General features: G+C 40.5%; 6 protein-coding genes across 16 annotated transcripts in view; 5 read left to right on the forward strand and 1 right to left on the reverse strand.

Moving 5' to 3' along the window:
• The window catches only part of LOC117750224 (disintegrin and metalloproteinase domain-containing protein 23), a 22,094-nt gene extending 5,409 nt beyond the window's left edge, over positions 1 to 16,685 (forward strand). Inside the window, exons 4-27 of one of the 5 annotated variants that reach the window (XR_004611782.1) lie at positions 1 to 51; positions 1,043 to 1,125; positions 1,262 to 1,325; positions 1,689 to 1,761; positions 2,253 to 2,326; positions 2,520 to 2,585; positions 2,778 to 2,846; positions 3,804 to 3,970; positions 4,788 to 4,872; positions 4,962 to 5,049; positions 6,158 to 6,209; positions 7,568 to 7,667; positions 7,753 to 7,824; positions 7,916 to 8,002; positions 8,128 to 8,208; positions 8,323 to 8,373; positions 8,482 to 8,545; positions 8,679 to 8,784; positions 10,230 to 10,349; positions 10,512 to 10,680; positions 11,388 to 11,499; positions 11,932 to 12,022; positions 12,842 to 12,932; positions 14,834 to 14,850. The exon at positions 1 to 51 is cut by the window's left edge and continues 13 nt beyond it. Coding sequence is in view for 4 of the 5 variants with exons in the window: in XM_034561321.1 (XP_034417212.1) it covers positions 1 to 51; positions 1,043 to 1,125; positions 1,262 to 1,325; positions 1,689 to 1,761; positions 2,253 to 2,326; positions 2,520 to 2,585; positions 2,778 to 2,846; positions 3,804 to 3,970; positions 4,788 to 4,872; positions 4,962 to 5,049; positions 6,158 to 6,209; positions 7,568 to 7,667; positions 7,753 to 7,824; positions 7,916 to 8,002; positions 8,128 to 8,208; positions 8,323 to 8,373; positions 8,482 to 8,545; positions 8,679 to 8,784; positions 10,230 to 10,349; positions 10,512 to 10,680; positions 11,388 to 11,499; positions 12,842 to 12,932; positions 14,834 to 14,879 (1,971 nt within the window). In the remaining variant the exon portion in view is untranslated. The other 4 variants (XM_034561321.1, XM_034561320.1, XM_034561322.1 and 1 more) reach the window with 4 other exon arrangements.
• Positions 16,686 to 23,306: 6,621 nt separating this feature from the next.
• On the forward strand, positions 23,307 to 28,678 carry casp10 (caspase 10, apoptosis-related cysteine peptidase). 4 transcript variants are annotated; one of them, XM_034561286.1, is made up of 13 exons: positions 23,307 to 23,579; positions 24,085 to 24,373; positions 24,982 to 25,087; positions 25,325 to 25,460; positions 25,760 to 25,833; positions 25,977 to 26,025; positions 26,311 to 26,333; positions 26,428 to 26,458; positions 26,546 to 26,653; positions 26,750 to 26,814; positions 27,007 to 27,121; positions 27,211 to 27,682; positions 27,988 to 28,678. In XM_034561286.1, exons 2-13 carry the CDS (start codon positions 24,093 to 24,095, stop codon positions 28,148 to 28,150), a joined length of 1,623 nt encoding a protein of 540 aa, XP_034417177.1. In that variant the 5' UTR covers positions 23,307 to 23,579; positions 24,085 to 24,092; the 3' UTR covers positions 28,151 to 28,678. The 4 variants fall into 4 exon arrangements, with proteins under 4 accessions (XP_034417177.1, XP_034417178.1, XP_034417175.1 ...); XM_034561287.1 differs by having other exon boundaries at positions 23,308 to 23,579; positions 26,314 to 26,333; positions 26,747 to 26,814; XM_034561284.1 differs by having other exon boundaries at positions 23,308 to 23,457; positions 26,747 to 26,814.
• Positions 28,679 to 28,947: 269 nt separating this feature from the next.
• prkra (protein kinase, interferon-inducible double stranded RNA dependent activator) lies at positions 28,948 to 34,530 on the forward strand. Its single transcript, XM_034561288.1, has 8 exons — positions 28,948 to 29,195; positions 30,700 to 30,875; positions 31,394 to 31,475; positions 32,024 to 32,102; positions 32,229 to 32,346; positions 32,449 to 32,543; positions 32,674 to 32,836; positions 33,386 to 34,530. Exons 1-8 carry the CDS (start codon positions 29,155 to 29,157, stop codon positions 33,541 to 33,543), a joined length of 912 nt encoding a protein of 303 aa, XP_034417179.1. The 5' UTR covers positions 28,948 to 29,154; the 3' UTR covers positions 33,544 to 34,530.
• A 660-nt stretch (positions 34,531 to 35,190) lies between these two features.
• On the reverse strand, positions 35,191 to 67,739 carry osbpl6 (oxysterol binding protein-like 6). Of its 4 annotated transcripts, XM_034561186.1 has the most exons (23): positions 67,364 to 67,739; positions 59,520 to 59,765; positions 50,572 to 50,694; positions 50,101 to 50,154; positions 48,856 to 48,969; positions 48,600 to 48,770; positions 47,846 to 47,990; positions 47,601 to 47,704; positions 47,227 to 47,319; positions 46,067 to 46,235; positions 45,092 to 45,222; positions 43,511 to 43,618; positions 42,978 to 43,109; positions 42,053 to 42,140; positions 40,777 to 41,030; positions 40,222 to 40,359; positions 39,429 to 39,492; positions 39,138 to 39,216; positions 38,910 to 39,054; positions 38,690 to 38,834; positions 38,411 to 38,537; positions 38,087 to 38,209; positions 35,191 to 37,959 (listed from the first exon to the last, which is right to left on the reverse strand). In XM_034561186.1, the coding sequence occupies exons 2-23, from the start codon at positions 59,664 to 59,666 to the stop codon at positions 37,848 to 37,850; spliced, it is 2,766 nt and encodes a 921-aa protein (XP_034417077.1). In that variant the 5' UTR covers positions 59,667 to 59,765; positions 67,364 to 67,739; the 3' UTR covers positions 35,191 to 37,847. The 4 variants fall into 4 exon arrangements, with proteins under 4 accessions (XP_034417077.1, XP_034417078.1, XP_034417079.1 ...); XM_034561187.1 differs by lacking the exon at positions 47,227 to 47,319; XM_034561188.1 differs by lacking the exon at positions 43,511 to 43,618.
• Positions 67,740 to 69,267: 1,528 nt separating this feature from the next.
• LOC117750947 (cytochrome c-like) lies at positions 69,268 to 70,947 on the forward strand. Its single transcript, XM_034562411.1, has 3 exons — positions 69,268 to 69,401; positions 69,879 to 70,055; positions 70,130 to 70,947. Exons 2-3 carry the CDS (start codon positions 69,884 to 69,886, stop codon positions 70,273 to 70,275), a joined length of 318 nt encoding a protein of 105 aa, XP_034418302.1. The 5' UTR covers positions 69,268 to 69,401; positions 69,879 to 69,883; the 3' UTR covers positions 70,276 to 70,947.
• A 1,418-nt stretch (positions 70,948 to 72,365) lies between these two features.
• Positions 72,366 to 98,761, forward strand: pde11a (phosphodiesterase 11a). Its single transcript, XM_034562410.1, has 20 exons — positions 72,366 to 73,154; positions 73,792 to 73,950; positions 79,391 to 79,480; positions 79,951 to 80,091; positions 80,223 to 80,287; positions 81,795 to 81,927; positions 83,392 to 83,467; positions 86,211 to 86,278; positions 86,371 to 86,463; positions 87,391 to 87,441; positions 89,562 to 89,708; positions 89,852 to 89,959; positions 90,474 to 90,583; positions 91,339 to 91,429; positions 93,083 to 93,183; positions 93,309 to 93,386; positions 93,466 to 93,529; positions 93,841 to 93,915; positions 94,754 to 94,837; positions 98,459 to 98,761. Exons 1-20 carry the CDS (start codon positions 72,366 to 72,368, stop codon positions 98,681 to 98,683), a joined length of 2,748 nt encoding a protein of 915 aa, XP_034418301.1. The 3' UTR covers positions 98,684 to 98,761.
• The last annotated feature ends 6,090 nt before the right edge of the window (positions 98,762 to 104,851 follow it).

Genomic DNA, 104,851 nt, shown 5'->3' on the forward strand with positions numbered 1-104,851 from the left:
TCAGATTACGTTGAGATCCACTATGAGGCGGGCAAACCTATTTTGTCAAAGGTAACGTCTTCGTGAGCTGTGACTAAAATGTTACAGCACACACCTGCTCAGTGTTCTGTGTTTTCTACTGCTGCTGTTTTTATTTTGTCACGCATATTGTCGGTAAAGCAAAAAAGCATAAATATGCTTTGTCTCAACTTTAGGAAATAGACTTTGAACCAAAAGGCAGGAACAGATGTGAGTGTTGATTTCATGTAAATCAGTTTGTTTCCCAGCTTTTATCATCAAGCCTTCTGCAAATTCTTAGTCTGCAATCTTCTTTTGCAGACTAGTAAAAAGAACAAAATGTACAGGAAGAAGAGATGGGTTGATCGATATAAAGAAAGACAGACAGATAGACAGACGGACAGACAGATAGGTAGGTAGGTGGATTAAAATGTGAAAGTACATGATTTTCATGGATGAAAAGAAAAGAGGAGATAAAGAGAGGAGGGAGAAAACATGTTGGGAATGAGAGCTGGTTCCGGCTGCTGCTGCTGCTGCTGCTGCTGCTGCTGCTGCTGCTGCTGCTGCTGCTGATTCAGGCACAGGGCTGGGCATACTGTAGCTGAATCAGCAGGGTTTTGCTCTCCTGCAGCCTCCTGCTGGAGCTCTGGTCACATGACGAGGGAGAGAAAGCCCTCTGCAGTATCAGTGCAGCGTGGGATGGGTGAAGAGAGAGAGAGAGAGAGAAGCAGAGAGGGGAGTGAATGTCCTCTGCTCACCCTGGATCTGACAGCTGAGTCACAAACAGTGCCAGGACCCATCTTGCAATGTTTTAACTTCACATCTCAACAGGCAAAGACCCCCTGCTGAAATGCTTTGCGAATGCACCAAATCGGCATCTGTGAGACCAGCTGTTACCTCCTCGGAGACGTTAGAAAATTCACGATAATTAAGTGAAAAATACGACACGTTCACCATGTAGTGGTGAATCCGAGTCCTCTTTTGTCAGTGTATGCACATTCCTGTGTGTTGTGATGCGAGTAATGCTGTGTCTTCTCCCCCTCAGGGCGGTGAGCACTGTTACTACCACGGTCAGGTGAGAGGGAACGATAACTCCCATGTGGCCTTATCTACCTGCAACGGGCTGCAGTAAGTGAACAGCAGAATTGTGTGTAATCATTGCCGTGTTCAGAATAATTCTGGATACACTCATCTCTGCTCCTCAGCTCCTATTGACTCAGTATCGACTGCCTTCTCTCTCTTTTCTACTCTCTTTGCTCGGCAGTGGGATGTTTGACGATGGACTCTATGTGTATCTAATTGAGCCCTTACAACAGACTCATTCAATCGTAAGTTATTCCTGTCGCAGGCAACCAAAATATGTATCACACAAAGGTTTTGACCCGCTCACCTCCACCTCACATGCACAAACACCCTCTGCTCTTTTTTAGACTTTCAGCTGAGCATAACCTAATCACTCATTACTCATTAGTACATTAGCTTTAGGTCTGGTATACTCAATTTGTAGATTGTTTAAAGGTATTTGTATATGTTAATTTCAGTATCAGGCTGTATTACAAGTGGTGAGTTGTATCTCATTTGTATCTGCTGGCTGTAGCTTCATATTCATATTCAACAGACAAACTCAAGGGTGGTATCAATCTTCTCGTCTCACTCTTGGCTGTGAACGCTTGTTTGCCTCACCCATGCAGGATACAGCTGCAAGGCCTCACAAACTAAGAAGAACAGCCTCCCTTCGGTGGAACAATGATTCCGAGGAACAGGGTGAGTGCTTTCCTCACTGTGCCCTCCAACATTTCACCTCTGATCATCGCCACACCTCTTTTGACTCTGGCGTTATCTTCCCCGTATGTGTGTTCACCACAAAGCACACCCGTATGGCCACAAGAAATTATTCCTTTTTACTTATAGAGCTTTAATATAAGACAATTTCAGAAAGGGGAAACGCTTGAGCAAATAACAGGAATGGATTTAATAACGTTAGTGATGGATGTCAAACTTTACTTTCATATTTTCACAAAGCATGACATGTTGTGTTGCGACCACTTCTACCATTTTGCCAAGTTGTGCGGGTTTACTCTAATTTAACTGAGTACTTAATGGGGAATTCAGGGAAACCATTTGGGATTTTTCTGGGAGGAAAAACCAACTCAGAAAGCCATAACCCTGTGGGCTAAACTCACAAAGGAGGTATACACAACCCAGTTGTAAATATGTGAGTTGAAGTGTCACTATTTCCTTATGTGTGTTCATAGTTGAGGAGGAGGAGGAGCAGCTCTTCTCAGAGCTGGATGACTTGTCCTGGCTGAAGCGCAGGAAAAAGCGAGCAGTACGTTTCTGATCTCACCGCTCTAAAAAGCAATGCAACAAAACATTAGTTCTCCCACCCTTGAATTGTTATCCAATGAATTTCATAACTTTGCATCAGATAGTGTGGTCAATGTCAAATGCGTGGTCTTAATGGGACTATACAGAAAACAATCACCTTCCTGATAATTGCTGGTGTTTTTTTTATTTTGCAGATGCCTCGCAGTGTATTTGAGGAGATGAAGTATTTGGAGATCATGATTGTTAGTGATCACAGTATGGTATGTAACTGGTAGTTTCTCATACATATTAAAAAAATAACTCATTAATGTTTCAGACCTACTCTGCCCCCCCCCCCCCCCCCCCCCCTACACACACAAGAGGGAGCAGTGAATTTAGCATAATATACTGAGTGAGCACCATCAAATCACTGCAGCTTATTTATATGTGTACTTGTTCCCTTCTGCCTGCAGTATAAACGACACAAGACCAAGCAGCACACAAGGAATTTTGCCAAGTCGGTGGTGAATTTTGTGGATGCTGTGAGTAACCTGTTTAGTTACTGTTGTTTAGTTAAGTGCGACACGACACATACGACACGAATATGGTGAACATAGTAACTGTAGTAGCTGTGCTGGAAGAAGGACTCATACATTTAACATAAATAACAATAGCAATACCACTCTGTTACAAGTCAAAGTCTGACATATCAGATTTCCCTTTGGAAAATTACAAAAGTATTAACTGCTAAATGTACTGAAAGTATTTTTTTTAATTATTTGCACAATTCCAACAATAAAATAAAAATCACAACAGAGATAAATGAACATCACAGTGCAGGAAGAGACAAAAAGGCAACTGGGCTTATTTGAAGCCTCCACCTATATAATATTTAAAACAAACATACAAACATATATATATTAAAGTACTAGTTGGGCAGAATGGTCCCATTGGGAGAATTATTGGAATATTATTGCTGATGATGCGTTAACCCTTGGGCCTAAGTAGTATTTCAATGTCGCAGCTGGTGGAGGTGGAGCACATTTGTTGTTTGAGTACAGCAGAATATAAAATTTCACCCATGATGAGGTAGCCTCGATGTCGCATAAGTACAACACTCCGGCATTGAAACAATGGTAACTGCCAAATATGTCAGTGTGAACATATTGATGTATTACCCAGTACAGCTAAAGTCCTCCTCATGTGTCATAATGGAGTACATCGCTGTATACCCCAGTCGGCCCCATCGTTGTCTTATTGTTAGTCCTTGTGGTATTGTGCGGGTGTTTGCACTCGTCATGTGTAATAACACTCCCCTGTTCCTCCTTTTCCCCAGTGTGCTGCATCCCCTCATCTGTCCTCCTCAGACAGTACAGATTCAAATTCACACCCAGTGTTGTTCTCCTCTCCCTGTGCTGTTGCTGCTTTCTTTCTCTGCCTCTCGCTCTCTCTCTATGCCTTTCTTTATTCCTCCCATTCACTGCGCGCTTCAATGGCAGATCTTCAAAGAGCAACTCCATACACGAGTGGTGCTCGTTGCTGTGGAGATCTGGACTGACAAGGATCAGATCCCCATCAGTGTGAGGCCGCTGGAGATGCTGCGGGATTTCTCCAAGTACCGGCAGCAAAGCATCAAGCACCATGCCGACGCTGTGCACCTCTTCTCGTAAGTTCTTCATTTAAATATAATATGTTTGCATCACCCTTTGGTGCGCCTTCTTTATTGGGCGACTGTGGGTCAGTGGTTAGCAGGTCCGTCTTTCAATCAGGGGGGTTGGCGATTCAATCTCCGCCCTAGTCGATGTGTCCTTGAGCAAGACACTTAACCCTGAATTGCTCCCTGTAGCTGTGTCTACGGTGTATGAATGTAACATGAGTGTAGGTCGCTTTGGATATAAGCGTCAGCTAAATTAAATGTAATGTATTAATTTCAATTTTAAGACAAGATTTAAGCTTTATTTGCAATAATCTTCTTTAAATTTCCAGCTTTTTCTTCAATTTTCCACGTGCTATTTAATTAAAGGTATTTAATTAAAGGTACATGTAAACTTACAATTGGATACTTTACATTTATCTGTAATCAGAATCAGAACTGTTTATTGCCAAGCATGTTTCACATAGAAGGAATTTGTCATGGCGGGTGGTGCATAACATTAGACAATAACATTTAACAATCAACAACAATCAAAGAAATAGAGACACATTTGTAATAATGGACATGTATTTAGTTTGAATATAAAGATTCGAACATTGAGATGATTTCAATGCAGCCTGGCCAAAGCTTTGGCTTCTTGTCTACATTATATTCTCTCTGTATGTCTTTGTAAATTCATGGTATTAAAATAGCATTGTGTCTTCAGGAGTGAATATTTACATAAAGTATTGGGTGAAAGTAAAGTAAAATAAAGTATTGGAATGTGATGTTTTTTTCTTCTACTTGTATCTGTTGTTCATGTCTGCCTCTTTCTTTCATCATCTTGTAGAAATGTGACCTTCCACTATCGCAGAAGCAGCGCGGCATACTTTGGAGGCATGTGTTCTGGGAGCCGAGGAGTAGGGGTCAATGAGGTCAGATTTGCTGTCTCACAGTGAGCATCACTCTGCATCACAGAGAGTGACTGCAGGTGAATAATCCCTGCTCTGTGTTGTGTCCACAGTACGGCACCAGCTGGTCCATGGCAGGGTCTCTATCCCAGAGCCTGGCTCAGAACCTGGGTATCCAGTGGGACCCAGCCTCCAGGAGAAGTATACATGATACACATGTTGTTATCTCTCAGTTAATGTAAATGAAGGGCATGCTATTCAGAGACAAAATCTCAATGTTCAGATCACTGAAATTACAGGAAACATATTTAGCTATTACCCCTAGTTGTATTTAACCATGCAGATAGTTGTAGGTTTATTGTAAGTTTATTTTGGACAAAACTGTCCAACATAATGTACTGTAGTTTGCTGATGTTTTGAGATAGAAATGGACTAAGATTACGACTGTTCTTTTCTCAAAGTTCTCAATAAAACTGTCTACCGAGTAGTCTGTGGTTCACCCTGATTAATCCGAGACATAGGAATGTGCTTTGAGGATCAGAAATTAAATTATCCTTCCATTGCATTGGCATGGCAGCTTAAATCTGAAAACGTTAGCTAATAAACCATAACTGTTGGCAAGGGTAGAAACCTATGGGAAAAAGTAGCATAATATATTGTTTCGTGTTAATTGATGTGTCCAATAAGTACGCAAATGGCCTGCATGTAAGGCAGTACTTAAAACAAATGTCTACATGACAAAAGTGGGTTTTTCTCAGATTTAATCTTTAGAAACCTAAATTTGTTTAGATGCATTTAAAACAGGAGTTAGTAACTACAGGACAAACACATGCCTTTTGACTGGACCAAACTGTCTCTCGTCAACTCTTACATGAGCCAGATGAGGCAGATGGAGAGACGCACTGATTTTCTTTGCAAAAGTGGTGCAAAAGTAGACTTTCAGTCAGGCTCGAAGTAGATGATTTATGCCATTAGTTTTAAGATCACAGTGCCTAATGAGGCAGAGTCAGAATAGAACAGCTGCCATGTTTGAAGCTCAACCATCAGAGAGATTATTTTTATGGTCCCGAAACTGGCCAAACTTGAGAGGAGATTGTGAGCATGACGGGGAAAAATAGAATTATTCAGCTGGATATCAGGTTCTAAATCCACTGATTATTTCTCACTGAGATGATAAAGTATAAATCATGTTCGCATATTGTGTTTAAATGCTTGTCTTGAAAACCTTGCAAGTGTGTCTATTTCTGCCAGAGCATCCATCTCACTCTCTGCTTCTGTGGTTTTTCTGTCCTCTCTTTCCTGTTTGCAGAGGAATGTGGTTGTGTTGACTCATGGACTGGCTGCATAATGGAGGACACTGGGTAATGTCCGACATACCCCTGAGACACACACACACACACACACCCACACACACCCCCACACACACACACACACACACTAGAGAGGGACAATTACAGATGCTTATTTATGTTCACCGAAAGGTGTAATTACCGCTCTGGGAGTGTGAGAATTAATGCAGAACTGGTAGATAAATGTTCTGTTTTGACCTTACTGATTATTCAGAATCTCTGTTCACTGTCAAACCTTTTGTTTTACACAATTCCTAACCAACCATTTAGTCAGTTAAAGAATAAACTGATCAGTGCATGTTAATACCAGGTATACATGTGGTCAGCATGCTTCTATCAACTACTGTTATGTGATGAAAGTGACAAGGGGCACATTCTACAAGTAACCTGTTCCCGGTCCTTGTACATGAAGGCATTTCATTGCTGCTTTTTTTAAATCATAGGAATTCATTGTGTTGTGTTTTCATCTGCTCCCATTGCCATATTTATTTTATTTCCTGTGCTTTGCTGAATCAGGGACACGGTGCATCAACATTTCAAGATAGCAGTTGTGTAAATTAATGGACACATTTTATATCATTTTAATGTAAAGTGATCCATGCGCTGAACTTGTTCTCAAGATATTCTGACAGTACTGTCACAGGATATCTGCAGGTTTAAAAAAGTCCTAAATAAGTCTTGAATAATTTAATTTAATTAAAAGAAGTTTAAATTATATTTTCTTTAAGATATGTTCTCTCCTGTTTTAGGCAGTAATGTTAGTTCACAAATGTATCTGATTGCTGGCTGTCAGGAGATGTTATGCACCTATTAAGTACAAATGTGATTGTTTCAACGGTAGACTGTGCAATAATCTTTTTTTGTGGAGTTCACAAAAAGGCTTTATCACAGACTGTCCCTACCGTTAGCTACAGCGGGAAGCTCGTCGTTTCATAATGGGAAAGTTTTAAGTAAAAACTTCCTGGTCCAAGTTACATTAATTCAATAATTATGTTAGTTGGAATGGGAAATATAATGTTCTGTAATAATTACAGGACATTTCGTTCCCACTGGTTTTAAAGACGGCAGGATTGGGACAGGTAATGAATTCTATGTGGAACTGAAAAGGTCTCAAAAAGTCTCACACTAAACCCTCATCAGTGTGAATACTTTGTGAACATGTACAGTGAACATTAATCTATAGCAGTGTCAGAAGTCATTAATAAATAGCTTTAAACAGGTAACCTGTGTGTGTGTGCAAAAGATACTTTAACTTGGAAAGCTGCTCATCACACACACGGCACCCGACAGCATGTTGAACCGTGCTTCCATCATGATTGGTCGGCACTTACAGTTCTGGTTAATTATCACCGGGTATTCTCTCTCTTCAGGGTCCAACACCCACGGAGATTCTCCAAATGCAGCATCTCAGACTACAAGGAGTTCCTTTTGAAAGGTGGAGGCTCGTGTCTGTTTAACAGGCCAACCAAGGTCAGACTCTCACAACTCTGCCCCCCGACTGCCATGAATCACACGTCTGCCCCGCCCTTTACACTCGCCTGTCTTCTTCTGTTAGCTATTCGAGGCCACAGAATGCGGTAATGGATTTGTGGAGGTGGGAGAGGAGTGCGACTGCGGAGCGAGAGCGGTACGTGTCTTTTTTACTCCAGGACGTCGGGTCTGTTTGTTGTCGTCTGTTTGTTCAGATGGATGAAGCTCTTTCCCCCGTTTATTTTCAGGAGTGCTACAAGGAATGTTGCAAGAAGTGCTCCCTCGCCAACGGGGCCCACTGCAGTGATGGCCCGTGCTGCAATAACACATGTCTGGTAGGAGTTTGGTCTTTTCCATTTTTTTCTTCTTCTTCTTTTTTTTTCTTCTTTTTTTTACAGTTTTACAGCACAACATATTTATTTGTACCTCTGACTTGTATCTCCTCTCCTTTTCTTGTCAGTTTTATCCACGAGGTTTCAGTTGCCGCTATGCTGTGAACGACTGTGATATCTCAGAGACCTGCTCTGGAGACTCTGGACAGGTGTCCTTGTGTTCAACTGTTACAGTTGTTTTTGGTTTCTAAATGCTCATTCTTTCAACATTTAATATCATGTGCATGGTTAAAAAGAAGTGTTGTTTTGTGACTTGTTTGCAGTGCCCTCCCAATCTTCATAAACAAGATGGTTACCTCTGCCAGGTAAACCAGGTAGGCACCGGGTGACATCAGAAATGAAGCACTCCTGCATCAGAATAGCAGTTTGGGGAGCAGCTGACTGAGAATGTATTTACGATCCTGTTATTTCTCCTTCTGAAGGGACGCTGCTACAGCGGAGAGTGCAAGACCAGAGAAAACCAGTGTAAATACATCTGGGGGTCAAGTAAGATGAACATTCCTTACGCATTAGCTCGTAATAGTGAAGTGTCAGAATATCATCATACAGAAATACTGCATGGAAAGGAGACTCACTGTAGTCAGTGCTGTGCAGGTCATGCCTCTTCTCTTTACCTCAGAGGCTGGAGGTTCTGAGAAGTTCTGCTATGAGAAGCTGAACACAGAAGGCACAGAGAAGGGCAACTGTGGAAAAGATGGAGACAAATGGATCCAGTGTAGCAAACAGTGAGTTTCAAGACAAATTAGAGTAATCAGTAACAGCATGACGGTACTTTATATTTATATTTGTTTTTTCCTTATTTTCTTTTATTACTGACATCAAAGGAGGTTAATGATGTTTTTGAAGGCAACCAATAGAAGGCAACAGAGAGCACACTGTGCTGTTTTGCAGCCTTCTCAATATCACTGCATCTTTCCTTTAGCTTGCAAGCTCAGCACATTTGACTTTTTGCAACCGTTTTTTATTCATTTGCAGTATTGTGTTTTGGCAGAGAGGCTCTCTAAATACATCCATTTGGAAATGCAGGGCCACTTTTCAACATAAGATGATTTTCACAACTGACAACAAATATAAAAGAATACTTCCATCCATCCATCCATTTTCAATACCGCTTATCCTCATTAGGGTCGCGGGGGCACTGGAGCCTATCCCAGCTGACATAGGGCGAAGGCAGGGGACACCCTGGACAGGCCGCCAGTCCATCGAGGGCACATGTAGGGACATACAACCATTCACTCTCACACCTATGGGCAATTTAGAGATCAATTAACCTGCAGCATGTCTTTGGACTGTGGGAGGAAGCCGGAGAGCCCGGAGAGAACCCACGCTGCCACTGGGAGAACATGCAAACTCCACACAGAAGGACCGCTCCGACCGGGAATTGAACCCGCGGCCCTCTTGCTGTGAGGGGACAGTGCTAGCCACTACACCACCGTGCAGCCCTAAAAGAATACTTCACCATTGAAATAACTATTTGCATATCAATTACTCCACATGTTACTTCACATTCTTAAAGTACACTTTGTTTTGCTCTCATGCCACCGCAATGAACGGAGAACCCGAAAATGGAGTAAATCCTTGATGAATTGAAGTACCGGTAAATGGAGGACAGGTTAACAACAGCAAAACTCTATCGACACATCAACTCATCCGTTTACAAACCTTGCTACAACTCCTGCAGTATAATCCAGATTTCATTTATCCAGTGTCATGCTGGTGTTTCAGGTTCACTGTGAGTCCGTGCATGATAGTGCATGGTAGTGGCGGAAGAGTTCAATTTTGAATTCATCAAGGATTTAATTAGTTTTGGGATATTTAGTTCACCGTGGAGTCGAGGTAACACGGTGTGAGTAATTGATTTACAAATGGTAATTTTAAGGGTCAAGCATTCTTTTAATAGCTTACCGTGAGGAGACTGTTGTTGTCAAGACTCGTCTTGTAACCAAAATGTCGGCTCATGCTTTCCGTATGTCGTGACCTTGAGCGAGACTGAACCTCAAGCTGCTCCCTGTGCGCTTTACAGCAACCCACTTATCCTAAACTGCTTAGGATGGGTTAACTATGTGGAATAAAGTTAACGTTTTTAGAACAAGGAAGACCTGACAAGGCAAAATGTATATTAAGTGGACGATTGGCATCTGCAAAGACTTCTCTCTGTTGTATTTTTCAGTGATGTGTTCTGTGGTTACCTTTTGTGTACCAACATCGGCCGCAACCCACGCATCGGCATGATGAAAGGAGACATCACCTTAGCCTCCTTCAACCCTCAAGGCAGACTGGTAGACTGCAGGTAAATCCATGTATACTACCAGATATTACGAGCTGATATAACATTTCACTGTCGTCCGCAGTCCCATTCTTCTGGTTTAATCTTCCATGTATGAGCTTTCGCTCCCTCCCCCTCTTTCCGTATCTTTCTCCCCCTTTCCGTCCCTCACACCTCTCTTCACAGTGGCGGCCATGTCCTTTTGGATGATGAGACTGATTTAGGCTACGTGGAGGATGGGACTCCGTGTGGCCCGTCAATGATGTGCCTTGACCACAAGTGTCTGCCAATCCAGTCACTCAATATGAGCACCTGCCCTAGTGGACCTAATGGACAGGTGTGCTCTGCCCATGGGGTGAGTCCTGCTGTACACTGACACACCATTTACGCTTTGCTCTCTGAGGTATTGCAAGGCTTCACTTCATCATATAAATCTTAGACTGGTCCTTCAAGCAAACTGGACAAATGCAGCCCACTCGCTGTAAGGTAACTGTTTTTTATTGTTGTGTCCAGGGAACCAACATGGACTGTAATACCAGCACCCTGCCACTGGCACACTTACATGAAATGTAGTCATCGATAATATATGATGATAATATTAATAATAAACAGTTTGAGCCATTGTTATTGTAATTAGTAACACGTGTGCTATTCCTTTTATAAAGTCAAGGTGTCCGCTGTGAGTAAGGCCTATTGGGTTCCAGTACATTGTGGTTCATCCAGCCATTGTTGTGTAATTCAATCAATTAGATTAAGTTCTGCCTGTAGACTGTCTCTGCTGTTGTTTGCATAATTATATCAGTCTAAATGAAGCAGCAGACATGGCTTAAAATGCCATTGTAGAGCTATAATATAATTAATCTCATCTGGATCAGTTTCCAGAAATGTGTCTTTATCTTTATCAACTTTTTACAGTGTAGTAAGTGTTTATGTGGGAGCTTTTGTTAACTGTGGATGAAAAATCCAGATGGTTCCCAAATAGCATCCCAGTGTGTCAGCAACTTTATTTACAGCTCGTACGTTTCCCTCGTCACCTCATCTATTTTTGTCTGATCTGTACAGGTGTGCAACAATGAAGCCACATGCACCTGTGACACCACCTGGGCGGGGACAGACTGTAGCATGCCTGACCCGCCTAAAGAGCCTGAGGCCACTCAGGACGAAGGACCCAAGGGTCGGTTTCCACCTCTTTCAACCTCTGCTGTCCGATAGAATGAATAACACACACGTTTATGTACACTGATTTGATTTAGCCACGTTTTACGCTGACTTATAAACTGTATATACGTTGTTGTCATTGTCAGTCACACTGTTAGATCGGAGTCAGCATACAGTTTCACAGGTGTACTCGGGTCTAAAAGATTTTCAATGTAAGATGGCGACTGCAGGAGAATAAAACAACAGTGTTACATTTGTTATGTTTTTAGAAGATGAAATGAACACACAGTTCAAGTTGTACACCTGACACAGGGGGGACGGGCGAGGTGGTTAAGGGGGTGGAAAGCGTCACAGAGGGAACCGTGTCACTTCATCCATGACTCTGAAGCAGACGCCTGCTGTTTGTTTTTGACTAGGTGGTAATAATGCTCCTTTTCCCTCTGCACAGTGAGCGTGGCCACTAACAGGCTGATAGGGGCAGTAGCAGGGACCATTCTGGCCCTGGGGGTGATTTTTGGAGGCACAGGGTGGGGAATAGAGTAAGCATCTTTAACCCTTTCACAGCTCTTCCTCTCATAGTGGTGCCTCAGTGTGCGGGCGGTCTCGTGAGCCGGCCTGAGCCCGTATGTGCGTCCCGGTGGCTTTGTGTTTTCTTGTGTGTTGGTGATGACCATATACTTGTCATGTGATTGGATGTATTCAGTGTTGTGTGATTGATTGATGGACTCCTCCTCCTCCTCCTCCTCCCCTTCCTACTCCTCTTCTGCCACCTCCTGTTGTTCCCCATTACTACAAGCCTCTTTCTTCAGCCTCCCTCTTCTTCCCTTTTGTCCCTTTTCTTTCTCTAATTCTTAGTCGTAATGTGGTTGCTCCTGTGATCCTCTCCTTTCTGGGGCATGTGGGGCATTTAGGTGGAAAACAGTCCTGAGAAATATCCAGTTAGTGACCTGGCTTGTCAGTCAGTGGTAGGCTGTGTGGTGACTGGGACACTTAAAACATTTCTACTGCTCATACTGCAGACCACATATACACATCACCTGTCAATCTGTGTTTGATTATACCTTCATAGTGATGGATACCCAGGGTCTAGTCTTCTGCACAACCTAAATGGACAAACCACTGATAATCACTACCTCAGCTGACACCAGATACATGTAAAGATTCTCAGGGCCTCTACTTCATTATCCACATGTTACACACTAAAGGGGGCATGCAAACTCAGATTCAGTCATTTTACTGTACAAGTACTTATGGTTATGTTTTCTGTTCCATGTGAAATCGTCATTGTATAGTTACATGTTATTTATACAGTAAGTGAGTATAGAAACTCATGTCTTTTTCCCCATAACCCTTTACAGGTCCTAGTGCCACCAATCTAATAATAGGCTCCATCGCCGGAGCCATCCTTGTGGCTGCCATAGTGCTGGGGGGGACTGGATGGGGCTTTAAGTAAGCAACACGCCGCATGCCTCTCCTGCTGTAACTCTAGCATCCCTGCTGCTTCTAGACATCAGGGTTTGAGGTCCTACTACAGAATATGGACCCCAGTGTGGACAATACACAAACACATGCTTAACACATATCTAAACTGCTCAACTCCATCCGGTGTGCAGTCCTTTTAGAGAGGAGTTTTTAGAGAGGAGGATGCGTGGATGGATGTGTAAAGGGTGATTTGGAGAGACACTGGGCTCCATGTGGAGCTCGTCTGTTGATCTGTAGCAGAACCTCAAACTGATCGGACGGGCAGAGCTTACGCTTGACATGCATGTTAAGTCCTGATAACAGAGGGGAAACAATACGTTTAAAAGCTTAATAATACTTTTTTTAAACGTGTGTATGCTTGTATTGATAAGTTGAAATCTTTCTCCCCTCTGAAATCCAAAGATAGGTCTCTAATATCTCTGTGTAACCAGTAAATGTACTTTATTCTACAATAGATAAATAAGTTAAGTCTACTGCTAAATAGCCTGCTGTCTCGAGCGACAGGGGTGTTACACATTTTAAGTTAAATAGGCCTAAAAAATAACTGAGAAATACAACACTGCTGCCACCGAAGCATGCCAGTTAGCAAAGCATCATGGTCTTCACCCAAACAAACACAAAAAGAAGGAAAGAAAAACAGCATAAGAAACATTTTTGCATGTTAACTTGTTGATTTGGAGGAGGTCAGTTCATTGCACAAAGGCTGAGCCAAACCCAGATTGATTTGGTCCAGGGTTGTCATGCTCTCACCACCTCCGTGATCTTTTTCTCAGTCCGTTACTGTTTGAGGGTGAGACTTTAAATGGAATGGTGAGAGCGACAGAGAGACAGAGACAGAAGCCAGGACCCTTTTTGTTGGCCGCAGCCTTTGTGCCATGGCTGGCCACACCCACCTAAGATGGCCAGGCTCCGCCCTAGAGCAGAGCAGGACTCTCGGACCCCGCCCACACCAGCTGCCATTGCTGCCTGCTTCACAGACCTGGTACAGACACGGCGCATTGCACTGCATGAACCACGCACATCAATAGTGCCACTTTCAACTGGCCTACTATTGGAACAGGTGCATGACAGAGTGATAGAAGCCCCACAACAAGCCACAGTACGGGGAGGTTATGCATCACTCCTGTTGTCGTATTGTTGTTGTCCCACTGTTGTGGTAGTAGGTATTGTTGCTGCTGCTGCTGTGGTTGTTGTTTATGTGGTTGTCTCCTCTTTCCCTCTTCTATAGAATGTATTTTATGTTAGCTCTTTCCTCCCAGATTGTTATGTTTTGAGTGGAACTAATGTCTTTCCCATCAAAACTGGTAATAATGTCTCCTACACTTCTTCACCTTGTAAACTGATGTTGCACGCACAAGCCGGCCGGAAGTTGCCTGCAAGAGGGCAAAAGAGGACATTTATATTCATAGACCTTCAAAATGTATTCATTAGCTCATTTGAAACCGGGTGAAAGTTTTCATTTAAATCACTCTCCGATGCTCAGAAAATATGAAGACTTGAGTGGAATGGATCCTAAATAGAAATGGTCTTCATCATGTTTACCATACTGTCAATCATCATGAATTGGGATGTAAAGATTTATGAATATAAATACCTCCGACTGCCTCTTTACAGTCAAGGCCACACTGGCTCAACATGGACCAGCCTTTCATCCCTTCTTGGAAGTCCTCGAATAATTATACAACCATGGAGATCATTTTTTCTCTTGAATATAACAATAGCTAATGAATTGTTAGTGGCATTTTACTTACGAGTCTTTACTATTCTAAAGTGAGGATATGAGTGTGGTTGCTTGTCCAGGTTGCACTAGCTGTGTTACAGATGGAATTATAGCATACACTGACTCCTGTTTCTTGTCTCCATGTAAGAAATGTGAAGAAACGGCGATACGACCCCAACGCTTCCGCCATTTAACCCGAAGGAGAGACGGCAATCACAGATGGACTCCTTCAAGGCTCCCTTAGTTGGCTACCTGACAGCTGGACTGCACTTATTACTGCTGATCTTTGGCATTAGATTTACTTGAAAAAGACATAGTGGACATTTTAACAAATTCCATCGTAGGGACGTTAGAAATGCAGCCTTTTCAACTCCACCTCACCCATGTAACAAACCCCCAACCCCACCCTGATCTCTAGAGTGACAGAGCTCCTCTTCCATCCTTTAGTGCCAGTGCACAGGCGTTCAGGCGGAATCCACACCACTCTCTCACCTGGCATGATTATTCGCGCAAAAGCGTGCTGCTTGCTGGCCCCCTGGCATGAAGAGCCTTCTCTGCAGGGCTCTGCATGGCTACGAAAGCTATACCGCAAACACATACAAAGAAAAAAAAAAACTGAATTTTCTAATACAGGGGTAGCCTCGTTAAAAACCAAACCCAGTGGAAAGATGGTTGAAGCTCCTATAGTTCACGTTTTAGGGGCTGTAGATGATTAAGGAGGCTGCATGTGAGGACCCAGATGGGTAGTGCAGACCATCTAGTGAATGCACACACACACACACACACACACACACACACACACACACAATTGTACATACATGAAGAGTTCAGGTTTGGAATAACAGCATATTTTAAAATAACATCAATTCCTTATGTTTTTATTTTTTTTAATCTTAGCATGTTGTATAGCGGGTGTTTTTGGTAAATGTTCTTGACAAAAAATGGGATTTGGGCCAAAATTGTAATCGCACGCTGCACAGCTTCCTGCCATTGTCTGGCCTTTCGGTCAAAGGTAAAATTCAGCGGACAGAGTAGCTATGGTGGTCGAGGAGAAAGATGCATGTCAGTTCTAGAGGGATTCAGACTGATATCGCCTCAGATTAATGTCACAAGACACCCCTTCCCTCCCCCTCCCGGAGTATCTTCAACAGTGACTCAGAAGCCAAAGAACCAATCACCTGAACATATGGATGTTGTTGCACACAGAGCACTTTCCCCTCTGTCTGCATCCAGTGGTGCCTCTCCTACTGCTGAGGGCATAACGTCCGTCCATGCAGGCGTCCAGCCAGGTCTCACGTAACAGCCCTCATCAACACCCACTATACTGGCTTAACCTTTTGCTCTCATAAACTCTTAGCAGAAATCAACCGGTAACGCTGCATGCATTCACTATAGTGGGCTTATAATTCTATATGGGAGTCCCCAAAATCTGCAAGAAAAATATGCTACAAAAGATAGGTGCATGTGAACAACAAAAACATTTAACTTTTATTTACTATGCAAAGAGAGATATTGCACAAACGTATGGGTAAATTAATATCAACGTAGTCATGGAATTACAAAAACGTTCTGCTAATCAGCTAATCGTTTGTATTTGGCCACTCCTACGTCTGGTTTCACTTTGCTTCGTACTCAAACTATGAATGGACAAATAGAAAAAAAGAGTGAATTAATATTTCCAATGAAAAGCGAGAGAGCACCCTTTTACATTTGTGGACCTGAAAATAATTTTTGGTGTGTTTTTCATCCGGTCTGATATTTTTAATCTCACACATGCACACGCACGTACACAAACACACTGTATGGTGCCTGTACATATCGAGGCCTGAACAGTTTTCTTGTGCAGGGCTATTATTTCCAGTCCAGCTGATAGTTGGTGTGTTCCAGGTGCTGCCATAGCACTGGCATCGTTGTAATCCTCCATGTTACTCATCATCCGGTGTCCCTCTCTCACTGCATCATGTACATTTGGACGGATGAATAAACTACTGACAAATTTTATCTGAGCGTTTCTGTGTTTTCTCTGCTGAATCATCACTACTTGTTTTCATTTGATCTCTTTTAGTATCAAAGATACATGACTGAAAATTTAAGACGCCAACTCTATTTTTTGTTACATGTACACATTATGGATTATTGTAGGAAACAATGAAATATATACTAGACCGCTGCATATATTAAGGTGCTTCACATTGGTCTGAGTCAGTGTTATTACTTGAAGGCCTTTTAACAATCACATATTCACAAAACAAGTTATTAAAGTAATTTGACATTTTGGGAAATATAATTAGTCGGTTTCTTGCAGTGTTTGATGATGACATTGATATCGCTGTCCAACCAATCTCTTACAAAGATGACCCTGGGACCATAAGGGTGTACGGCCCCTTTATTAAGCTACAGCCAAGTGATCGTTAGCTGAGTTTAGTGAAAAATATTATTTGGCAAATAACTCTCTGTATACCAGTGTGGACATGGTGATATTAAGTGGTATTGATCCCAACATCAAACTTTCTGCAAAAAAATGGAATAGGGGATTTCTTAAAATGTCCAAATTAATCCATCCATTCGTCCATTATCCTCTGCTTATCCAGGGCCAGGTCATGGGGGCTGCAGGCATAGGGGCAGTGCATTACAGAAGACCTGCAATATTATCCAGCTCTTTCTGGGGGACGCAAGACATTTAGCAATATGGAATTACGCGATATGGAATTACGCAATATGGAATTACGCGATATGGGATTACGCGATATGGGATTACGCGATATGGGATTACGCGATATGGGATAACGCGATATGGGATTATGCGATATGGGATTATGTGATATGGGATTATGTGATATGGGATTATGTGATATGTAATCCCTCCAATGTGTTCTGTGTCTACCCTGGGGCCTCTTACCGGTTGTACTTCCGGTTGGATCTCTAAATTGAGGCGTCCAGGATGCAGAAAGATGGCCCCTTTCGTCATGATGAAGCAGCCGCTCTGCTCCGAGCTCCTTTCCGGATGTCTGATCTTGTCACCCTATCTCCAAAGATGAGCCCAGCTATCCTACGAAGGAAGCTTATTCCAGCCACTTGTATCTAATCTCATTATGTTGGTAACTCAGATAACAACCAGAGGGGCTGCTGAACTGCCTGACCATCTCCTGCTCCATTTTACCCTCACTAGTGAACCCTCTTGTGAGGCCTCTCTCCCAACCCAGAGGGCACAATCAATGGTTTTCCAGAAGAGAACAATGGCTTCAGACTTAGAGGTACTGACTCTAATCTCGACCACTTCACACTCTGCTGCAAACTGCCCCGCAAAAAGACACCGGATTTGGTGAAAAGGGACAACCCTGGCGAAGGAAACGCATTTGACTTTGTGGCAAGTATACAGACGCAGCTATCACTATTTAAGGCCCGGATTGCTTGTTGCAATTACCCCAATACACCTTTATTCCCACAGTACCCTCCGCAGGACTCCCTGGTGGACAAAAAGCCTTCTCCAAGTGCACAACACACATGCAAACTCCCATGACATCTCCAACCGACCTGCAACAGTAAAGAGCAAGTCCACTGTTCCAAGACATGCTCCTCCTGGATCTGAGCTTCGACAATCAGTCTCAGCCTCCTTTTCAGCACCCTACAATACACTTTCCCAGGGAGGCTGAGAAGTGTGCTACCCAGATAATTGGAGCGCACCCTCTGGTCACCCTATTTAAAAATGGGAACAACCATTCCAATCTGCCACTATACAGCCACTGTCCCTGATGTCCACTTAAGGAGCTTCCTCTGTCAGGGATAGGGATGGGTCTTGATTCCCTGAATGATCAAACTCTGCCTCCTCCACGGAGGACGTATTGGTCGAGTTGAGAAGTACCTCAAAGTGCTCTTTCCACCACTCACCAATATCCCAAGTCCGGGTCCACAGTTCTCGTCATCAGCTGAACACAGCAGCCTGATCCAAGCATTGCTTTCCCTTCCTGAGTTTGCCAGGAATTCCTTGAGTTTGCCGCGAAAGTCCTTCTCCAGTCCTCACACACCCAAGTCACTTATTACAGATTTTCTACAAGGTGTTTATGCATTTACGAGACTAAAGCTAAAGGAATTGATTGCTATGTCTAAATGAATACGCTAGCTCTCACCAACGATAGCTAATGTACACACAATGAACATAATGAACATAATGAACACAATGAAATGATATAACATTCATGACAACTGTAAGAAACTTGAGATTTTACTTTGACTTGTGACCAAAGACTTGTCCTTGACCTTGTCCCCTCGTTATTTTAAGTTTCAGGTACTGTGGTGTGTGGTTGGACCAGTTTTCAGGGATGGTTCACAGAACAAGCTTCTCCTCACTAACAAATCCAAAAGATCAGGAAAAAGTTGACCTCCTTATCCTTAAGGAGGTCAACTTTTATTTTATTTTAGGCTTGAGGGTGTAAGAGTTCTAATATCATGTCAAAAGTTAGGACGCAAGGTCAACTTTACAAATGTTCAAGAAATTATTTTTACTGTATTACACAGCGATAGATATATTTAAATCTTTAGAATGTCATTCCCTCATAACATATGCTCACTAAACAATACCTTCTGAGTTAATAATAATAATTTGTACCTTCCACCCTCTCTTCCAGTCTAGAAGCATCCTAACAACACATTTTGTGTTTCAATATGAATCTGAAAATGGTTTTCATTTAAAAGTTATAATGTAGGATTTGCAGTGGAAATTGTCATAAAGTCTGCTCCCTTGCATCATCAGAAGAATGAATGAATGGGGAAAAAACCTTCCCAGTACATTTAGTGCTGACCTCTCACTGAGAAAGTAATTACATTTGAGATCAGGTATGCATGTGACATTTCAGTAAAAGCATAGAAATGTGACTCGTGCACCACTCACTGAAACACCGTTCATGACTCAGCTATTTTTTACAGAGAGCAGAACCGCCCAAGATTCTGATGTCAGATTGCTTATGTTTTCTGCCGGTTTCTTATCTGAAAACGTCTTGGGTTTACATTAAGCACAATATACCACTGACTAAAAGCTATGAATAAAGATATAGTCACAAACATTCTTTAGTTTTTAATGAAAAAGAATCAAGTTCAGATTGGCACATGGCAGAAGTTAAATCAGATGCTCTGAAGCTGCTGGACATACATGTTATATACAGAGCTTCTCGTGTTGGGCAAGATCCTCTGAACAAAGTCATATTAAGAAATACCTTGATGCAAATGTTCTCATTTTTTGACACATTTGGAAAGAAACCACATGAGATAAACTAAAAGTATTGATCATTATTGAGTTAGAAGAGCCACTAGATTTATTCACCAAGTTGATCAGTGTGAAAAACCTCAAGACACAGATTTATATTTTGTACCCTTTCAAGGGTAATTCAGAAGTTAGTTTTGCACTGTTTCCACAATATTAATCAATTAATGAATAATTTAGAAATAATGCAACAAAGATAATCAAATAATTACAGTAGCTGATAAACAAATAAAATATCACTGAAAATAAGATTACCTGAACATGATCAAAAGTCTCCGGCAACATTGATAATGCCAGAAAATTGTACTTTAAAGGTTGAACAAATAAGGCAGTACATATTTAAAAACATAAAGGTAGTACACCTCGCAAAGTACTGCTCGCAAAGGAGGGAGGCATTGACGTCTATTAAGACCCAAAAGATATCTACCAAGTTCCAATCAACACCAGTCTTGTTAGTCGGCCCAGCTTTGGTGGTAAGTACATTTAATTTCATTACTGCACTTTATTTAGACTACTTTTTTAATACTTTTATATATTTTCATCATTTATATTCGATCCTATATTCAGTTTTCTGGTTTATTACAAATCTGTTAATTGTTGGATGTACTTTACGTTTCCTGGTTAATTAAAGGAATAATATGTATAGAAGATTAAGGTCGACACTTTTTTATAGGGCAAATTATTAGCCTGTAATAAATGTTGGACCTTGTATAATACAAGATGTGGGGCATATGTTTGCCTCTATGTTTGCAGATATGTGCCTTCTGAAATGCATTAAGCTTTTTGCATCCACATTACATAATTTTAAAGGTAATTCCTAAAACAAGACACACTTGTTTTGAAAGACGTGTGTCAGTTTTTAGGTGTTAACTTGCTGAGCTTTAAATATAGCTAAATATTGAGCTATATTAAATATATACACACTCTTTAAATATAGCTAAATATTGAGCTATATTTAGTTAGCTCACCTTACTGATAACACATAAACACCTGCCGTGGTGCGTCTTCTGCAGATGGTCCCAGTGCTCCTGAACACACCTGTGGCGACAGTGTTTGTGCTGAGCTGCATGTGTGCGGTGCCGCTGCAGAGCCAGAAGCCGGCTCACGTCGACCCCCTGACGGCCCACCGGGCGAACCCGCAGTGCTGGGACTCTTCCTCCGCCCTGCTGCTGGAGATGCGCTCCCCGAGGATCGCTGACACTGTGCCCGCCTTCTGGGACACGATGGTGTTCCTCAGGTCGTCAGACAACAGCAAACACACGGCGCTGTTTTGGGACCTGGCCCGGGTCTTCTGGGACCTCTATCTGGACTGCGTGCTGTCCAAGAGTCACGGCCTGGGCCGGAGACACACCACCGCGTTACACTCCCTCATCACTGACAGTAAGTGTCCATGGTATTCCTCTTCATATAAGTTTATGTAGCGCCACTAATATCCCTGCTCTCTATTTGTATTAATGTATTTGTTTATGTATTATTATTATTGTTATTATTATTATTATTATTATTATTATACTGCGAAAGTATAGCCTTTAAACATACATTACAATACAAATATGCTCAACAAACAAATATACAACAAATATGTTCAATATAACTGTACCATGTATGCCTCAAATATAATGGCATGAGAGAGCTGTACAGTTTTGTGCAGGATGTGTAAAAACATTAATCAGAGGGTGTGCATAAATTCATAGTAAAGAGAATATGTGCAATGTTCAGGGATAATAGTCCTAGATGTGCGTAATGTAACGCACAAATACAAATGTCTAGAAGCAGTCATTATTCACAAGCAACCCCGAAGATGAAATACACAAAGTAGTTGAAATTCACCTTTACCATCAGCACTAAAGCGCATTAGTGTGTGTGTGTGTGTGTGTGTGTGTGTGCGTGTGTGTGTGTGTGTGTGTGTGTGTGTGTGTGTGTGTGTGTGTGTGTGAGTGTGTGTGTATGTTGGTCTTTTAGTCCTTCAGATGGAACAGCTCAGGATCTAACACCCGGGCGTGGCTCAGTGTCCGAGTGAGACCCAGAAGACACATCAAGACCCTGAAGATCAAACCCAAACACACTCTCCTACAAATAGTTAATATTATTTCAAGATTATAAGATTTAATTAGCCACTTAACAAATATAATACTTCACTATTATTTAGGTATATGACAGGGCTACTTTACCTAAAAGGTATATCTGTGGCTCACAATAACAAGTTTAATATACTCTATTAGTTCAAATGCACCATAAGATGTCCAAATAGCTCATAACTGACGCCTTTATTATATAATGTATATCAAGTCACCTTGAAATGCCCACCATAAAAGAAAAGTGTTACCCATTAAAAAAAATCGTAGTTTGTTTAAATCCTTTTGGTCATGTAAGTTAACAACACCGAATGAAGAACTGCATTGTTGTTCTGGTTACCTGCAGTTTAATACACCTTACACACTGATTCAAAATGGTGAACTACATTTGATGGTTTATTTTTGCTATCATATGTTCCTATGTAACGTGAATCAAAAGTAATAATTGTGTAATGATATTGTATTACCTGTTTGTTTGTTCATTTGAGGAATAAATTAATGTAGCCTGCCATGTCTGTACATTGTATACTTCACTTAGTTGACTATATCCACAGTCAGCATATTTTCCTAAAAATGACTAAATGATCATAAAAAGGGAAAGATGGCGTTTGTCTTTAGGAGTTTCTGCCAGAAATGGTTTATTTCAACCCGAACCGTAATTTATTTATAAACCTAAACATCTGTTGCTTCTAACGTGACGACATTTCTGTGTCTGTATGCAGCATGAGCCGACAGCTCCGTGTCCATTAGGCCGCTTCTCTTGTCACGCGGGGAACTCTTGAGGAGGACTCGGACGCAGAGTAGAGGTTCGGCTGACAATCCTTTATTTTCAACAAAAAAAATCCACAGGGAAATCCCTGGAAACAAAAAACTCATCCGAACGGGTAAATGCTAAAAAAAACGGGAAGCCAACAAAAAAAAACTCTCTTAGCGAGGAAAGGAGAAAATAATCAATCACTAAAAAACACTGAAATAATTGGAAGAGCTGTGAAGCAATAAATGGCGCAAGGCCAACCAAGGACTCTATGACTAGGTTCGGTACAGACAAACTAAGACTTGGACTTGACCATGACATAAGGCGGGTGTGCATGACGAAAGGACCTGACACACTGGCACAGGACAAGGGGAGACGCCGACTATAAGTGCACATGAGGGAAGTGGGGAAACAGGTGGACACAATCAGGAATCAGGGAAGACAATCAGACTGGTGACACAAGAGGAAGGGCAAGGAACCTGAAACGAGAGGAGAGTTAATTTCCAAAATAAAACAGGAAGTCACAAAACAAACATGGAGACAGGACAAAAACCCAAATTGACATACAGGTGTGACATCTCTTTCACTTTCGCTTTCTCATTTCCTGCTTCACTGGACTTGTTTTGAGAGGACTGCGGCCGGAGTGCAACGTCTCCGTTAATAAATTCGTGTGTGTTATAGCTCAGGTAAACATTTATCAGTGGTCTTCAATCACATTCAGTCGGCCTATACGTCGAGTATGTTGAAGAGGACAACACATATCCTCTTCGGTTGTCGGACCTGCTGAAAACTCCTTAACTCCAGACCGGTAACACACGTTCATCAAGTCTAAACGTCTTTAAATCGAGCTGAAATCTGATCTAAAGTGTTTGGATGTTTGATAGTTACAATGTAGCCGTAATATGATCATGTGACGGTATGTCAGGCTTTTGGGATTATGTTTCAGATAAGACACTTGGTGTCTTGTCATACGTTTTTTTGTTTTTCTAAATACTGTGATTTTTCCTAAATACTGTGATTTTTCCTGTCTAACTCTTAGCATGTTTTCGCTCTCTCTCTCTCAAACACACACACACACACACACATACACACATAGGTCAAACCACTTGTAACATGCACATATTGGCTATGGGCTAATACAAACAAATCCCCAAATAGATAGAATCCCATCCAATATAATCAACATTCGTATATCTGTGAGGATAAAAAAGAGCTCCCATGTTGTACCACATACTGTTAGGTGTCAGGCCACATGCATCACAACAGAGAAACCACACATCCGAGTGAAGATACATCTTGCGTCTCTTTTTTAGCACACAAAATGGATTTCCAGAAGCTCCTCTTAGATGTGGGGAAGGCCCTGAGTAAGGACGAGGTAAAAGCTTTATCATTCCTTTGCACTGACATCCTGAACCGAAACCCGACCTGCGTGGAGTCGGCCGGTGACCTCTTCTCTCGTCTGGGGGATAAAGACCACCTCTCCGCTGAGCGCCCATACCTGCTGACTGAGCTTCTCATCATCATCCAACGCACCCGACTGATACGTGACCTCGGCCTCTCTGACAGAGCATCTGAAACCAGGAGCCTCATCTCACCTTACAGGTGGACTTCCGTGTTGCTGTTTTTAAGAGAAGCATCAAGCATGATCTAGTTCATAGAAAAACGTACATTTACATAATTTTTAGCTGGTGAAATGTTGTGTGGACATAATTATCACTGTCATTGTATATAAATGACATTGGCATCTTAAATGATGAATTTGGGCCCTCACACTCAGTTTTCTGCATGTAATCTGTACTATAATGTACACAAAACTGCTATTTGTGTAACCTCACCGTATATTTAAGAAACGCATTTAGATATTCCAAAATATTTTCTACACATTCACAAACTTTAATTGTTAATAGTTTTCTTTTACAAATATTATATAAAGAGACTATTTCGGATTATCTCTGAATATAATTTGACACGTTCCAATTGTTACTGACCCTCATTTGAGCCCATGGGTATCAGCCATGACGCCTTCATCATTCAACTAATCAAAGAATCAAACTACTTCGCTCGACAGGCGTTGCATCCTCATTGCTAAATGTATCCAGTGACCTCAGAAGAGTGACTCGTGACCTCCTGTTGCTCCAGTCAAGCACCGGGCCTCCTTTGACAGCATTGAACAGTTTTACTTACATTTATTATTTCCCCTGTATTTCCAGGACGCTGCTTTACAACCTGTCTGAGGAGATTAATGATGCTGAGTTGAAAGATGTGAAGTTCTTGTTAAACAACTATCTTCCACGTAGAAAACTGGACGAAAATGTTGTGAGTGTCAATGTTTGAACTACATGAGTTAGATGATGTTTAAGCAAACATCCATAGTCATAAACTTACAAATAATATTTTATAAATAGTACTGTTTATTCTTGATGTCAAAGATCCGTTTAAAAAAAAAGGTTTGTGTTAATTATATCTGACGTACACCTCATTTTGCCATAGAGCATGCATCATATTACCTTTTGGTCAAATAAAGTAGACCTGTCAATTTGCTTAACTTTTCAGTCTACACTGGAACTCTTCCTGGAGATGGAGCACATGGAACTCATCAGTGACAATAATCTAAATTTACTGGAGACCATATTTCAGTCAGTCTGTCCCATGTTGAATGTCAAGATCAGCCAGTTTAAAGCACTGCAGGGTAAGAGACAGAAAAATAATCTCTTTGCAAATTTGACTTGTAAAAACAAAGATGGGGAACCAAGCAGACACCGGAGACAGTAGGTTTACTTTCAAACAGTTTAATTCATGAATTACCTGGATATTAACTCTCTGAAGCACAGCCACAAGCTGAAGAGAGGAGGATGATGATGCTGGAACAGTTCATCTCTCGACCTGCATATATTTCATCTTTCACTTCCATCTAATTTGGATGTTTGCTAGTCACCCTGTCTGTAAATTACAACACTATTGGTTTACCTGTTTAATTTCTAACTACAGTAACTCAGACCAGTCCTGTAGCTCAAGAATCATATCGACCGAGGTCGAAATCGTACCCTGTGTTACCAGACAAGGTACGTTCTTTGATATTGCTCTGAATCCCTCTGATTTTATGTGACATATTTCTACCATCATTTTATTGCCACTTTGACATGCAGTTACACACGCCATGTTACTAACACTTTGCCATTTGTCTGTGTTTTATGTTTGTTATTAGGCCCCTCAATCTTTAAATCCAGAGAGGACTGCCTCGTGTGAGCTGCCAGGTAAAAGGATGTTTTAAGATCATTTTGATGCTGTGGTATATCTGTGTTTAAAGTATTTTTCTTTTAATTATAGTGTTCCTCATAAATATTACATAGTGTGAGTAAAGAAAATAAATAACAAACATAGGCGATGGATTCTATTTTTTTCAAATGGCAGATTTACTTAAAATACCATAATGTGTTTTTCTTACTTTGAAACATGTCTAATTATAATGATCGAAAAATTGCACTTACATTCAACATTGTATTGTATTTCAAAGCATTTTGTTACTTTTTTCTTCTTAGAAGAATTTGCACCGTTGGCTGAGGTGAGAATTTATATGACAAATTCTTTAAAAAAGTTATATGACAAATACATTTTGACATATTTTGTGTGTTAATGAACATTTGTGTCACACTCAGTCAAACATGAATACTTCCAGCACCTCTGTGGGTGAGTGTTGTGTTTGTTGTGTCACAATTGCGACCTTTTAAATGCAGTGCAGTGGATGGATTTACTCTGTATCCTCTTGCTTTTTAGATTTAGACGCAAATGTGTTTCATGGTGGAGACGACTGTGTGGCCCTGTCGCATCAACTGAGTGGTTTGAACACTGAAACAAGCCCCTGTGCCTCCTTGGACGGTCATTGTAAGTGTCGAGCTGTGATGAAGTGACATACGTACATGTCAGACCTTTTAATTATTAAATTGTAATTTTTGCCTGTAATCGTCTGTTCCATAGTAGATGTTCAAGAAAACAAGGTCTCCTCTGAAACACAGATGCCTCAGACTACAAACACAAACAACGAGGTGTGTTTGAGGGGTTATTATTTATTCTACAAGTACATGTGCTCAAGTAATGAGTAATGTGGCACTGCGTGTGCTGTGAATAAGAACAGCTAATGTTTAAACGTGTTACTTGTGGCAAGAAAAGTACATTGTTGTATGAAAATACAAGTGTTCCACTGAATCCTGTCTCAGGTTACGGGTTTTTCTCTGTAGGCTTTGGGAATATATCCCATGACTGCAGCCAAGAGGGGTATTTGCTTGATAGTAAACAACTACAACTTCAATTCCGATTCTCACCAAAAGCGGGAAGGGACCATCCTCGATGAAGGTGAGCTGATGTGTAATTGGTGCAAACCGGTGCTCAGTCTGTGTTCAGGCCTATTGCCGCATGTTTACATGTAACTGTGTGTCTTCCAGAGTGTCTGGACAAAGTGTTTGCGTGGCTTGGCTTTGTGGTCGAGATAAAGAGGGATTGTAAGTCGGAGGAGATGCTGTCTGTGTTGCGGGAGCTCGGCAGCAGAAACCATAGTCTGATGGACTGTCTGGTATGCTGCATTCTCAGCCACGGCAAGGAGGGATGTGTGTTCGGCGTGGACGGCAACCACGTTCCGATTAAGGAGCTGACGAAACCTTTCAATGGGTTAAATTGCACCTCTTTGGCAGACAAACCTAAGCTGTTTTTTATCCAGGCCTGCCAGGGCACCATCGAGCAGAAGGCTGTCAACATTTGTACTGATGGTCCTGCACGCAGCGATGATTCCATCCCATCCGATGCAGATTTCCTGCTGGGAATGGCCACCGTTCCTTCTTTTGTCTCTTTCAGAGACATAAAAAAGGGCACGTGGTATATTCAGTCATTGTGCCAAAACCTTGTCCAGATGGTGCCAATGTGAGTCCAGCAAAATATCAGATATTGTTGGATGATGTGATTGTTATTTTAGTGGTACATGAGTACATTTTGTCGCTAATACTTCCCTACTATACTTAAATAACATTTTGAATGCAGGTCTAATAATTGAAATGGAGTGTTTTTATTGATTGTTATTGGTCATTGTTTTGTGATTTGAATATAAATTAATTGAATGATTTTAATTACCTCTTTGATATGTGATTTGAGATGAGAGAATATCTAATTATTGGTGTCTTTCTTAGTTCTTTAGTTCACTATTTCACAGTAGCTTTTGTTTTCTCCAGGGGTTCGGATCTGGTGTCTATCCTGACAAAAGTAAATGCAGATGTTAGCCAGATGACCAAATCCGTCGGAGTAAGAAAGCAGATGCCTCAACCAGCGTTCTCTCTGAGGAAGAAAGTGGTCTTTCCGATCCCTGAAGCCCCTCCTCCCAGCCTGCCGCACTGATGACAACAATCCGCTGCGTGTTTGATAGACCAGATGATCCCTGAGACACTAGTGTTTTTGTCTTACATTACCACGTTCAGTGATAATTCAGATGGATACATTGTTATATCGCAGTATTTTCATAACAATACCTGAGCCAGCTCCATATTGAATGCATTTTGAATGTAGACATTTGTCACAATTATTCTTAATTTTATACCTCGTCTGATTCACAACGGGCACACGCATGTTCAACTCCCTTCCCCTATTTACATTTTTAATGTTGAACTTCAATGAACTGTTTGAGCTAATCATTCACATTGATCCCGATGTAAGTGCAACAACCAACATCCTCTTCATTATTTCTATTTTATTTTTTATGTAATTTCAGACATGAATGTGATGGTATTATTGTTACCATTTAAAGAAAACATATCACTGTATACAAACGGCTGTCACACATCAGAAATTCCTGCAATCTTACAAAGTAAAATACATACATTTTCTATCAATGATGCAATAAATGATATATGCACTGCCATTGTGAAACTATTGTGTAGTTTCTATTAATTCTGATTGTAGATGTGCATGTAAATGATTAATCCAAAACGTAATTGGCAGATTCATTAAAAAGCAAAATATGTGATATGTGTTACCTGCAGCTCTATTATTATTATTATTATTATTATTATTATTATTATTATTATTATTATTATGTTTTACTGTATAAAACAAACAAAACGACATGAAGGTAAGGTAATCCACGTCCATCACCAGCTGGGGGCGGTAAACACTTCATATCCGTACAGATGATCCGCGTGTGACCCGGATGTTGATATGATGTTACATTCCGTATTTTCCCCGGCCAGGTTACAATGAAGAATTGGTAGCATTTTCAGGCCATTCCACATTCTTCCTAATAGCAAAACTAGATGCCCACAATATTACATTTAAGTGGTTTCTGAGATTTGCCCGCATCATAATCTTTAATCAGCTCGCAAACAAAACGACAGCAAAGTGTAAACATGTCTCAAGAAGGATATCAGTCAGCCCCCGCGGACACGAGGTTTGTTGATTTATTACTCATGCTACGTTCAAAGTGTGCTGTAAATATACAATAACACGATGACAGCGTTTAACTAATAGGCTGAGATAATTATAATAATGTACCATGTGTAGCTAACATGATAACAAAATAAACTAAAGTTGCTCAAGTAAACTCCCGTTACATATTACCAATGGAACAACAAAACAAACATGTTGTTTATTTATACGAGCGATAGGAGTTGTGCATGTTTTACACTCAACACGTTACCCTGATGTCATTTTTAGTTAGTTTTCTGTACCTAAATATACAGATTAATGAGCCCCACAATTAGTGAAATGAAGAGTGAAGCAGAATGGTATCAATGACGTCACAGCGTTAGCTGGGCTGCGGAGCTTTCAGGTAAAGCTGTTGCTCGTGTACCTGATGATGTTGTCGTCACTGTCTACTGGCTTTTGATTTTTGGAAACTACCTCATTGTTTCTTGCAAAGCATCAGCTCAGCCCAACACATTTATTTGTATTGCTATTTGTCATAAAAACGTAATATTCCTCTAAATTCGATTCATTATATCCTCTACAGGTGTATGTTTGTTGGTATTTTCCCCTTTTGAAAATGATTTATTAAAACGTTCAGCAATACTTTCTTCATTGTCCACCGCAGAAACTACAAGCAGAGCTCAGTTAAATTCAACATACACTTCATGGTGTTCAGTGGAAATGTGCAGGGAGGCTGAGGCGAAAGCATTTCTGTGGTTAGTAAAGAGCGAGGCTAACGTTTCATATGCACTTTAATGAAACTGAATGGTGGATAGGGCTGGGGAGTTTATAGAATATGAAGGTATGCTGTCACAGATCCATGCAAAGCTGTGGATTTAAAAATAATATAAGTAGTGTATTTTTATGCCATTGCACCGGTATTAAAAATAAAGTAAACGAGAAGAGATCATATGGAATTTAAATAGCCCTGTGACGATTCTGATGATAATAATAGCCTGCATCAGAAACATCTGATCAAAAACATTACATTTCAAGCAAACATGATTATGCTTTAGAGGCTAACGATGTACATGTAAACTTGTTCTTGCTCCTTCAATGTTTTGTTTTTTAATGCTTATAGATTTGCCATGTCTCCTCATCAATTGTGGGAAATTCTGATCAGTCTGCATTTTTACAAACGTACAACACACGCGCATAGAGGACTGAGACCTTGAGTATGTGTCAGTTTCACAGCTGGACAGCTTGAGGCTTGCACAACATTTGTGTCTGAGACAAAACTGGACATTGAGACTGGACTTACGTCACATCAGCAGTAGCCAGTTGTCAGTGAGCTTTGGAAGGATATATAAACTGTATAAAGAAAAAAAGGATTAATTGTCATCTAAATACTGTAAATTGGTTTTACCTTTGGCCTTCATTAGATGTCGTGTGTAAACTTTACTGATTGGCAGCTCAGACAGTTTACTGCAGCCGGCCAGTTCATCCGGTGTTCTTGGGTAACGGTTTGTGGCGCTTGTTCCATACAGCTTGAATACACATGAACCGCAGAGGACCAACCCCAGGAAGACGCCGATACAAATCCTGCATGAACATGGCACCAAAAGCGGCAACCTTCCTGTGTATGTGATGGAGAAGGCTGAAGGAGAGGCCCACCAACCCCACTTTGTCTTCAGCGTGAAAATCGGAGAAGTTGGCTGCACGGGTACGTTACTGGCCCACCTGATGCTGTCCGCCACTGGATGAAGCCTTTTTAATTTGACTTGAAAAGTCATACGTTGATCATTTAGAAACAGCGCTACAGCTTTCAACCAATTATTTGTCACTACTGCTTCATTGTTAGTTGTGTCTGTTGCTGCAGTCTACCTTTTTAAATATATCCTCTTGATGCCTCGTTTTTTAACTGAGGTATCTCACTTCAGGGATAGAATAGTCCAGAGAAGCGGATGAAAAGCATTTGCAAAGCTCTGCGCGTTACAATTTAAAAAAACAGTCTTTACATCTGCCATCTTCAAACAACAGTATGCTCTTCAAATGGGAAATATGTGTCTCTCTGTTATTCCATATGTCCTTTCCAGTAGCATCCAGGGTTCACCTTTGATTTTACAGAATACACCTTTTTTCTTTTGTGACTTGAGGTCATGGTACTATTTTCTAACTTTTGTAAAAAATGCTATTTTTAATGTATTACATCATCTGTGTGTGTGTTTATTGTTGTTCTAGGTCAAGGTCCTAGTAAAAAGGCTGCTAAACACCAGGCTGCAGAGGCTGCCCTCAGTATTCTGCAGATAGATGCCGGCACAGTGTGAGTGGAGATGAAATTATTATTGAAATTAAGTTGATTGGCAATAAATATTATAGTCAATTAATAGTTTAAGTCATTAAATTGAATATTTTGTGAATATTTGTCTTCTATGATAGTGAACTAAATGTATTCAGCTTTTAGACTTTGAGTTACACTTTACAATTTCACTGTATCTTTGGTAAATTATAACAAATATATAACTAATATATATATATATATATATATATATATATATATATATATATTATTATATATATAATTATAAAGGTTCTTGGTAAATTACAACTTTCTGAGATGATTAATGAGGAAAGAAATCTGCAGATTATTTGATAAAATAATCATTAGGTGCAGCAATACGTTGTGTCCCTCAAAACCTTATCTCTTATGAGCTTTTTAGCATTGCATTGTTGCAAAACAGACATAAAACTGCTCGACTGACAGCCCGAGTGACTTTTGATTGGTTGCAGCTGTGGTTGGTAACTGCTGTGATGTAGTAATAATAATAATAATAATAATAATAATAACTGCTGTGATGTAATCCTCAACAGCAACTGTCCTGTGAAGTCTGAGAGTAATGGTGTTGTAGCAGAAACAAACAACCATCCCAACTCAGTGGGGATACTGCAGGTGTGTTAATCATGTGTGTGTGTGTGTGTGTCTGAAATAAGTCCTTTTATTGTATGCACAATAAATATTCTCAAATTAACTGCTTTTTTCCTAATCGTCATTCCGTTCTCTTATTTTTCATTGCAGGAGTTAGCGTTGCAGAGGGGATGGCGTCTTCCTGAATACACCGTTTTAATGGAGGCTGGTCCGCCACACAAGAGAGAGTTCACTGTTACCTGTCGACTGGAGTCCCTCTCAGAGAAGGGTACGGCTGCTTCTGGGACATTTGTGTCAAATCTATCGACGCGTCTGCCATCGCGTGCTGTAGCTCATCCTGTTCTTAATCTCCGGTCTTGTGTTTCGACAGCTGTAGGAAATTCAAAAAAGGCAGCGAAAAAGGCAGCCGCAGAGAAAATGGTGTCAAAACTTCAAAGTCTGTCGGGCTGTTCTGAAATCACATGGGTCAGTCAAATATTTGTCACTTATCTGAAGAGACTCGAGGCAGTCGCAACATTTCTTAGCACATCCTCTTTACAGTTAAAAGTCTTTTAAATTGTGTGTGCATGTTTTGTGTGACATTTTTATTATTCAGACGCCGAAACCAAGCGTCCGATTTGAGAACTTAAGGAACTCATCAGCGGAGAGTATTTCTTTACTGAGAAGAAACCCACTGAGCATTCCCAACACAGACTACATTCAGATGATGTTGGAGCTGTCCATGGAGCAGAGCTTTGAGGTCACGTACTTCAACATTGGTAAGAAAACACACACTGCGTTCGTGTTGCTTGGGTGCTTCCCTTCTCTCACTTGTGTCAGCTCCAATACTGATGGTAGAGCTATCGATAACAACAGTAGACAGTTAAAATGTGTTTATCATTGACGGGGCAAAACGGCTGTGAGGACTTAATAAAACCAGCTGTGAATACTCAAATGATGCCTATAATTAGTTGCATTAGCAGTAACTTATTAGACCTCTGATATGGCTGTGGGGGAGTGAACAGTGAGGCTGATATCAATGAGATACAATCACAAACAGTAGCACTGAATTAAATGCCACTAAAAATTAAAACTACAGAGAGATAATTACTGACTATAAATACGTTTAATGGGTATTCTGACCACAACTCCTTGTCAAAAATGTGGTTTGGAACGTCCTCAATAACGGCAGATCTGGACCGATTCCTGGGCTGGATTGACGAGAGGAAACCCAATTAGCTGAATGGGAATCCCACAAAGAAATCTCTGCATTTCTGTATCTTTGCGGCTCGTGTGAAGGGTGTAACGTTCGCTGTTGTACTTTGCAGACGAGCTGACGGTGAACGGCCAGTACCAGTGCCTGGCGGAGCTGTCCACCTCCCCGGTCACCGTGTGCCACGGCACCGGCATTTCCTGTAGCAACGCTCACAACGACTCGGCACACAGCGCCCTTCAGTACATCAAGATCATGGCCTCCACCAAGTAAAACCTCCAGCGTCAACATCTGCTTCGCCCTGTCTTGTCACATGTACCAGAGGATGTCCTGTCAAAGATGATGCTGTAGATTGTACTTACCACCAGTCTTCCTGCCAGTGGATGCTATAAGGTCACGGTATATTTTTATATAAGTCTGTGTATCACAAGGCAGGTCACGATCCATTATAACTCTACGTACGGTGACTGAAATCAGTTAGAGCAGAATCTGTGAGGTGACAAAACGTTCTCATTATAAAGAATACAATATACATTGAAATGTCGTCTTCAGGTTGTTAGAATGCTACTTGAGTGTACAACATACTATATTTAAGCAAATGCACATGTGTAAATGAGATAGGAGCAGTGAAGAATATGAAGCACTTCCACATGACATTTTTACAGAATAGGTTTATGCTGTATTAATCCACATTTGTTGTCTTGCTTTATTGGGACGCCCTGCCCCCCCCCCCCCCCCCCCCCCCCCTTTTTTATTTGAGTCAGGATGCAGATGTTTTTAGGTTCCAGTCCTCTTCGTTTTTTTCCTTCTCCCCACAGTAGCATTTAGTTGCGCTGTATAGAGCCAATAGAAGAGCTTACGCTTTTAATTTGCTTCAGAGAAAGCTGCCTTCCTGATAAACTCTAAAATTAAAGTGAGTTGTAAAAGAGAAATAATTTTGACTTATATTTGAAAGTATAGTCTGCATTTTGATCTACGGGTAGGTCGAGTTAGTTTCCCCGAGTTCCGTCTGTCGATATGCAATCTACAGTACAACCCCTGCTGTCTGTATCTGGTTGATACTCAAAATGGATATAACATATTACTTTATATTCCCATCCTTTTGGTCTGTTGCCATTTGTTTTGCAGTGTGCCTCATAATACCGTGTGATATATTTAATAGGTTTAAGGACTGCTGTCATCCGCTCTATAAACACGTCCCTGGTGGAGAGCAGCAACATGTGTATGAAACCAGAAAATAAACCAAACACTAGATGTCAACAAGTGTCTGTTTCTGTTAATGGTCGTACAATTAAACATCAGTTTGCTGCTGCAGGAGCATTGAATGGAGCCGACCACCTGACGGCCATCACTTGATGAGGCTGCATGTCTTGCTGCATTACTTAACGGCCGGTGCACTCATGTAATCATTTTAATAACTAAGAGACAAGGCACATGTCAATCGTACCAACCAATGTTATTTTTGTTTACCAACTAGTGTTTTATAGAGCCAAACACTTGTTTTTATTTGTTTGAAAAAGGATTAGCTCGAAATAATTTATAGGAAAATTATTTCTCTGACTAATATTGTGATTTAAATGATGATACTTTTGCAGTCTACGTTGTAATAAACTATACATTTATACTCAACATAATTACATTTGACTTGTTTCTACACATATAGAATATCTTTTGTCAGAAAAGTCAACTTCTAAGTAAACTTCCTGCTTTTCAATACTCACACATTAATGTAATATATTACATTAATAGTATACTTGATATTACATTCATTGATAGCAGCTACATAATTATTTTATGTTAACTGCTGCAAAGTCTTGTTTGATAATTCTCTGTAACTGACCTCAGCAGCGCTAATTAAGACAACATTGGAGCTGCAACAGATTTTATGTTTTACAAATGAAACCACACACTCCTCATCTCTTGAGTTTTACAGTTTTATTAGAACAAGCACTATGTAGCAGCAGTGTACAGTGTTCATGGAAAGATATGTACTTTGTTAAAATTGCACTTTAGAAGGTTGATCAGGAAATAGATTTGAAAGAAACTGAGCCGACACTGCTTTGGGTCACATGTCAGTCCAAAGCAAAACAAAAAGTCCAATTGAACAAAAAAAACATTTTTTTTGTTGGTAAGGCATCTGCAATATTCATTGGCAGGCTAAGTTGTCTAGACATGCAGGTGCAACAGTGGATGAAGGAAGCATGAAGAGGTTTTCATGATTATTATTTTTCATCTTTCAGTCAGACTCTATGACACAAAACACTACGCAAAGCATTGCTGTTACCTCTTCACACAACGGCTGGGATTCAGTATTGTCAACAACAACAAAAATCACTGATGAAAGAGGAAGTGACCCATCTTCTAAATGTGCTGTATTTACAGTGATAACCAACAGGTATTGGTTACATGTTGGAGTAGCAGAGCAGTGCAGACTATCTGCAAGCATCTTACAGTCAAACCGTCTCCCTTTAGGACCTCAGACGAGACGTTTTGTCTCCAGCTAAACCCTCAACGCTCTCGGTACAACGTATCATCTGTAGGCAGGCGGAGACTGGATCACGTTTGTTAATGGCATACCTTCTCTGCATGGGGATTCTTATTCTTATCAGTAGTGTGTTTGTGAGGCATTAATAAATGCATTAAGGCACAGCAAGTGAAACCGACGCTGACAAGTTCTAGCATTGAGTGATCAGGGATAAAATTAAAAGCACATTAAGTACATAACAAACAAAAAGATGTGGATGCAAAGCAGTTCTACCTTTTTTGGTTTGTAATCTCCAGTACAATATGAACACACACGATGGATTTGCGCCACATAGTTTTCATTCTACATATTTATATTCCTTCTTTTTCTTCCTTCGGTGGACAATGTGTGACTACTTGTGTTCGGGGTTGATTTAAATTATATTTTCTAACTCTGTAACGCAAAAGGGGGACAATAGTTAAAACATTTAAGCTAATCTGCTTTGCAATAAATACACAAACGACAAATAGGTAACTGGTGCTGTGCAGAAGCCCAGAAAGTAGCAGTACAGTCTCTGGGGAATCACACACATTTGAATTATTGAACTGTAAAATGGTTACTGTATAAACTTGTTTGGCTTTAAACATCTAAAACATTTAAGGGAATATTTATATTTTTGACTTCCAGAATACTGATACGGCATTTTCATGGCACGACCTGTAGGTGGCTCTGATGTTTTTATATTGGAATAACGGTATACCTTTGGCTGAATGAGTTTTGGGAGTGCTGACATAATTAACTAATTAATTCATTTATCAAAAGAAAATGTATTCCCGTTTTGATGACTGATTAATAAAGTAGGTATTCGATCAAGGAAAATACCAAAAATAGCAAACAGTTGATGGTAATAGTTTCTTTGTTTTGTTTCATTTCATTTTAAATTTTTGGTTGTTATTCAGAACAAGAATGTACATTTATTACATTTGTTTTAATACAAAATATGTTTTCCTCATGTTTCACTGTCAAGTCAACATATAAAGTGTCTTTGAGGGCTTTACAACCTAATACATCATCTGACCTTTGATTCAGAGAAGTGTTTTATTTTCAAGGGTCCATTATATATGGTGTGCTATATATGGAGGGAGCTATGTGTGTATTTATGTAACCATGTGATTCAAAGGAGGTGGTTTCATGTAACAATGTTTAAACTTAGACAGTGGGGCTGGTGAGGTTGACCCTCTATTTACACTGAATCTCCACTGTGAGGCCAAACTGGAATCCATAACAGATCTGCGTGGACCGCTTAAAAAAAGAAAACATTTTGTGAAAGTTGTCGGCGTCTCCTGCATCTCATGTCCAAAGCACTGGGATGGGATTTACATTTGAATCCCTACTTCTCCTTCCACACTATGGTCATCTTTGAGAGCCGTACCGACTGCTGCAGTTGAGATTCATTTTAAATTAGTTGTTTCCCAAGAGAAAGTACTGCTATCACACAGATTCAACGGTATTCAAAAGGAAAAAATAAATAAAAATCTGCCAATTCACTTAATGCTATTTCACTAAATTCTGAGTCCAAGATATTTTATAAAAATACCTTTGTTCTACCATGATTGATGATATAGTAAATGTGGCTTTATGCCAGTGAAAGCTGCTCTCTAAACATGCAACTAGATATCGTAGGTAATCAAAAGGTCTGCTTCATAGACTAGTCTACCCCAAACTGCTCAACAGAAATCAAATGGCTTCAACAAAAAAAGTGTTAAATCATGTGACTTGTATGGGTGTCTTTTTAAGGCAAGGACATACTCAGAAGTCAGGAGGAGCGGAGGAAAGATCTACATAGGAGTGATACGATTGTTGCCCTGACAACCCAGCTTCCACAAGCACAATGAAGATGATCCTATAGGATGTTTCCATGGATGGATGACCGTGTGGCCACAGAACCTCGGCAGGGTTGCTGGGCATCAGGCCGTCCCTCAGCTCTGTCGTCGCTCGTATCCCTGCACACGGATGTTTCATCGTAACATGTTTCTTTTTCACACCTTATTGTGCATAGGCAACAGACGTCTTTGTCTGCGATGAAGGTAAGATGGACATGGCAATCCGTGTGCTACCACAGGTTCATTGTAGATTCAATATTGATGAAGCCGGGGTTTTTGCGAAGCTCCCAGTACGTGTTGTTGGAGACCCACCTCTCCCTGTGATGGGCATCAACCACTTTCCTGGAAGGAGAGATGGAGAAGTGACAGTTGGAATTGAAAGTGATGAGGTGAATATTTCATTCAGTAAGAATGCGTATACATTTCTCTGTCTGCGTTTTATGCATCTGGTTACTGGTACTGTACTTACTTGAAGAAGCGTGGTTCCAGTTTGATGTTGTTCTCATCGTTCCACTTTCTCCGGACTCTCTGCAGGTCCTCAATGCGCTGCTTGTCTGAGGATGCCATCTCTAAGTTCCCCTCTTCCAGATGCCTGCGTGAGCCAAACATCAGATGGTCATACGAAGAACAGCAACAACACGTGCATTTACAAAACTCAAGCATTCACTCATTTCGTTTAGCGAAACATCTCAGTCTGCAAATACGAGATGAACTCCTCCGAATAATCTTGTTTATGGAAAATCAACGACATTTTATTTTGCATTCGGTAGAAGCTGAGGACGTGATGCTGTACCTTTGATCAGGCCTGAATCGAGCGTCTGTTCGGGGCAGAACATCTTTCAACTCGGGGCAAAGTTCATTCAATTCAATGGCAAACCTGGTGAAGCCGTAGTACAGCTCATAATCTGTCGGCATGGAGCCTGACGAGGAGAGAAAAGAACAGAAGCAAATAAGAATAAATTCAAATGTTTGTTGATTTAACTACCCCATCCAATTAAATGTGACAAGGAACACAATTTTAAGTGACCAGTAACACCAGTCAGAGGGTGAAGTCCAGTGACCTAGTGCCTACCTGGCCTCCAGATGCATTTGGCAGAGGGCGGGACGCCACAGTAAAGACCCTCGTGCCATTTTCCAAAAAGCCTGTGGATCACTTTCCCTTCTTGATCCATCACAAATCCTTGAACCTCATTCACATTGGAACTCCAGTAGTTTCCCTGGAAGACAAACATCATGTTGACAGTGCATTTCAGAAGTCCCTTCCTAACACTGACTGCTGAAGGTGGTTCTACCTTGACGAAAGTAAGTTTGCAGAGGCAAGCGCTGCTCTTCGTGTTTCTGATGGTGATCTCCCCGTAGTGTTCGATCCACCGCTGTCCACTGAGGATGTTGTGCACACAGGTGGTGACTTTGTTCCATTCATATTGATCTCCAAACCTATAAATATACAATAACAAGCCTTGACTGTAGAGATGAATATGTGTTTTAAACATTACTCAAAGCTGCCGGATCAAAGATACCTGGGAATCATAAGATTCACAGTCCCGATTGGTAATATCTCCATCGATTTCCCCCAGAACTTGTTTTTCCACCTCACATCTGAAAGGCAAGATAATAAAATTAATTAAAAGAACAATGTATTGACCACTCAAATCTTTGCATTTCTTTTCAAAATGTAAGAAATAAAAAGCTATTTAAAATCAGTAAAGATTCAGCTGGATATGAAAAAGGCTGAATGAGACAGGAAGGCTGATCTCCTAAGCCATCGGCCCCGTGAAGCTCACCCCTCACTAATTAGGGATGTAACTCACCTTGCCAGAAGGTGAAGTTCTTCGACTCACAGTGGCAGGCAGAGATGGGAGGATGGTGGCTCACCTGTGACACAAGATCAAACTAGAATTACCGCCTCGCGGTTGCAAGTTGCAGTTTACAGCCACGTCTGTCCAAAACGTCTTCGCTTCGTCATTAGTGTGAAATTGTCAAAATTAGAACGTTAATTCTTGAGTTGTACCCAAAAAGGTGTTTATTGTTGCGTCCAAGCGGACACTCGGAAAGATTTGTACGTCATAAAACAGTCATAGTATGTAACAAGAAGTCAAAACAAGACATTGTATAGTATGTCATAAAACTTCGTAAAGTCTTTCAGAAAAAAGTACAAAAACATCGCAGCACAATATGTCATAAAACATGTAAAATACATCAGAAAATAATATGTAAAAAAACTAACAAAAAAAGGGTAGCATAGTAAGTCAACCAGAAGTCACTCTCTCGCCTCCAACTAGTTCAGAACTCAGCAGCTTGCTGGCTTCTCGCTGGTTTTATCAGATGACATCACATCACCCCGATTCCTTCTCTTCACTTGTTTTAGAATTGATTTTAATATTTTATTGATCACTTTTAAAGCACGTATGGTTCTGGCCCCAAAATACATAGAGGAAATGTTGAGCTTCGCCTTAAGATCCTCAGGTGGTCCAAAGTCCAGGCTGGAAACTAAAGGAGACCGTGCTTTTGCCATCACTGATATATCCAAGTTAATGCTTCTATTTAAAATGCACTTTGTATCTTAAAACATTTATCTCGCCAAAAAAAAACAAAAAAACATACCTGTTCCGAGAAAAAACAGAAGCCCTTGTCTTCCCGAATACATTCATAACTCTCTCCGAGTAGCGGGTTGAATGGCTTACTTCCTGCTCTGTAGTAAGTGGATGAGTAGCCGGAAACGGCGAAAGCAGCGACGACAACCTGTCAAGAGAGTGAGAGCGACACAGCCAATATAAACAAGAGGGGCTCAATCGCTTCGTATTAAAAAGGCTCTGTCACGAATAAGCCACACATTAGCATGCAATGGCCGCTATCAAAAGCACAGAATAAACATAGACAGATAAAAATAGGATCCAAGGTCGACAGCCGCATCGGAGCATATCGCCCCCTTGCAGACGTGCCTCTGAGTGAGACTATTTTTGTTGGTTGTGACTGACAATGTCACCTCATATGTCAACAAATACAGGTGTGATGGACACAGCAATACAGCAGGAGAGTTTAAAACCAAAGCAAACATTGAATTGCATTATGAACACCAATGATGGGTCACCATGTCGTTACACCTAACCGGATGAACATTTGATTCGACAGAGTGCTTGTGACCGGCGGCTTCTTTACCATGCGTTCAAAGGGATCCTCGGTCTCAGCAGCTTTGTCCAGCAGCTCGCTGTACTCCAGCTCTTCACACATACGCTGCAAGGTGTTGAGGGGCTCGTTGAGCTCCACAGGCATGGACACTTTGGACAAGTCCTTGCCAATGTTGTTTCTCAAGATGTTCCAGAGGTTAATGTTGCTGGTGTCGGGACACGGCGCCGGCAGGCAGCTTCGCCGGCCGTTACGGAAGGCGCTGCCAGCAAAGTCTCCGTTGGCCACTGGGATGAAGAAGAGTAGCACCTCACTCACAATTGGTCCAACATTAACTGTGACAGTCTCTGCTCTCCTCTGAAACGCGGTCTTAATGATATAATCATCATTATAATCTTCATTTATAAAAGGCACAAAGTGCTTCGCACATGGCAGCATGAACAAATCACAACACTTATATAAAATCTAATTAGAGAGCTGCATCAACGACTCCCTTAATTTATCTGTAGAAACGAGAAAACATGTCAAATTCCAATTTGTCTATGTGACAGTAAACTCTTGATTTGATAAAATGAGACATTTAAAGACGTCATCTGGGAAATCTGTGATTCTGACATTTTATAGACAAAATTATTAGTTATTAAGGAGGAAATAATCATCAGATTAAGACATTATGAATTGCAGATTTAAACAGTAGACATTAACTGGACCCGAATAACGTAGGTAAACCAATGGTAAGTAATATAAGAAAAATAAATATATCTATAATCCAAGTAAAATGAGGTTGAGTTCTGCCATAAATCTTTTTGCAGATGGGAGTTTCTTGATTGGATTTGCTGTCAACTAACTGGGACACATCACTTTTGCTGTGCTTGCTGTCGGGCTTACAAAATCAAATGTGTTAAAATGACAGTGGGTCTACGTAGAAATGTGGAGAACATTTAACATTTTTGTTCCATATATATCTAAATCCTTCTAATATTACCAATACCTGCTCTTTTCCCAACTTTCAGAGTGCTTTCATCATCATGAGATACTATATATCGCTGTGCGGTATGGGACAAAGATGATGAGATCCTATCCCTTGTTACAAAGTTAGCTTTCATGAAGTCTCAGAGAAGCCCTTTGGCACAGAGCAACGCTGCAAAGTCAACTGCCTCCGCAACATTGATAAATGATCCTGCCAGATGTGTCTGTGTGCGTGGATGTTGAAAAGGAAGCCGACCACCGACTGGGATCCCGCTCCATTCATTACTAACAAGGACATTGTGGATGCTTGGTGCTCATGAGGGTGCAGGATTGGACCTACTTTGTCTGGAGACGTTATCAGTCACACTGGCGTTGTCCTCTGAAATGTTATCACTCACATCGCTGACATATGACTCATCGTCTGAGCCCTGCGAGGGGAACAGGTACAGAGCGGAGTGAGTCAGTGCGGTAGAGTACAACACAAACTCTGATCAGGCCAGCAGACCGCCGTAGCAGTTTGCCAGCGGCTAACAAACTGCAGCAGTCGTGGGCTATCTGTCCCACTGCAGTAATCACAAGATGAGGCGCTGCAGCATTGTCATACTTTATATATAGCAAACACAATGCGGCCATTGACGCTGCCAAAGAGGAGCATATTGTAGCAACTTGTTGTAATAGCCGCTGTTACAGTCGCCTGCTGCTGCTGCTGCTGCTGCTGGTTTGACCAACAGTGTAACACTGGTCTCAATGGAGCTGGATGATGGGAGGGTTGATGGATTTTCCTTGGGGAGTAATACGGCAACACGGCTCAATGCATGTCTGAGGAGCTACAATGCTTAATGGCTCTTCAGAGGCCACATATATCTGGAGCAGGTTGTTCGCAGGAGTTTAAAAGGGACGCAGAAATGATAGCGTGAAGTGATGGTACAAACGGCCTTTTTGAACAAAGACACAAGATACACATCAAGAGGAGCAGACGGAAGAGGAGTGGTATGATTTTGGGACACAACTGAGGGATGAAGCCTTGGGGCAGATTGAACAGACGTCCTCCTGGGTGCCTGGCTTTTATTTGAGTTTTTGTTCACTGCTATCTCTGCTTTTCATGCTGCCCTCAGTAAATGCTGAATAACTCCAGCTCCACACATGACGTTTTATCTGGCTTCCCAGCAGCAGGGCTACTTCAACCCCTTCCTTCCTCTTCAACCCGCCCCTCATGGTCCAAACTGCCGTTCTTTCTTAAACACTCTGTCTAAACTCTCTTATACCTCATTCTCTGACGAGCTGGCTGACAGAAGCACTTCCTGGGCATCAAAGAACTCAGAGACAGACTCCGACATGGAAAGTCGGCTCTCATTAGAGGCCTGCTGAGTCAGAGGGATCCCCATCTGTTCTCCAGCCTGCAGGAAAAACACAAGCAAACACACATGATGTTCACTGTGCCTTGCTATGATGACACGTTTAAGAACCGAAACACAAACACCAGCAGAAGACGACACAGGGTTCCTTTCGCAGCATATGGATCCTTGCCAGAGGGCAAGCTCCCATCCGTTTTTAATTGGTCATTTTTTTTCATTAACCTTCATGGCAGGTTGTGCATTGAGTAATGATCCTAAAAGCTTACCTGCCAGGGTGTACAGGAAAAAACATCTGTCTATAAGCACAGGAATCAATAATGCAACTGAAGAATGCATGATGCACACACTCCAACTACCCGGTCAGCCTGGGAAGCCTCATTGTTTTAGCAATGTGAGAGTCAGAAATTTGCTCTGTTGGTGACAGATTGACCACAGAGACCTACCTCATCAGGCGTGGAGATGATGTTCACACTGACAACTTGTTCAGTCAGGACAGATTCAGAGTGAATGCGATTGAGTCGGGTTCGAAGTTCTGCATTTTGGGACAGGGCCTGAATAATAATAAAAGTAAATAATAAAAGTGTGGTTTATTTTCTACTTGCTTTGTAGTTTTTCTGATACTTTTGGTCAAGGGGTGGAGGGAAGATATAGTGTCTGATGCACTGGATGTAGATATGTTGAAAGTCTTATAATAAAAAAGAACATTGTAAAAAAAAAGAGGAGAAAGAGGGACTGGTTTGGATCTTCTTCAAGGATATTTAAATTCTCTCACATGAGAAGTTGTTGACATTCCTCCTCTCCATACTGGCGGTGAAGCGATCCCTTACTAAAGCAACTACTCTGTAAAAGATGGTGGTCAAATGCCCCCAGTCTTGACAGGTTACTTTCAGCTAATATGACGGCTCAGAAGACGAAGCGAACATCTTCCAAAGTTACGGTCATTTTGTAGGAAGTGTCCTCTTTGTGATTTGATGACTAGTATTTTCTTGGTGCCAAGACAAGGATACCACTTCTCTGACAAATTCAAGACTGCTCAAGCCACACTTTGAAATACATCATTGCTTAGAACGAGGACATGTTTCTTTTGTCTTTCATCTTTAGAGGATGTCTCTACATGGCCAGTTTTAACAGGAGGAATGTTTACAATGGAAAAATGACTCTCTAAACATGCACATGGACATGAGAATATTCAAGATAGACTCACGAAATATCTGAATTCTTATTACTATTAAAAACAGACACCAAAACAATGAGTAGAGTGGGGGGGAATGAGGTGATAATCATCTCGATCATAGCCACTTTAAGTAAAACAGCATGTGTACATGTGAAATAAAACATCAAAAATACTAAAATAACTGAAATGAGTGATACCCCTTAGAGATTAAAACAGCTGACATCAGCATTCAGCTGTCACTGTCATGACCCTGAATCCTTTCATCAGAGCTCTGCCACAAACACCTGGCCTCCAGCCTACAACAACATTGTCACGAAACTATCCAATTAGGAACAAAGTGGAGATAAAGGAAGAAACATTTCACTGAAATGATGTTGACTGTTAGCAGAGGAACAGTCCAATTAAATAACTGGGGTAAAGTGACAGCCCTGAGGAGCCGAGTTAATGAACTGCACAGCACATTATTCTCTCTCAATTAATATTGGAGAAGATGATTGAACTTTCACTATTCACTTGTGCTCTCATCTCCCCACGTCATCTTTTTTAATTGTGATTACAGGGACTGCTTGCAATAAATTGTAATTTGTGTGTTTCATCTGACATCCCATCATTGTGAGTATCTTATAATGTGTACAACTACAGAATGGGTTTGTCTTGAAGACACAGAAGACACACGGCTCAGATTTGTGCAGTTATTTCCCCAGTTACATGTTAACACAGCATCATACTATTCATGCTTTATGAATGGGAAGAGGCCAAATATGTGAGACAAAGGGTTTAGAATAACTATCCCTAACTAATGGTAGAACAAAAGAGGAATCTTGGGTAATGGGTGAAGACGGTCTATTACCTGTGACAGAGACTTCCTGAGAGAGTTGATCTGGGCTGATTGGTCTGACTGCTCCTGGTCAGACAGAATCTGTTTGATCTTTTCTTTCTCTATGGCTACTGTGTTGAAGGCCGACTTCAGCAGGGAGTGGACTGGAGAAAGGATCAAATTAAATCAGCATAATTTATAAGTTTTTCTCTGTTGCAGTCACAATCCTTGAATAGAAAAACATTATCCTCAACACACATGCTTTTAATGTTTGATGAACACATCCTGTTCTACTACTCCCCTGTATTGTGTTTGTTTTCTAGGCTTTTTTAAATTAAATTCGTAAAAGTGTCTTTGAGTATCTTGATCAGTGCTCAATAAATGAAACATATTTTTTTTATTATTATGATTATTATATGCTATAATAGGTTAAGTTATATTGAATAAGGTGACACATTGAGTTAGTTTTGGTTCACCAAAATAAACTTTTCAAGTGATTTCTATTACTTTCAGGTATAATTACCAACATTGTATAGTCAATTATAAAGTGTAAAACCCCCAAGAAATCCCAGTTTATTAAGACTTTAGCTTTGGTTCTATATGTTACGATAAAATGTACTAAGTTATCTGCTGGTATCTGGTAAAACGACGACATCGATTTCACAAGTCATGAGCAGACAGGTTGTGAACAAGCAGTTTATATTTGGAGGTAAAACTGATAATGAACGTATCCGCAATTTTGCTAATAATCACTTTCTGCACAGACAAAACGTTGTCTCCACACAACTATGGCAAGTACAGAAGGTCAAAGTTGAACCATGAAGTTTGCCTTAAAACTGAGATGGATGTTACCGAGGGTCAGTTGGTTAGATATATGTAGTATTTATTTGTCAGCGTCAGAGCACAGCTTCTTCGATGTGCCAGTTACCTTTAAGCTATTTGTGTGATTTTCTTTCCTGGCTGACTTGTTTTTATTGTTCCATGCCATGCATGCAGCCTGCAGCCTACCTTTCTGGGCAATTGTGCAGAATTCCTCCTGAAGTTTAATGTAGTCACTGGCACACTCGACACTGTCTGTCAGCCGGGAGACAGGGGGTTGAAAGTCCACCAGCTCGGCACACAGGTTGGGGTTGGATGAGTGGAGACGGACAGGGGACATGCTGGCTGACAGAGGGACCTGGAGAGGGATGAGGACCACAAAGGACCACTGTCAGTCAGCCGAGGGGCACAATAATGTGCTGTTTGTCTGACAGAACCAGCTGTCAAGAACAAGAACCGTGGTCCAATAAGGCACAGCTAACCCACAACTACACAGTATAATGGTACCAGTTATCACACCAACATGTTACACTGGGGAGCAGTGAGATGCTGTTTTCATTACTGTCCTAGAAATGATTTTGAAGGATAATACCAAAACGAAATAGCTGCATCCTCATTCTTCTGCACTGATGATGATATTCTCTCTGAGGTCAAATTTATAAAGATTCTCATTCATGAAGGTCGTTAGACATCAAGAACAAGTAAATCAAAGGCAGCTGAATGTGCCATTTAGTCCTGTAGATGAGACAGAAGCTCTGTTGTTTGGGATGAATATCAAATCCTGCTGTCTTTGACTCGATACATCTAGAAATCTCTAAGGACGAAGACTATTGACAAGTTTTAGATCCGGTGATAGCAAATCTATTCACAAGATAAATATGTCTTAATATTGGGTGGTTAAAAAGTAAAGCAACAGTATATGAAAGCACATTTAGTCTTTTCAAAAGTACAGATGAATATATTAGGCAAAATAAGGGAGAGTTAGGCCATGAAAGATCACATTGATGAGTGCCGGTTGCAGTGCAGACCAATTAAAGAACCAAAAAGATCAAGAAAAACAACAGAAAATGCTATGTTGTAAAAACAGCAGTGGGAGAATATTTCACTCTTGTTTAATAACACTTCAACTGGCTCATACAGGAATCAAACCTGTGACTGTGATCCGTTACATCAGTGTCTCTCTGGCCACTACCAAACTTTACAAACCACTTTTATATTGAAAGGTTACTTTGCTATACTTTATACTATACTGTATCTATTGTGTCATAAATAAATGATAAGGACTACAAGGAGACTTCATACTATCTAAGATGTACTAAGTGCTGTATGTGTGTGTGTGACTTTGGTACCTGAAGCTGGAATTTTGCGTCTTTGCCGACACTTTTTGTTCTCCATCTTCTGTTCAAGCGCTTTTCTTTCTTTGACAATTCTACACAATTGGTCTTTGTAACACACGTGGATCAAAATATGCAAAATGCGGTTAGTATAGAAAAACACATCACAAATAAAGCAAAAGCATTGCAGTGAAATGGAAAAACCAGACGACGTTCCCACCAATGAGTCGCAAACAAATTATTGAGGTAAATCAAATGTGTGGTGTTTAAATAATGCATTTCAGCCAAAAACTATAATACCAAAAACTTTGAATGTCTGTCTGACTTCCCTGGAAAAAAAGGTCACTTTAAAAACAAGTATGCATGTGTGTGTGTGTTTCTTTATTTACCTGCATCTCTGTGAAGTTGGGCGCTGACTGTGTCCTTTGTAGAATCTCCAAACTCTGCAATAGCCGACTCAGCTCAGTCAGATTGGACTGACAGCGTGCAAGCTCTGAAAATACAGTTCACGCACACATTCAGTGTTGTGCGTCATGAAATTGGGATCAATCCTTCTCTATGGGTTCAGAAGACTTATAGTAACTTCTTTATGTATCAGATTTGTTCCCAGCACGAGGAAGAAAATTGCACTCACCCTCTGCGCACTTGTCCATCTCCTCAGATTCCTGCAGCCAAGCAACCACCTTGCTCTGGCCGTTACTGTAGGAGGCCGGCAGGCTGCTGTTGCTGATGCTACTCGGGGCCTCCGGCTGCCAGGGCAAACTGCTCGGCTTGGCCTGCTGAGGGGTGAAAGGGGGAACAGTGTCTCAATTTCAACTTTCTTTTTTAGCAAAAGGATTGTCTCATGTGTGCAAATGCTGTTGTGCAACAGTAATTACTAAACTATGCGACCGTGTACAAAGTCAGCTATATTAGAAATATGCTGAAATAGTGTCGTCCAATATAATTTCATTTTCTATCGGTAACTACTGGAAGGAAAATAATAGTCCAACCGTCTTACACCAAACAACGTCCCGCGGACATTTTGTTGCACATGTTTACTATCAGGTAGGCGAACTCATTAAAATAAGCAATAATTAAGATCAATGTATTTGATGGAATAGTGGCATAAGAAGCCATGAATGTGCGTTATAGCTTGCAATCCTAAATAACTATCAACACTAGTCATTGGTAACCAACCAACATATGATGGTCCTCCCTCCAAAGCTCTTTGATGTAGCAGTTAATTTTGACTCAAGGATTAGAGACTTGTGCTTAAGCTGTTCTTCTGGGAGAGCTCATCAGGCTGCAGACAGCTGCTCTGAATCCAGATTTGGGAACCTGCGATAGACAGTTTTATTACGGTAATAGAGAAAATAATCGTACGATTAATTGGTGGGAGGGCTCACCTTGGCTTCACGCACCACACTCGAGGCAGGTTTGGGGGACTCCAGGGCAGCTGGGGGAGGAAACGTTCGCATGGTGGCCTCCCGGGGAGATCGCACAATCTCGTTCTGCCGGTAAAGCCGGTGATGACGCAGCTTGGACACCCAGGCATCAAAGATGTCTTGAGATTTGACCTAAAAGGGAAGACAGCTTTCAACCCGGTCCTTCTCCTGTCCAGTTTATCGCTGCTGAAATGACAATATTGACTCGTCCTGTTACCTTCAGGTGATAGATGTGCTCCTCAGTGTCCAGGTCGATGCGACGGGCTCTCTTCTTGATGGACATGACTGAGAGCCCAACGTCGATGCTACCATGAAGTTTGCCTTTTTGGATCTAAGGCAAGTGATCCACACATCAGTCGACTAAAAGCGCAGTTTAATCAAGGTTAACAGTCAAATCAGTTAGTCGAGTTATTTTTATCTGTAATTACATTTACAACAAACTAAAGTCTGAAGAAACTAAATAAACCTCCATACTGTTGATCACTTGTATTCACTTTAAAATTAGCTGTATTTAACTTTGTAAAACATTAATATAGCAGCAATCAACTATTAGCTATGTAAAGATATAGTTGATGGATGTCTACCTGAGCAGAGAATGAGCTCTCCCTCTGTGTATGTTATTATCCGAGCTTCTCCTTTCTTTATTGACATGATAAGTTAGCGCGTGTGAGCATGTCCCACTGATTAGCTCACTGCTCTGAACTGCTCTTGTATGACGGTTGCAGCTGATAACGGCGGCGCTTCCCTCTCAGGTTAACACTGTTAGGTCTGTCAGCACTGTTGCTGCTGTTAGCGCTGCTAGCACCGTTAGCTGTGATGGGCTGACTGGCCGTCGCTGTGTGATGAGAGGCAATCAAAATGGTAATAATCTCGTATCTTGCACCTTTAACAATGTTCCAGTCTTCAGGTCAAATTAGTTTAGCAAAACAGGCAGAGCTGAAACAGTTAACTGATTGATTGATCACTTAATGGTAATAAACACATGTCTAAATGTAGGATGAAAAGAAAAATTCATGCAAGATTGCATATTGGTGTGAAGCTGATCAAGCCAAAATTACCATAGTTTGCTATTGATATGAAATCATACTATTGACAGCCGAGTAGTGTGTTTGGGTTTTGGACTGTTGGTTGGACAAAACATGTGAAAGATAATTTTTTAGGGATTGGACACTATTTTCTGACGTTTAATAGCCCATTAAATAATCAGTAAATTCAATCAATGTATATTATGGTTAGTTGCAGCCGCCGTGAGAACAAGTGATCCACCGAGTGCATGATTCTTTGGTCTCTGTAACTTTTCCAATTTGTCCGTAAAATTTGAGCAAAGTGACATGTCGTGCTGAAACACATTGAACATTATGACTCGTGTTGCAGATGTTTCTGCTGAGTCATTGTCAAGCCAAGCTGATATCAGGCCGGGCTGCCCTGTTTCTGCCTGTGGGTTATAGTCAGGGTTACTTACATCAATGGGGGACTTGGAGTACTTCAGGATACCATTGTCCAGGACAAAAAAACGCTGCAGAGAATATAAGCACAAAAATAATGTGTTGCTTGAATAACAGGAAGGGCGGACATTGAATACATATATCACATTGGACCTGTTTATATTGTGGATTCAGGGCGTCTACCATTTTCTCATTTCTCTCAAAATGAGTTGTATGTTCTGTGGTGTTCAAATGTGATGGCAACAGGGAATTGGTTTCCACTTTCATTCCAGTGTTTTAAGAAAACAACAGCTAAGCTGATGCTGAAGGTGTTGACTTCAAAGGAAATATTGCTTGCGGAAGAGGCCCAGAGAGGGTTAAGCAAGGTGAATGAAAACGGAAACGTACCGTATTTCTTTACTAGACAGCAAACATTCAAGGAGCGACTAATTTTGAAAGTGTTTTTCCCCCGCAACAAAAGCTTTTGTGTCTTTGTCTGGAGATCTTACCTTATGCCAGCCTTTCAGTGGCCATTTCCGCTTCTTCAACATGAAACCCTCGTGTTTGTCAGGCCTCTGTACGTTGCTCTGGCCGATTTTCAGCCCCTCAATGATTTCCCAGCTGTCTGCCTCCTAGACAGGAATAAAAAGAAGTGGAGTCAGAACAATCCACTCACTCCTCCAGAATAGGAAGAAAACAGAGATACAATTCTTGTTGTGAAAAGAAGAGTCACTCAAGTCATGCCTAACATCTGGAAACTAAAAGAATACACTTAACGCTTTTCCCCTTGTACTACACATTTAAAGAAATACTGCCCCATTCAAATTCCTCCTGCTTTCTCAGCACTTCCACTCCATTAGCGTTCTCCTGACTGTGCTCTTCCAGCTGTAGTAGGTTTGTAAATCAAAGTGACATCTCTGGAGTAGAAGGACAGCAGAGTCAGGCAGGGACAGGTAAAACATCCCACACGATCCATTTAGCGTACTTCAGATGTTATTTTGTGCTTAAGTCTGAACATTTTTAACCGACATGCCTACTTTTCCTGTACGTGTCTATCTACCTCTTAACATTTAATAAATTATTTACAAAACACTGTAATGTAGTGGTAAGCAGACATCATTGTTTATTAATGGCCATAACTACATCTCCTCCTGCTGGCACCCATAAGTGGAGGCATAAAGATAATGAATGACAATATAGTAAAAGACAGTTGTAATAATATAAAATGTCATGGGAGAAGTTATCATGTTTGACGAATACCTTAATAAACATATCCTTTTTGCTCTGTGCGAATACATAATAGTTATACTACTACTGGCTGAAGTGGACAAGACTCAATTATAGAAAAGTGATGCAACTTGTGCGCACCAATCAGGATTTAGCAACATTTGAATGAAAATCTGATGACAGGTGAGAGGTTGTTTGCTAATGTTGCCAGAACAACATCGTGGGTGTTTTTATCTCCAAAACTTTGCTTATTTGTTCATTTAGAGAATATCGTTAGTGGCTTCAACAAGCACCAAGGAACAGGTCTGCAACTGTGTTTAGCTGCAAGTTAAGCTTTAGCTGGAGAAAGCAATCATAATGTTTCTTTCAAATAATGTCATTTATACAGAATAGGGACCTGCTTTGAACACTATTTCCCTCAAATGATGCAAAATAGAAGAGAGAAAGGAAAAAGGGGCACTACTTTGGAGTTCGTGTTCAATGTGTGTGTTGTTTAGGATACAAAATAAGAGTCAGTGGTCCGTCTTTCATTCAGAGGATCCGTGGTTTGATCCCCGCTCGTCGATTGAGCACAACTGAATTGCTCCCTGTAGCTGTGTCTACGGTGTATGATTGTAAGTTGCTTTGGATAAAAGCGTCAGCTAAATAAAATGTAATGGTCACCATGATTTTTTATTTTCCTGCTATTAGCGCACAGGAGACCGAGTGTTGTTGAGAAGCCGTTCATTGACTGAATCCCTCAGATATTCCTCAGAGTGCCTCAGCATAATCAGTTGTGAACCAGTAGTACAAATATGTAGGTTAAAGAGGTTTCTTGACATTTGTCACAAAGAGGGTGAACATTGAGGAACTGTGATATTAATGGAGCATCAAAAAGGTGAGAATAAAAGGGAGAGTAACCAACTTTGACTGACAGCTAATCGTCTGACTGCAATATAGTCTGCCACTGTAGTAAAACACATTAACTCTGTGTGTATTGTTGGGCTGTTTACCCATCAGAATAAGTACACTATTAATAAAAGGGAATGCATCTAAATGTAATGTTTGCGAAATAGGTCAGATTTTGAATTTCATAATGAATCCACCTTAACGGGCAAAACCCACAACTTGTTTTCTTCTTTGGAAAACCAAATAGTATCCCGTGGCTCTTCACTGCTTCGTGTGATGCTGCAACCTCCGAGACAGCTGGTTGCGTGTGCGTTACGACACCTGACCTTGGCTTGCAGGACATTTTAAAAAAGGAGACAACAGCGTGTTTAATCTAATGACCGGGCGAACAGATCTGTTTGTTGATGAGGTCATGTTTCTCCGCTGACGAGAGCCCCTCCCTTCTGTGGCAGTTGAGGAAGTGGAGCAGCTCAACTTCATTAGCAAAATGCACATCACCATTGAAAGCAATCATGTCATAAAAGATAACGATCTACTTATTATGCCCGAAGCAATTACGTCATTATCAGTTGAACAACTTAACTGTATAATGTGAAATGATTTATACGCCAACGCTTCTGTATTCAGACCATAACAGCCTTAAACGTGACAAGCACCCTCCCTGAGAGGCAATAACAAGCAGCAGTCTTTGAGAAACCCTTCAGACAAACTTCCTGTGCGTTATCTGGGGCATTACAAACAGACTTTCAACTGGATCTAAATTGATAAATCAATACTGCACTAAATAAAGAATGGCTTTGTCCTGCAAATATTGTAATTGAATGCACTGTCCTGGGAATCGTTTTAACAACCGAACCATTAACGATAGAAATCATCAAATTCCTCATGAGGAATAGTCCACTCAACCTCTGGCTCCACATTAATACCAAAGTGTATGCAACTATTGGTTTATATGGAAATTACTGCTACAGTCAGATAAATTTTTTTTTTGTTATGTGACCTTAAATACAGAACTGAATAGCCAAAGTGATTTCCTGCACTCACATTCATTCATCTTACTGCAGAATCATTAAAAGCTGAATGAGCCGGTCCTTCTTGGTGAGTTTAACCCGTTAATAAAAGACCTTGTGGCAGACTCAGTCATATATATGTTAAAATGTTGAAAGGTTTGCTCCACGAGCTTGTTCGTTTGATACCGGTTAACTTTGAATTGATTTAGTTTTTTGTCATATCAGTTAAACAACATGGTTACAGATGCCAGAATTGCCTCAAATTACTTCTATAATCCCAATCATCAACTAAATCAGTGTAAATCCTCTGGTATCCACTACCTGAAGAGAACCTGTACCACAGCAGACTTTTTAATGCTGCAATGCCTTAAACTACACTTTATTTCCTACTTTACAGTTAGCTTAGCCAAGTGCAATAACACATAATGATGTAATAACAAAGTGCTAAAAGTAACAAAATAGGCATATCTGTGTAATCTTTCATGACAGTTATAAATCTAAGGGCCTAACATAATCATTGATTACCCAAAATAAAGAAAATAAAGGCCCGGTTCTTTTACGTAACAAGCTACGGAAGGCAAGACAAGGCTTCATTTTCTTATGTTATTGTTTTTGTTGTATATGTTGTTATTCCACAATATTGAGAAAACAAATGAATGTTATTTTAAAGATCAGCATCCAAGTAGAGCTGCATTAAATAGACGATTAATCGATTTGTACATCCACATAAAATATAAATCAGCAAGTATTTTGATATTTGACTAAAGTTTGGATAAATCTGAAATCTGAGCAGCTCTAGTTTCAGCAACAACTAACCATGACATGTAAAGCATACAACCTTTAAAGAGCCCTTGATTACTTTTCATTGGCTCTTTAAACAGCATCCATGAGCAACCATTAGCGATTTTATCAAATCTTTCGATGTTATACAGACGACTCAACTATCCGCCAAATTTACAGGATAGTATATTTGTTTTCAGTTTGACTCGAGTTGCCCTTTTGGGTAAATACTGATCTTGGGAATTCAATACAGAAGTACTGAAGATCGAGTATGTTGTGTGTTGAATCAATCTAAAAATCCCACTGGCCGGATTTAAACCTTTAACTTTGAATCTATTGAGTGATGTCTGTAATTGCCTTTAGTGCTGTGTGTGCTTTTGTTATGTCTGGATACGTTCTTCATCCATACAGTATATGTGCTTCAGTTTTTCCATGTTCATGATTGTTGTATGTATGTGTCCTTTTGTTAATACTCTTTTTCTTTTAAAGAGAACTTTGTCTTAATGAGACTACCTGATTCAATAAATGTTGAGGGTGGATGATGAAGTTGACCTTCCTTCAGTATATTGTTCAGTCTAGTATATTCAGCTATATTACAACTAGCCTTATCACTATGTACCTGTGTGTTCTCTACAAAATACCAAATACCAAATGATTCAAACATTCATATCTAAGTATGTGGTCTCTTGTTGTACTTGTGTAAGAATAGACTGTACTCCTTGATCAAATAACACCTCAATCACCACTCGACAATGATATTTCAGCAACTAATAACCACAGAGGCATTGTTGTGAATATTGATCTTACTGCAGTGGCTGACTGGTCCGATGGGTGAGAAGCTGTCACCCTGAGAGACTCATCCTGTGTGAACACCACAGATTCAGTTACACATCCAAAGTCCACGTGTGTGACTTGTAGGAGAGATACTGAGGCTGATTCAATGTAAACATCTTTGGAAACTGAGGAAGTGGAGGGGAACTCTGGATGTATTATTTAATCAAACATGAAAGCTCATTCTTGACCTTGGAAACAGTAGCTTTTTGCCCTGTGGTTGAATTTGTTTATAAAATGAAACAAACATTCAAAACCGACAAGAAAGGGGTACAAAAACAGGCCATTTACAGCAATATTCATATCATGATAAATTATTAATATATAATATATTTATATTTATATACAAATATATTTGTTCTAACAATAAATGTAAAACATTGATTGAACCAGCCTTATGATGAGAAGGCGCCTGGCCTCGTCTTATTTTCAGTCAAGATTTGGACCAATAGTGATCCTTGTAAAAAATTATATTGTCACTTGGGTATCAATCTGACTTTTTTCATGGCATAATTTCTATATCAGACAATAAGACATACTCTGCTCATATTAAGCGATATAGAAAGAGGGTGTGCCATTCTATTTTCTGTTCCCTATCCTAAAAGTACAATATCAGACATGTCAAACCAGCACATTAGACAATATAATAACCTATAGAATAAATAAAGAAATACATCTGTACATGACAGGGAAGATACTGATGTGTGCTGCTTTCAGTGCAAGTGCTCCATCATTCTTTCATCTACACTAACATTGGCATATTGTGGTCATTAAAATAAAAACATCCATTATCTGACCGTAGAGCAACTCATAAGTAGCGTGTGACTCCATCTATACCTCCTATTATCTCTCAGCCAAAACATGTTATAATAATAATAATAATAATAATAATAATAATAATAATAATAATGCATGCTTTATTGATCCCACAGTGGGGAAATTCTTCTCTCCATTTGACCCATCCTTCGTTATTAAGGAGCAGTGGGCTGCAGTGAAGCGCCCGGGGAGCAACTGGGGGTTCAGTGTCTTGCTCTATCTAACCAGGAAATGATAAGCATCTAGGGAAAAATGGATAGTTGCAGTGACACTGTGTGTGTGTGTGTGTGTGTGTGTGTGTCTGTGTGAGAGAGAGTCTGTGCTTACTGCAGGTGGTGCCACTAATTGCTCTCATGAGGATCTCCAGAGTGAACAGTAGTCATCAGCAGAGGGGAAAGTGACATGTATTGATTGTAAAATGGGGTCCGGATCTCATTTAAGGCTTTTCCCCAACAAAATGCCACGCTCTCATTTTTCCTCAAAAACAGAGGCCCAGCCAAGCCAGCTCAGGTCTTTTCTCAGCGTCTACAGTGCTTCCCCAGGATGTCCCTGGGGAAGATGTATTTTACTGCATAGTCTCTTCAGCACCGGTCCACTATACACAGAACACACTAAGCAGACAGTAATGCAGGAAAAGTGTCAATTGTGTTCAGAGACAAATACATATGCTGGAGACATCCTCGCAAATCAGTGAGTTATATTCACTAATAATAATTTATAAAAGTCCATTCATTCCCTTGGGGATAGTTCAGTCTACCGACAAGGTCCATTTACTAGCTGTCAAACGATTCGCTCAGTTGTCATGAAAATCATGTTATATGATTGAAATTGACCCTTTTCCAGTTTCCAATGTCAAGAATGAATGTTTAAGCCATTGCAATTCTCTCTTGAACGATTATGACTCGATGCAGAAAACTCAATGATCGGAAATTGTCAACGTTATGTTTGCCTGTAACAATGCTGTGGCACCAGGCTGTCTGTTCCTTACTGCTGCCCCTAAACGCAACAGACGTAATACACGTGCGTGTTGTTTATAAAACCAAACCAAAGCTAAAGTCCTGAAGTCACTGAGCAAAGCGGGTCGGATGGAAGTAACACGCTATGTGTGGACATTCGTTACCGCAGAATAAAGTGGGATCGTAACAGAGCACTTTATCAATGTATAGTTTGAGCACATGTTCCAGAAAGACATATTTTTGTATGAGAGCTGAATGCTCAATGGCTGTATTATTCAGTATTATGTATTTGTAAATGAGGGCAGCTTGTTATGTCAAATGATTCAGAACATACTGAATTCTGCATGCTGCGACAGACGCTATTTTATTTCTATTATTGTTGGTTCTCTTTGCCGTGCTGGAAATGTAACCCTCTAGTTGACACATCTCTTGTATTTGTTACTCATATTTAATTAATAAAAGATAATGGGAGTAAATCATTTTTTTGATTTATCATAAATCATGACAAATATGCAGTGTTTTATAACAGCAGATAGTCACAGTGAGATTATAAAATGAGATCTTTTTTTGATCCATCAAGATGAATCGATAAGCGTTAGATAATCGCATCGTATAGACCTCGGAATCGAATTGTGAGGTGCCTCGAGATTCCCAACCCTATTGTGTACGTGAAAAATGGACATTTGAGCTATGAAAACATTGAAAACTCCATCTGCAGAGGAAGACAGTGTGAAACAACAGAATGCTCTACAGCTACTAAAAAGACCTCATGTTGAGGTTGGTATGTCAGCGATAAAAAAAAAATCTATTAGCTTTCCACTGTGGTTGCAAAGGCAGACGAAACCTTTTTTTGAATCTTTCACCGACATGGAGGGATAGGGATCAGAACTTCTTCTACTATCTAATGCAACAGCCCTCTGCAGCTCTGTATCACACCACATTCATTAAGCTAGGCCAACTTAGAGGCTAAAGACACTTTTCTCACATTATACTTTAGAGCAGTCTCTTAAAATGTACTCTGACATATTGCAGACATATGCCTTGTACATATTTATGATGGTTGTGAGCTCAAAACCCACAAGGCAGCTGAATGGAAAAGGATTTGTAACTATAACTGTTTTGTTGAACCACGTACCTGCCTCTGTAGTAGACAGATCAAGTGTCTGGATCGGCCTCAGGTACATTGCTGCAACACTTAGCCAGCATAACACAAAACCGCCGCAACAAGCACTCATTTTGAATTCATGATATGCTGCTGATTCTTTCAATACACCGCTGAGTATCTTGAGGTCTTGATCCAGATGGTGTTCAAGGGAATCTACTTGACAAAGACTTCTTTGGATAGTACCTGACTTCATTAAACACATTCAAAGAGATGAATAAGAGAAGAGGTGCTGGTAGATAACCTCACTCTCAGCTGGCGTTCACATAACTGGGCCGCTGGGAAATGAAATGCTGAGACCCTTTACCCATGGAGGCCTTGTTATCAAAACCAAGTAGTGATATGAAAGAAAGGAACAATGAACAGACGGGTTAACTGCCGGCCTTGTCAAGCAGCAGGTCGTCGACTGGGCGCTTCGAACCGGCCCCATTTCTCAGACCAACTGCCTTTTCTCTTCAGAAAGCCGTCTCCCGCGGCGTGGACAAAGCTTGGCTGCCACACAGCATACCAGAGCGTGCCACATGTTCAGCAGAGCACCAAGCCTTCCGCCTGTCGCTCATGAAATATTCATCACCTTGTCTGTGCCGACGGAAAAGCTGTGATGTCAGAGATTCCAGTTTCGGTGTCCGGTTTCTGCGCGGCCACAGTGAGATAGCAGCTCAGTGAGGTAAGGAGGGCTGGGGGCTTCAAATGGCTTACTGCCGGGGCTACGTTTAAGCACTTGTCCTGTGAACCGTGAAATAAGAGTGTATCTCATTGTTTGCCATGCCTCTGCAAGGTTTTCACTGACAAACCAGGACATTATGGCTGCTCTGACTTGGCCAATTAGTCATCTAATTAGTTGATAAGGACTTGAGGGGTTGATAGTCTATAAGTATTTTTCCTAATGGACTTCTCAGAGAGAATAAACTATTAATCTTTTGTCAGTATCAGAAAACATTGTTCTGTATGGCTGAATTCATCTGCAGAGGTAAATAGAAAACAATAGAGAAACAATTCAAACACTGATTTAGTAGAATTGATGTGAATTTCTTCCAGATCGGTTGTTGTTTGATGTTCAGTTTGAGGGGGCGTCACAACCCGATTAATTGCGGGTACGATCAATATCTGGCTGTTGGACAACTGGATACATCTCTTTCATATCCTATATGCAAGAGTACTATTGCTGTGGCTAGCCTTGACTGAGACTGTGTTGTGATGGAAATCAAACTGAACTTCACTATAGACCTGGCAAAAGATATTTTTTGCCTATTCTCTGCCATTTGTTATTATTCGTCCATTTTCTTTCCGCTTTGAGTCAACAGTATAATTGCATGACGTAATTTGTCAATAGACCAAACGGTGTTCATGTTGTGTGGTGAATCGATCTGTACAGTTTGAGGTCCTACGATACGTTTTGGTCATGCAGAAAGGCAGATTAAAACTTGTTAACACATTTTGCAAGATTAATACAAATGTGTCGAGGACAACACTACAAAAAAAACACGAACTGCACACATGAATTTTGGGGCAGCGTTTTTTTTTTTTAAATGACTAAGTCATCAAATAATGGTTTTGACTGTTTTTGCCTGGCACACTAAAACTGCTGAAGTCATATTCCACGCTTTACTATTTCCTGGCAGTTCCCTCCGTTTACATAAACTCTCACGAGTCTCACAAGAGGATGGCGCTGAAAGAAGACTGCAGCAACCAAAAATAATATTCACTCCTCCCTTTATTACCACTGCTCAAGTTACATCCATTCAAAGTGCTTCTATTTCTAGAAACTCAACTTAGATTCCAATTACCTGCCGACTGTCGCGCTGGGAAGAGGAAGAGGAGGAGGCGCTCTTGTGAACCGGCGTGGAGGTCTTGTTTACTGGCGGAGAGCTCCTATCGTCAGAGCTCATGGTGCGGCCATGAGGGCCTCGGTGGTAGTGTTGGTGGTGAGACATGGTGGGCACCAGTTGGCTCTGTGTACCTCCCTCAACACTGAGCCCCACAGATCAGGAGCATCCTCTGAAGGTTTCTCACACTCACTGCTCGCTGTTCATCTGAAAAACAAAAGGTCCGGAAGTTACATGACCACATCTACTTTGCCTTCCTCATTCTCTCCCCACACTATCATTCGTCAAGCCACTCCTAGTCTAGTTTACTCCTTGAATAAATGAGTTTCTCGGCCTTTCCTAAGCTTTCTGAACTATCCTCCATCAATTTAAAAATGTTAATCCAACTCACAGATGCTCAGTTGAGACGCTGTGAGCCATTCTTTGAAGCATGGGTTTTTAAGATACTCCTCATTATACTGGATAAGCCTTTCATTTTGTTTGCTATGAGGTTGGTGGAGGAAATCCTCCCATTTGAGAAGCAGAAACCTGAGATATTGTATAACTTTGTATAACACACTATTGTATAAAATTTGAGTAATGGGTCGATCTTTTCAACTCTAAACTACATTGACTAACTTCAGTTAAACACCCAACAGTCCATCTTCATGGAGCTGCAACGATTAGTAGTTTAGTTGATTGGCAGCTATTTCGATAATTGATTAGTCTATTAAAGCTGGGCAAGGCTGTTTATTTTTTGGCACCATTGTGCAAAAATACCATATTTTCAACATATTGTTAGCATGCTGCCTAGCTGTGGCGCATCCATGAGGTCAAGGTTAGTAGAAGGCTTAAGTATTGGCAACATTTTCTATCCATCTCTGAGCCTTGTATGCCAGTATGTCATCTCAAATGGTTTTATTTGCCAACCAGTTTGCAAAGAGAATTGGCGTTACATAACAGCCTCTGGATAATATTCACTTTCAGGATGATGTTCGAAATGAATGACAAGTACTCGTACAGGTTACTGGATGACGCACAAAGCACGAAGAAAGGTATTTTCAAGCGCTGTATTTTCATATTCTGCCTTTTCCAGAAAACTACCTAGCCCGGGGTATCGCTTGAATTACAATATGCTGAAAGTCTTTTGTCCAAAAATAACTGTCTACCTTAGCTATAAGTAATCATTTTGCAAATGAAAATACTAAATATTTGTCATTCCAGCTTCTGAAATGGGAGAATTGACGTCTCTTCTTTGTCTTAAATTATAGTAAATTGGATATTTTTTTTTTTTTTACTGAAAACAAGAAACCTGAAGATGTTGGCTTTGGGCCCTAGAATTTTTTTCAATGGCATTTTTCACAATGTTCTGATGTTTTACAGAGCAAAATAAAACTAAAAAAACATAATCTGCAGATTATACGTTGGTTGCAAAGCCTTCAATCTGTTTACAGTCAGTAATTGTGGCAGATCACTTTATCAAATTGACTTACGGCCTCCACTGCAGAAAATGTATACATTTCTGGTTAACCTTATGTTCAGCTAAGCAAGATGGAGAGGGGGAGTGCTCGTTTTCGTCATTAGTGATGGTACTGTGTTGCTCCGTGCTGAGACCCACAATACTGCCTGCAGTGGTGCTGTGTAATTGTCTAAGCTCTCAGGAGGTCTCAGCACTGACAACACATACATCGATTGCAAGAAAGTGGAAAACAGACAGATCAACAAACCTTGTTTAATTTAGTTTGCATTTAAAAATGGGACGCTTGGTGAGATAGTGAGGATTTTATTGGAACTTTGGAAGGACAAATAGCACAATGTGTTTCATCAAATACCTCGTTGTTGATAATGTGACATTTGGGGATAACATTCAGAGGATGTGGTATTTACACACAAAAAACTGTGAAAACAGATATGGATATAATGAACAAAAAGTAAGATTCATTGTGTTTACTTTCACAATGAACAGCAGCTCTAAAATAAACCATGTATGGAGGGAAGCATTGTTGCATTTCTGTGGTTACAGTACTCAATTGATGGCAGGGCAAGCAGCGTTGTCAGCCCGTGTTTAACTACTCAATAATACAATATTATGGTCAATTTGTTTATTTAGTCAAATAGTTGGATCAACAGAAATTGTATCAATATATTCTTGTAATAACTGATTAAACATGTTTAGGCAATTATGCAAAACATACGGGTTATAGCTTCTCAATTGTGACAATTTGCTGATTGTTATTGTCTTTTGTGATAGTAAACTGAATATATTTGTGTTTCGGACTGTTTGTCAGAAAATAGAATGAAATAGAATGACATTACTTTAGGTTTTAGGAAATTAGGATGGATATTTATTTGACATTTTATATTGATTACCATAAAGAAAATAATTGTTGATTGTAGCTGTAGCTAAGTCTCATATCATGACACAAATCTATATGACTAAATTGTCCACATCTACGTTAAATTCTACATAATGTTTTGACATATATTATATCATTATTTATAGCATTATAACATTATCATGTTTACGAGATGAAGCCAAAGACTTAAGGATTAATAAACACTACTGTGTGGCAGTGCAGGATTATCAACAGGCAGTGATACATATGTCTGTGTTCACTCTGGAGCGCCCTGTGGTTTTAACTGCACTGTGTGTCTATTAGGCCCTCCCATGTGTTTTAGGGAAACTCGCTGAAACCACTAAACAGCTCTGCACACTTCAGCAGTATGCACTATCACATGCAACCGTGCAGTATACTCACACTCTATAATGTATTATTCAGATCCTGTAGCAACGTCATCATCCCGGCCCTGTCTTAACTAGGATCTAAGCTACTGTAAGACAAGGCTCTAAGTCCATTCAGATAGAGTATTCCACTTAGCCTATTTAATAGATCCACTCTCCTTGACCTAATAAGGAAGCAGAAGGGAGAAGTACTTTAAGGATACACTTTACTGCTATTTTAATTCATTGTTCAAACTAGTTTCAAAGCTTGAATTTGGAGTCCTTTCAGGGACATTACATGTCAATTTAAAACATAAGCAGCAATGTGAAAGGATGGAAAGATGTCAAATGCCAGATATACATCTGCAATATGTAACAGTGAAAACCACTGTCAACACACATTGCATGTTGTTGCACTGTACATGCATTCATTATTTAGTAAAGAACTGCAATTAACAATGATTTTTGTAATGACACTTATTTTCTCAATGGATCAATTCAATAATTAAGATCTAAAAACTGTGGAAAACATCAAATATATTATCTTAGAGCCCAAAGGTGACTTCATCAAGTGTATAGTTATGCCGAACAATGATATGTAGGTGTTCTCAAACTATGAATGTTACCCCATACGAGACCAGGTTCGATGTTGGGGAACGTCCGATCGGGACTCGATGAGTCATGAGCTTAATCTTCTAAATCCAGTCACCATGATTATGGTCTTTTAAGCAGAAGGACTGCAGGCCCTGCCATGGAGACACTACAACAACACTTCTTAAGCACCCGATCAAGAGTCAAACCAAACACTACTGACACTTGCGCTAAATTGAATTATCCTGCAATCCTTGGTTTGACAAACAACTCAATGACCAATCATTCTTGTTACCCCAATATCTTTTACATATTGCTACCACTTTGTGTTTGTTCCTCTATTACATGACACCTATTCTAAATCATGTTGTTTTTTTGGTCTGGAAAGGGATGGATAATTCTGTTTTGATGCGTCGCGGAACAATAAAGACCGAAAATGAGTTAATGGGGAGCTGTTTTGGGTCAGTTCATATTTCAAAAACTGTGCTTTATGCTAAAGCCATACAGAATATACTGGAGATCTGAGTACTCAAATTCCTTTAAGGAGAATATACTTTTGAAAACAATGAATATACAATGATTCAATTCCGTCAATTGATTTGAGTTCAAATCAAACATTATTTTCCGATATCATGGGGAGTCATGAACGTAACACATATTTTCACATAAAGCAACAATGGCACTAACATGCAACAGTTTGGGGAAAGGGCGGTTCTGTTGACATTCTTTCAATGCCTCACATGGGAGTATAATGTCCCCGAACTCTCACCAACCACTCCAGCCATTAATGCACAGCAGACTTTAAATTACATTTTAGATATTTATTATTTGAGATATTGTTTTTAGAAAGCAATTATCTACTCCATGAAAACACCTTCAACGTATTATAATAGGGATAGGTACATAGAGGGGGGCCTATCCTCGTAGTTGTGTGGCTCCATGTGCATGAAATGTCTTCATAAGCCGGAAAACACTTCCCTTTCCCATTTCTCTTATTTTATGTGTGTTCAGTGCTAAGAGCGCACTGAACACACATAAAATAAGAGAAATGGGAAAGGGAAGTGTTCTCATGTCAAGCACCATAAGAGCAATATTATTTGGGGAAAGGGCTTTCCAAAATCAAAAGTAATGATGAAAGCTGTCAGAGAGAAAATAATCTTACCTCTGACCAGCGTGATTAACTGATTAGCATGTATAAATAAAAAAATTTAGGTAATCATCTAATGTAATCATTAGAGAACATTTTGCTTAAACAACTCTGATAATTGGGTGTGAACGCAATTTAAGGCTCAGTGTGTAAATCTTTCGTTAAAGCATTCAATCCTATATCTTCGCTATATCGATGTTAAGGTGTTTGGCCAAAAGTATCACAATATTTTATATTCTCCACATCTGCCAGCTCTACAAGTGTTCCTGTTTCAGAGCATCACCTGAGCAAAGGAAAAGGTTTGAAGCATTTTCGCACAATTGTTCAATTAATAAAAACAGGACAACTGATAGTTTATAATATTTCGTCCTTTGAGCACATCATTTGGGGACCTTCAGGATATTGAGGTCCATTTTTGAGAACAATACTGCTGAATGATTCAACTTTCATGAGTCCCTCTTACTTCAACAGAATAAAGTTGTGAGGACCTCTATGAAGTCTGAGCAGGGTGGCAGAGAGACAAGCATCAGCTTTGGGTTTGATCCCCAGTATAATAAATCACCTCTGGCTAGATCCTCCTTCAATTGAATCAATATCAATAAACCTAGTCAGTTAATGTAATACCTATTCTATGTCACTGTATACACTTTATATACACTGTATATACTTTGCATTTTCTTTATTAGTTAATATCATCTGCGCTGCTATTTTATTGTATTGTATACATTGAGCATTGTTCATACTTAATATTGTTATGTTCACTCTGTAACTTGTAACAGCTTGCTGCTGCTACAAACAAATGTCCCCCTGGGGATGAATAAAGTATCCATCTATCTATCTATCTATCTATCTATCTATCTATCTATCTATCTATCTATCTATCTATCTATCTATCTATCTATCTATCTATCTATCTATCTATCTATCTAACAACAATCTGCTCTGCTGAAATGTCTTTGAACAACAAGCTAAATTCCTACAGGCTTTTGGAGCTGAATATGTGCTGTGTGACCTTACGGGGTGGTGGCAAAAAAGAAGTCAAATTCCTCCCACTGGGATCAGAGTATCACAAATAAAGAAGTAACTATAATATGTCCTGATGTGGGTCAAGCAAGGGAGAGCAACACAGAGCTGTGAAAGAGAGAGAGAGAGAGAGAGAGGACCACAGTGATCTGTGTGCCCTGCTCTGTGAAATCTGAGAGGGATGAAGAAAATAAACTGAAGATTTAGACAGCCTATGTGTCAAGCAGCAGTGCAAGACCCAAAGCCAAACAAACCAAGGAAAAATACCAACAAGACAACAAACAGCGATCACTTCCTACTCTGTTGCTGCGGTTCGTGCACGTTAAACGTAAAGCCACAAGAATGTTAATGGCACCACTCATCACGAACATGTAATACGATGAAGCATGATGGTAACTGTGCCTCGACAGGGGTGAAAAGGACATTCATGTTTGTGTTGTCACCACATCCAAGCCACCCAAAACACCACATTATCGACCAGCACTCTCCACTGAAACAAGTTTACTGATCTTCCCTCTCTGTTGCATAATTAAAGTAGCCAAGAAAAGCAGACCCGTGTCCAAAGATGATATTACATCATCTTGAGGACAACTATTGTCTGAGTTTACAACTGCGAATGCATATTGATCAGCCCAGCCGAGTTTTCGACCGTTTCCCCGGGTGTGCAAAAGCGTGCTTAAAGAATGTAGATCTCGTGTGACATCTGGAAGCAGTGGGCAGAACATCTCTTTAATGTAAGCCTGTCTTTTTTTCATAACAACACTAACTGGACAGAGCCAGTTTATCCTGTGCTGCACACATTACATCATCTAGGTAGCAATACTGCAATACTTTTTAAGTACTGACTAACTTGTGCCCATATTGGGAACTGCTAGGAAGTGAAAGTTGGCATTGAATTCTTGTTCAGATCCTGTCAGGTGTTGCCTGTTGTGAACCACAATTTGGTAACTTTATATTGTATCTTATTGAGACAAAGTCACTCCAGAGTGTTTGTGTCGAGAGACACTGATGCATTTTTCTTAAATGTTTGTCTGTATGGGTAAAAAGGGATTTTGATGAAAACATGTTCATACTCAAATTAAAAGTATAACATAAAGTAACACAACAAAATAATGTTGACACTGGTATCTCTATATTTTGAGTAATGCCAAGCATTACACTTCTGTAAATTAAAAAACAACCCAAAACATAACAGAGAATGAACAATTATCAAGAACCTGTCAGGAGCAGATCGGCCTGATTCATAGGCCATATATTAAATGTGCTTGAATGTGTCCGCTAATTAAATGAGTAAGAAGGAGCAATTATCTGATTTACTCCTTACTGTCAATATTAATGACGTGGCAAAAAAAAGACAATCTGCCCAGTTTTTTAAGCGTCACAGTGAGGTTGGCTGCTTCATCCCCTCTCCAGCTCCATCAAAGCCCTGCAATGATTTGTATTTAAATGGGACGGGGGACACCTTCAGCAGGAGGGTTCTTCAGTCCGGGCCAAGAATGATATCAGAAAATCAATCATCACTGCTGATCAAAGCAACATCAAGGAAGCATGCCCACTGGCCAACTACAAATACATCCAGCTTCCCCGCTGCTGCTCTTTAATTGATGTGATTCGGGGCTATTTTAAACAACTGCAAAGTCACTGGCTGACCTTCAGTTGAAAAAAAAGAAAAAGAAGGGGAGACAGAGTGATATTGTGGAGCCATTCTGGCAGAAGTTGGCTAACTTTCAAGTAGTTGGCATCTCAACCAGCTGACGACGTAATGAGTGGAATATAACGGATAATGAGCAGGAGATCACGTGCATCAATAATACTCACGTATATATATATATATATATATATATATATATATATATATATATATATATATATGTACTGGAGAAAGCACGGAGCTCGGTTAGAAAGGTGAACATGTCAGTGACGCATTACGTCAACCTCATCAAGGTCCGTGACACAGTAGACACAGCAAGCAGCATCCATGTTTATAGCGCTCCTAAATCGTGATAAAGCCCCTCCACACCGTGATGTCGGTAATACGTACGTTTCGCTGCACGGTCGGGGGGTCACCTCCCCCCCCCCCACCCCCCCAGTGTCAGACGAGCAGCAGCTAGCTAAGTTGGCGGTAGCGAGGTAGTAATGTCTGACTGGTCCTCGGTGATACACTCGGGATGCAAATACAACAACAAAAAAAGATGAGGCGCCGGAGTCTCGGTGTGAGCTGCGCTGGACACAAACACCGGCGGCCGGGACACTTACGTTAGACACACCGCCATTTATTCGATATAAACTGGACTGGCCTTCGACAGAGAGAGAGAGAGAGAGAAAAAAAGCGTATTGCCTTACCACAGATGCGGCGTAATGACCATGTCTTTACAGTTCTTGGCGCAGGACACCATTGAGGGGGGGTCTCCCTTCACTGGGCACCTCAGAGACAAACGGCTCCCATGAGGGTCCACGTCGACATACATATGTTTCTTGGTATATATATATATATATTATATATATATATATATATATATATATATATATATATATATATATATGAGTACGTGTGCGGCGCTCGGGGGGCTAGAACATTATGGAAAGTGAGGGGGAGAAAGGAAAAAAGAAAAAAAAGTGCTGTGTTCGTCCGTTTCCTTGAATGCGGGCTGTGATGCTCGGCTCGGCTCGGCTCGGCTCCGCTTCACCCGCACTCGGCTCGCTCCTCCCTGCAGCAAGATCGGCTTTGAGCGGGAAGAAATCGCAGGAGTGGATCAAAGGCTGGCTGGCGGACCGCGGGCCGGCCGCAAAACACGGAGGCGGAGCGGCACCGAGCTCGGACCCGGAGCGGCCGGTTACATGTGTGACGTGATGGAGATCAAGAGTACAACGCTGTCCTTAACACAACATGTACTTTACTTACTGCTCCACTTTCTGTATTTATTTAGGATTTTAACATTTCAAACAATTAAATTCTATAAAATATAATGCATTGTTCAATTCAATTCAGTTTATTTTGTATAGCCCAAATAACACAAATTACACATTTGCCTCAGAGGGCTTTACAATCTGTACACATACGACATCCCTGTGCCAGGACCTCACATCGGATCAGGATAAACTCCCCCCAAAATAACCTTTCACAGGGTTATTTTAATTGTCATCGGTGATACTAACCAACAACATAACCATCTGTTAAAATGAGCTCCATGTTGACCAGGTTGAAACATGCCAAAATAAATGCTGTATAAATATGAATATTCTAATAACGACACTCATAACCCCATTAGGCAAAATAAACAGACACAGAAAGAAAAGCACCCTGGTGATGTAAGAGGCGACACAGGGTGACCTCAGCATCACACTTATTATATTACGCCGTACTATTGAATGTAGGGAAGAGGGCAGACCAGTATTACATTCTGTTTGGTTTCATTGACGTCTTGAGTGAGCAAAGAGACTAATGCTAAGTAACTGTGTGTGATGGTTTACTGCTCATTAGTATGCGGTGCTCCAGGGGCAGAGCCATGTACTGGTGCACTGCTTTTCACACACAGCAGGGAATATGTTATGTACAAAAGTAACTTGTAACAGAGTATACTAAAGTAACTTGAGAGGCAGACTATGAGCACGGATAACCAACTATTCCCATCTGCCTGTGTGTCTCAGATTTCATGGCTGGCTTTTCCAAGTTTTTAAGCTTTTCCTCAGATATTACAACTTGTCATTGCCAGAATTCAACTTGGCATGACCGGATATTCTCATTTTAAGGCGTTCTACATAATAACAACAGGAGGATTGGATGAATTTGATTACTCATATGGACAGAAACTGGTGAAAATGTCTGTAAGGTCACTTTTCAAGGTGACAACACATTTCCTGCTGTCAATTTCAGCAGTATGCTAAGACACGATTTGATGTTACTGTATATATGACATTGCAGATGATAATTTATTACACGCTACTTTGCACTAAAGAGATTGCTAATCCCAGCCACTGCACCTTTATTCAAGGCACGTCTTTAAGATAATGTTTATGATTATGCTGCAGTGTCTAATAATAGGAAATAAAAGGCATAAGTTATGCTCTGATTTCTATACATTGGAGGTGTTCTAGGAAATGTGATTTTTTTTGTTGTTCCTAGTATTTTTGGTATCAGAAAGAAGCATCTCTGTGGGGTGTGGAGGTTTTCCATTGCGCAATTTGATAACATAAGTCTTTGAACAAATATGTATCTGTCGTGCTGAGGATGATGAAACAGGTCAGCTGACTGATGACGTTTCAGCGGGAGTAACTTTCATTGAGCGGAAGCACGTACGCGAACCACTTGTGAACGTGCCGGTAGGAAGTAGAAAGCGAAAATTACGTCTCAATAAGTCGGCTGAATCAACATAAAGACAAGGTAAGAAGCGAAGCATCACAATGTTCACCTTCTTGGTTCGTTGGTCCCAGTAAAGTATCTTTCCAAGCGACTTAAATCTGTCTTTACCGGGTCCGTTCGTGTACCATGTGGTCTTCTGCCGGTGTCACGCTGTTTCCGGATACTTAAAAGTCTTTTTTTCTTATGTACAAGCAGTTCTTACTTTTACTCAAAAAATATCACTCTAAGATACCGTATGCGACATTTTTCTTTGTTAGAATTCACCATATCACGGATACAGCAAACGTATCGAGGTAACTTTACGTTACTGCTTGTGTACCAAGTTTTGTAACCATAGCCAGTTACGCAACTTAGACTACCCCTAGTGGCCGAATGAGGGTATAGTTTTAATAAAAAAATGGAATACTGCCACGTACAAAACACAATTAGACGAGCAAATGGAAGTAATTTAACTAATTTCAATATTGACAAAGGGTGTGTATTTTGTTTCCTTCTTAGCAACCATGCCTGTAGACGTTAACAAAGGCAAGAAGGTGTTTGTCCAGAAGTGTTCCCAGTGCCACACTGTGGACGAGGGTGGAAAGCACAAGGTGGGGCCGAACCTTTGGGGTCTGTTCGGGCGCAAAACGGGCCAGGCACCGGGCTTCTCCTACACCGATGCCAACAAAAGCAAAGGTAAATACTTTGTTGACAGTATTTGAATAGTACAATGATGCTCTGTGGCTCACTGTGTTTGCTCACTTTTTCAGGAATTACCTGGGGTGAAGACACACTGATGACTTATTTGGAGAATCCCAAGAAATACATTCCAGGAACAAAGATGATCTTCGCTGGCATCAAAAAGAAGAGTGAACGCGCTGACCTTATAGCGTACCTTAAGTCTGCAACTTCATAAAGAACTCTTGGTCTTTTCTGGTGTTTGTGTCCTGACCAACTGAACTGGTAAAGAGGCCAGGACTTGTCTTTCTGTTAAAATCAGGCATGACTGGTATGGACCATGAGAAGTTTCCATCTTTGTCACAGCTGTACCTCGGTTTCTGATCCTGCTTTGTGGTGGAAAAAATGATATCCCCTGGTTTTTACAGGTTCCTTTTCTAGCATAAATTATTCAAACGTACTGTTTATTCAAAATGTAGGGACTGAAGGCTGTGTATTATGTTTGCTTATTGCCATCCAGGATTGTGTCTTAATACTTTCTTGATTCATAATCAAGCTGTCTTAAATCATTGTCTGTTCCAAGAATGACTATGCCATGTTGGATGATCCCCCAACAGTCTTTCATCATGTCATTTTTTAATGTGTAAGTTAAATAGACACTAAACGTTAATTATTTTTCTAATTTGTTTGTCACAATAGTCCTAGAAGTGAATCTTTGGTCCCTATTAGATTTCTTAAATAAAAATACTGACAGTACAGGGTGTGAATGATCGTGTCGGGCTGAAATCGTGTTCTTGTTTCTACAGTTTTTGGTCATCTAGATTTCTGAACCAAATTAGAGCAGTATATATACTCTGTAGAATCTATTGTTGAAGAAAGTGTTTCTATCAATAAAGGGACTTCATGTTTTTTTTTTTTAAAGCCTATTTGAATTTTCAAACTGATATAATAAATGCTGGCTATTTAGATGTTAGGTTGTTTTGTTTTGGTAAAAGTTGGAGGAGACCTGATGTGTTACAGACGTTGTCTGGCTAGCAGTTAGAGTGCATTTGCTGGAGAACTGCAGGTAGACCATCTGGTACAATTTATTACAAAATAACTTTGGTTTGAGCCGTGTCGGGAGGTAGTAGCAAATATCAGAGCTTTCTATATATGCTTTTATTTAAACTGCTTGGGATTCTTTCCTTTTTCAAAATGTTCCGGGGTATTTTGAATTTAAAGAGCTCACCGAGTGTTTATGACGGAGAGACAGCAGCTAAGACTGTTTCCTCCATCAGAGTTGGTTTGGGTCTATATGCTGTGGAGTATAGCTCCCTCTAGCGTCCAGAGGTCACATCTGCATACATTCACTAATACTATGGTCTAAAACAAATTAGATTTTCTGACACCCACCTCCTGGCAAGAAAAATCGTTCCTTTATTAACTTGTATAGATAAACCAATGCAGAGTCCACATTTGCACATTTTTTTTGTCGCTTGTGAAATAGATGTTATGTCGAGTTGCATAATTTGTTATGAAACACATTCTTCAGGCGACAGTCATTCAATTTGGTCACTCCTGTCCGCCAGCAGTGCCATCACCAGGGCCTCGTCGAGGATTGTATAGAAATCCATTATGATAGACACTGCTGAAGCATAATGTCATTAAATACATGGGGGTCTTTTGCCTTTCGAGAGTCTTATACACCTATGGAGCACTGCATTATTACTGAAAGTAACAATCATCAATGAGAACATATACGCCTCTTTAATCCACTACTTTTACATCTTTGTATACTGAATCTACAATATGCATGCTGAGAAGTTGATGTATGACTTTACACTAATGATCATCATCCTCAGCTCCATCAACCATCACACTTAGAGCGGAGGACAAGCGGTTCAAATGACTGCCGAAGGCAACCCTGTGTGACGGAGCCAGCGTCAGCGGGACGGAGCCAACCAAAGCCAGCGTCATTTGCACACAAGAAGACCCATACAACGGTGGTGCTCGGTAGTGGCTCTCTGTGAGATATATTCAATGTTTGTGACAGTCCACGCGAGCCTCAATTTTCTTTGCTTAGATCTGCTTTGATGTTTTGATACATGAAGTGAATGGTGTGGAGATGCTGTGGAGGAATATGCCGGTGCGCAAAGGGAGTCTCCATCCTTCTCCTCGCAGAGTGGAATATGTAGCCGAATCACCAGGGTCTCCCAGGATAACGCATCTTGGAAGTTATGGCATTCAAATGATTCTCTACTTTACTCTCAGTGAATGAAGCCTTATAGATGCTATTTCTTTGCGCGACTTCATGGATTCGGTTCACTGAGGACCATCTGAAGAACAGGCATGGCAGTGCCAACTATGGTGTTCTCTGACGTGGAAAGTTTTCTGGACTCGCATCCCGAGTTATTCGAGGACTACCTGAACAGAAAGGGGAAATATAGCACGGTGGAGAAATGGCTCAAGAATCACATGGCGAGCAAAAGTCCGGCGGCTGCAGCTGCCGCCCAGTCGAGAGAGGAGAAGGGCAACGCGTGTATGGACAGCTGGGCCAGCCAGCGCGATGGCCTGCAGAGGAGAGTCTCGCAGAAGGAGCTGCGCAAAACTTTCGCCAGATCGAAGGCCATGAATGTCAACAGGACGTACGACGAACATGTCAATTCCAGGGCCCAGGAGCCCCTGACGAGCATGAGGAGGAGAGCTCTGCTGAGGAAAGCCAGCTCTCTGCCCCCGACCACTGCGCACATACTGAGCGCACTGCTGGAGTCCAGAGTCAACATCCCCCAGTACCCGTCCACAGCCGTGGATTTCAAGTATTACCTCAAAGAACACAACGAGAGAGAGTTTTTCCTGGAGCTTGTAAAAGACATATCTAACGACTTGGATCTAACGAGTCTCAGCTACAAAATCCTTGTGTTTGTTTGTATTATGGTCGATGCAGACCGGTGCTCATTGTTTTTAGTGGAGGGAACGGGCAACAAGAAGACACTAGTGTCCAAATTCTTTGATGTGCACGCAGGTACCACTGTGTTACCCTCAATTCATTCAGATGAAGTTCAAGTGCCGTGGGGGAAAGGAATCATCGGATATGTGGCTGAACACGGAGAGACAGTGAACATGTCTGACGCTTATCAGGTGCCTGCTCCTCTTTCTGCATGCATGCGCGCGTGCGTCGGCATGAGCCACAGAAAGATGGAGAGAGACTCCGACAGGAAGACAGATCCTTTACTCTCAGTCATTTTATGTGACACAGTTAATTGATCATCAATGAAAATGTGTAACAGAGGATGGAAACCCAACACCAAAGAGCGTGTGTCAAATAGCTTCACAAAAAACATCCCTGAGCAATGAAAATAACTCAATTAAAGGAGAGGTATCATTTTCTCCCTGTTGTGTTCGCAAATTATTATTCATTTGAAGAAAGCAAGATGATACTAAATGATATTAAAGCTGCGAGGACATCACAGAGGCCAGGGCCTCTTTGTTAGTGTAGAAGAAAAGTCTAAGAACACTTGTTCTTGTACACAAATGTGTACAATAGAAATGAGTAATATAAATGAAGAGTTATGTCCATAGACAGCTGACCTCTTCAAGTCAGACACTTGTCTGTCATATTATATTTATTATAGACTTTGTGGTTTGGAAGACATGACTCCGGATGAGTTGTGCATTTCAGTGCACCATCACCTCAAAGTAAAAAGGGAAACTGGATTATTTTTGCAGTAAGTTCATACGTTGTGTTTTAAATGTGCGCTGTCCCTGTGGATTGCAGGATCGTCGGTTCAGAGATGAAATTGACAAGCTGACAGGGTACGAAACCAAGTCACTCTTGTGCATGCCCATTCACAACAGTGATGGGGAGATCATTGGTGTTGCTCAGGCCATCAACAAGACATCAAGTGGAGAACTCTTCACTGAAGATGATGAAAAGGTAATTTCACTATTATAGTTATGAGTTTAAATGCTGGGGGCAAGGTAATGTCCTCTCATAACACAATCATGTGTCCCACTGCTTGTTCGGCATGCGCAGAATAGATCAAGATAATTGTGTTGGCTTTTCTTCGTTTGATTCAAATGCCGTCTTGACTTACAACCACTTGTTATCATCTCAGTCCATATCAAAGGTTTTCTTTCTGCACATGTAAAAGATAGACTTCCATATTCCCAGAAAAACCCAACAGAACCGGTGTTGTCTGATGAACAGGCTGTCATGGTCAAATGATCTGTTTCTTTCTGTGTCCAAGCTGAACTAATATGTATATATTTAAATTCCTCCAGCTCAGTATGACTCAGTCATAGCTTCACATGACATGACCACATTTTCATGAAGCAGTATCTTCCAAAGGGCCAGGGCCCTGTCTTAGTGTCACCAAGAATAACAATTTTATATAAGCTGTTATAGCGGTTTACTTTGTGTGCTCAGTGGGAGTGTCAGTCTTTAATTTAGTGTCACCATTTAGATTTCCCAACTGTATGTGATTGCAAAAAGAGTTACCCTGGAAAAATAGGACTTGTGACGGAGTTAAGGGTATTTCAACTGTTCCACTGGAGCTTCTCATTGGCCAACACATCAGACCAGGTCTTTCAGGTGTGACTGCTATTAGTATCCCCCTGTGTGGATCGGCTCAGTCAGCAAACAGATCAGTCAAGTGGGCAGGTGCAACAAACACAAAGGCAAAGCATGAATATAATACACAAATAGGCTATAATACGTCAAAGCAGTAGGTGGGGGTGTTACATCTCACACTAATCAAGATCGACCTTCTGTTTCTGAATGAATGTTTATTTGACTTATTACCATCATCAGAGAGGCACGAGGATCACGTGTTTAGTCCATCGGCGCACATGAATAGAAGTAACAGAGAGGCGGCGACACGCCGACACACTGACTTGTTCTCTCATTGCATCTGTGAGCCCCTGCAGAGGAGAAGAGATGAAACATGACATCACATAGCTAGCTGTGCTTTTGTTTCAGGGTTAGATTTCTCTGCAAAAGACTAATGTTTTTTTTTATTCATAATGTGTTTTTCTCTATTGGAGCGCTACTGTCAAAATTACATCCATTGTTCTTAATAGATGCAGATTAGGAACTCTCTTTTTTCCTTTCCGATGTTTTGAGTTCGTTTCACATTGCATTAGCGTCACAGTAATGCTCAGGATGGCTACAGCTAAATTAGTAATGAAATGCAATGCCAGCGTCAGAGAACACAGCAAGCTCCCTGCACAGCACAGCTGCAGCTCTGCTTTTATGGAAGACCTCAGAAAATGTATCACACTTTTCAAAGCATGAGACAATACTGCAATAGCAGAGGCCATTATAAACTGTATTGTACCTTTGTTAGGACACATGTTGTTCTCTATACTCTGAAACCTTATAGGTTTATTAAACGCATTATGGTTGACTTTAAATCGCACACTGCCTTAATTATGTTGTGTTGATACCCTGCAGTAAGGGAGTCCTTTGGGAAGCCATGCATAATTGCGTTGTCTCATTATCTTCTGTAGAGGAATATAGCTATTGACTTAATTTAAGTGCACAAGCTGACCTCATCCTGCTATCTCTACATATTGCGTTATTATCCTGATTTAGCTTTTCTTTCTCTTTGCGTGTCTCTTAAAACATTTTCCATGGAGTTTTTTTATTCAGGTAGACATTTTCATGAATTTTCCCATGAATTATTTCATGAATGCGAGTTCCCCCATGTAGCTTCCATTTGCCAATAAGGTTTAGCATCTGTACAAGTCGATTGTGTAATAGCATTCTTAACTCACTGCTGTGCTCCCTCTGGCTGCCAAAACCCTCTGTCAAATTGGCTCAAAGCAATACTGTAATAACCACGTTCACACAATTTCCCAATGAAAATCTACAGCTAAAGAACAGAGAACACAATTTCTGCTCGGAGCCAATTTCTTTAATACGTTCCTGCAGGATTTCCGATCAAATCAAACTTGTACTGTGCATTATATCAAACTGGTTCCTTAAATAGTTCTTTATATAACAGCAACATGTCACTAAAATCCACTTAAATCAAGACAAACAAACAATGAAAACAACATTTGCAAAATGATGCTTTTGCAAGATATGGTTAAATAATATATGTGGATAACATAATGTACTGTGGGAACCCCAAAAAAGGCAGACTTGGCTGCCCTGCCTCTCAAAGAGGTTTAGGTTCAGGGCATGATGGATTAAGGACTTGAATTTAACTATATGTTAGCTAAGTGACTGCACTTAGCCAGCTCCTTGTCCGTTATACTGTTTTAAATAGTTTTACTTATACCATTATGCATCATACGTCATTTTCCATTTTTCAAATCAGAGAAAGTCGAAACAATAAGAGGACCTAAAACTACATATTTATTTTTAGTTGTTTTGTGAACTTGTTTACAAAGTACAAAACAACTTCAAAAGAGACACTGTGGAAAGGTTAATTCATAAATATCAATTTTTTGTCGCATCTTTTATGATGACAAGAATATTTGTCTGAAAAGCAATAACTGTTGACAAAGACTTGATTTGTCTTGATGTTACTGCACTGATGCAACTTCCACTACTTTGTTGTTGTGACCTTGCTTTGCTCATGGCGTTGTTCCATGTACCAGCAATGTGTAGAACAATTTAATTATTCATGGATAATAGTTATTGAGCAGCAATTCTGGTGTGGTACAGTGTTTATTAGCTGTGTTGTATCCAGGTCATAAATTACAGCCAGTCAATTCAGTATATTATAACTGTTCAATTTGTATGACATTTTACTTTGTAAATCTTATGGTGGCTTAAAGGGAGAAAACTGAATTATGAACTGTCCTTTATTACAAAGTATTCCTTTCACTATTTATGTCGTCAAAAATGATGCATACATATTTGATATCACCTTCAAAAGAAGCAATCATTGCTAAGTATATTTGCAAAACTATGGTACAGGCGAGGGAGTCCCATATGAGATAAGAGAGAATGGAGAGCGTTGAACAATTCTTGTCAAAACGACAATGGCTTAATCTTACCACACATTAAAAGTGAACACAGCAACAATTAGTTGTTATGGAGAGTGGGAAGTGGAAAGAAAGAAAGCTGTTGGCTATGTAATTTCCCTTGGCTTGCCTCATCTTCCAGTTGTGGAAGCGGAAGTCCTTGACGTTAAAGGAACTGACTGTCCCTGAGGCCTCGGCCAGTTAGTTTCGTTATTAAACCACTCTTTACCGGTCAGTCCACGGGTCTCTAGGCAGAAACGTCTCGTTCGTAATGCAACCTTGTGTAATGGCCTGCCTGACAGAATGTAATTAGAGAGAGCCGTGCTTTTCTTAGGTTTGCCTGTAGATCCATAGCCAGATACCCAAAGTTCTGCTCGCTAATGCATTTGCTCCTGCTGGGACTATTGATGGCCGCCGCCTTTCTGGAAGATCATTATTAGAGAATTCCATAGGCCAGCTGGAAAAGCATTACGTGTGAGCGTATTGCTCAGCATCATCTGTTTTAAAATGTCTGAAAACAATCGCATGAGGCGCTTCATTATAATGACTGTATGAAGTGAACGTACTCATTATCACGACAGATTATTATCACATTATCAGTGTGACATGCCAGAGCATGATCTTTTTGTTTTGTTTCATATTGATTGATTTAATTCAACATGAACTACTTCAAACACATAACTATAACTCTGCATCAGTTTTAACAATCAGCGAGGATGTCCTCCAAAATCCAACACACAGCACAAAACTATAAAAGCAGTCAAACACACAAATTCAACAGAATAATGACAGCTTGCATATTTCAAGCTTTATAAGATCTGGCAATTAAAGATTTGTAGCCTGATTTATATGTAAAAACTCCACTATTGTATGTATATGTTGCCTCATTCTTAAGTCTCTTATTACTATAAACCATTCACTCTTGCTATAGTAAAAGTGCTCTTTAAATTCAGATGGCCATACTACCATTGAAATATAGACAGTAATTAAACATATATAGTCAATCCAGGAGAGCTGTTAGAGAAATTATAGCAATTAGAGCCGGGTTCCTCAACCTTTTCCAGCCTGCGACACCATTTTTAGGTCTACAATTATCATGACCCCGGCAATTAGTCCTGTTAAGTTGTCACGCGATCAATTCTAAGAGCACTGAAGAAGCTCCAAAAGTATTACACTGAAATATGAATATACATATTAAACATATGTTTTATATATTTCACTATAGCATATCAAACCGATACATAGCCAATTTGAGCATATTCATTTCTTGCATGAGACGTCTCTTCGCATGGGGTCCCAAAACTCAAGGTTGTGAACTTGAGGAGTACCTTTTCTTTGAGTAAAGGCTCACGCCTCCCAATTATCAACACTGCTAGAGGATTGTGTTCTTTACATGTTCATTTGTGGCTGACGGGTAAGCGATGCATTATCTTTTCTAAAAGGTGAAAGAGATATCTCTGTATCAGTGGCCACAGCTGAGTAACTTCCCATTCATGTATTGTTGTGGTGTCCCTACCCCCCGGTCGAACTGAAGGCTGGTCAATATTAGTGGGTTTGTTGTACTCATTGAATTGTTTACACAGCAGCCAGATGCAAAAGATTGATAACTAAACAAATAGGCAGAGTAAGGAAGCACCCAACCTAAATTCTATTGATTCCATGTTGAGTGTCTCTCAGATAAGGCTAATTGTGGTTATTCAACCGGTGTATTCACATCACAGCTGTCTTAACAGCGTGCGGTTCTAGACACTTCTCTGCATCCTGCATATTGGTGTCAATAATTAATCAACAGTGGTGAGGAAAAAATAAATGTGCAATTCCAAACTAGTAAGACGTTGACTCGATTTCAATTTATATTACATAAAGTAATTAGGCCACACCTAGTGATTACATTATTTATGTGAAGAAAAATATGAACGAAATAAGGAATTTATGTTATCAGCCCAAGGCACAGCACGGCTGACTATTCAGTCAAGTAGTACAATGTCAGTTGAATTGATTTATTTGTCCCAGCAAGTAATGATGCCATTGAAAGGCCATTTATTATTTGTTCCAATTTGAAAGCTATGTTTTTCTTGCATGAAAATATTACTTTTCTTATTGTTTGCTTTCTTATACAAAATACATCTTAAAATCTTAACAATATAGATGTCCTGCAGACTTTTCTTTTCGTGTTTATGTTCTCTGTAAAGAACATTGTGTGTATCCTTGAGCTCTCAAAAATGTGTTGAATGCTTTTCCCTCCTCATAAAATATTTGCAGGTCAGATTTTTTAGATCCTCGATTGTTGACCAGCCAGCAGCCTTGTTCTTGTTCTTGTTCTTGTTCTGCAGGACTGTATATTGCGGTACCCATGTGCACAATACAGACAAATACAAGTTTGTTCAATATGTCCACAGGTGCTGCAGATGTACCTGCCTTTCTGTGGTATTGCCATCACCAATGCCCAACTCTTCGCGGCCTCAAGGAAGGAGTATGACAGGAGTCGGGTAAGGAGAATAAACCCCCATCCCTGGGATCAGCATTACCTCCGCACCCCTGATGCTGACATTGAGGCTGACTATCGATCAGCAGCCCACTTGCTGCCACTGCAGTGGGGATCACAGAGCGGCATGCAGTCCTGCATGGACATTTTCTCTGGATCTATAGTGGGGGATGGGCTGAAGTAATGTTAACAGATGCAATAATTCATGTCACACATTGATCTGCGACGAACGAGAATATAATGAGAACACAGCCCAGTGAATGCTTGTGTATGAAATTGGATTGTCACTACCTTAGTTAAAGGGCCTAATGTATCTTGATCCTGTTGGTTTATGGTTTAAGGATAACAACAGCAAGCACAACAACAACAACAACAACAACAATAATACTCATGCTCTTTTAAAGTGGGTTTCAGCATGTGGTTCAGATTGCTTGGAATGATGGGAGTGGTGTCTTTTCTGTCGCTGGTGTTTAGGCCCTCTTGGAGGTCGTCAATGACCTGTTTGAAGAGCAGACTGACCTGGAGAAGATTGTCAGGAAGATCATGCACCGTGCCCAGACATTGCTTAGGTGCGAGCGCTGCTCTGTTCAGTTGCTGGAGGACATTGGGTCACCGGTACGATTGTTTTTCCTCTGCTGTGTGGATATGTCTGTACATTTGTGCATGTGCATGTCTGTTCTCTTTGTGTACCTCCATGCAATACTTCCGAAAGCTTAGGTGATTTCTGCCCCTCTCAAAACGTCCAGGTGGTGAAGTTCACCAAGTCGTTTGAGCTGCTGTCGCCTAAGTGTAGTGCAGACATTGAAAGCAGGTATGTATGGTGTTCAGTGTTCTCCTTTGATCCTCAATAACAGTCGGCCTAATGAAAACCATAGCTTTGTCCTCCTTTTTTCACATTTACTCATCCCAGTAACCTCTTTTAATTAAATAGTAATTTCTCCACCTTTGTTTGCATTTGGCACCATGGCATCTGTAACTTCTGCACAGAGCCTTGTTTGAATCTGTAAAGCTTCCATCAAGGACAAAAAGGGAAGTATAAAAATTGAATATTTGTAGAGCTGTGGGAGTAATATGCTGATGCTGAATACAAGGCATACTGTAGGAGCCTTATTTAATTGGGTTTTGCTGCTTCTCTCCACTGTTTGGGATGGCTGAATGGAGAACGAGAGGCTTAATATTGTGTGGGATGTTTATGGATGAAAACCAACATTGAAAGGAAGACAAATTATTCCCCAAGTCCTGCACTTTCATAACTGATATGTTCACGTCAAGGCAGTATTAATAACGGCAACATTCATTTAAAAAAAAGATCTACACCAGAAATGCCAAATGTTAGAAAGTAGTTGTAATTAAATATATATCAAAGCCGCCAGTTTAGTCACACATTAAATAAATAGCCAGTTGGTGATTTTAAGCAACACAACTAAGCATTTTGAACCAAGCTGAAAGGACAAAAAATACAGCATCTCTTTGATGCTACCAGTTTTCCTAAACGTTGGCGTTTGAAGAACAAGGGCTGCTGTGCAAGATTTATGTGTGCAATTAAGTGAATACATTTTGTGTCAGAAGGCGAGCGTACTGTAGGATTTCTAATGTGCCTTACAATCCCCAGCCGCCCCCATGAGGAGGATCATTTTGAGCGAGTGTACAATGTTGCTAGTGTATCTGTGGCAGATAAATGACAGATGTGAGACAGGGGAGAGACAGAGACAATGGAGAGAAAGAATGAACAAGTAGATACTGTAAGGCATCTTGCCATCACACCCATAAGGGTTATTCAATGCCGCACACACAGCTGTGTCACTAAATCAAAGGGATTCAAAAGATTAGATAGAAGTGTCCCTGCGTCTTTATTGTAGTCTGGAAAGACGAAATGAGCCACACTGAACATTTACCATGTTACGTTTAGGAAGGTAAAAAGTCAGTGACCGCCCACTGCAGTAAGAGTGAAGGGCGGTCTATGCAGAGATGCAGGTGTTTCTGTGGCAGTGTGGGGGCGTTTGGCAATGAGGAAGACAATCACACAATTAACTTTTCATTACTTCATAAGCTGCGGGAGAAGCTTACTGATATCTACTGTATGAGAAGTTCATTAAATGCAAGTCAATGTAAAACAGGGTCCACAAGGAGAAACAAGAAAGGCCCTTTGCAAGCTGGCAGTTCAATGCATGTATTTCTTATTCATATGATAACAATGATGATATGATAAGTTATCAGCGAAAGGATTGTGTTTGAGAATCAAACCTCTCCGAAGAAACAATAAAAGGCAAGCTGTTCTGCTCCTTTTGTAATCCTGCCGTCTTATTTTCTGACCCTAGTTTCAAAGACAGCATGGAGAAATCGTCTTACTCTGACTGGCTCATCAACAACAGTATCGCAGAGCTGGTTGCATCCACAGGACTCCCCGTGAACATTAGCGATGCCTATCAGGATCCTCGCTTTGATGCTGAGGTAAACACACAACAACATACTGTAACTATCAAATTTGACATCCAAGGGAAACTATATCAACCAGCATTACAGACAAACCTGTATGAAATATGCCTGTGTCACTTACCACTGAGGTCATAGTACTTCTATCAAAACTAGACTTCATTTTTAAGATGTTTCACCGCTCATCCAAGAAGCATCTTCAGCATTTTAACACTACTTAAATTGTGCGTAGTGTTTTAAATAATAAAGTTTTCGCAAAGATGCATGTGTTTGGGAACTACTGAGCATACGCTTGGGTAAATGGGAATTGTATTATATTATATCGTTTTGTGAGAGACTGCAATTGGATGTAATCAGCTAATGTAAAAGTAACATGGGTGTGTTGCTTCTACATCCATTTTGGATTCTTTGTTCACCGTGGAGCTGTGAGCTGTTTATCGGTCTGCGCTGCTGTCTAAACGTTCCAATCAAGGTTTCATAACAATTCACGTTCGTTAATTGGACTTTGAAAGGACTTTGGCATTTCACCAGATTGTCGTGTGACCACAACGTCTCACACTCGACCTTAACGACCTTAACGACCTTAACGAGTTTAACGAGTCACGCGCGACCTTAACGACCTTAACGACTTGCACACAACCTTAACGACTCCTCCAGGTGTGAAGATTAAAATAGCTGCCATTCAGCAGAAGTGATAATGCCTCTTGGGAAAGTCCTCAAAACTCAACATTTAGTTCAGTTGCCTTTAACTTAGTAATTAGTTTGATTGGCAACACATGGTCAGAATTTATAAACTGCCCATTTTTCAATTTTGCAGCTGTTAATTGATCTCCACCGGCTCAAAGCCCTTTAACACCAAGACGCAGCAACCGCAGCTGCGTAGAGCTAATCAGAGTCCCACAGCGGCTACCACAGCAGTCTGCTCTGCATCCAGCTGCAAGCAGCAAAAGTTTGACATGGTCAACCTTAAGCAACAGTGACAGAAAAATGGAAGATGTGTACAGGGCAGGTTTTCAATGAAATAAATAGAAAACTTGCTGCTTCTCTCTTTTTAAGGGCTTTAAGGGTTCTTATACTTCCTTGTAGCCTTGTCCCTCCATTAGAGGTGAGGCATGTATGAATACTCTATCCAGTGATGGAAATATAATGTAATACTTAAGAGCTGGGTATCGTCTTAAATCTTCCAATACAAGGGCTTATACTGCTATACTTCCCATAGTAAAACCTTACTTTGAAGAATATAAACATATGTTTTGAATATGTTTCAAATGCATCGGTGCTTAATGCTCTAGAAGCAGTAGGAGCAGTTTATTCTGAATAAATACAGTTTACAATGAGTCAAATTGTCAAATGTAATTATATAATTAGCAGATCAAAGAGTAAGTAAACAAGTATTAAATATGTTTTTGAAACTGTGCTGTAGGAAATGTTTTATGCAGATGGATGGTAATCCTCATTTTACACTATTCCCACTGTTTTCAGGCAGACCAGTTCTCAGACTTCCACATCCGCTCTGTGCTTTGTGTTCCCATATGGAACAGCAACCACCAAATCATTGGTAGGTTAACAAAACCCTTTCTATTAAGCGTATTTGTTCTATGTACTTGAATCATTTTATTGGATGTATCAATTCTAAAACATATGTATACTGTATATATTTTATCTTTTCAATCACACATTGATGTTGTATGATGTAGCTTTACGATTTACCCTAATAGGAACTAATGGGGTTAGCTCAACTAACAGCCAAAAAGACAGAGGTGTCTCCATTATTCTGGCCATATAGTGTATCTATGGAGCACTCACATGCACTCATTTTGTAAATGTATTTGTTCCATTTTTGCTGCATATAGAAAATAGGAGAGAGGGGAGCTTGAGCATGTGTTCAGCTGAGGCTGCATGTGTTTGATTAGATCCACGCTGCGCCACCACTCCACACTTGGAGGTGGAGTTCCCTTCTTCTGGCTGTGTGCTTTGTGTTTGTGGATCCGCCCCAGGCCAACACCACACTGACACTCTGATAAATCATTGATCTCGCGTCTGGTTTTGGTGCTGGATATTGCAGGGAGGAGCAATGGTAGCGCTTCTCTCGGTCCACTGAGATCTGACGCAGGAAGTCATTAGTTATGTTTGAGTGCAAAGTGATCAGCATATCCGCTGCAGATGGTTGGTTAAGACCTGCGTATGTGTGTGTGTCTGTGTGTGTGTGTGTGTGTGTGTGTGATGTCCATGTGCGCTCAGTTTTTTTTTCTTTTTTGCGTAGGCGTAAGTGACATTTGTTGGGGAGGGGAGAGGGAAGAGGAAGAAGAACAGAAAGAGAATGAGGAGAGAAAAAAATGCAGCATGTGTGGGTGGCACCTGAGGATCTTGAGTGAGAAAAAAAAAACATTATACAAACAAAGCAGCAGGAGATGAAATTCTCAAGCCAAGGATGCATTCTTGTATAAAATATATGTCCTTGTGTCATCTGCCAAGGTTACAGCCAGCTCCTTCAAAATGTAACCACAGGAAATGCTGTTGTGTATAATGTTTCATGTCAAATATCAAGTGATTAAAATCATATTAGCACTTCCTTTAGCAAAATGTCATTAAAGGTACTTTATTAAAGGTAGATGGAAATAAAAGGTGTTTTGGATGATTCATATTTAAAATTATAAAACATGTCGGTTTTGCTAGCCTGAATTGCCATTTAGTTTTTTTCATTTTTTTATTGAATTTCAGTATTAGAGATGTGGAGGGAGAGCCAGAGCCATCACAACTATAGGTAGCTTCCAAATAAATAGATGCAACTAAAGCACCACCATTATACCACAGTTTGGTTGTGATGGATGATGTTCAAGCTCATGTTAAGCCTGCACTGGTCACTCAAAGTAGGGCAGATTACCACGGACATTACTAATCTGGTGGTTTGTGGCGTCAGGATTCAGATTTCTCGCCTGCTGACCTATCAGACTAGAGATTTGATTTCATAAAACATGTTTCATGTTTACCAAAAGGTAGTGTGGTGGCTAGCACTGTCGCAAGAGGGGCCCAGATTTTTGATTCTCTGTGGAGTTTGCATGTCCTCTCCGTGGCAGCGTGAGCCCTCTCTGGATTCTCCGGCTTCCTCCCACAGTCCAAAGACATGCAGTTTAGGTAAATGAATGACTCTAAATTGCCTGTAGGTGTGAATGGTTGTCTGTCTGGCGAAGATGATAGATTTAAGGCTCTTTTCCTGCTGACATTTTTTACCTTTCTTAACTGTCCAGCCATTTTTAGACTGTTACATTTAATAATAAAAAAATCTGAATATGATCCTTTAGTTACAGCTGGTTAATGACAGCCCTATGATATAGAATAGTAAGCTTTTCCAGGGTGTTTTTTGGGGTATACAGGTATAGATGATGAATGGATGGTCAGTGAGAGGAATCTGACTAGAGTGGGCTTGACTGTGATTTTTACACATCACGATTCGATATCTGTCACACTTGGTGAGAATTTTAAACAAACTGGATTGGAATAATTAGGGCTTTTCCATTCCGGGACATCACCATTGTTGTTTTTCAGGATTCATGTGCACCTTCCATCCACTACCCCGAGGGAACAAACTGTAGATTGTACTGTCATACAATACATGGAGGATTTATGTAAAAACCAATAAGAAAGCTGCAAATTATTTATGTTTTTTGTGATCATAAAAAAAAATCAGAATGTTGTTAAAGAGGGTGTAGTGGCCACAGGGCAATACACAGTCCTTTAGTTAACTTATATCTGGGACCATCTATGCTGTAACTCATCACACGCTCATTACAGAGGGAGCAATAATAGGTCTGAGAAAACACCAGCCCTGCATTTTAAATTGAATGACAATGTAATGAAAATTGTTCTTGTACAGTACTAATCCCGTTTCACCTCTATGGAGCTCCAGCTATACATTGAAATAAAAATGTCTCTGTGGTAGGATGGTTTAAAAATGGTAATGTATGGAATGTTCTATCAATTAAATATGTATGCTTTAGCAACAAAGCCTTCTTCTACTTTTAATTAGATGATGAGGGAAGTCATCTAAACAGGGAACACTGCTGTCAAATAAAAGGCTTCAATCCAATTGTGGATAACTAGATGTCTTTTCAAAGATGACATTAGGTGAATATGTTTGTGATAGGATGCTGTGTCTCTGCTGATAATGAAAGTTAATCGTTGACATGGAGTGTGTGGGTTTGATCTTCGTTTAATTGGAGGCAGTTATAAGCACTGGAGCCTCGCCTATATCAAGCAGAAAAGATAACTGGAAATTTCTTATTGTATGGTTTGTGTAACAGGTGTCGCCCAAGTGCTGAACAGGCTTGATGGGCAACCATTCGGCGATGCAGACCAGCGTCTCTTTGAAGTATTACATTTGCTTCTCTATCCTATCAACATACAGTGGGTGTATTATAAATGGTTGGAGTTGAGTATGTCTGCTTTTTGTGCTTTTCTCAGGCGTTTGTGATCTTTTGTGGACTCGGCATCAACAACACCATCATGTACGACCAGGTGAAGAAGTCCTGGGCCAAGCAGTCTGTAGCTTTGGATGTAAGAACACAACATCCCATTCATTCACATCACTGTGCAAACTGTAACGCGGCTTCAAAGTGTTGACTTATAAGTTGATTCTGCACTGCTCTTGTACTTCAGCTTCCTTTTGTCATGCCTGTATGCTCATGCACTCCCTCAGATAATGTTTCCCTGAGAGTCCTATCTGTTTTTGTATTCCATTATCTATAATGATATCTTTATTCTCCTTTCCAGTCAGCATATGCTCTGTGCTGAAACACAGAGCATATGCTGAAGTTATTGGAGACAACGGCTGCTGCATGGCTAATATAAAACCTCCTCTTACTTATGCTCTCTCCTGGATCTTTGTGCTTAGCTTCTTTTTTAGACTCATATTTCCACAAGAATGTACACATGAAAAAAGTGCTGATCTTTCTTTGTAGATAACCTTCTCATAAAGGTTTTTTATTGAGAATTAATAAGAGGCAGTGAAAAGCAATCCCTCATCTGCCCTGCATTTTGTCGGCATTCAGCACTACTGCGCCTTTACATTGTGACCTTACGTTCCAATAGGGAGCTTTCAGGTGCATTATAGTAGTTAGCACCACTGTGTTTCAAGATAGAATCAGATATAGAGATAGATTATTTAAAGGAGAGGCACAGGATGAACTAATATGTAGATGCATTGCTTCTGGCAGCACTGAATAAACATGAGCATTTATGATCAAATAAGCAACTCGAGGTCTGTGCGAGGTATTTCTCTCAGGAAATGAAGGGAACATGGCCATGATATCGGGGCTGACATCGCTGCTCTTGTAAACTGTTCTAGTGGCAAGTGTTAACTTCCTCATCTGGAAGATCCAGTGAAATGCCATAACATCACAGTGCGTAGTATTTTCAACCGTAGGTTGTCATTTTAATAATTTGAAAAAGTGTTGACAGTGACACTGTGTCATTATTTTGCAGGTTCTATCTTACCACGCCACTTGCTCCAAGACTGAAGTTGACACATTTAAGGTAACAGATATTCACTGTAATCATCATTACATTGTTCAGTTTTATGCTTCTTGTCTATTAATAAAAGAAACAAAGGGCTTGGCTTCAACTGTAGGAAATGGTTTCTAATTCACAAAGAGACAGGTACTGTTAAAAACAAGTGATAAGAAACTCAGTAGTATTCAAGCACAAATATGGCAATAGAGCTATGGAGAAATGTTTTAGAAGTGGGTCCCCCTTTTTTGATATTGTGCACGCACAAGTGACTCACATCATGCCATTGTGTTTCACAATATTTAGCTTGTGGTAGTTATGTGCCAATGAACATCGCAATGTTCCAGCAAAGGCAGGGAATAAAATAGTGAGACTAGATTGATTTTGTTGTTTTGGAACTTTTCATGGGATTTGTTGAGAAAAATGTAGAAAAAAACACCAGCCCTTTCCTTTAAACAAAACCTGTAAAACCAAGCTCATAGGAGTACATGTTTCTGTTATTAACTGTATTTTTCTTTTAATTAAATGACACAAATACTAACTGCAGCTCAGAGTAAAAATGTTCTAACGTACGTTTTGCACAAAATAGAGGATGAGGGAAGTCCTCCTACCGCCATGACAAAATAAATCGTCTATCATTGCCTTCCAAAAGGACTCATATGAATGCTTTCCTTTCTCTATATATTGCAGTGTATACACACTATCGGTGTGGATTACAATTTGTGATCATCAGGTTTGCTCTGGTGGTGCAGGTAATTAATATAATATTATTTAATTGTTTCCCTAGTTCTGTAGATGGTTTCCTTCACGTATCTGATTTTTATTGAGTTAAATTACGACTAATAAAAAAAAAGAAAATAATAAAAGTCCTTTATGATTCTGCTAAACCCTAACAAAGGTATGATGCATTACCAGTAAAATAGACTTGGCTAAAATGTAACTGATTCTAACGAGAAGTTTAAGTCTTGGAAATGTTGCTTTATTTTACTCATGGGCCCTTTTAATTAGGATGTATGTCTCTGATTAAATATGTTTCTCCCATTAACCTAAATAAGAAAGAAAAATAAATGGCAACAGAGAGGAATTATTAGCTGACCGTCTTCTAGACTAAATATTCCTGTTCCTCCTGCAGTAACACACAAGTAAAAGTACGGGCTGAGAATTCCCCAATGAAAATAAACTAATTGTGGTAATGGATTAATCCAATCGATAGGCAATCATTCTCAATTAATTATTCACAAAAGAGTACAAAATGAAAATATCTACACTTTAATTAGCATGACACTTCTGAAATATAGAATGACCTATTTTCCTGCACTTTCATGTGTAAGATTTTCCCCTGTGGCCATCACCGCAAAGTAGGAACCCCGCTTCCCAGTGAGCCTGTGTGATCTTTCAGCCCCCTCATCCACAACGCGCTCTGCTTCCTGCCTTTCCCCCCACTTTCTTTCATAACTGCTCTACATATGGAGCCTCACCGAGTACACTTGACTGGGATTTCGCCGGAGTGAAAATGGCAGCTGCAAACAAACCATGGCTGACGTTTCGTAACCTGGGGCTGTGAATTAAGAGAGAGGAGAATACCTGCTGATCAGACAGGCAAACATGTGTGTGGGTAAAACATGGTGCTCTGGTGGAGAGGAGAGGGGAAGATAAAAGAGAAATGGCTGTACTGAAACTCTCACACAGATCTGTAAAAGGGCTACTCCTTGGAATGAGATGCAGGTTAGAAAGCATGAAATGGTCATATTACAAAGGCAGATAAGACATATCTGCTCACATGACCCCACTGAAGGTGGCAGCCATGGATGCTTCAGAATGAATATGGTTAATAGGATTCACATATGTGTTACGTTTTTCTTTGAATAATAATGAAAAAACGTTGTTGATGATTACTACAGCATAACTACGTTCGTCAATGAGCTCTGAAAGTAAACAACAGTAAAATCATCTGGTAAAGCTCCCTCATTAAACTTAACCCTCTCTAAATGAGTCCTCGGAGTCATAATTAACATGTCTACATATTTCCATGTATCATCTGAGAGTGGCATAGCATCCTCTGACCCCTATATTCTCTTCTCCTCTCTGAACTGATACTCTCTTGTTCTCTTTCTTCCTTAATGTTTCCTCTTTCCATGATGAAACAGGCTGCCAATATTCCCCTGGTTTGCGAGCTGGGCATCGGTAAGCTCTCCTTTGATGACTTCTCCCTGGACGTTGACGCCATGATAGCAGCCGCTTTGAGAATGTTTATGGAGTTAGGAATGGTGCAGAAATTCAAGATTGATTATGAGGTGAGACTACTGATTGTCTTTATCTATTTCCTTTGAATACTTGACTGATTTTGCCTAGAACACGGTTCCTTTGGTAGCTGAATCCTAACGTGTCATGACAACTGCTGACCCATGTGCTCATCCCGCTATGTCTTCCCCTCCAGACACTGTGCAGATGGCTGCTGACTGTCAGAAAAAACTACAGGATGGTTCTCTATCACAACTGGAGACATGCCTTCAACGTCTGCCAGTGCATGTTTGCAATGCTAACGGTAAATATCATGCTGCTATAGCTGCAGATCGTGAGATCAGTTTCAGTCAGAGACACTTGCATTAAGGAATAGACCGTTTATATCAAATACATTATTCTTTACTGCCCCATTAAATGACCATGCAACCTCTCAGATCACTCATTATTTTGCAGAACAAGACCTTCAAGTACAGCTAGCTGATAATACTTTAATTTATATAGTATTATGAATGAAGGACTTGTATACTTATGATAAAGTACTTTGACGTTGTTGGTCATTTTAATTAAACGGTACTATGAAAAGCTCCCTGTGTGACTGTGTTACTGCTGTCCCACTGGCTCTCTACGGAGAACGTTTCTAGGGATGCTCCTGCTGTTGGAACTTAAAAACAACAACAAAAGAAGATTGTATTCAATGTGTTCCTCACAGTTTAATAGAGTAAGAGAATGAGAGATGCAGCTCCTGTTTGTGTGAGCATGTGTGTGTGTGTGTGTGTTTGTTTTCTTATTGGCCTCCTCTTCTCTGTGCCAATCAGACAGCGGGCTTTCAGGAGACTCTGACAGAGGTGGAGACCTTAGCACTTATTGTGGGTTGTGTCTGCCATGACTTGGACCACAGGGGCACCAACAACGCTTTTCAGGCAAAGTAAGTATTCCTGTTTTATATCTCGCTCTCTGACACACACACACACACACACACACACACAACCACACACACAACCACACACACACACACACACACACACACACACACACACACACACACATTGGTTATGGTGTGTTTAACCACCTGCAGCAGTCTGCAGTAGTCCGCAGTAGTCCAGCCCAGATAAGGGTCTGCTTAGCGAGGAATTGCTTAGTGTTTTCGGCCTTCACAATGGTTATTATAGTAAACTGAATATGAAACCATCATAACCAATCAGAATAAGAATCATGAGCTAAGTTAGAAATCTTAGATAGAGATAATTTATGCTGAACTTAAACAATGTTGTTAATCCATTTTGTTTGATTATTATTGACTGTGAAATCACAGACAAACTGAAAACTAACTAAACTAATCCCATATCCTACAATGTAAAACCCTGCTACCTTCATTACGCGAGACTCTGTTATGAGTATTCTTAACATTTAAGGATGATATCATATTTAATGTTGAACAGTTATCGCGGTATAGGCTATGGCTTTCCAGCTTCTTTTATTATGGTGTCACAAGTTGGCACCAGAGTGCAGAGAGAATTGGGGAGGGAATTACAACAGACTCAATAGCAGACTTTGTTTCTCAGTGTGTGTTGAATGCTGATTACGTTCTCTCTCTCTCGCCTTGATCCCTGTGTGTGTGTGTGTGTTTATACTTTTGCGTGTGTGTGTGTGTGTGTGTGTGTGTGTGTGTGTGTGTCTCAGGACGGGCTCAGCCCTTGCTCTGCTTTATGGGACCTCTGCTACACTGGAGCACCACCACTTCAACCATGCCGTTATGATCCTGCAGAGTGAGGTGCACTATGTTCCAATATCTGCTCCAATGCAGTTACCATTGAGGTTCTGCTGATGCCGACCATTGCATATTGTATTTGTGTCAGCCAACCAGAACGGAGTACTGGAAACGGCTCTTTCCTCCTGTTCCCAGTCTTACAGTATGCTGCTGGTGGTAGATTCACATTTAACACATTTGACAGATATGAAAGTGGTGTTGATCTTCTAATCTAACTGTCAGCAAGAAAGTAAATAAGCATATGTCCCAAAATCTTGAAGTGAATAATAATCCTATGAAGTGATGTAATTACGTTGAACCGTAACGATACTCCTGACTAGGTATAAAGGGTACAGTACACCCCTGTGTCTTACCTCTTATAGGTCTCTCTCTACTTTCTAACCATGTAAATACTTCAAATAGATTTAACAGGAGGTTGTGCCGACTGCGCCTGAAGGAGTGTTGGTTCAATGTCCGCTGTGTGTGAGCCAGTAAACGAATAGCTCATGCTGCCCTCAAATCAATGTAATTACAGAGGCGATAGATTTGGACGTAATTGGTTGAGAGAGACGCTTTACCAGGTGACTTCCTTTGCATGAAGTTGTAATTAAAGACGTTTTGAGGGAGCAGCTGAGATGAGGCTTAGTAGGGTTTGTTCCAGCGGCTTCATTATCGTGGTGCTGACAACACAGTAAGCTGACCAATGTTTGCTTGGAATATCGTAATGGTTTCTGGGGTTAAACTACTGCTGTGGCTAATTCAAGTCGAAAAATCACGATTCAATACTCAAGGCCGCACGAACCCTTCATTTAAAAACTTTTAAACGTCATTCACTCCCTTTTTATATCTCAATTTCCTCTTGTCATTCTCACTTTCTATTTTATTCCCCTCCTTCCTTCATCCGCTCCAATTATGACAAAATGAGAGATGTGCTTTGTGTCACTGCTCCTCCGCAGCTCAATATTTGATGGGAACACAAGCTCATGAAGGGAATCACAGGCGCTTTACACTTGGATTCCCAACATTTAAAAGGGGAAAAAAAGTGGTTTGGAAGATCTCTGCTAATTTCTCCAGGTCCCCTCCTTCTGCTCCTTTACTGTTCTCACCGCTACATCTTCTATTTTCTAATAATAAATAATAATTGGTGGATGAATGTATAATGCATGACTGGGAGGGGCCTGTTTTAATGACAGAGAGCCTCAAGTGAGAGATGTTGCTCACTTATTAAGATCTGCTCGCTTCCCTCCTCCCCATTCAGTTTTTTTTTCTTTTTCTTACCGCAAAAGCGTTTTTCATTAAGACTCACTCCCTCATTCACTTCCTCCTATATTATCAATAGTACAGTAACTATTGAAAGAAACACATTGCATTCATTGTGATTGTTAACAAACTACCATAACTACTAATACATTTCACACTCAGAAATAGGACACTGGCAGAGAGTAAAATGTTGTGCAGTATACTGTATATAAAATATCCACATCCAGTGATATCTGTCAGCTAGTATTGTCTGCTATCTAATGTACTAGTCATGCTGTTTTTAAATATTTCAAAAAGTCTCTAAAATAAAGTATTATGGGCCTTCTGTTAAGTAAATTGTTAGGGAAAATTAGTTCTTAATTTGATTATGCTTGTGAAAATGTCTTTATCATGGTATCTCTGTATGTGTCTCCACAGGGTCACAATATCTTCTCCAACCTCTCGTCCAAAGAGTATGGTGACCTCATGCAGCTGTTGAAACAGTCCATTCTGGCCACAGACCTCACACTTTACTTTGAGTATGTTCTGCTACTGTTAAATCTCATGTACAATGTCTACTACAGGTTTATTTTAGGTAACACTGCCCCCTCGTGGATTCTATGGCACTTACACTTACATATACAAATGTCTTGTTTCCTTTTAGAAACAGAAACACCTTCTTTGAGCTAGTCAGCAAAGGAGAGTACAACTGGAATCTGAAGGCTCATCGAGACATGTGCAGGTAATGCCCTGCTCACAGAGACATGGTAGCTCTCAAAGCTCATGAATACTACGGGAAATAAATGTCTGATTCCTCTCAGATCCATGATGATGACAGCGTGTGATCTTGGTGCCGTCACAAAACCGTGGGAAATATCACGCAAGGTGAGAAAAACTCTCAGATATATGAAATGAATGTATTTCTAAACCCTTCATCTAGAGGTGAAATAATTGATGGATTAATTGATAGTTGGTCAAAAGAAACTTACCAAACATTCCCTAGTTCCTGCATCCAAATGTAGGGATTTGCTGCTTTTCTTTGTCTTTTGTGATTGTAAAATTAACGTATTTGGGGGGTTTGACATCTTTAGGATATTGTGCACTTAATTTCCTCGCATTTTATACAGACCAAATGACCAATTGAGAAAACTATTGAGAGAAATTAATCCCTGCGTTCCTCTTTTCACTCACTCCAGGTAGCAGAGTTGGTGACCAGCGAGTTCTTCGAGCAGGGCGACAGAGAGAGATCAGAGTTGAAGCTCACGCCCTCTGTGAGTCCACACAAGCAGCTTCTTGCAGTTTGTTTCCCCTTCGTGTCCTCCACTGAGCTGATGACACCGAAGATATATTTCCTGTTCCAAAACAAGACGGCTGCACGGCCTCGCTGCTGTGCCAGGAGCAAACTGAGTCCCAAAAGAATTCAAAGCAAAACACTGACCTTTCCATTCATTCAGCTGTAAACACACGAGGCATGTTGACTAGTAGAGTAATAATAACAATACATTTTATTAGTTTTTTCTCATATAAATGTAAAAATAGCACAATAAGAATAATAATAGCAAGAAAAGAATGAAGATGAAGCTCTTAATTCAAAACATATTCTGTCCTCAGAGCAGCAGCACCACAACAACAGAGAAGCCATGTGTGTTTGATTGAGGAGCTTTGAAGGCTGAACTGTGTTACACGTTCTTAAGGGAAAAACCAACAGCTTTCTGTGTGCAATAAATAGCTGTTGACTAATTGCGCCATGCCCGATTTGCCTCCCCTCAGAAAGAACTAATGCCATAGCCTCAGGTCTGCCGCTTGTGTCAAACCTTTACCGCTCTGTGTGTGTGGGTGTTGGAAATTAAATATTAACTTCTAAAGTCGTAGCCCAGTAACTATCTCTGAAGCACAGCCTCAGTGGAGCCTCTTAAGTTCAGGCTGCAGAATAATGAGGTACAATAGAACATGTACGTGAAATAAACTCGAGAGCTGAGGGAGACTTTTGTTAATAACAGCAGCGCTTTAGGACTGTAAGCCTGGCTTGTAGGTGAGCAGAATCAAATGCCTCCTCTGTTTCCCCAGCACAAATGGTGGAGTGAATACATGTTACCTTTCGTCTTACAGGCCATCTTTGATCGAAACAGGAAGGATGAATTGCCAGGACTTCAGCTGGAGTGGATTGATGGAATTTGTGCACCGCTGTACGAGGTAAAAACTTGAAGCTCTCTAGCCTTCGCTGTGTCGTGCTTGTCTCACACACACACACACACACACACACACACACACACACACACACACACTCACACACACACACACACACACACACACACACACACACACACACACACACACGCACGCCTCTGACATCAGTCGGCGCTGTCCTTCCTCAGCTATTGTCCCCCTCACTGACGCCAGCAATGAAGCTGTCACCATCAACTATTCAACTTTTTCTTTGCCGCGACAGATTTATCACTGAAAAAAAAAATGCTTTTTAAAAAATCTTTTATTGAAAACTCAGAAACAACTCCCAAGGTTGCATCCTGTTCCTTTGAGAGTAGCAGAATGAGTGTGCACTTTCTGACTGCAAAGCATGCTCAGAGGTAGTGGAGTGTGTGAAGAGAGCTGTAATGTCAGGCGGGTTAAATCCCCCTCAGTGAGACAGTGTACTTTGGGCTTTACTGCACAGTAATGCTGGAATGCCTTTTTGGCTAACACGCAGATAGAGAAGCTTCTTTATTGTAGGATCCGGGCCGAGCAAATGTTAGGTTTAGACTTTGAGTCTGGGGGTTATCTTTCAAGGAGTTATTGGAAATATAAACGGTGTCCTCGCCAGTATAGAAATGTGTGTGTGTGTGTCTTTCTGGATGACGTCAAGACGGACTCAGCTGCCCCTCCCACCCTCCTGTGGGAGAAAGACGCAGGCTGACTTACTGAGGAGATCAGGCCTGTTCAGAAATGAGGCCACATTCATGAAAGCACACAGTCGTGAAGGAAGTAGAGGATAAAATAGATAATTCATTCTTACAGCACTGGGTGATATTTTACTGTCATATTAAGCACATTACTCTTAGTCGTAGCGAGTCGAAAAAACAAACAGATCATCTTCACAGCTATTTAATTATCCCAGGATCAGTGTCAAAAGTTGGAGTCGACTTATCTGTGCGGGGCTTTGGTTTCACCATTGTTACAGTCTGTGTCGTGTAGATAAAAAAAGCATCAAAGCCGTGTGTGTTGTCTGTGTGGGGGTTTGTCTGCACGCCGCCTCATGTGAAGGCTGATGTTTGGAGAATGCAGATATGGAGCTCACTATCATGTTGCTGCCAATTAAAGCTGCGAGAGGGAGAACGAAGGAAGTTCAGAGGCGGCAGGGTTTTTGTTTGTGGGCGTAAGAGATCTCCTTCTTGATCTCGCTGATCTCCTTCTCCTGTTGGTGGCTCACTACTTTGTAGAATATTAATCCCCATTATATAACCTTCCATCTTTATACACCACCATATGACCAGTCTCTCTCTTCTTCTTCTCCTGAGTCTACCTCAGTGGAATAACGATGCTGTGCAAACAATGTTCCACTGTGGATATATGCTTTAAAGAAAGAGGGAAATTGTTCTCCTTAAAAAAATATATAAAAACAGATCTTTTAACCCGCAAACAAATCCATAAAGATGATCAATCCACTCGGTTTTTGTGTAGGCCACATTCTATCACAGTGTAGTAGTATTTTAATAGTTAATCTGCAGATTATTTTTCCTATTAATCGTTACATTTATGTATAGAATTTAAGAAGTTGTTCTCATGCAATGACAATACATTTGAATCTATATATATATATATATATATATATATATATATATATATATATATATATGTACAAATGTATAAAAAAAGGTGATTTTAGGGCTTTGGGAGACAAAAATAGCAGCAAATCCTCCCATTTGAGAAGCTGGAACAAGTGAATGTCAAAATAACCTAAATGATTATTCAATCATCAGCTAATTGCTTTAACTTTACATTACCATGCTATAAACACACATATAAAATCAGTGTGCAAAACCACTAAATTAGTCTGATTCCATACAGACATCGACTTCATCTCAAATCCCAGAAATATAAATCCATATTGTGTTCTAATGTTGCTCGGCATCACAGGCAAAGAGCTTCATGATGAGTAGCACGCATATTCCAGCAATTACAATACTATGAATTAATTAGTCAGACAGTTTTTAAAACATCTTTCAGGACATTTTTAATTAACTAAAGTGAGCAGACGGCTGTTTTTAATAAATAGTCTTGATGTCTGAACTTGGCCACATTATAGAGCTTTGTTCTGATCGACCACCCACACAAGTGTTTTAATTGTTTTAGTGAATATAACCTCTGAATATAAATCCATGGAAAGTTCTGGCAGCTGTGATTAGTTGTGCTTTCTCCAATAGTAAAAATATATTTGATCTCCCTTTCATACACACACAATGCCCAGTGTGGATGTACTTCCTCAAAATGTACTTCATTTACATGTGTGAATAACGATTTGGTATGTGGTGCCCATGCCCACATTATATTTCCATATAGTACAGGGATAATGAAACAATAACTAATTACGGACTTCCCTGGAAATCCAAAAGACACAGTAGACAATTTGAGGAGAACAGAGGGAACCAATCCCCCCGTCTCTCAGGTCATTTATTCAAATGGTGGATGACAGCTTTGACTACAGTGCCACTTACAGTTCAACACAGACGAATGGCAAAGGCGAATTATCTCATTCATACATGTGCTTCTAATCTCTAAAGAGCAGCCACTTCATTGTCTGAAACTATCAAGCTACTGTATGTTGCTGTTATTGTAGCAGCGTGTTCTCTGTATTGTTGACATTTGATTAATAATGTGCCTCTTTTCCAGTTACCATTAAATTATAGTCAAGGAGCTAAGCCTCCAGTTTAAATTATACATCGTCGTTATTTTTTTTATACAAAAATGCGTATTCTGAAGGTGTTCCCAGAATCCAGTGTCATATTTTGTTTGCTGCAAAATCATAAAGATGTTTAATACTTTTCTCAAATTTTGACAATATTTTCTAATATTACGACTGACCATATTTTCTAATATTACGACTTATATTTTGCCTGTGTTTTGTATGTAAAACACAGGCAACATATTAAAGGTGCTAAATATGATTTTCACAGCATAAAAATAGCAGCAAACAAGTATTTGCTAAAGATCTGGTGCAGTAATATCGACCCAGGTGATCCCTTTGTGCCAGCTGTAATACAAGCTTCTCTGTGCTTTGTTCATGTGGCCGTCTGGCAGCACGTGCACGTTAGTGCATGTGAGTGTCACTGTGGGTGTCCCACTGGCTAGCTAACGGAAGCCACTCTGCGTTGTGCTAATACGGCTGTTATCGATCTCAAATCTAGTCACATTCCTATCAGCTTCAGCTGTACTTTGTGTTTAGAGCTAATTAGCTAATGTCATCATGTTAAAATGCTAAGCTGCAATGGTTAACATGGTAACCATTTTACCTGCTACATCGACACTAGAAAAAACCTGAATGTAGTGGCACGGTTCCTTTCACACGGGCACGGTTTGCGCGGCGACAACATGTTTCAGGGCGGCCATTATTGTTTAGGATGCAGGTAGCTGCCCTAGTGCGTATGTAATTAGTGCTGTTCTTTACGGCAATGTTGCGGGCTACTGGGAAATGGCCTTCGCAGATGCAGCCTTTGCTTTTCATACTGATGGTGTTTCTTTTGTCTGTTATTATATTTCTATTATATTTCTTTCAGTGTATTTTGCCATTCTCATCTTCCTTCCCTTCCTCTCTCCCCCTAGACTCTTGTCAAGTTGAATCCCAAACTTCAGCCGATGGTTGACATGATCAAAGTGAACAGGGCCAATTGGGAGGAACTGAACAAGAAGAGACAACGTGGCCCGAGTGTTTCTGCACCCTCGAGCCCCTGCAGTGGAGACGGCCCCGACACAAGCGGCTGCACTGGGCCCAAAACAGGCTGCTGCAGCGGCGATGCTGACGGAACACCATCTAAATCTGTTAGTTAGCTACCGATACCATCTCCGATCTGATTGCTTAGGCTTACTTCCTCTTAAATGCAGCCTGCAGCAGAGGCAGCAGCACATGCAGAGGTTCTTGGGCTCTGCTCCTCTTCGCTTTTACTGCTAGAGATGAGCTTTAGACTGGAGCGCAGCGCTGTCGTAGAGGTTTTTTTGCCCCCTTCAGTCTTCCCGTGCTGAAGGCTGACAGAGCTGTGTTTGGCGAGCTTGTCGGAGCAGCTACAAATCAGCTGATGACGCCACATCAGAAAGGAAACTCAAACCGATGTGTCAACCTGTCAACCAGCGTGCTAACACTAACTATTCTGGGCATTGGACACAACACGATTATGAGTGGAATGTTTGTTTCTGCTGTGGTTCGTTTTGCTCTCGGCACCTCCTCGTTGTATGCATTTTGTCCGGGGTCACGAAGATATGTTTTGTAAATCTGTACATAGACTATTAAGTTATTTACAAGTGCTGTTTAAGAACCTGTAAGCGCTGGCTTGTAATGTGGCTGTAGAGTTTCTGAAGGATGAAGGAGTACAGGAACAGCAGGACCTGTGACAATGCTTGCCATGCAAATTGAGTGCTCCGATCCCTCCCCTTCTGTGCCTTGTTTTAAGATCCTAATGAAAAATGCATGGCCTCCTCTTAGATTCTTAGACCGAAATCCAAGTTCAACCAAGACTTTTGCTGGCTCTGACATGAGTGAGTGATGCCCTGGCTCTGGACCTTAAATTTCTCTCCTCTGGCTCTACCGAATTTCTCTCTGGCACTGACTTAGTGGATTTCCTACAACCAGTCCCTGAGCAGTCTTCTGGACCTTCACGCCGCCATAAAATCCAGGTCAGTCTCCTTCTTGCACTTAGCACCCTGGTACACCTGCGAGCTGCACAAGATGAAGGCTGCTGGGCTGCTGGGGCCTTCTGGACTGACTGTTCACAAACAGGCATATAGAGAGCACAGGAAGGCCTATGCAGAAGCTCTGAGAGATGCACAGTCCAAGTTTTATTCCACCATTATCAACAACAGCCCCGGTAACTCTAAACAACTTTTCTCTACTGTAAATCATCTTCTCAAACCGCCTTCACTTGTCCATCCTGAGGCCACTGAGGATAGGTGCAATATGCACATCACCTTTTTCCGACAAAAAGTTGAAAACATCCGCTCACACCTCTCCGCCACTGCTGTCCTGCCTCTCACAACCACCGACCCACCATCTGAGTTTGTCCAGCCTCTTTGCTCCTTCTCCATTGTCACACAGGAGGAAGTGGAGGATATGATCAAAAACACAAAGCCAACCACCTGGGGTTTGGACCCTTTCCCATCAGCTCTGCTAAAGACAAACACCTCTACCATCTCTCCATTAATCACCAAGATCATAAACCACTCCCTCCTGGCCGGCCATATCCCATCTGCGTTAAAAACTGCTGTCATCAGACCACTACTAAAAAAAAACACCCTGGATCCAGAAGTTTTCTCCAACTATAGGCCCATTTCAAATCTTCCATTTCTGTCCAAAGTTCTGGAAAAAACAGTTGCAGCACAACTTCACGATCACCTCAAAGACAATAACCTTTTTGAGAAGTTTCAGTCTGGTTTCCGCCCTGGCCATAGCACTGAAACAGCCTTGGTCAGGGTCACCAATGACCTCATGATGGCAGCAGATACCGGTTCCCCATCTCTACTCATCCTCCTGGACCTAACAGCTGCTTTTGATGCAGTTGACCACAACATCCTCCTTCACCGTCTGAAATACACCATTGGACTCTCTGATAAAATACATAACTGGTTCACCTCATATCTGTCCGACAGAACAGAATACGTTACCCTGGGCAAAGCAAAATCATACACCCACAAGGTCACCTGCGGTGTCCCTCAGGGCTCAGTGCTGGGCCCCACTCTTTTCACCCTCTATCTGCTTCCCCTGGGTAATATAATTAGCAGGCATTGGGTATCCTATCACTGCTATGCTGATGACACACAGCTCTATATGAGGACAACCCCCACTTCTTCTGCTGTCCACTCTATAGCCCCACTCACCACCTGCCTGGAGGACATAGAGGCGTGGATGAAACTCAATTTTCTTCAGCTAAACAGTTCAAAAACAGAAGCCATCCTAGTTGGCACACCACATCAGCTCCGCTCTTCCACCATCACCTGTATCACCGTCTCCGGTCAAAACGTCCCTCTTTCCACATCTGTCACCAACCTAGGTGTTAAAATGGACCCCAAACTCACTTTTGACACCCACATCAAACACCTCTGCAAGACAGCTTTCTATCACCTCAGGAACATCACCAAACTCCGTCCAACACTCACCCTGACAGATGCAGAGAAGCTTGTCCACGCCTTTGTCTCGTCCAGACTGGATTACTGCAATGCTCTCCTCATCGGAATTTCTAACAGGAACATCCAGAGACTGCAACATATTCAGAACAGCGCTGCCAGGATCCTGTTAAGAGTCCGCAAATACGACCACATCACCCCCGTTCTGAAATCATTACACTGGCTCCCCATCCCACTCAGAATTGAGTATAAGCTCTCCCTCCTCACTCATCAGTGCATTCACGGACATGCCCCCCAATACCTAAAAGAACTACTCACCCTCCAGACCTCCCCATTCACCCTCCGTTCTGCAACCAAAAACACCCTCCAAGTCCCCAGAACCAAGCTCCGTACTATGGGCGATCGGGCCTTTTCCTCTGCAGCTCCGAGGCTGTGGAACACCCTCCCCGACCATCTGAGGGCCCCACAGACTGCAGAGGCTTTTAAACGTGACCTGAAAACTCACCTTTTTAAGAAAGCTTACTGCTAAAATATCCTCTATAGGCTCTGCTTTTAAATTTATTTTAAATTTATCTTAAAATGTTCTTGTTTTAACTTACTGCTCTGTAGCACTTTGAGATTGCTAAATATAAAGTGCAATACAAATAGAATTTATTATTATTATTTTATTGCCATAATTTATCAAAACCAATGACTGCAGTTATGTCTTGATCCCATGTTAGCCACAACGCATTAACATGATATACATAGAGAAATCTATTTTGCCCAATTTTATAAATGCAGGGTCCCACTTATCACACACACACACACACACACACACACACATACACACACAATGTGCCTTGATGAAGTTGTTCTGACATCAATTCATTTCTGCAGAAATGTCATCTGCCGATTTAACACAGACAGCTGAAACATACATTTAATTAAAACTCACTAAACTAAGAGTAGTTGATATTTGTTGAAACACACTTCTACACGTTCTATTATGTGTCTCTAAAATAAGCTTCAGCCAGTCGAACGTAAGCTCAGCTCATCACAAAGACAAAAGATGGGGATGGGGGAGCTAGCCCAGCTTCGTCCAAAGACAATACAATCCACCAACCAGCAGTTCCAAAGATCATTAATTCAATATTTTGTTCGGTTAATCTAAACAAAAACCAGAGTGTACTGTTTTACAAAGGGTTACGTGACAGATGTTTTCATGGCCAGTAACTTTCTGCAACCTCTCCTGGTTGCCTGGAAACTTGTCAGAGCCTAAATATAGTCTGTGAAACTCACCTTCCATTTTTACTCTGAAAAAAACTATATATATATATATAGGATATAACTGGGGCTGCAACCAAGGATTATTTTCACTCTCAATCAATCGATTGGTGGTTTGGTCTATAAAATGTCTGGTTTTGTCCACAAGACATTCAGTTTACTCACAGAGGAGTAAAGAACGTAGAAATGATTCATAATAATATTTGACAGCTGATTGATTAATTGTTGCAGCTCTAGATACAACATGCTGTATCCTTTGAGCGCTTTAGAGGTGCTGGTAGGTGGATTTGACACCTCTGGATAGAGTCAGACTAGCTGTCTTTCCAGTCTTTATGCTAAACTAAGCAGCTTTATTTGAAAGTGGTATCCTCCAATCTAAATGGCTGCCAGAAAGAGAAAGTGTATTTCTTCAAATGTCTAACTTTTGCTTTAATCTGATTTATTTTTTTATCTCAAAGCTCACAAATGCTACTTAAACAGCTTTTATAATCTCCAAAAGAAGACTGAGACACTGACACTTGTAGTACTGAAGTGCCCATATTATATAATAATATTATAAGTATTATTTTGTGGGTGGGGTTTTGCCTTATGAATTGTGTTGTAGCTTTGTTAATTGGAGTTTAAAACGTGACTGTGCACATTGTGTGGCATGGATCTGTACTCTACTGTATTTTAGTGAAAGAGCTGAATTGAAGTCGACCAGAAACATTTTGAATTGCATGTTTTATGCAGTATTAAATTCAACCACTTGCTAAGGATGTAGCAAACATGTGAGCCAACAAATACCTCGTATTTTGAACTTCATCAGTAAACACATTATCTCATCAGAAATGCATGATTTAAATTCTATTGCATCATGTAACGTGAATTATGAATATCGCTGTTCTATTTTTCTATTAGGTCTCCAAATGTGGCCATGACTACTTTGTCCTTTTTTCAATGTAACGTGCTTCTTGTATTTCTTCTTTACTCACTCAGTTTGGACTGTGGATTTATTTATCAGCTAAACGGAAAGAAACCTAGGGCATGAAAAGGCAAATGTGCATTGTTTCTGTTCAGAGTTTAAATAAAATTATGCTGCTATCCATCCTCTGGTTTAATCTGACACAACAGTACATTTAGACAAGTATTGGAGATAATTGTACTCTAATTTAGTATTTTTTTAATGTAAAAGTGGTCATTGCATGTTGCCCTCTCCCACGATCCCTCCACCTCGTTTGGAAATCATTCGAATGTTATGTGGATGGATGAAAGCAGATTGGGTTATATTTGCATAATGTTTATATTTTCTAACATTACATATGTAGACAGCTATCAGACATATTTAGCATTACAAAAATGTGTTTGTGATTATTTGTTGCCAGATCTCTCGAGAATGTGTTGCTGAGACAAAGAAAGGTCTCAAACTAATTTTCATAGAAATTATCTCTCATAAAAATTATATTTTAGTATCAGAGAGTTTAGAAGATATGTAGCTTTTGAAAAATGGGTCCAATATGCACGTTGGTGTCCATGGGGCGAACTAATAATAATCTGCTCACTCTAGTCTCTTTAAGGGGCGTGGAGATTGTAACCATAGATACGTGTACGCGTATCTCTGGTTACAATCTCGATTATCACTATTTCCGTCTCTTTGGCGGCACCTATGGCGATAAGCGGTAATTGCAGGTATGATTTTGGATCCCACTTCACATCAATCTAAATTTATTTTGTATTCAATGAATATCGTCGACTAGTAGGTCAAACTTGTGCAAAAATTGTCATCATAGACTCGATTGAATGAACTCTTTCTGGGATCGGAAACGTTCGTGATTTAAAACCTTATATACATCTATCTTCATTACTTTAAGGCTGATGTTGCCTTTTTTTAACTTATGCCAGCTAACCTCAACCGCAGTACACAAGGATGTGTTCCTAAAGTGTTCACAGATAACATCTGAGAAATCAGCAACAGGAAGATACAGAGAAAACGGCTCAAACCCGCCCAGTGAAAGCAGCTCTAAACGTTACTAAATATAGCAAGAAACACCGAGCAACTACCCCACAATGATTAGAGGTATGCAGATAGACAGGTAGACAGGCAGACAGACAAGTAGGCATATATACAGTATATACATATAATGCATGAATATATACATATGTATACATATATACATATATATATATATATATATATATATATATATATATATATATATATATATATATACAAAAATGCATATTTTTCCTTAAGTGACATTTCCAATGCAGGACTTTCACATGTAATGGAGGATATTTCATATTTCAGTGTTTCTACTTTTACTTAATTTAAGGACCAGTGCTTCTGCTCAGTAGCCTCGAGTATTCCTGCCAGTGCAGTGCTGACCTCATGTGGAAAAAATGTATCATTGCACATGTACCCTTGAATACTGCAGCTATAGGCCCATTTCAAGAAGTTGCAGAATTTAGGTTAGAAAGATAATAACAAGAACATTAGTATGAGCTGCCAATATATGAATCTGTAATCAATATTTCACAACAAACAATTATATCGATTGATCAGAGATAATGTTAAATCATTTTTACACGTGCAGTATTCATCCACACGAGCCTCGGTATGAGGCCAGACTGAATGTGATA

The sequence above is a fragment of the Cyclopterus lumpus genome, chromosome 21 (genome assembly GCF_009769545.1).
Source record: "Cyclopterus lumpus isolate fCycLum1 chromosome 21, fCycLum1.pri, whole genome shotgun sequence".
NCBI lineage: Eukaryota > Metazoa > Chordata > Actinopteri > Perciformes > Cyclopteridae > Cyclopterus > Cyclopterus lumpus.

Bases quoted from the DNA above. Each gene is read 5' to 3' on its own strand.
- osbpl6 (XM_034561186.1), bottom strand. From the start codon at position 59,666: ATGTCTCACCACCAACACTACCACCGAGGCCCTCATGGCCGCACCATG. The intron at 38,835-38,909 runs GTAGAACCACCT...TTTGTCTTCCAG, and splicing joins GCAAACTTACTTTCGTCAAG to GGAAACTACTGGAGTTCCAA. The intron at 38,210-38,410 runs GTACAGCATCAC...TGGCTCACGCAG, and splicing joins CGATTCAGGCCTGATCAAAG to GCATCTGGAAGAGGGGAACT.
- pde11a (XM_034562410.1), top strand. From the start codon at position 72,366: ATGGCAGTGCCAACTATGGTGTTCTCTGACGTGGAAAGTTTTCTGGAC. The intron at 86,279-86,370 runs GTATTACATTTG...TGCTTTTCTCAG, and splicing joins CAGACCAGCGTCTCTTTGAA to GCGTTTGTGATCTTTTGTGG. The intron at 93,916-94,753 runs GTGAGTCCACAC...TTCGTCTTACAG, and splicing joins AGTTGAAGCTCACGCCCTCT to GCCATCTTTGATCGAAACAG.
- LOC117750947 (XM_034562411.1), top strand. From the start codon at position 69,884: ATGCCTGTAGACGTTAACAAAGGCAAGAAGGTGTTTGTCCAGAAGTGT. The intron at 70,056-70,129 runs GTAAATACTTTG...TCACTTTTTCAG, and splicing joins CGATGCCAACAAAAGCAAAG to GAATTACCTGGGGTGAAGAC.
- prkra (XM_034561288.1), top strand. From the start codon at position 29,155: ATGTCTCAAGAAGGATATCAGTCAGCCCCCGCGGACACGAG. The intron at 30,876-31,393 runs GTACGTTACTGG...TTGTTGTTCTAG, and splicing joins CGGAGAAGTTGGCTGCACGG to GTCAAGGTCCTAGTAAAAAG. The intron at 31,476-32,023 runs GTGAGTGGAGAT...AATCCTCAACAG, and splicing joins CAGATAGATGCCGGCACAGT to CAACTGTCCTGTGAAGTCTG.
- casp10 (XM_034561284.1), top strand. From the start codon at position 24,093: ATGGATTTCCAGAAGCTCCTCTTAGATGTGGGGAAGGCCCTGAGTAAG. The intron at 26,026-26,310 runs GTAAAAGGATGT...TTTTCTTCTTAG, and splicing joins TGCCTCGTGTGAGCTGCCAG to AAGAATTTGCACCGTTGGCT. The intron at 26,654-26,746 runs GTAAGTGTCGAG...TCTGTTCCATAG, and splicing joins TGCCTCCTTGGACGGTCATT to TAGATGTTCAAGAAAACAAG.